The following is a 135,135-nucleotide window of genomic DNA, read 5'->3' on the forward strand; positions in this document are numbered from 1 at the left end:
AGCCGCGGTGAAGTCGGACAGTTTCCCGGCAGTTTCCAGCAGCCTTCAGTCCGTACAGGAAGTCACAAACACACTAACATCCTGTTTGGAATGATGTCAATTCATTAAAGAAGTGATCAGACCCATATATCAGTTTGTTCTCAGTCTCCGGTTGTTTTAATTATGATAGATTAATTTATTAAAATGCTTTACACGTGATCTGTTGTTTATGTTATTGTTTTATCCTCTATTTGACATGAATTCTCCTGTAAATCAGCATCATATCAGTTTGACCTGTCCCCTCAACTACACAGGCTGAATAAACAGTGCTTGACTATAAGGTTCATATTTTATACAAGACAACAGCTTTCATTAAGGCTCAGTCAGATCCAGTCAGGGCTTCACATCTGATGTTATTTTAAGAATCCTCACATCCCACTGACCACAAGTCTCTGTGTTGCTAAATACTTCAATAATTAAACCGTCCAATATTAATACACAGTAGACTCTGTATAGTTTATGATGAATGTATTCAGTCTCTGACAACCAAACTTCACCATCAGTCACACAACATGTTTTCTGTTCACAGAATAAACCTTCAAATCAGACAAATACAATCTTAATCTCTAAAATTCAACAAAAATGAAAAGTTTATCTAAAACGTCATCTCATTGAGTCGACATCTTAACCAATCAGCTGTTAGATCAGGTGAGAGCGAGGCGGTGCAGTTGGTGGAGAGCAACTGCAGCGCCTGGCTCTAAAAACTGTGGCCGCCTCACTCTCGTGGTTTTATCACCATCCACTTTTGTAATACGTCAGAGAAAGTCGGGAAGAAGTCGGACACAAAACTAACCAGCATGCATTGTGCGGCGATCGCTGGTGATCGAATCTGCACAGGCCTGGCTCATCTTGAACGAACCTAATGTTTGTCTAGCAGCAGGCTAACCTGCCAGGAAGGTGCCAGTGAGAGATCATGTGACCACCTAGGCATACTGCGGCGTGCTGCTGCACGCAAGTTACCTAACTCTTGTTTGGTGAATGTGTGGGGTTTCAACCTGGTTTCAATGCGTGTTTTCAGTTGTTTTTGTGAAGTACTTTGCATACTCGATAACGTAAATTTGCACATAGTTAAAACAACAATGACGATATTATCGTTAACGATATATATCACCCAACCCCACGTGAAACTTCACTCTGCTCCATGTCTTCGGCTTGTTACTGCAACCTTTTACAATACATGTGTAAACCATGATTTACAACAACACTCTGTAAACTTTTCTCAAACTTTCTGGTGCATCCAGCTGACGATACCGCAAATGCAAGGCTGCAAGCAATAACTACGGCACTGTCTCAGGTGCGCACTGTGTCACTCCACCCACTGGTTTACTCAAGAAAGTAGTTCCGAGTAGCCTATTTGCTTCATGTGTCGTAATGTTACTTAATTATACATTATTATTTTATAGCGTGGGGAATGCACAAGCCATTGATGATAACTGAAACGCTGGTTGTATCTTGGTTAAAATGTTATAATAAAGGAAAGATAGAAAATATTGCAATATCTTGTGTGCTGTAAAGTGGTTTGAAAAAAATGAAATTGGAATCGGCCAAAATCTGAATCATCCATCCAAACACTCTGCAAATCGGAAATTGGTATCGGCCCAAAAAATTGTAATCGGTGCAAGTCTAATTTTAACTGATGAAACATTAATTAATTTGATGCATAGTATAACTCCCCTCCAATTGAAATCACAAGCGAAGTAATGAGTCAAAAGTAATACAAAGCATTCTCATAGAGAAAAATGATTAAAACAAATAGATATAGAAGATATAGCTTGCATATATATTCAATGAAAACATGAGCTATCACATAGCTATCGCGTGAACTTCTTTAGCATATCTAATTAACATAATTAAAACATAAAATAACTCTGCATACCTCATTGGCCACGTTAACTCATGGGGAGTAAGAAAGGAAACTTCCGGCTTAACAAGTCTTCATGTGGTCCAAATCTTCATAAAACTCACACAGCAAAGTCCCTAAATAAGCATTACAGGTGCTCTCTGTCGAGCCTGACAGGTGCTCTGCTCCTCCTGGCACCGCATGCATACAGAGTGTAGCAATAAAACTGCCCCTACCCAACAGCAAAATATATTTTGCCAATATATCCCTCTAAATCCTACACACTGGACCTTTAAATTAATTTTCTAATATATTTTGATAATATATATTAAATATATATTTTAATTTGCTTGTTTTTCTGATACTATTCAAATCTCAAGTGCAATCCTACTTTATATTTACTGACAATATATTTTATGTATAATCTTCTTTGGCTCAATAAAAATATTTGACAAGATACTTAACATTATAACCCTAACTTCTTGAAATCAACTGTGTAAAATCTGCCACTTGGATGAATTGGCAAGGAGACAAGTGGTTGCGTAAATGACAGCAGACTCACTTTAATAGTATTTAAAAAGATAGATAAAAATTGCATTTTTCCTGTTTTTTTTCTGTGACAGTCACTTTTCTGTCACAATTAATGATTCAATACTTCATATATTTGTTCTCAGGAGCCCTTCTATGTCTAAATGTCACCCCCAATTGGGGGACTTTGAGAGCAACTTTGCAAACACAGTGTGAAAAAAATGCACTGATCACGAAGAATATAGTGATGTTGCATATCAAATTAAACAGTAGAACCTGGGCTACAAAGCAGTAAAACCCATTTTACATGCCCTAAACAACAACTAAACAAACAACAACAAATTAAACTCCATACAACACCGATATGCCGACCCACTCGGTATATTTCAGGCTCTAACTCGACGCTCAAACAGTTTGAGCGTGAGGAGAAAAGCCGAAGCTCGAGCAGGAAATCTGTGCAAGCAACATGGTATCTGAATGCGAACAACATGGTATGTGAGTGCGAACAACATGGTACCTGAGTGCGAACAACATGGTATCTGAGTGCGAACAACATGGTACGTGAGTGCGAACAACATGTTACCTGAGTGCGAGCACACAGTTTGAGCAGAAACAGAGTAACGTTAGATCCAAGCTCAAACAGAGGCTATTTGAGTGCGAGGGCAAGGTTTTTGAATGTGAAATCAATAAATAATGCTCTCAAACTGATAGACCACTCTCTTGAATAAAGATAGGAATCAAGTTCCATAACGTTACCTGTAGTGAAACTGGGGCTAAGGTCAGCGTACCTTCAGGCAGTTTGTTTTTTCGTTTTAAACCAAAAACGAAAAAACGGAAATACCATGGTTTTCCCGTTTTTTCCTTTTTGGTTTAAAACGAAAAAACGAGAAAACGGAGCCGTTTTTCCGTTTTTGTTGTCAGAATCAAAAAACGAAAAATGACAAAACCAAATTCAAATAACAGCCCGATTTTGTTTTTTTGCAGATTCATTTTTTCATTTATTGTTTTGGACAAAAAGTAGAACTGCGGTGACATCAGAGGCGGAAGTAACTTCAAAATAAAAGGAAGATAAGCTTGCCTAAAACTTATAAATATCCTATAAAACTTTCCCATGTATCTTTTATTTCCACTTACACCTGATGTTTTGCGCATTTTGAAAAGCTGCCTGCCATTGCTGTGAGGAACTTTTTATTCATAAAAATAGAAATAAAATGTTATGATTGCAACTTTTATGGCTACAGTAAAACTTGTTGTTCAACCATAACGTTGCTGTTCAGAGACTAATAAGGGAAATCGTCATGCATATTGTTCCCATGAAAGACGTATAGGGATTCCCTCAAAGGTTGTGTTTTAATATTCATTCACCGAATTGTTTGCAATAAAGTAATCGAGGATATAATAAATTATTGTGTGTGCTGCGTTGTTACTGTTAACACGGGTTTTCTCCATAACGCATCGTTGTGTCAGTGAAGTGTCAAGCTGATGTTTGTCCTTTTTACCAGCAGATGGCAGTAGGCCTATGGATTTATTTGCTGTCATTGAATGCCTGGTTTGCTCTTAGTTTCCTTTGGATTATACAGACCTGCAATTCTTCAGGTTATTGATACGGGCAATTTAAATTATATGCAGCATATATTTACTTGTATTCTTTTATGTTGTTGTATCACATAGGCCTATGCATTGTTGGCAGAGATGAGCAGCATTTTAATTACATGTATTTAAAATGTTTTATCACCTAGTATGACAATAGAAATGTCATACAAAAATACATCCTGTGCCTTTTTTTCAAAATCTGACTAATCGAATAAAATAATCAATGATTAATCCATTATTTTTAAAAAATATATAAGTTAGTGGCAGCCCTAACTGTATGCAACACATCTGATTCATATTATTTTAACCTGTTAGTGTTTCTTGCAATGTCCCTCACAAATAAACGAATAAATACATGAATACAAACACCTTAGCTACTGGTGAACATTAGAATGTGATGAGGAACCTTTAATGTTCATATGAAGGCGAGTGAAGGAGCTGCTATGTCACGTTCTAATAACCTTTCCTATTTTAATTTAAACGTTTTTATGTCAACCTCCCAATGAGGTGCAGTTTCCTCATCGCTGCCCTTTGCATTGAGGCCCTCCAGACTGGACTGCTATGGACCGTTTCGTCTTTGGTTTGCAGTCCGTCAACTGCCAGTAAAACAAGGAAGAAGCCGCCAAAAAACAACTCACCTGATTTAGACAGGGCAGCGTTTGAATTTTAACGATTCCTGTTCTGAGTCTTTTAAGAGGTGGGTTCAAAATGTTTGCATTGTCTAAATGAGGTGAGTTGTTTTTCGGCGGCTTCTTCATTGTTTTCGGTGGCTGCTTCTTCCTTGTTTTACTGGAGGTCGACGGACTGCAAACCAAAGATGAAGCATGGATGAAAATTGATTACAAACTGTTTAGGGGAATCGAAATTAAAACTTCTTAATTATTCTGATGAAATTGAAATGTTAGAACAGGTTCAATTTGATTCTCGATGCCCAACCCTAAGCAGCACTTTTAATTTATTTTTTGATAACTTGAATCTATTAAGTTTAAGTTTATTTACTTTATTAATCCCCCTGAGGGGAAATTCAATGTTTTCACTCTTGCTTGTCAGTTACACACAGGTCTGAAAGACACACACATGCACAAACAGGACCTATACATGCACAAAGTGGAGAGATGTCAGAGTGAGGGGGCTGCCCTTTGGTCAGGCGCCCCGAGCAGTTGGGGGGTTCGGTGCCTTGCTCAAGGGCACCTCGGCAGTGCCCAGGAGGTGAACTGGCACCTCTCCAGCCACCAGTCCACGCTTCATATTTTGGTCTGGACGGGGACTTGAACAGGCAACCCTCCGGTTCCCAACTCAAGTCCCTATGGACTGAGCTACTGCCGCCCCCATTATTCTTGAAGCCACTGAGAATTCAGTTTTCGTTTGTACAAGTTAAGCATGAATAAATGTTAGCTTTTGTCTTAAGTTTGCCTTTGTATGTTTGATTATTGCAATCAGTTGATCTGACTTTTTCAAATACAAAAATGACATAATTTTGTACATACTTTACTCTGCTTTCATGCCATAATTTTCCACACTGTCTCTCTTCGTGCACAGCAGACTGGAGTAGATATTAAACACCCCTATGTACTGAATCAAGAATCAATTTTTGAACCGGGAATCGTTTTGAATCAAGAATCGATTTTGAATCGAATCGTGACCCCAAGAATCAAAATGGAATCGTGAGGTACCCAAAGATTCACATCCCTAGTCATCAGACAGGATGAAGATGGGGCCTCCCCGCAGTATGTGCTGCTCCTGACAATCACCGGTCCAAACCTTCCAGCGGACACGTCCCCGGCAACGCTGAGCACAGTGAGAGTCTACTGACCATTTCATTTTTAATTCCAGCCAGGACAAAACAGGAGTTTTTTTCTTGTGTTCATTGAAAAGTAAAGATTTGTTAAAGATTTGTTATCAAACTGCTTGTGGTCCCCACTTTACGCATGTTGTGGTCAACACAAGCCTGGCCTTAATACTAGTAGCCTAACTTTAACTGGTACACACTACATTTTGAATCTGTCATTACTGTGCCACTTCAATATTATTCAGTCTGGATCATTAGATTAGTTATATTCAAAGTATAAACAAACTGAGGAGCGTAAGGGTGACAATGCTGCTAGCATCATTCTATAGAACTATTTAAACAAATACAGCACAGACATCAATACACTTGCTTGGTTTTATGGACTTCACATCCAGGTCATAAATGATAACATAGTTGTACTTTTTAATCCCGGTTTTCATGAAGTGGATATTTGTTGAGGCTCACTGTTGCAAGACTATGTTATCCCAGTACAGGTCAGGTCCAGCAGTAAGGAGGACCACCCTACACTCCGTCCATAGCAGTCCAGTCTGGAGGGCCTCAATGAACAGGGCAGCGATGAGGAAACTGCACCTCATTGGGAGGTTGACATAAAAACGTTTAAATTAAAATAGGAAAGGTTATTAGAACGTGACATAGCAACTCCTTCACTTGCCTTCATATGAACATTAAAGGTTCCTCATCACATTCTAATGTTCACCAGTAGCTAAGGTGTTTGTATTCATGTATTTATTCGTTTATTTGTGAGGGACATTGCAAGAAACACTAACAGGTTAAAATAATATGAATCAGATGTGTTGCATACAGTTAGGGCTGCCACTAACTTATATATTTAAAAAAATAATGGATTAATCATTGATTATTTTATTCGATTAGTCAGATTTTGAAAAAAAGGCACAGGATGTATTTTTGTATGACATTTCTATTGTCATAGTAGGTGATAAAACATTTTAAATACATGTAATTAAAATGCTGCCCATCTCTGCCAACAATGCATAGGCCTATGTGATACAACAATATAAAAGAATACAAGTAAATATATGCTGCATATAATTTGAATTGCCCGTATCAATAACCTGAAGAATTGCAGGTCTGTATAATCCAACAGAAACTAAGAGCAAACCAGGCATTCAATGACAGCAAATAAATCCATAGGCCTACTGCCATCTGCTGGTAAAAAGGACAAACATCAGCTTGACACTTCACTGACACAACGATGCGTTATGGAGAAAACCTTTATTGCAAACAATTCGGCGAATGAATATTAAAACACAACCTTTGAGGGAATCCTTATACGTCCTTCATGGGAACAATATGCATGACGATTTCCCTTATTAGTCCCTGAACAGCAACGTTATGGTTGAACAAGTTTTACTGTAGCCATAAAATTTGCAATCATAACATTTTATTTCTATTTTTATGAATAAAAAGTTCCTCACAGCAATGGCAGGCAGCTTTTCAAAATGCGCAAAACATCAGGTGTAAGTGGAAATAAAAGATACATGGGAAAGTTTTATAGGATATTTATAAGTTTTAGGCAAGCTTATCTTCCTGTCTTTTATTTTGAAGTTACTTCCGCCTCTGATGTCACCGCAGTTCTACTTTTTGTCCAAAACAATAAATGAAAAAATGAATCTGCAAAAAAACAAAATCGGGCTGTTATTTGAATTTGGTTTTGTCGTTTTTCGTTTTTTGATTCTGACAACAAAAACGGAAAAACGGCTCCATTTTCTCGTTTTTTCGTTTTAAACCAAAAAGGAAAAAACGGGAAAACCATGGTATTTCCGTTTTTTCGTTTTTGGTTTAAAACGAAAAAAGGAACTGCCTGAAGGTACCCTGACCCGTTAGTCGCAGCATGACCGGAGGGAAGCACAGCCATTTAGCCTCCACTAGCTTCCCAGCTAGCCCCAGCGCTCCGTTTGGATCCAACCGGAGCTAGTGATGTTATGTCTTATACTGCGGTCCCGAGGCCTGGGGCCCGTTGCACAAAAGTAGGATTCAGACATCCAGGATAAATGACTGAGATGGGTTCAATGAATCCAAAACAAGAGCGTCCAGGCTTAATTGGTTGCACAAAGACCAAGCCAGGATGAGCAGACACGGATTCATCAAGCTAGGTGAAACCAATCCTGTGTGTGTGTGTGCGCGTGTGTATGCTGATTGATCATAAGAATATATATATAATGTTAATGTTCAGGTGAACATGACTTTTTGATATTGTCGATTAATGAACACTGTGCATTGCTTGTGATGCGCACTGATTGGTTTAATAGTCTTCATCTTATAATTTCAGATGGTCTGCGATGCTGACTTATCTGATCAGCAATGTTGTGGCAAAGTGGCCCGGCTCGGTCCATGACTCCCGAGTCTTTCGGACCTCTGGAATCTATCAGTGCCTATGACAAGGTGAGCCACACAACCTCTATTAATAACCGCTTTTTACATCATAGCTGTGTCAAGAATGTCACTCTATTTATGAGGTTGTGATGATGAGATTTTGTATTGACAGGTGAATTCTCTGGTGTGTTGCTGGGGGACAGGGGGTATGCCTGCCAGCCTTTTCTCCTCACACCATACACAGACCCTCAGGAAGCACAGCAGGCCTATAATCATGCCCATGCCAGGACAAGGGCCAGGATCGAAATGACCTTTGGCCTCCTGAAGGCACGCTTTCACTATCTTAACCACTTAAGGGTCAGCCCTTTGAGGGCATGTGACATCACTGTGGCCTGTGCTGTCCTCCACAATGTGGCCTGCCTGAGGAAGGAGAGGGCCCCCAGAGTGCCATCACACATGGACTGGGACAATCCTGCCATCTTCCCTGATGACGACAGTGGTCGGCTGGTCAGGGACCAATATGTGTTAAATTATTTTAGTTAACATGCATGCTTTAAATTGAAGTTAAATATGTCCTGCATTGGCAGAGGAATTTGTGTTTTTTTTATTCAGTTTAAATTGATTTGGCTTCTTATGTTGTTTGTGCTGTATACTGTGTGTATACAAGCTTGCAGGGAGGCTACTGCATCCATTCATTTGTCTTTTCATTTGTTGTGTATGGATTTGTCCTGCATTTATTTCAGTGTGCAGGCATGCGGGGTGTATCATATACAGACCTTTGAATGTGTATTTATTCTTGTGTTGTATAATATGCTTTGATTCCGTGCTTTCTATCTTGTAGAGTCACTGTGTGACTTCAGTTTTGAAAGGAGCTGATGGTTTACTTGCTTTGATTTATCCTTATTCAAAAAATTGTAAACAAGCAACTTAAAGAGGCAACAGATAGGATTCGGGTTTTTTTTAGCTTGGCGCCACCTAGCGTCAGCAGTGTTGCTCGCAATGTCGCAAAGACCAAATTGACTGTGGGGATCAGAGATAATCAATAAAATGTAGGCTGTAAAGCCACCGGTATACCTCTATGTATATGTAGAATGAAAAGGTGTGTGGACACTCTACTAAATAAATGAGTAAAGAGACCGAGCAACAGTTATCAGATTTATCTGAAGAAAAAACAAATAGTAATGCAAATAATTATAGCAGAATGCACAGTATACAGTACCAGTACAAACAACAGCATCAGTATAAACAACAGTAGACACGTAAGGGGTCACGATTAGGCCCGTTTCCACCGCAGGAACTTCGGGGTAATTTTACGGGGCCGGGGTCGTTGGTGCGTGTCTCCACCGCAGGAACCACCCCCAAAGGACAGAGTTCCGGAACTTTTACGGGGGCTAAACAAGTCCCTGCCTCAGAGTAGGTACTCAGAGCGGCCCCGAAAGACTCCTGGCTGGGGCTTGGGGATTACTTGGTGCTGATTGGATATACTCAAGGCGGGATGTGATGTCAACAGAAAGCAACAAAATAGCCGGCATTTTTAAAACTCAGCAGATGAGGATTAGCTCGTTCATATAGCTTTCGCCGCCATGTAAAAAAACCTCACTAAATGGCCCGTGAAAAAAATATTCTTTCCAGCGGATATCTTAGTTACAACATGATTGAGCTAGCAAAGCAGTTTTGTGTTGATATGTGTGGTATTTATTCAGTTTTGGGAAATCACGATGTCTAGAAAGCATCAGCTAACAGGGACAGCTAACAGCAGCAGCAAAACTAACATCAGGATGTCATCTGTTAAAAGCCTCCCGTTGTCGGATACGACATGAAACTACTCCAGTTAGCTCAATCATGTTGTAACTAAGACATCCGCTGGAAAAAATATTTTTTTCACGGGCCATTTAGTGAGTTATTACAGACACCACTATTGGCTAACGGCGTCCCTACGTCGCCCCGGTCAAAATGGTCGTGCAACGATTACGTCACATCCAGAGGCAGCCCGTAACTTTACAGGAACCTTCCTCGTACTCCACTCAGTGTGGAGACACGGCGGTTGAGAGGGCTGAACAAGAGGACGTTCCTGTAGTAGTTCCTGCCCCCCAAATAGTACCAGGAACTTCTTCAGTGGAAACGGGCCTAATGTATGGTGAGCCGGTGACTGTTGTTATTTTTCAACAGTCACCAGCTAACTATACATTATCCCGCTTAGAACATGGCTTACTACTAAAAGATTCAAATGTTACAACTGGCATCAATATTATTAAACTGCTAGCAGAGTGTACTGACAGAGGAGAGGCGTTCACCAGACAAACAGGAGCGGAGAAGAGGATCTTACTCCACTACTCCCAGTCGGAGAGGCTGGGTTCCCGGCAGCTGCGGCGGCGGCCCAGCGGGTGGGGGGGTATCACTGTCCGAGGGCTGCCGTAGAATGGCAACGAGGATGTTAGCCGACCAACACTCGCTACCTAGTCCCTGGTTGCAGCGATTTGCGATGCTGGCCAGCTAGGAATGAACTAGCAGCCAGTACAGTACAGTCCTCTCTGGTCTAGCTAACATTTAGCCGTGTTACTTACTGATCCATTAGAAAGAAAGCTAGCAGGACACCGGTGTTGAGCCTCTTTGGTCACGGAGCTCCCTCCATCTCTTGAACGCCTGACTGAGGTTTACTCTTGTTTTTCCTCTTCTTTTATCACTCTCCTTTTTGTGCATCCTCGCCTCCTCAGACAGATTAGCTCGTTTTCTTTTGGGAGGCCGTTTTTCACTTATCTCCAGACTTTGTCCGTCTGCCTTTGTGCTCCTGACTCAACTATCTCATGCCCCGGCCAGTTCCTCATAAGGACCAGCTCCAGTCCCTGATTGGCTGACCGACCAGTTTGGCAATACATTACGCGTTTCCTGCAGATTTTTTCCACGAAAATTCGCCGCCGGTGGCAGAAGCTTATTGCAAAGATTGCAAAGCCACTAAGTAACCTATGTAAAAGCTGATAGTCTGATTTTACTGTGTATACTACCCTGTGCAACCCACATTATTTCAATAATGATATATATAGGCAAAAATGCTGTCTGTTGCTTCTTTAAGGATTATTTGGGTGTTCATTTTTTTCTGATGTTCAGTCTGGTTTTCGATCTGGTTATGGCTGTATCACTGCAACACTCAAGGTCCTTAATGATGTTATATCCGCCTTAGACTCTAAACAATTTTGTGCAGCAATCTTTATTGATTTAGCTAAGGCCTTTGATACTGTTGATCATTCTATCCTCGTTCAAAGGTTGGCTAACATTGGGGTCTCTTCTCATTCACTGGCATGGTTTTCTGACTACCTCACGGATAGGGTACAATGCATAAAGTTAGAACATCTCCTTTCGCAGTCCCTTCCAGTTACAAAGGGTGTCCCCCAGGGCTCCATCCTAGGCCCTACACTATTTTCTATTTATATAAATGATATTGTTTGCCTTGCTGGAGACTCATCAATCCATCTTTATGCAGACCATACGGTTCTTTACACAGCTGGTCCCTCCCCCAGTGCAGTACTAGCATCACTTCAGAATAGCTTTTATAGGGTCAAACAGGCGTTCTCTTCTTTAAACCTCCTGCTGAACACTACTAAGACTAAGGTCATGTGGTTCGGTAGGAAGGGTTTGATGCCCCTTCCACCACTAAATATTACTACTCTTGACGGAACTGTTCTAGACCAAGTCACTGAATATAAATATCTGGGTATCTGGCTTGACAGCACTTTGTCTTTCTCACACCACATTAGTAAGTTACAGTCTAGGGTCAAATCTAAGTTAGGTTTTTTATACAGAATGCGTTCTACTTTCACTGCCGCTGCAAAGTTAACTCTTGTTCAAATGACCATCCTCCCCATGTTAGATTATGGTGACGTCATTTACAGGTCAGCTTGCAAGGGCTTGCTCCAGAAACTAGATGTTCTCTATCACTCTGCTATCCGGTTTGCTACAAATGCACCATTTAAAACGCATCACTGCACTCTTTACTCCACTGTAAACTGGCCATTCCTACACACCTGGCATAATATTCACTGGTTTATGCTTATATATAAAACTCTCCTTGGTCTGTCTCCTCCTTACTCGTGTCGGTCGTTGCAAACCACATCTGCTGCCTATAACACTTGTTCTGCTCACCATATTCTGTTGAAAATCCCCAAAACAAATAGTGTACTTGGACAGTTGTCTTTCCAGGCTGCTGCAGCCAAGGACTGGGACGACCTGCAAAGAATGCTAAAGCTGGAAAACGTCATTCCCAAGTCAATTTTCAAGGGCACGATTTTGGACATTCTCACTGAAACATGCAGCTGCTCTTGACCCAGTAGTATTTCTTTCTGGAACTTCTGTCTGTCGGCTGCCTTCTGTTTGCTCATTGTATGCTTCTTGTTCCTGCTGCTATTGTTATTGCTCTGCCAGTCTGTCTTGCTATTTGTTGTTTGTCTGTTTGTATGTTTGTTGTTGTTTGTTGCATTGCTTGTTTTGTTTTTGCTGATGTTGCATTGTCCGTCCTGCTGCATGTGTGCGCTATTTTTGTTGTTGCTGTGCTGCGTGATGCTGCTCTCTGTTAGCCACTTTATGCTGTTTGTCTTTTATGTGGCGCACGTTGTATGTGTTGCTGTTTCTTTTATCTTTTGATATCCCTCTAATCACTGTCACCTTCTCCTCAAGAGGCTCTTGCCTTTTGCCAGGCCGCCATTGTAAATAAGAATTTGTTCTTAATGACTTGCCTGGTTAAATAAAAAATAAAATAAAATAAAATAAAGGAACATCATGTTACTCTTTGATGTGTATTTTTATTTATATGGGATGTGTTCTTTATATATAGTCTATGGGAAACTGTAAATTATCTAATGATTGCAAAATCATCTTTTATCTAAAATGATTGCAATTAATGATCACGAATGTTTAAATAATGACAGTAGGTCTGGTTGAATGTGATAACAATGTGCAGTGGTTGGTTTCCGTTTGTGGTGACTGCTGACTGAGATAAGGGATGAGACTGAATAGATCCTGGAACTTAGCCTGGTCTGGAGCAGGCTAGCTCCACAGAATAAATCTCCATGGTAACTTATGTCATAACATATCCCGCTTTCTACTATCCCACTTTTGTGCAACGGGATCACGGATAAGTTGAGCCAGGATAACCAAGATATCCCAGCTTAATCCCTTATACTAGTTTTGTGCAATAGGCCCCTGTAGTCTGGGGCCGTTTAGTGGCCGTTTTGGTAAGCAATGAGAACCAGGGCGAGAGAGACAGGATCCGGAATTCGATGGATGTGCCTTTCCGTCAAAATAAAAGCACCAAGCTAATAAAAATGCGGTGAAACTTTTTAATTTAAAGAATATAATTTACAAGAAAAGCCCCAAGCCATTAAGTTAACCTTTTTCTTTTACTGTATTTAATTGTATTACAAGTTAGTGTCTATTTCAGTTGTCTGTTTTATTTAATAGGCACTTGATCCTAGTTTTGTACATTATACCTGTAGTTTGTAAATGCATTTTTTCGAATAAAGTTTGGGGAGGTGGGGGCGGAAGAGAGAGGAAAACTGCATGATGCTCGCCATGTAGCATGCTCTATCAACCACAACAACAACAACAACAACAACCACAACAAAAACAATATGGCATCGCCAACATCGCTGCCTGATAATGTTACACCTGTCAAAACAGAGGATATGATGAGATGCAAGAGGATGGGTGTTATATATCTTTATCACATTGTGACACTAATGTGACATGTACCCTAACATTACTTTATAAGAGGTAAAATATATAGTTATTTAACGTTCTAAAGTTATTTAATTTATTTCCTCTTTCATTCTAATTTAAAATTTCGCTACATTTTTACATTTTAATTAAAAAGCAACTAATTAATTATGACAGGCTTTATTTAATTGAGGTCAGTAGTATAGAAAACAAATTAATCTTAACCATTATATAGTAATGTTAGACCACTAACATGATACAGCCTATGACTCGTAAGCAATAGTATTCATAATGACTGCTGTTAATGTTGCTATTTTAATTATATTTTGATGGTAATATACTGTTATTCATTATTTTTGAATCCATGACTGTTATTTAGAACAAAGTATATGTTCACCTTAGTATATGGCATTACTTAGGTGAAAGATGGGAATACTTTTTCCACTATTCTAAGTTTTTTATGGCTCTTATCCAAGGTGCCCACCTATTCCTGAAAGAAACACAAGACGACGGAGAGCTTTACAATTCATAGGTGACAGCGGGGCAGATCCACCTGTGGAAGTACAGCCAATGGTTATTTAATTTGATGTGAAAACCTTGAATGTTAAATTTAACATTAACGAGATATTAGATGAAACAATGTTACATGTGTATATATGGTCTATTTACACAGTATAAAATGCTGCACCCTGCTTTCATCCCCCCAGCCCGCAACATGAATGTTTACTGTTGCCATGGGAACAGATGCCGTTTCAGTAGCTAACGTTAGCTTAGCGCAATCTACATATCAACAATGACCAATAAAACTACAATACGACATTTATAAACAAAAAGAGCTACCAACACCAACAGCTGTTCTATCAAAGACCTTAACCAGGGTGTTGCCACTTGTCATATCTTACAACAGTTAACGTAACCTCACTGAAACGATGTAACCTAACTAAACCCAGTGCAGTCAGCACAGACATTACAACTACATTAGTAAGCGTACACTAATTATAAGATGTGAAGTGCTTTATGACTTTAATCCTACTTGAAAGAATACATGAAAAGTATAAAGGATGAGATGGCTGATAACTGCCAACTGAAGAAGCAGCCAAGCCACTTATACTCACCGTTGAGAGTAACATAAAACAATGAATGCACGTTACTTATTGCTGATTATTTAAAAAAAAAAAAAAACATCACATAGAAAGACTGCATGCTCTTACTTTGACATGCGGACATGACGTCATCAGCTGGGTGATCATGTGCTATCCGAAGATGGCTGAATGATACGAGTGCATTTTCGTTCGGACCAGTGGAAAGTTGTGTGTGTGTAAAAAGCAAATCCACACGCGTAGAACTGAGATCTGCAAATGTTTTTTCGATTCACAAATAAAAACTGAGTTCACAAATACCTGTTCAAAAGTTGTAACTGTTAGGAAGATATTCACAAATGCTTTTCATTTATTTGCAAATTAATTTAATAATTCACAGTATTCACAGATATTTTTTTATTTGTGGAATGTGTTTGTGTATTTGCAGATCCGTTTTATACTGAGTGAGTTTACAAATCTTTTTTTGTATTTGTGGAAGGGGATTTATATTTACAGATTACACCTTTACACACAGATTGTTGATCTGTTCACACATATAGTTATGGAACAAATCTATGTCCATACAATCGGCCTGAAAGATTTGACACATTCACGGGGCTTCATCACACCACCACTAACCGGAGCACCGAGCCCTGATTTGTTATTCAGGTTAAAGTGGGAAGAAGCAGCGGGTTTGTCGGGCAACTGAGTGAAGTGGAGCCTGTGGGGGAAATACCGGGGCCGTCTGGGTGTAATAGTCCATGGAAGTGCTGCGGTGCTCTGCAGCACAGATGGGAAACCCCTCGGCTGACAGGATGTTCTGCGCTCTTCTTTTTCTTCTTCTTTAGAGTTTTGTGGCGGTTGGCAAACAACGTTATGGTGCATTACCGCCACCAACTGGTATGGAATGTGGATTGGGATATCTAGTAACTACTCTTTGTCTGAACGTTAAATAAAAATAAATCAATAAATAAAATACAAAAAAATGAATTAAAAAAAAAAAGAATACGAATAAATTAAATTTTCTCCATCAATTTCGCTCTTCTAAGGTACTGAAACAAAAATAAATAGCATTTCTCTCCAGAACTTCTTTGTAAAATATCATGCAAATCCAACCTTAATTTTAATTCTTCCAATTTCAGTCTCAGTTCCCGTCTCTCTCTTTCATATTTTGGACAGTACTTCATGACATGTTCTATTGTTTCTTCTTGTCCACAAAATTCACAACTTCCTGTATTATGTTTTCCTATTTTAAATAAAGTGCTGTTTAATCCTGTGTGACCAAAACGTAGTCTGGATATAACAGTTTCTTCTCTTCGGTTTCTAACCGTATTTCTCATCACACCTACTTTCCTTTGAATTCCATAAAACCAGATTCTTGTTCTTTCTTCTTCCCACTGTTTTTGCCACATTCCTTTCAACTTCTGCTTAATTGTAGTCTTCATCTCTGTTTTAATTAAAGGTACTGTGATGTCAGTCTGATTTGTTCTTGTAGCTTCCTTTGCATATTTGTCAGCTATTTCATTTCCGTTGATTCCTACTGTATGTGTACTGGTTTCCAAACAAGTGTCACAGTCAGTCCCATCCTTTGAATCCTGTGTAGTGATTGTTGTATCTCTATTAAAACATCTGGTCTGCTGTCTGAATGGCTGTTCTTCAAGCTGGTTAATGATGAACTAGAGTCAGAACATATTACAGCTCTCAGTGGTCTTGTGTCTTCCACCCACTGCATAGCTAACAAAATTGCCAGCATCTCCCCAGTGTATACTGAGAGTCCATCGCTGACTCTTTTCCAAACTTTAACTCTGAACTCTGGAACTATGACTGAAATGCCAACTCTGTTATCTGTATTCTTTGAGGCATCTGTGTAAATAAGAACAAAACTGTAATATTTATTTCCTATGTAGTTCTGTATTACTTGTGAATGTAACATAACATTTTTATCATTGTTCTTTTTGTTAAGCAATGTAAGGTCTACTTCAGCATCAGGAAGTATCCATGAATGGATTACTGAGAGTGGAACTGTAGGACTAATGTTTAATTCTGTTATTTCTAGTTCTTTTGCTTTCTGCTCAACTGTCCATCCCTATTCCCTTTTAGATTAGCCCAGTAACTTAGAGACATCTGTCCTCATCTTAACTCGAGTGGCATTTCTCCCATTTCCACTTGTAATGCTGATGTTGGGGTTGTTCTGAAGGCACCTGAACATAGTCTTAAAGCTTGATATTGAATACTGTGTAACTTTTTGAGGGATGTATTTGCTGAAGAACCAAATGCTACACACCCATAATCTAAAACAGATCTTATTAGTCCGATGTAAATCGTTTTCAGTGCTGTCCTCTCTGCTCCCCATTCACAACCAAACATCTCATTATATTTAATACTTTCTTACATTTGTCGATTATTTTCTGAATGTGTGCTGCCCATGTCATTCTTTTGTCTAACCACAATCCTAAAAACTTAAATTGTTTCACTCTTTCTAATTCTTTATTATATAATTTCAATTTTACATTGCTATCAATTATTTTTCTCGTAAAGAACACTGTCATTGTTTTATCAACAGAAAACTTAAACCCCCAGTTAAATGACCATTTTTCTATTTTAACAATAACCTCTTGTAGTTTCTTTACAATAAATTCCAAATTTTTACCTCTCTTCCAAATCGCCCCATCATCCACAATAAGAGAGAATCCCATTCCTTTCTCTAAACTTAAAAAAACATCATTTATCATAATAGAAAATAACAAAGGACTCACTATACTACCTTGAGGGGTTCCATTTTCAACAACAAAATTTCCAGAGTAGTGCCTTCCTACTCTTACTTGAATCAGTCTTCCACACAGGAAATCCTTGATCCATCGGTACATTGGTCCTTTAATCCCCAATTTATTTAGTTTAATTAATAATCCTTCCCTCCACATCATATCATACGCCTTTTCTACATTGAAGAAAATGGCTACCACACTTTCCCTATTAATCTGTGCTTTTCTTATTTCATGTTCTAAACATAAAACTGGGTCCATAGTATTTCTGCCTTTTCTGAATCCACTTTGATACTTTGATAAACAACCTTTGCCTTCTACATAATATGTTAATCTTTCATTTACCATTCTCTCCATAATTTTTCATACATTGGATGGTAATAATAATAATAAACATAATAATAATAACAATAAATGTATTTGGGGCGGCACGGTGGTGTGGTGGTTAGCACTGTTGCCTCACAGCAAGAGGGTTCCCGGTTTGATCCCGGGTGTGGAAGCCCCTCTGTGCGGAGTTTGCATGTTCTCCCCGTGTCAGCGTGGGTTCTCACCAGGCACTCCGGCTTCCTTCCACAGTCCAAAGACATGCAGATTGGGGACTAGGTTAATTGATAACTCTAAATTGTCTGTAGATGGGATGGGATGTCAGATGGGATAGGCTCCAGCCCCCCCCCCCCCGACCCTCAAGAGGATGAAGCGGTTAGAAGATGGATGGATACATCAAAGTGCCCTACAGTTGAATTTAGTCAAAACATACAGTACAGGCCAAAAGTTTGGACACACCTTCTCATTCAATGCGTTTTCTTTATTTTCATGACTATTTACATTGTAGATTCTCACTGAAGGCATCAAAACTATGAATGAACACATGTGGAGTTATGTACTTAACAAAAAAAGGTGAAATAACTGAAAACATGTTTTATATTCTAGTTTCTTCAAAATAGCCACCCTTTGCTCTGATTACTGCTTTGCACACTCTTGGCATTCTCTCCATGAGCTTCAAGAGGTAGTCACCTGAAATGGTTTCCACTTCACAGGTGTGCCTTATCAGGGTTAATTAGTGGAATTTCTTGCTTTATCAATGGGGTTGGGACCATCAGTTGTGTTGTGCAGAAGTCAGGTTAATACACAGCCGACAGCCCTATTGGACAACTGTTAAAATTCATATTATGGCAAGAACCAATCAGCTAACTAAAGAAAAACGAGTGGCCATCATTACTTTAAGAAATGAAGGTCAGTCAGTCCGGAAAATTGCAAAAACTTTAAATGTGTCCCCAAGTGGAGTCACAAAAACCATCAAGCGCTACAACGAAACTGGCACACATGAGGACCGACCCAGGAAAGGAAGACCAAGAGTCACCTCTGCTTCTGAGGATAAGTTCATCTGAGTCACCAGCCTCAGAAATCGCAAGTTAACAGCAGCTCAGATCAGAGACCAGATGAATGCCACACAGAGTTCTAGCAGCAGACCCATCTCTAGAACAACTGTTAAGAGGAGACTGCGCCAATCAGGCCTTCATGGTCAAATAGCTGCTAGGAAACCACTGCTAAGGAGAGGCAACAAGCAGAAGAGATTTGTTTGGGCCAAGAAACACAAGGAATGGACATTAGACCAGTGGAAATCTGTGCTCTGGTCTGATGAGTCCAAATTTGAGATCTTTGGTTCCAACCGCCGTGTCTTTGTGAGACGCAGAAAAGGTGAACGGATGGATTCCACATGCCTGGTTCCCACTGTGAAGCATGGAGGAGGAGGTGTGATGGTGTGGGGGTGTTTTGCTGGTGACACTGTTGGGGATTTATTCAAAATTGAAGGCACACTGAACCAGCATGGCTACCACAGCATCCTGCAGCGACATGCCATCCCATCCGGTTTGCGTTTAGTTGGACGATCATTTATTTTTGACCAAGAAGGAGAGTGATGGAGTGCTGCGGCAGATGACCTGGCCTCCACAGTCACTGGACCTGAACCCAATCGAGATGGTTTGGGGTGAGCTGGACCACAGAGTGAAGGCAAAGGGGCCAACAAGTGCTAAACACCTCTGGGAACTCCTTCAAGACTGTTGGAACACCATTTCAGGTGACTACCTCTTGAAGCTCATGGAGAGAATGCCAAGAGTGTGCAAAGCAGTAATCAGAGCAAAGGGTGGCTATTTTGAAGAAACTAGAATATAAAACATGTTTTCAGTCATTTCACCTGTTTTTGTTAAGTACATAACTCCACATGTGTTCATTCATAGTTTTGATGCCTTCAGTGAGAATCTACAATGTAAATAGTCATGAAAATAAAGAAAACGCATTGAATGAGAAGGTGTGTCCAAACTTTTGGCCTGTACTGTACACAACACTAATAAAAACACAAACACAATTTAAAACAGGACACCATGGAAAAAAAAAAAAGTAAGCTACCTAAGACTCAATACGCAGCAATAAACAAGTGGGTCTTAAGCTTTGCTTTAAAGACCTCAATTGAGCAAGCCTGTTTAATTTCAAGAGCAAGATTGTTCCACAGTGTCGATGCCCGCTCACCGACAGTCTTCTTGACCTTTGGGACACACAGACGACCACTCATCCGAGAGCGAAGAGACCACGTGGGCAAATAAAAATCAACGAGTTCTGTCAGGTAAGAAGGTGCCAGACCATTAAAAATTTTATATGTCAATAACAGCGTCTTAAAATCAGCTTTAACCTGGACAGTTAGCCAATGAAAGAGGCCAACATGGGAGTTATATGCTCATATCTAGATGATCCAGTCAGAATACGAGCTGCCGCATTCTGCACCATCTGTACACCATGAAAACTCTTCTTAGGCAACCCTGATAAAAGAACATTACAACAATCCAGCCTAGATGTCACAAAAGCATGGATAAGGGTCTCAGCATCTTTCAATGAGAGGACAGATCTAACTTTCGCAATTTTTCTGAGGTGAAAAAAGGCTACCCGTGTCACCTCCTTTACATGCAGGTCAAATGAAAGGGTCTGATCAAAGACCACATCAGGATTCTTTACCCTGTCCTTGCAATGAATGACGCAATCATCAAGAGACAGAGTAAATTCATCAAATTGGTGGCTTAATTTTGCTGTTCCAATAGCTAATATCTCAGTCTTAGCTGGGTTAAGTAGCAGAAAGTTAGTTGATAGCCAGGTCCTCACAGCAGCGAAACAGGATGAAAGTTTGTCCGAATCAGACCCATTCCGTGCAACAACAGGCATATAAATTTGCAGGTCATCGGCATAGCAATGAAACCGTGGTGCCAAGTACAGTGAAAACAACAGTGGATCTAGGATGGAGCCCTGAGGGACAAGAATCAGAAGACATGTTATTGTAAAAAACACACTGAGATCTTTCTGACAGGTAAGATCTTAACCATTTGAGCACCTGACCTGAGATGCCAAAATAATTTTCATGTCTGTCCAAAAGTATACAATGATCCACTGTGTTGAATGCAGCGCAGAGTGCAGGTCCAACATCAAGAGAACAGATGTTGAGTCTGAGTCTATGACTAGTAATAGGTCATTTACAACTCTTCTAAGTGCTGTTTCTGTAGAATGATTTGGGTGGAAAGCAGACTGTAGTGGCTCAAATAAATCATTTAGTGACAGAAATTTTAAAAGTTGGATTGAGACCACTTTCTCAAAGTTTTTTGATAAAAACGCCAAATTCGAGACAGGCCTGTAGTTTACCAGAGAGTTTTGATCTAAATTTGTTTTGTTTTTTCAATAAGGGTTTAACCACAGCAGTCTTAAGACATGCTGGAAAGATCCCACTGAAGAGCAAAAAATGAAGGATAGCTAAAATATAGAATCCTAATGTTGACCATAGCTCCTTAACAGCCCATGCTGGCAAAGGGTCCAAAGAGCAGGTAGTACTTCGTGCAGCCATAACAACCTTAGTGAGATCAGCCAAAGAGACAGACTCAAACTCAAAAAAACCTTCTCCTACAAAACTAGGCATAGTAGCATCACAGTCTGATCCCCCTGCAAATGACAGGGGTATTCTAGATCTGATGTCCTCTACTTGATGATTAAAAAACTCCAGGAAATCCTATGCAGAGAGGTCAGTGCTAATGACTGGCTGCTGATCCTGTATTAACAGAGAAACAGTGTCAAATAAAAGCCTAGCATTATGCTTATTATTCATAATCAAGTTAGAATAATAGGCTGCCTTTGCAGCAGACATCCCAGATTGGTAGGTGGTCAGACTATCATGCCATACTTGATAATGAACTTCCAACTTAGCGCAACGCCACTGAGCACTGTTAAATCATTGCTATCTTCATCCTGCTGTAATATTTCCTCATTCTCAGCCACTGTAGCTTCCCTTCCCCTTCGTCCCTCTTCACTAACATTATTGGAGCTATGAACTTTTACAAAAGTCTGTACTAACATCTCCACTTTCTCCTCATCTGTTACAGCTGAAGAATTGTTGTCAATTAAGACTGGATATCCACACTCTCTTTAACCACATTCATTCTTTTTATCATTCTACATACTTTGGCAATTTCTGTTTCTCTTCCTACTGAATTACACAATTTCAACCAATAAACTTTCTTTGCACTTTTAATTGTTTTCCTTACATTAGCTTGCATCCTTTTATATTCAGTAAGATTCTGGAAATTATGAGATCTTTTACATTCTAAAAGCTTTATTTCGAGATTTAATTGCATTTCCACATTCCTTTGTCCATCATGGTACAATTTTCTTTTTTTGCTTAACTCTCTTCCTTTGAATTGTGTGTTTTGCAGCCCCTAGAATGGCTTCACAAATAGACAGATTTAACTCATTTAACTCATCCTTACTGACATCAACTTGCTGCATTTCTTTATCACTAATCAGTTTAGATTTTTCCCAATCAACACTGTTGAAAACCCATCTATCTACTCCTGCAGTGTCACATTCTTCTGGACTCAGGCCTGCCTCAATTATTATAGGATAATGGTCACTTCCTATTGTTGTTTCCTTTACAATTTCCCAAGTGCAAATGCCCACCACATCTTCTGATACTAGAGTAAGACTTATGGCAGATTCTGTACCACTTCTAACGTCAATTCTTGTACCATTTCCATCATTGAGGCACACTAGGTTTTTTATATCCATTAGGTCTTTAATTACCTCTCCATTCCCATCATTATAATCACCCCATAATGTACTATGAGCATTAAAATCTCCACAACAAATACTTTTTCCATTTAGATTCAGATAGTTCCTCCAGTGACTCCAATGAAAGCTTCTTGCAAGGATGTAAAAATTAAGTACTTTAATAATACCATCTTTTGTCCAAACTTAAATTACTATCATCTCCCAATCTTTACCCTTCTTCAGAACTCTATATTGCATTTCTTGTTGCACAAATATTATACACCCTCCTCCATTTCCCTCCACTCTATCTCTGCATATACTATTATATCCTTTAATTACAAAATCCAATTCTGGTTTAAGCCAAGTTTCTTGAATACATATAATCTCTGGTTTATTTCTGAAACTGTTAATAAAGCCTTTAAATTCCTGACCATTTGCTATTAGACTCCTTGCATTCCACTGAAGAATAAAAATTAGTTTTTTTCCCCACCGACTGTGGGCTTCCCTTCTGCCTCAAGCCTTCTGTTGATTTGCTCCCATGATAGATCTTTCATGTCCAAAAATTTTTCCGCTCCCTTCACAATTATTCTAATCTTCTCTGTTTTGTGTTTAACTTGATCTGAACAGTTGATGACATAAACAATGAACAAAATCAGCTTATCCATGTTAAGTTCTGCAGGCCTACTAGCTTCCTCCCTTGACCTCCTCTTGGTCTTAAACTTTTATCTGTAACCTCCATTCCCTTTTGTCCTTGGATTCTCTGCACTGCTTATGTTGTTAGTTGTTTTCACTTGCTGAATCTCCACTGCTCTTTTCCGAACTTCACAGCCCCCATATGTCACACTGTGCTGGCCACCACAATTACAACACTTAACTTGAACATGTTCTTCACACTCCTCAAATCTATGCTCACCCCCACATTTGGGACACCTTTGCTTTCCCTTGCAAGCCATCACTATGTGCCCTCTGGCATTTGTGACACTGCAGCGGAGGTGGAACATAAGGCCTGACTGGGACACTCATTCAGCCTGTCTTTATCTTATCTGGGAGAGTCAAATCTTCAAACTCCAGGAGCACTGATAAACTTTCCTCTTTCTCGCCATTCACCGTTCTAATCAGCCTCTTTAACCTCCTCACCTCACCTCCATGAATGCTTCGTTTGACTTTTTCCAGATTTTCATGAATGGGAATGCCAGTTATAACTCCACGAGTCACTTTGTTCTCACACAGTACTGTTCTTTCAGACACAGTTTTTTTGCATATACTTTCAATATGCAACGCTTTATTTTTCTGTCCTTCATTTCTACATTTTACCAACAGGTTCCCATCTCGAAGAATCTTGGCCATTTCCACTTCTTCTAGTTTCTTTTTCAACTCCCTAGACAACATTATAGGACATAGAGTCACCTGCTCATCTTCCTTCCTGAATTTAAGTATTATTTTAAATTCCTGCCTCTCCACCTTCCTGCGAACAACCCGTTCACCTTCTTCTGAACTATAATTCTCCTCTAAAGTTCTTTTACTGCCCTGACTAGCAGACACACTTAAATCCCTATCCTGCCTCATGTTTGATTTACATTGCTCTTTCCCATTAGGATGTACCACTCTCTCACTCCGCTACTGTTTATCTCATGCATTCCTCGGACTTCTAGTTTCCCTTTTTGCGTTATTTCCTCCCACGCAGGCGCTGAATGTACGTGCTACTTGGCCGTCGAATGTAGTCTTTGTAGTGCGTTCAAATGCAACTGACACAGGGCGACGTGGGACGACATAGACAATGCAACAGTTGGCTTTCGTCACTGTTAGTTCTTTGATGTCGGTTTAGTGTGTCAGCACATTGACAGTGCTGTCAATCTCGTTTTGGTGGGTATAGCATCATTCTATTGGCTCTTACGAATCAAACGAGGTGTCAGTCACTCAAATCGACCAATCAGTTGCGGAGATAAGAGCCTCCAAAGCACAGAAGAGAAAATCTGTTTCACATGTAGCAGGTGTGTATTGGTCAGTTTGGAGTGGGAAATACATGAAAAACCCCCCGAAACAGACAGTTGTATGTGTATATCCTAAACATCATTAGGGATTTACAGAAACAAACAATGAAAGATATAGGATTGTACATGACAAAAATCACATGCAAACATGGTGCAATTTTGGAGAGCTTCTGTACTAAAACCTCTCTAATATTGTTCTGCTTCACGTTATCAGAATCAACCTTTGCAGAGTTAATGTTCACATATTGTACTATGATTTGATAGAGGTTTAGAGCTGCAGCTGCATCATTCTAAAGGGACACTCATCCTGAAAATGTTTTTTTTTTTTTAGGCGAACCTCAAAATTTTTCATTTGTGCTGTGTGCCATCTTCATTTACTCTTCACATATAACACATATACTGATATTTACACATCTTAACAAATCTCACAAGTGTTCCCTTTACTATGACACCAAAAGTATTCAAATAGACCTTGTGGTTGCAGAGATATATTCATTTCATTATGGGTATGCAATTTTCGAGCAGAGGCCTATAAAATAAGCTTAGGGTTTCCACCGTTGCACAAACTTGAACTCACTTCATGTCAGCCAAACACCTGGAAATATAAAGGTAAATAGAAATACAGATGATTATATATTCTAACTGTATTTGTGTGTGAATCTGTAATATAGGAACATTCATCCTAATTTATGGGTGTAACTTTATGCAGCATTGTTTAAATTCAACCAATCAACTGTCAACACGGTGGCACGGTGGTGTGGTGGTTAGCACTGTCGCCTCACAGCAAGAGGGTTGCCGGTTCTATCCCGGGTGTGGGAGCCCTGCTGTGCGGAGTTTGCATGTTCTCCCCGTGTCAGTGTGGGTTCTCACCGGGTACTCCGGCTTCCTTCCACAGTCCAAAGACATGCAGATTGGGGACTAGGTTAACTGATAACTCTAAATTGTCCGTAGGTGTGAATGTGAGCGTGAATGGTTGTCTGTCTCTATGTGTCAGCCCTGCGATAGTCTGGTGACCTGTCCAGGGTGTACCCTGCCTCTCGTCCGATGTCAGATGGGATAGGCTCCAGCCCCCCGTGACCCTCAAGAGGATAAGCGGTTAGAAGATGAATGAATGATGAACTGTTAACACCTAAATGCATAGCATTAGTTAATAAATTACCTCCAGATTAGAGTTAAAATCTGAAGTGGGATAATTCAGGTCCTCTGTGTGTATCCTGCCCTTTGTCTCAGGGCTGAAATAATCCCATCCACTAATTCAAGTGACGACTGTTACCTGTTAGCAGAGAATGCTAATTCCAGCTGTAAGTCAGAGACTCCCCGAAGGATTTATTCTTAGAAATAAGGAACTGTAATCATTTCCAGTTATTATGTGTTGTTTGGATGACAGGAAGGTTTAGAAATAGAGTTGCTAAGTGACTCTTCATCCTGACTAAATCTGTTTTAATATAAAATTCTGATTGCTTTCCGAAACAAATGAAGCTCTCAGACAGTTTGAAGTAAATTCTAAACAGACATAATTGACTAGTTTAATACATTATTCTTTAATTGAATACATTTTGAACGTGAAATTTCAAGGTAAGATATCCACTAGAGTTAGCAGATACAGAGACAGCAGCAGAGACCGATGATAAGTCGAGACAGCCCACTTTAGATTAATTTCCTGTATGTGTCACGTGGGTCTTGCCACTGCCTCACCCCTTTAGGAGACTAGCCATGGCTGAGTCCATTCATTATATTGAAAAAAGTGAACATGAGTACAGATTTGGACCCAAACCTTCCGACACTGAAATGGCATTTTCTCAGACACACAAATCAGGAGAACATTAAATTTGTTTGAGACATGTCTCTGTTTAAGCAACATACTCCCAAGTGATCTGGCAACAACTGATGTGCTCTTACAGTGGGTTGATATCAGATAAGAATAAGAAGAATAAGAATAACTTTATTCATCCCCAAGGGGAAATTCAATTATCTGTCAGCTCATCTATTATATGTCAAAGAATTATAAAGCCTGATGGCTGTTGATATATAGGATCTTCTGTATCTCTCTGTCCTGCATCGAAGAGAGAGGAGCCATCCACCACAGTTTTTTTGGTCCATCAAGGTGTTGTGGAGTGGATGATCTGGGTTGTTCATGATGGCCTTGAACATCTTCAGTGTGCATCTCTCCACCACCTCCTCCAGTGTGTCCAACCTGACTCCAATCACAGAGCCAGCTCTTTTGACTAGTTTGTCCAGCCGCCTTGCATCTTTGTGTCTGATGCTTCCTCCCCAGCAGACTGCAGCATAAAACAACACACTTGCCACCACAGACTGACAAAACATCTATAGCATCTTAATACAGATGTCGAGAGATCTGAGCTTCCTCAAGAATAAGAGGCGGCTCTGCCCCTTTTTGTAGAGAGCATCTGTGTTTAGGGACCAGTCCAACTTATTATCCAGGTGTACACCTAGATACTTATAGCTTGGCACCACCTCGATGTCCACCCCACAGGTATTCACTGGCTGAAGAGGGGGCTTAGACCTGCGGAAATCTATGATCATTTCCTTGGTCTTTGATCAGGAGGAGTTGTGTTCAGGAGGAGACAGTTCTTGTGACTCCAGTCACTGAAGGCTTTTATCAGGTCCCTATATTCAGACTCCTGCCCATTCCTGATACATGCCACAATAGCAGCGTCATCCGAGTATTTCTGGATGTGGCAGGACTCAGAGCTGTATTGGAAGTCCACCGTGTACAGTGTGAACAGGAATGGAGCCAGGACAGTCTCTTGTGGAGCCCCCATACTGCTCATTAACTGCTTATTAGCCTTTCTAAGGACACATGAAAGCTTCAAAATTCATTAATGAGGCATTTACTGAGATATTTGATGTAGAAGAAAATGTAAAAGTCTCTAAAGCTTGTGCTAACCACAGACCTTATTTCAGGCATCTAACCAAAACTGCATAAACCCAAGTTCAAGTGCCTGTATCGACCAAACATGGAATGTGGACTGGTAGCAGGACAGGTGTCAGTTCACCTCCTGGGCACAGCCGAGATGCCTGTGAGAAAGGCATCAAACCCCCAACTGCTTGGGGCTCCTGTGTATGGGCAGTCCCCTCGCTCTGACATCTCTTCATTAGTACATGTGTATAGGTGCTGTCTGTGCATGTGTCTGTATTCTGGGAGTGTGTGTAATAGGAGAAAAACAGAGAAATTTTTTTTAGGGAAATCAATGCTTTCTTTTTCTTCTGTCTTATAACAATACTCCTAATTGATTGACAGTCATTTCAATATATATATATATATATATATATGTATAAAATGCCTTTAATTTGCCTAAAACCACATTGTACGAGATGATTATTGATGATTGAAAAAGTAGTCTCAAATGATGATAAAGACTGAATCAACATAGCTGCAAGTGGCTTCATTTTAAATAACTGCATGCTGGAGAAGCTGTGTTTTTCTGACGTGGTTGCTGAAATTTAAGCAATTTATTATCTCACATTCTTAAAGCATATTCTGAAGCATTTGATCAGTAATCTGTAATAATCTGTAATGGATTACATGTTGAAAGTAACCAGGGGTCCCTGCCTGTAAATCTGTCTTGATGCTGGCGGTCTCTGGGCTGGTGGTGATAAGGGTTTAAGCTGTATTGAAGCTGGATGGATGCAGAGATCAAAGTTGGTGGTAAGAGCCTCAGAAAAATCTCACAAATCGTGCTCTCCAGATAAAAATACTTGATGCTCCTGTAAGGCCACAACCAGCCTGAGGGGCCGGGAGGCTTCAGGATCTCCCCAAAAAACAACCTGTTTTTGTGACAAGTTATTGATTCTTTAGGGACCTCATATTGGTGCTTTGATCAATAACAGTGTCCTTTTTGTACTTAATTTAATAGAGTATAGGGAGCCAACATGTACATTAATATAATAACCTGACATACACTACATGGCCAAAAGAATGTGAAGCCTTACTTCCTGCTGCTCTAACAGTTTCCACTCTTCTGCTCCCAGGTTTTCCACCTGATTTGTGAGACCTGCCTGTCAGGATTGGCTACAGTTCAGCTGTAGGATCATCAGTGAGGTCCAGCACTGATGTTGGGTGATAAGGTCTGGCTCACACTTCATCCCAAAGGCACTGGATGGGGTTGAGGTTGGAGCTCTATGCAGGTCAGTCAAGTTTTTTACACCAAACTGGGATAACTATTTCTTCTTGTGGCTTTGAGACAAGTCAAAGTTGCACTACCAAAGCGTACAAATCCTTTGTTTCAAGTAAAATCCAAATATTAAGTAAAATTTACAAAAACATTAGCATCCAAATACACTTAAAGTACCAGAAGTACTCATTTTGCAGAATGGCCCATTTCAGAATAGTGTGTATTATTTACACTATTTACACTTAATGATTGTTATCATTAATGTATTCATGTGTTCATCACTTTAATGTTGCAGCCAGTAAAGGTGCTATCTTAAACCACTTTATATACTGTTGGGTAGCTTAACCTATAATAATACATAATTAATTATTTAATTAATTAATCATATTTTACATTATTAATCTGAATCTGGAGAGTGACTAAAATTATTGAATAAATGTATTGGAGTATAAGTTTAAAGAAGCATAAAATATAAATACTCTAGTATAGTACAAGTAAACAAAAATGTAACATTAGAATGTTCGCTTTCTTGACCTGCACTCATCCAACATTTCCTCATTCATTGGTCTTATGACATGCTATAAGCGCCCCACGAATGACATTACATCCTCAATGTAAAGTTATGTAACTAACGTTAAGTTGTGGAGGTTATGTTTAGCCAAGTAAAGTTACTGTGGTTAGGATTAAGAAGAGAAACTTGCTGATGATGTGCCTTTAAAGGACTCATTGGTCACATGGTACTGAACCCTAGAAAATCCTGTGTTTTATGACCCATCCACCTCCCCAACCTTCCTCCTAAGTGAACCACTTAGGGGCACTTTCTTCTTTAGTCGTGTGAGCGCATTGGTCACGTGGTTGCAGCCTTTCAAATTGCTTGGGTTGAGCACAAATTACTGGCTCATCATTCCATGGAATATGTATGAATTTTGGTGCATTACTTTTCGTAGGAAAACTCTATCTATCATCTACCATGGTAAAACATCTGAATGTAACTTTTTGGTAAACATTTCAATTTTATGGCATCAAAAGTAAAAAAGTGGGCTGTAAAGAGAGATACTGGAAATGCGATACTTCTTGTTAATAAACATTAGCAGTGGGAATCACCAGAGGATCCACAATATGATATTATCACAATACTTAAGTCACGATACAACACTGTTGCGATTTTAAATATGATGTGATAAGCTGAGTATTGCAATAAAATATATTGCGATATATTACCTTTTTCAACAGTAAATTATGTTGCTAAAGGAAAACGTTGTCAACATCTGTTTAATCTAAGAAGAAAAAGTTTTCAGTCTGTTCATCTCACCCCAGCAAAATATATAGTGGACTGAAAAAGCAACTGATTATATTATTCTAGTAGGCTACCTAAAGTTTAATTTGTTTTTTTCATATTAGTAATTTATATAATATAAAAAATCGATACTTGGCACTGTGTGACAATACGATATTGCCACACAAAAATATCGCAATACTATGCTGTATCAATTTTTCCCCCACCCTTAATAAACATATGAATTAGCTACATTTTGATGTGGGAGTTGAAAGTCTGTGATAAGTGATGGCAGCTGGCTGACATGATTTTATTACAAAGTTGGGTCAAATGTGAGCAGGGTTGGTTGGCACATTTGCATATCAATTGTAGTAGTAACATTTGTATCTGTAGCTGTATTTTGAGAGATTAAAACTACCTTGAAAGACTAAAAACAATGTTTATATTGCTAGTTATTTATTCATTCATTTATTGGCGATCGCTGCTTATCCTGGTGGGGGTCACAGGGGGCTGGAGCCTATCCCAGCTGACATTGGGTGAAAGGTGAGGTTCACCCTTGACAGGTCACCAGACTATCACAGGGCTGACACATAGAGACAGACAACCATTTACGCACACATTCACACCTATGGCCAATTTAGAGTCACCAATTAACATAGCCTGCATGTCTTTGGACTGTGGGAGGAAGCTGGAGCACCCGCAGAAAACCCATGCTGGCACTAGGAGAACATTCAAACTCCATACAGAAGGGTTCCCCCACCCCTGGTCCAAACTAAGAACCCTCTTGCTGTGGGGTGACAATGCTAACCACTGCACCTCCATGCCACCTAGTTATGTATTATTACTTTCAACTGACAATGTCAAAAGTAATTAGGCATACCTACTAATGAATTAACCACATAATTGCTTAACATGTTTGTTTGTTTTAAAAATGGGCAGATATTGTATTAAATGTTCATGTTTTCTTGTTTTTGTTTGAATTAAATGTTCAAATTGTTTCTATTGATTGTTTCAGTTTTTTGTAACTATTGAATTTTAACATTGTGTTAGCTAACCCCAAAACAAAATGCACAACATGACTTAAATCACTTTAATCTTTAATTTTAGAAAATATTTCTGTACATTAAAACATTACTTATTTATAGCTGAGGGCTGAACCTTTCCTTTGCTGCTGGTTATAATATTCAACATAAATTATGCCAGAGAAATAAGTATGCCAACCAACCCCAGTCTTCCCTACTTAGTGACTTTTAATCAGTGGTTATTTATCTCTTCTCTATATCACATCGTAGTACTCTGTCGTGACTTTACTGCACTTGTAATAGCCATATAAAACTGTAGTTGTGCTGTGAAATATCTGATATTTTATTATACTCTCTCCACCTGTCAGTCACCATCATAATCAGAATAAATTGGACGTTTCTCCGATAGTGCCATCGATTCATTTCTATCTCAGCCCACCACGCTGCAGCATTGAACAGCCTCCACTATTGATCTGCAGGCCTGTTAAAACCTCCTTGGGAACATCATCCGATTTTTTTTTATATATATAGATATGTAAAACACCTTTTTTCAAACCATAAAATCTTTGTACCAGATAGAACATGTCACATTGTTGCAGACAAGGATGAGGCTGAGTACAAATCAGCTAGGATGACTGATAATGATTTAATTTTTCCCCAGGTGATCTGATTATAATTTAACACATATCTGACTCATGTGTTAAGGCACCTGTTTTTAGGATTTGGTTGTTTTCCCGAAGTGGGTTTTAATGTAAACCACAGGCTTTTTGCCACATAAAGACTTCTTTAATGCCAGACGTAACCAAGGGGCCGCAGAAATGTCAGACAGCCAGCAGCCATAAACCCCCCACCCCCCACCCCCGCACACACACACACACACAGACACACACAGACACACACACTTCCCATCCTCATGTCTTGCAATACATTGATGTATGAAATCTGTCAGCTGTTCCGCCCTGTTGTAAACCCAAGATATTGAGGGTTGACCTTTGACCTTGAGACATGCGAATATGGCCCATGTTACCCTCCAAAATAAGCCTTTCTCATATCTTTTGATGGTGAAGAAAATACAAAATACACCATAATAGCCAAATACCTCACAGTACATAATCCATATTGATGAAATATCTCCTGTTTGAATTTAGAAAACATTCATTGTGTATATTAGCCTGAGTATTTAACTATAAATCTTAACATAATGATAATAAGGGGATTTATTATAAGGAGGTGTATCTGTAAACTTCACCAGCACTGTTTCAGACCACCATTAGAGGATTTTTCAAACACATGGCTGCAGCAGATGCATCAAAGGTCATGCTTACAAACCACAACCTGCATGCAAAGCCACCAATATTTCATTTCGCTGTATATAATGAAATAGGCGTTTTGTGACAGGAAATAAATGTTACAGAAGTATAAAGAAATTAAGTTAAAAAAAATAATGATTGTATTGATATTTATGAGCAATAACGTAATTTTTGAGTCATTGTAATAGTCCCGGAATTTACTTTCTCAAAAAAAAGAAAGAAAAAAAAAGAAATAAATTAGGTTAAAAAAAAACAGTCCAGCAGCAGTAATGGTCATTTATTTATTAAAACATGAACAATGACAGTTTACTCTGATAACACAACAGTCTACTGAATATTATTATTATTATTATTATTATTATTATTATATTAATCACTATATGACTAATATATGTTATGAAAAACCTAAATGTGATGGGAAACACTCGTCCTGTATCAAAACTGCCTCTTTATAAGAGCGTAAAATGGTATATTTCACTTACAGCCAATCATTTTGGCCTGACAGGCTGTTAAAATTGCATTGCAAAACTTAAACAAAAATTAAAAGGTAAATTGGGCTATGAATTAATTTCTCCTGTTTTTGCAGATAGTAATTACATTGGTCCAAATTTTGCAAAGCAGATCACTAAATCTTATAAAAACAAAATTATTTTGTGTTGGAAATTGTTCTCATTTTCACTTGTTTTTGAGGAAAATGCAGTTTATCAACAAATATTAGATTTTAAAGTTCACAGATGTCAAACTATCAGAAACGACTGTTGGGATTAAATCAGAAGGAGTGTAGAGGAAAAACGTCCCCATGTGTATTCTCTAATGTCTCTAAAATGGCAACGTGTCGAGGAATAACTTATCTATTATTGCAGGCGGCGGCACCAAATCCTCCAGCTTCAAATAGAAAATCCTCTGCAGGCCTTGGATGCACAGAGTGCGAAGTTCACGCAGTTTTTCCAAAAGTCTGGACAAATGGCTGGACCAACAGTCTGAGCCTCCGTCGACGTCCTTCAAGCACTTGACAATGTTGTTCTGCAGCTCCTCCACTTTCTTCGGCTCCTTAAGTCCGTGCCGCTCTGCTGGTCCATATATCACATTACAAACATATTAGATAACAAATAATGACACATAATGAGCACTGTAAAATCTGAAAAGTTGATCTTACTTTAAAAAAAAAAGTAGTAAACCCGACTGTCTTGAGGAAGTGAGTAAATATAACTGTTAATATTAAGTTATGTTTGCTTTATATCTTATTAAGTTTACGTTAAATTTAGTTGTACTAACTTAATTTAATAAAGTTGTTGCAATTTAAAAAAAGACAGGTGAAATCAGCTTGTTCTTTGTAAGTGTTAGTAACTTAAATAAACCAAGTTGATCATAACAGAGGATTTTGCATACGATGGAGTTAGGATATCTATATGTTCTGTGTTGTTAACATGTTTTCAGAATATAAAAATATGAATGACTAGTTTGCCAAAAATCTAGGAAACTGATTGCCTTTAGAAAGGTAAATAAATATGTAACTATTAATCCTAAATTATGCTTACTTCAAATTGTTAAGTTTACTTGAAATTTAGTTGTACTTATTAGTGAAGGTTTTGCAACTTAACAAAGACCAATGGAATTAACCTGTTCTTTGTAGTCTTAGCAACTTAACTTGACATGACAAAGGGGTTTTTTATATACTGTAGTTGGTTGTACATGTTTGGTTTTGTTAACGTGTAAGAATTTAGATTTGATTGACTAGTTTGTAAAAAATCTAGAAACAGATTGCCTTGAGGGATGTTTTTGGTACTGACTTACCCAGGAACCCCATGATAGCACTACTCAGAGTAATACCGGACTTTATTGCAGGACGGGCACATACTTACCTTCTTTAGATTCTATTTACTGCAGCTATCAAATGTATCACTATTCACTGGCTGGATCCAGACCCCCCCTATTCATGCAGTTCGGTTACAAAAACTACAGGAATTGTACTGTATGGAAAAGATCATCCATTACTTACACTTGCAGGAAGTCAAGAGTGTTAAGAGTGTAATTATGCCAGATCCTACATAATTATTGAACTGTATTCCTTGTTTGTTTTTTCTGTAATTTCATTTATTATTATTATTATTATTATTATTATTATTATTATTATTCTTCTCCTCTATTATTTATGTTATTTTATTTTTTCAACCATGACGTGCAAGTAGATTATGTGAGCAGAATGTGGATGTGGGGAGTGGGAGGATGTAAAAAGTGGAGTGGTGGTATGTTGAAGATGACATTGTATATTTCTATGTTTTAATGTGTGGTCCTGAATTTTAAAATAAAAAATTTGTTCAAAATGAGTATAACCATTGCTCTTGACTTACTTTTATTTCTAATTATGTTTACTTAAAATTTGTATTTAATACATTTTGTGAGGTTCTTGCAACTTAACAAGGATCAATACAATTAACGTGTTCTTTGTATGTGTTAGCAACTTAAGTAAACCAAGTTAGTCACACTTAACTTGATCATAACAAGGAGGATTTTGCATATGATGTAATAAGGATACCTGCAAGATCTGTTTTCTTGTGTAAGAATATACAGATATGATTGAATAGTTTGCACCCAGAATACAGATACATAGTTCAGTAAACCTGATTTACTGAACTTGCTAACACTTTAGAAAGATTATGATTTCACTTGTCATTTCTAAGTTGCAACAACTTAGCAAAATTAATTAAATTTAGCTAAATTCTAAGAAAACTTAACAATTAGATATAAAAAAAGACAAAACTAAAGATTAATAGCTATACTATTAATAGCCTTGAAAAGGTAAGTAACCTTTTCAAGGCAATCTGTTTACTAGATTTTTCTAAAGAAAATTCCACTTGTCAGATTTTACATTGAACCAAAAAGCATTTAAATAATTGTATTTAATTTGGAAAGAAATTAGCCATAAATAAGCATTTATCCATACTAATTGGTTGATTTTACATTGAGCAGTTAGCCTTAGCAGCCCTCAAATGTTACATGCAGTTTACAGCCAAGAAAAGGTACTTCTAATAATTTAAAGCTTTGTCTGTTTGGATAATCTGATTTTACAGTTATGTGTTTGGGTTTATTTTGTTACCACGTCCATTTAATCAATTATTTTATATTTCAAAAGACTTTAAATATGCATAAGCGGACAAACAAACGTGCTCACCCGTGACCAGGGCAAGAGTGCATATGCAGGAGAAGGTGGACACATCCAGATTCATCCTCTGCAGATTAGCGGAGAACTCGACAATGCTGTCAATCCACTCCCCAAAGCCCCGCAAGCACTGGAGCCGGTGCCACACTGAGCCGTCGCAGAAGATCAGCTTCCCTTCCTCTGGGTTGGATCTGAAACAGTACAACAGCTTGTGCTCAAATTTTAGAACCCTATCATGACAATGACAAATCCTCCTCCCATAAATTCCCACATCCTTTTGGGGCATCTCCAGCTGTTAACCCATCTCTTATTAGTGCCAAAAGCACTGGAAAACAAATCCATTCCCCAGTCTGGTTGTGTTTATTGGCAGAGCCATCAACAAACATATTTACATGCCATGGACTGATTGCTAACTCAGGGTCCAAACCTGCTGAGGAAAAGGAAAAGTCATGTCAGAAGTCACTTACCTGTATGACAAACGTAAAACAAAGAGCTCCAGGAAAGCTGAGTAGAAGAGGAGTTCTTGGTCGTGTTTGGGCAGGGAAGTGAAGCCTGGGATCCTCTGCGCCCAACCTCGAATCACCTCCATCGATCTGGTCAGGAGGTCATAAAACTGCCGCACGTGCTGAGCGTCATCTCCTGGTGGGCTTTCTGAATTCTCCTTGAACTAGTGAAAGATCACCAGTGAAGGAATGAAGGAGAAAAGATCACTGACAACTCTAACATGCCCTTTTGTTGTGTTACACCTAATTTATTGGTAAAGCAATGAAACGCCCACACTGCTTACTTTAAAGTAGTCAAGGCGAGAAGGGGGAGAGTTCGATTCCACATGCGCCCTGATGAGGGCGCTCAGTAGGGTGCTAACAGGTGAAGACAAGTCTGGAAGGGTTTTAGGTTTGGATGGCAGGCGACCTCTTCGACCTTTCAGACCATCTGTCCTCACCACTGCAGAGCACGAGGAGAAACAGAACACTTAGATTGGAATGACCATGACATGATGAAACATGTTTCTTTTTTGGTTTACCTTCTTTGACCATTCCCACTGCAAGGCACTTCTGGAAGCGACAGTATTGGCATCGGTTCCTCCTGCGTTTGTCCACAGGGCAGCTTTTGGCAGCCAAACACACATACTTGGCATTTTTTTGTACTGTGCGCTGCATTGAGAAAGAAAAAGATTAATTTAAAAAAAAAAAAAAAATACGTGCGCTCTGGACACTAAATACAAAATTGAGCTTCAGGATGAGGTGATGCACAAAGATTACTTTGAGTGACATTGGTTTAAATTTAGCTCTAAACCCAAGGGTGTAGGTTTTCTTTCAGCATTGTGTGTGTATGTGTGGGTGGGGGGGGGGCATGAGATCATCGGATAGAAAAAATTGAGCATCCAATCCTTAATTTCCTGCATTCTCGTGAATTTATATTCACCAATTTGTGCCTTTTCTACATCAGTTTATGGTGTGTGTGTGTGTGTGTGTGTGTATATATATATATATATATATATATATATATATATATATATATATATATATATATATATTTTTTTTTTTTTTCCAAAATGACAGTCCTCTGCTACTTTCATGTTTTTAGTGGGGGTGGGACAAATGCGCACATTCAAAATAATGAGGGGGACATTTTCCCTGTGTTTCCCCTGAAATCTACACCTCTGTCTGAACCTCTTTCCCAGCCGCTCCTGTTGTCTGTTTAATAAAATAAAAAACCTGTTTGGTTGCACTGTCTTCACATTTCTTTGATTCTGAAAGTGTTGTAAATGCTCTGAAATGTTTCCAAATCAGTTCCCCTTTGAGACAAATAAATGACACCAATAAAATCATAAAACTACACACAGAAACATCTGCATGTACCTTTTTGGACATGAGCATTTAAACACCATTCTGGTATTTGCAGAATCAATATGAAGGAGTTGCTTTCGAAGGTTCTCTATATGGAAGCTAAGTGGGCTTTCCACATGCACATGAGAGATGAGCTCATCTGGTAGCAGCGACACCTTTTTGGAAAGGTCTCTAGGAAATGGTTTCACATAAGGAACCATTTTTGATAGCTTAGGCTAAGACTGAAGTAAAGTACAAAGCCTGAAATGGTCCTTTGAAAATTAACAGCAGCACTCGTGCTCCTGTGGGCCATCTGAGGCGGTATAAGGCATTCAGCAGGCGGACAGGGCAGTCTGGGTAAATACAGGGTCGTGGCCATTCATAATTTGGAGAATCGCCCCCGGGAATCTCCTTCAGAGAGGGGAAGGGGGAGGATTTTATTCATGGCACGTTGGTGGCCATTTTCATACAGGACATTTGCCCCGGAAACGCGCGTGTCAAGAGATCAAAACGTGCATCTGAAGCACAATGTGCAATTTAGGAGCCCGGTCAGGGGTCCCGGTGGGATGTTTATTATACTCGGAGTAGGGGTCTCATTAGGCGACAGTGTGGCCGTGTAGTGAATATATCCATTTTAAGTTTTGTATTTTTAAATTTCATGAAAGCAGAATCAGATGTAGTCTGTTGTTTAAAAAAATAGGAACGGGGATCGCATCCTTTCACCTGTGACATGCACTTCCTGCGCAGCCTGAAAACGATTAATTTAGATTTGTCATGATTATAAAGATGCATGCGTCTTGTAAAACCATAGGCTGCCTGCAAATAGCCTATCCAAGTTGAAGTCATAGTTTTGCGGCTTTAAAATAAGTTGCATTGAGAACAAACCTTGAAGAACCCTTTGCAGCCCTCGCAGGTGCGCACTCCGTAGTGCTGGCAGGCTGCGTTGTCGCCGCACACCGCGCACAGCCCCTCCGTGCTCAGCGGTCCTCGGCTGGGGGCGCAAGAAGTCTGGTAGTCCATAAAGTGGTGGCCGTGGGCGAACTGGAGCGGGTGAGGAAATCCCACCCCGGGCTGCTTTCCGAGCGCAGTGGAGCCCGAAACCCCGGGGCTGTCCAACTGCTGGTGTGCCCCGGTTGCGTCCAGGTTCATGGACACTTGGAGAGATCCGTCAAATTTCATCTGGCAGGTGGACAAACTCTGCCCGCCGTGTTGCGCATGTTTGAGGGAAAACAGTGAGAATCTGGAAAATGTGTTTTTCCTGTGTGTCGCCGCAAAATAGTCTTGTCGAAAACTGTACAGAGAGCCGGAGTCCTCCCATATGTGTCCCGGTGGAGTTTGGAAGTTGGATGTGAGCGCCGTGTGCGGAGAGGGAGAGCGGTAATAATAAACGGAGCCCGGGGAGGAGAGCAGCTCCTCGGACTGGTTTGGGTGATGCTGATTAGGCTGATAACGCGGACACCCGTGCGCATTCTCCACCTTGACGCAAGGAAGCTCCCCCTGCGCCGGCATTTGGAAGAGACACGGGGGCTTAGCGTCGTATCCGGCGCCATAAGTGTCACCCAAGGGGCCAAAACTGTGGCTCGACGTTGCAGCTGAGATTTCACTGTTAGTAAGGTCCATGCTGAACTTGACAAACTCTGGGGTGAGGAAGTCGCAGCTGCGCTCTCCGCTGGCGCTCTGAGAGGCCGGGCTGGCTCCCTGTGGAGAGGAGCCGCACTGGGTCTGGACACACGGCATGTTCCCTGAAAACATGGGCGTAATGCTGTCAGTCCAAAGTGAACAAAGTAGGCAATTACTGAGCTTGTATATGGTATTACACATTGCTTTCAAACGTTGTTTTTGCAATTTTCCTCATGGTCTTTTTTTTAACATTCAATGGAAACAAATTGCGCGCACGCTAAGCAGAATTTTCCACTGGCTGAAAGGCAGCTATCAGACTATTTAAAACCATATTTTGCATTATACAGATGGAATGCATAAAGAACAGACTTCATTACCTTAAGGCTTTAGTTGTATTTTCCAGAGGATGTTATGACCCGCTATACATTGCCTGGTATGAAACAGAAAACAGAGCATCACTTGCAAGCTTCACCCTCATGCATCATTGATACCTTCATAAATTAGTGAAGAAAAAGTATATGCAACATACCTCAGACCTCTATCTAGCGCAGGAGGACAGTCAATCATCAGTCAGACAACTAATCCCATCTCTGCTGTAGTGTTGCTTGTGAATCTATTAGAGCTTTAGCTGCGACCAGAGACGCTGTCTGAAGTGCAAAAGGAAATGACTGCTCACTTCTCCCACTCTCGGCTTGCAGACTGGCTGCCAGTGTCACGACAATGTGCTTTTGTTTACGTGTGCCAAACCCTTATTACGCACGAGCCACAGAGGGGTGGGGTGGTGTGTGAGGCTCATTGATTGGTGTGGGCACAGAGAGTGGTTTCGTGTAATTCGAAAATAATGCTTGTGGCCCACTTTCTTGCAGTTTGCATCATTTTATTGCGATGTTTTTAAAGAAACTATCAAACCTGGGGCTGCTACACAAAGTAGACATGCTGTGGCATTCATGTGCCGTAAGAGTCAAAGTCTGTAGGGACTGTTCCTTATTTATGAGGAGGGTGGGGTGGTGCAAAACGGGGGAGGCATGTCAAATAATTTTTTTAAGCACTGTGGAGGGACTTGTGTTTTTTAATTTGGCTAAGAGGAGGGACATACAACTTTAAATGGTTGTTTTTAGTATTAATTTTAAATACCCTCTGCCAACACATTCTTCCTCTGACCTTGTCACATATTGACATTTGGTCATGGACTTTCCATGTCCAGAGATGACGTGCAAGGTACCCTGGGTGCATTGGTTGCTGACATTCAGGAACGCTGTATCAAACTCAGCCTCTTAGATGCATTGCCTTCTTTCAAAATACATTTCTGTTTTCATAGGAAATTTGCCATTTAGCCTACATACAGTCTGTATTTTTTCCTCCAACAACAAAAGCATGTGGTTGGGTTTCGTAAGAAAAAACAGGGTTTGGCTTTATAATCTTACCTGATGCAAGCACTGCTGTCCCGGGTGCAGGTCGGTGTTTGCTGGACCTGCTCGCAGGGGCCTGTTAAACTACACTGCTCAAAAAAATTAAGGGAACACTTAAATCACACATCCCAGATCTCAATGAATGAAATATTCCAGATGAAAATCTTTATTTATTACATAGTATAATTTGTTGAGAACAAAATAATGTAAGAACAATCCATGGGAACCAAAATCATTAACTCATTTAAGATTGGATTCAGAATCATACCCAAAATCAAAGTGGAAAAATGACATCACAGGCTGATCAAACTTCAGTGACTTTCCTCAGGACAACTTGTAATGTGGCTCAGTAGTGTGCATGGCCTCCACGTGCCAGTATACATTCCCTACAATGTCTGGGCATGCTCCTGATGAGACGACGGATGGTGTCCTGGGGGATCTCCTCCCGGACCTGGATCAGGGCATCAGGCAGCTCTTGGACAGTCTGTGGTGTGATGTGGCAGCGGTGGATGCTATGATACATGATGTCCCAAAGGTGCTCGATTGGATTCAGGTCTGGGGAATGGGCGGGCCAGTCAATAGCATCAAGGCAAGGCAAGTTTATTTGTAGAGCACAATTCGTACACAAAGTAATTCAAAGTGCTTTACAGAACAAGAAAATGCATTAAAATCACAATACAAAATAAAAACATAAATAATCATTTTATAATCATTATTTACCTGAACAGAAGAGTGTCTCACTGAATAAGCATTCAACACTTGCAATTTTTAAAAACAGTGCATTTGTAATGCGTGCAAACTGGAAAGTTACAACTTCGTTGTACGGAACCAAAGGTAACAACAGGTATCTTAAATCACAAGATAAAATGCGTAGTTAGAGTAACAAATGATTCGGTGGCGACAGACGTCCACGCATCACATGTAACTGCGTTCCTACCTACCTGCCTTCAACAGTGAGGCCATGACTTCTGTTTTGGTTTGATGGTAGAGTGTCGGTGAAATAGCGTTGGGATGGGATGGTGTATCTGGGCTCCAGTGTATGCAGCAGTGCTCGAAATCCCTGATTTTCCACGACGGAATAAGGACGCAAATCTTTGGCAATAAATGCCGCGATGGCCTTCGTAATTCGCTTGGCCTTTTCAGATGAGGGTGGCAGCTTTCTAATTGCTTCCTCAATTGTTCTCTGGTCGGTAGCGCCGCTAGTTGCCGCAGCAACAAAAGCCTGCCGTCTCCCTGACTCCTCCGTCAGGTGGAATCGAGTTACATGGCTTCTCATGTTTGTTGTGTTGCCAAAGTATTTTATTTTAGCACGACACAGCTTACATATAACGTGGCTCTTGTCCAGTTCGCTTCCGCCGTCAACGTTGTAGAAGCCGAAGTATTTCCACACATCTGCTTTTAAATTAGAAGAAGCCGTTCAGCTCTCACGGCGAGGTGGGTAGCGGTCAGCCATGTTTGTTTTTCTCTGTGCGCGTGTCTGCTCCAGGCGCGCATCCCAGAGTGTCCCGGAGATGACACGTACTGCGTTTCTTAGTTCCGCATTATTTAGAGCCTTCTGTATTACTCTAATTAACAGATTTAAATAATCGAAATTTGGACGTTTGTGAATCGATTCAGATTCGTCCACGTCCGAATCGCGATGCATCTAAGAATTGGAAATTTCCCCCAGCCCTAGTTGTGAGCGTTTATACTTGTGCGGTGGTGGGTCTGTGTCACTCTGCAGTTACACCTATAAAACACTAATCCACGTCGGGGTCTCTGTGCTGGTAAGTTTAGTTGATTAAAAACACACATTAAACACACATTAAACTTGGCTTAATACACAAAGTACACAAATCAGCTTCACTATAACTGGCAGCATTCACGGACAACGCACTTGTCTTTATCTGGACACATTTCCCCACAAATACAACATGCTAATGTTTTTAGCACAAGCCTATGGCATTTTATATTGTATAAATTAGGCTAGTGGCTAGTGAACCTTTCCTCTACTCATATGAAGCCAGGGACAACAGCAACATTCATCAAAGGTAACGTTACATAATTCGGCTCCATTACAAGTCACAAGATTCACGGACAAAACAACTGTCTTATACTAAACACATTTTCCAAACAAATACAGTATAACATGCTAACGTTATTGGCACAAGCCTATGGCATTTTATATCGTATGAATTAGCCTAGTGAATAGCTGAGATCTCCTCCACTCATATGAAGCCAGGAAAAAGACTTAAAATTCTGTTATGTGGGGGCTTTATTGTCTCCGCAATTCTTTGTCTCATTTGTGAAATTAAAATAAATAAACACTTCGTTTCCACTGAGGGAAATGGTTTTCAGCTAACAAAAACAGACAGGAGGTCTGCATCACTGTTGTGCATAGTTACATTTCTGGGTAGGCGCATCTCAGGCTGGCATAGGGTATGTAGGTGTAGGGTATGGTTATTCTGCTGTCAATTTTTGGACCGTATAACCCCTAACCAGGCTGTTCCAACATCTAGTGGACAGCAGCTGGTTAGGCTTTCTTTTTTTCCCTCTACTTTTTTCCAACATTGTAGGTGGTGGCCTCACAGCCCACAAGGTGCATGGCCCATCTGACATTTGCCAGAATTGCCCGATGGCCATTCTGAGCCTGGCCGGGTGTGAATGCTGATTATAACCTTTCCCATTACAAACAAAAGCCAGATGATAATAGCTATTAGTGTTTTTTTGTGCATTGGGAAAGGGGCACCTCATCCACCCTGCTCTTCTGATGAGTAAAGTACAGTCCCTCAAACATAGGGATCATTTTCAACAGCTGTACTGTGGTTGATTGAGGAGCATTATTTTGCAGCTTAAAACCGACGCTTAGCATCAGTGTTTTTAAATATTATCAGCTTTATTTTTTCTCCATGCCTTCCGTGCTGAAAGACAGATCAAACGACAGCTGGGCGCACTTCCCTCTGTCTTTATCATTATCCTGAAGAAGGATACGGGGGACACCAGCGTTGTGCAATCCTACCCTCACTTACGTCACGACCGCGGCACCGCCCCCCCGCTCGAACGCCATTGGACTAGCGCAGCGGAGCGCCGCGCTCCGATTGGCTCTCCGTGACGCCGCTCGCGGCTAGCGCTGCTTCCTGGTTGCAGCCGTCAAACACAAGCTGCAGTTTGGATAACAACCGATGTCCTCATTGTCGCCGCCCTGAATCGCCCTGAGCGAGTTTTAATCAGCCTCAAAACAAGAAGTCCTGTAAGTGGGAATGTCTGTTGTATCACTGACTGTTTTTCGGGCATTTTGAAATATGTCTAACGGATATTTAACCCTTTGTTTTTTTGGCGTAGAGCCAAAAAGCACAGCAGTATCAACGAGTTCCTTTGCTAGTCGAGTGTGACCATACACCTCTACTCCTCGGTTCTTCTAGCGAAGGGCATGCCAGATTAATGTGTGTAATTTGGTTATTTTAAATCGTAAAAAACGGCTACATTTCCCTCTCTTCCTGTAGAGGTGTACAACAGGCATTTTTATAACGTAAAATTATCATTGGTGCCTGCTGAGACGAAGCCTGTTGTTGGTTTTCCTTTAAAGACCAAACTGAGCTGACATTATAATCCACTGTAAGATCTCAAATGACACCGACTTCCTCTTGTGTGATAGATAACAGAACAATACCTGGCATCGCAAATGAATTTACCACCACCTGCTGTTGAACCTTCAGGGTGGAATTTGTCAGATTTCCCAGGTATCCACAGGAAACACACAGTAAAATTGTAAATGGACCTCGCCATGTATGTCTTCACAAACCAGCCCCACATTACAGCCAGGAAGCCCTCCTTCTGCTGTGTCATTATGAATCTGCAGGCTGATGAAAGTGAATGAGGTAGTGAACATCACGAGGAGGGATAGTTAATTTTTCTGGTTATGTCACTCACTTATTAGGGCTTCAGTTTCAACAGTTTGGTGGTTCAGCTGCTTAAACTATACTCATCAGCATGTTCCTGTCAAAATAGCTCTTTGGGGCTAATTGTTTTCATATTTGGCCTTTAGCCTATAGTGTTCAGTAATGAGCAGCATGTGGGAGGGTGTAAAAGCCTGTGGCATGCCACACTGTAGGGTTTGATTATATAGGGTTTTAAGGCCAGTAGACTGAATGGAAATTGATAATACCTGGTTTTAAAAAAGATAAAGCTATATGATCTGTGCCTAAATAAATGGAGTTAGGGATGCACAATAATATCGGCCCATCATCAGTATTGGCCGACATTTAAAATGAACTATCAGAAACGCCCAACATACATTTTCTTAATTTGCACAATGAGTGAATATTACATACACTGAAAAGCATTGTATTTCATGTCTCCATGTGCTGGTGGGCCATCATCATAAGAGCATGCATGTATAATAGGCTATGATAATTCCACTCCAGAAGAGACTTGATGATCACTAAAATTAGGTGGGGAAAAAGTGGATATATCGATCTTGTTATCGGTTATCAGCCAAATGAAGACAGAAGTGGAGACATTTGGTCAGATACTGAATTGGTGACACTAGTCTTGGGTGTCCACTTTGAAACTGAGCCAGGGTATGAAATTAACAAAATATTTTGGGGGCAATTTTGGCCCCCACGGTCTAAAAAATGGGGGCATTTTCAAAATGTTTGGGGGCCATCAAAAAATTGTAATTATGTTCTAACAATAAGCACATGAAAAGCAAAACCAACTAAGATAGTGTCTTCACTCTTCAGTATAAACCACTATAAATGAAATAAATAATGGGTTGCATAAAGTTATGGTTGCAAAATATCACTCAGATTTCCTATAATTCAGCCAGTTTAAATGTGATGATTTAACCATTAATCTACTGATAGCAGTACTAATGTTTCACCACATTACAGTTACTTTTACTCTTAAAAAGGCCAAATTACTATAAATTCCTTAGATGCAATCCTGGAAGTAAGTTAATTTAAAATTTAACATTCATTCTACCTTAATTTTTCATTAATTTGTCATTGTGTAGACACAGATCACCCAAGAAATGGTTAATTTATACTTATGGTACAGCAAAGCCCCCTCCCCTTCTCTGTCAGATTACTCTCACATAATCAGTGCAATCTTGTTGATTATGTCTGGAAAATGAGTTGTAGACGTGACGGTAAATTAATTTAATGAAAATAAAATTATACTTTAATGTCAGATTGTAATACTGTTAAAAATAGAAATACATATAGTTGTTTCGAAAACTTGGGGCAATTTTGGCCCCTGGAACACGGCTTTTGGGGGCACTCTTGGATAAATTGCGGGCCAAATGGCCCGTGGCCCTTGCTAATTTCTGACACTGAACTGAGCTGATTGTATAAGCCTAGATCTTCTGTGTGCTGTGTGTGAAGCATCCATGTTTTCACAGACATGGATGTAAACTGTAAGTAACTTGACTGGTTAGGGGAGGTATACAACTGCAAGGCAGTAATTCTAGTTTTTGACAGTGTAGAAAAGCCATTTAAACAATGTCACAACCGTCACAGGACATTAAAATTCCCTCTGTCACAATTACACCAAGTCAGAGCTATAAGTAGCCTCTATATTTAAGTCATATACTGTAGCTCACAGCTTTAGCATATAACGTATGAAGTTGTGCTTTGATAGATTGCAGTGTGCAGCTTCAGTTCTGTGGAGAAGCTTTCATATGCTGTCTTCATAACAGGTTTTAAAAGGAGCACTTTTGTAATCAGGGATGCACAGACATCCCATGATCCAGATGTACGTCTCTTGAGGTCTTACTTTGCTTATTTTGTAGTAATTCTTCCAGTAAATCGTGTTGTTGTTTAACAGTTCTTGCAGTTAAAAAGTTGTATCAAATGACGAAGGCAGTGGCTGTAAAATTGTGGTGCTAATATTGACTGACACAATAGTAATAGGTCACTTGTTGCACCAAACTCATTACTGACATTTGAGCCATCTGTAGCTGTGTTTTATTAAAATGCATTAGAATCTGCTTCAGCATTTGCCACTCCCTGGAAACCTTTATTCAAAGTACGTTACAGTGGGAATGCAAATACTTTTTTGGGCTGCCCCTGGTGGGATTTGGGGCCCTCGTCCTGCTGGAGCTGGTATCATGTTCTCCTCGTTAAAATGTAGAAACAGCGTCCAAACAGTTGCTTAATACTAAATGAGTGTTACTCAATTTAATTTCTATTTTGAACAAAATAATCCTGCAGAGTTTTTCTTGCTGTATGGTGGTCATTTTCAGTTTTTTTCCCCTGATGTATATTAACCTGTCTTCAGTCATTTTATCATCATGAGTGATTTGCCTCATTTTTGCCCTTTAAACATTCTTTAATAAGTAAATATTTGCTTCAGATAGACTTTTACCAATTAGTAAACAAATTATACGCAAAACACTTAATATGTTAAGTCATGAATTTAAGCAAATATGCCAAATATTCTCTAGTTCTACCTTCTTAAATGTGTAGATTTGCTGCTATTCATTGTCATATATGAGAGTAAATGGAATATTTTTAGTTTTTAGAGGGTTGATTGGATAAAGGAAACATTTTCAAGATGTCACCTTGAATATTTTTAGCTATTTTCTAGCATTTTAGATGAAGAGATTGATCAAGAGAATAATTGGCAGATTAATCAGTAATTAAACAGCTTTGTTAGTTAGTTGGTCAGTTGCAGTCCTAGTTTCAAACAAGTTGAATTAGACTACATGGTCAAAAGTATTCGGATGCTTAAATTAATTTTGTGGAGAACTGGACGATGCACTCATATGTCATAATTCAAACAGGAAATCTGTGGAGCTGCAACTATAATTCGATTAAATGATTGAAAAAAATCGCCAACTATTTTGATAATCGATTCAGTGTTTCAGTAATTTTTTAATTAATTTGCTAGTTCCAGCTTTTAAAATGTGAGAGAATTTGCTGTTTTTCTTTGTCATTTATGGAGAGTCTTTGAGTTTTGGACTTTAGGTTGGACAAAGAAGCAAAACGAAGAAGTCAATTTGGGTTCTGGGTAACAGAGACAAGCATTTTTCACTGTTTTTCCCAACATTTGAATTGACTAAATGATGAATCAATTAATCGTGAAAATAATTGGTGGATTAGTTGACAATAAAAATACAATTACAATTATAGTTGCTGTGCAGCAATGGTCGGGGCCGGGCAATTTTAGGCAAAATTAGCCAATTCTGAGCAACACACACACTAAAACAAAGCATATCACAACATAGAAGTTACATCATATAATTATGGCATGCCCTTCAAATTATGGATGAGTGGCTGAAGTGATCAGACTCATAATATACTAAGGAAAGAAAAAACTCAAGAACAAGAAAGTAAGAATAACATTAACTGCTAGCAATTATGAACAAACTGGCCTGATCTAGCTTAAAGCTAAACAGTATCCATGGTGACTAAGATGAAAACATTTTTTAAAATGTAAAAGTAGCTATTGGATAGACTCTGCATATTGACTGATAGCTAAGCCAAATAAACAGGGAAAAGAGACAAGGGACAACAGGGAAAAGTGTTGATAAGGAGCATTTGTCTCTCCGCTTAACTGCCTGGATCATAAATTATTTTAACCTTAGTAGTCTCTAATCCACATAGCATGATGCCTGAACATAGGACTTTCACATTAGAATGTCTGTTCTGCCTTAGCTGAGGCTTGAACTCACAACATCTGAGACTGAGGTCCGTCATCTATCTCACTGAGCTAACTGGCAAGTGACAGTTCATGTGTGGCTTCACAAATTGACTAAGCCAAGCATCAGGGTGCCAGACAGTAGCCATCCATGCCATGGAAAAGCAAAAAAAAGTGAAAGTTCCAAAGCTGTAGCACATATGATTGATTTGTTATGAATTTTCAAAGTTTTGACATTTAGAGGCTTGCTGTAGCGCCACCATCAGGACTATTGTCTTGTGTTTCCAGTTGAGGACATCTGGCATGGGACTGGACCTTTATAAAAAGTTTGGGTAGATTTCTCATATGGAAATGTTGCACAAGCTGAGGCTTGAATTCACAATCTTCAACACCAAGAATCATCCTCTATCTCACTGAGCTAACTGGCAAACAGAAATGTCACATGTAGCTTCACAAGTTGACTAAGCCAGTCACCTGTGTGCAAGACAGCAGCTGTTAGTGTGTAAAGGCAGATTTCAAACGGCTGTCAAAAATTCAGTTATTAAGACAAAAATCCAAAAATACACAAATTGCATCTAGACACCATGGAGATGTTGGTCATTTGTTTTTAACAATGATTTATTTGCTCCATAAGTGAAACACTGATGTTTAAAAATGACATTTTTGCATTGACTCCAATTGTTCGCATGAGAGCGAAATTCAAAATGCTGTAAAAAATCCAGTTTTTGAGATAAAATTCTGATATTTTCCAAACATCATCTACCATGACTCCAAAATGTTGTCATTTTTTTAAAGAACATTGAAAATGTATTTAGCAAGAATTTGCAAGTATATGTTTACAGTACTGTTTACAGTCAAACATTTTGATGCACTGTAGGCTCAATTTTCGATAAATCAAAAATCTGTGTGGATCGTTTGTGTAGGACAGTCTGAAGATGCTCTGTAGCAAGTTTGGTGTCAATTGAGCAAAAATTGTGGGAGGAGATAGGTTTAAGAAGTTTTACAGTTTTTTGTAAAAAAAACAGAGTGATGGACTGTATCACAATAGGTGCAATAGGTTTAAATGTACAAAAGTTTCTTCAGTATTGGGGCAAATCTGTAGCACATATGGTTGATTTGTTGTGAAGTTTTGAACTTTAGAGGCTTGCTGTAGCGCCACCATCATGACTATTGGCCTGTTTTTGCAGTCTCTGGCATGAGACTGGACCTTTGTGCAAAGTTTGGTGATTTTTTGGGCATGGGAAGTATGATTTCCTCAGAAGAAGAAGAAAGAAGAAGAAGAACATGCAGGATAAAAATAGGGTCCTGGCAACTTAGGCTGCCCGGCCCCTAATGACTTCTTTTGACCAACTCATTCTCATCCCCAGGCCGTCAGATACTGACGCTCTGTCATGCCCCTTGGTTTCTCGTAGTGATATACAGGGCACCCTTGAGGGTCTTTTTGTGACGCACAGCTGAAACACATTCTAACACGATTTATATTGTCAAATGGTTGCCGTTTGTATTAGGCAACAAAACCACTTGGTTAGGTTCGGAAAAAGGATCATGTTTTGGGTTAAAATAAGTATGTTTGGTACGTAATACCACATACATAATGCCTGCAGACTTTCTGGATTTTTAGACAACATCAGTTGTTTTCAGCATCAACTCTTGCCACAGTTGGGTTTACATTGGAGCCTGGTGCATCTCATAAAGATGCTAATGGGTGCCTTTGTTGTCAATATCACATGAAGAGGGCTGTGACAAACCTATGACAAAGTGTCAGTATTTGGGAGCGAGAACGGGCTATTTTAACAGTCAAAAGCTCAAGGTGTGACTCTTATTCAGGTTTATACAACAGTTAGTTCCGGCCCTGCAATCTGATTGGTCAAGAGACAGTAAAACCGTGACGATATTGGAGTACAACATCACGGTTATTTCACTGTGTATGTATCACTCCACCTCACAGCTGATTGCAATCAACAATCAAATCAAAACTGACGGTTAGTGTCAGTTAGGTTAGCAGTTGCGTTGCATCCCTGGAAAAGTATTTAAACAAACTTCCACCAGATGCAAATGCCCTTTATCTGAAGCCCAGGATGACAGCAGCTCACACAGACAATATCTGGTACACTAAAGCTCCGCTGGGAATAAACTCACTCGCACAGATGCTGCCGAAGATGTGTAAAGAGGTGGGGACAACAGCTATCTACACCAATCACAGCCTCAGGGCGACTGCCATACAGAAGCTGTCAGATGCGGGTCTTGAAGCGAGGGAGATCATGACAGTGAGTGGGCACAGGTATGATAACGCAGCCTATGTGTAAAGTTAGTCTTCTAATTAGGAGTTGGGCCCTAAAATATACCTTTTGTCTTGCTGGTCTGAGAGCTTGTTAAAAAGCTACTGGAAGCCATCCATGGAGAGAAGAAAACGATGGAGCAACATACTGTCAGATCAGAAGGCAGAGTCGGCTGTGCCTGTGAAGCGACAGTCTGCAGTCACCAGAGACTTATTTCACTGGCTGCACAATTAATGTTAACGTGCAGATAAATGTGTATAAAGAGTAAGTGCCTGGCGCACCATGTCTGCGTTACATAGCAACGGTGACAGCGGAGTCCTGAGGGAACTATTTTTGTTGGCGGAAGACAAATAAAATGCTTAAATTATCTATTTTGTCCTCATTTTTCAACATTTCTTAATCAGCCTTGCTTATTTAACTGTTGAACTGTTGTATAAAAGCAATATCACACTCGAGCTCGTGATGTTATACTCGTATATCGTCACGGCTGTAATTTGGTCATAGGCACGAGGCCGCAGGCAGTGCAGTGCTCTCCACCTTGGAAATGCAAGGCCAATGTTAATCCAAGTTCTGTCCCTTTCTTTATCCGACAACTTCTTCGCCAACAACCGTTGTTTCTTTAGAGGTAATGTCACATCCTGGTTGTCTTCAGGTGGACGTTCCGCTCTCTGCCATTTCATTTCGAAAATACGTGCTGCCATTGCTCACCGGCAGTAGCATTTTATAGGGAGGGAGGGCCGGGGGGGGGGGGGGGGGGGGGGGGGGATTCACATGAACGTACATGAATGCGCAGCCGGACCGGCTTGTAAACAAGGGGCTGGAGATCAACACAGAGAGAGGGTGTGTGAGGTCATGCTATACTCCAGATGAAATTACACCTCTAGTTCTTCACATAGTAATGTTTTAATTCCTTCAATCTAGAAATGATGAATTTCGCTTATTGTTCCTTTAATCGGTGCAACAGTGACATAAACACAGCATTCCTGTTCTACACACCTCTCTTTTATGACCATTCGACCTGACTTGCAGCTTTTTGGATCCTCCCACCCTCCATACTTTCTTGCATACCTCCTTCACATGATCACCTGTCATGTCAGAGCCCTATAACCTGTGTGTCTCTGCTCTATCTCCTCACTGCACTTTACTTTTACTCCTACAGGGACCATGGCGTTCAGGAGGGCTCTGAAACAGACGGCAATCATAGGCGGAGGGGCGGTAGCCACGGTGTTTGGCCTGTCACAGCTGATTGAATACAAGAAGACGCAGGTAAGCTGATGAAAGATGTCTCAGTTTGTACTCTATTTGTTTTCTTGTCTTTCCTGTTGCTTGATTACTTTTTGTTGCATGAATTCCAGTTTTGCAGGATTTGTCAGAAGGCAAATGTTGTTTATGTTGAGATGCGTGCTTTTTTCATCCTGACAGGTGTAAAAATTTAAACTCAGACTTTGAATACTTAAACATTTTGTGCACAACAACAGCAGAGTTTTAAGAATAGCATTTGTTTTGGTCTGAAACAAGTCAACCAAGCAGGGAGGGACTGCCTTCAAGGGCATGTCTGAGCTCAATGTTGGAATGTGCTGTCGTCTGCAGGGCGTGTTTTCTCTTTCTGTTCCTTTTTTTTTGTTGGGCACCTTTTAGCTGCTGTGCAGGAGACTTCAGTTTCCTTGCAGCATGCTGGCACTGGACCCTGAACTGCTTAGAAATGATGATAAATAATCATAGGTTCTTCACCAGCAAGTTTTTACTTTGTTGAATAACTCTTATGGAGCTTTCCCAACTCAAATTTCCTTTCTACTTCCTGGTCCAATAAAATATACCTTGTTCAAAGTTTGTAATTGAGGGTTTTACGGTCAACTTGTTCTCTGAGTTTTAGGGTTTAGGGGTGTGGCTGTTTTACTACCTGGCTTTTCAAAATAAAGTAATAAAATCAAATGTAAGTAAAGTAAAATTTTGTTTAAACAGAGCCAGGCTAGCTGTTTCCTTCTGTTGTCAGTCTTTGCGCTAAGCTAAGTTAGCCAGCTGTAGCTTCATACTTTATTTACAGATATGAGTGTGATATCAAACCACTCATCTAACTCTCAGCAAGAAGACGAATAAGTGTTCCAGAAGAAGAAACACCTAAAATAATAATCTGAGCCTGTCAGTGGTGAAAACAAGCACTTTAAGTGGACCTAAGTTGACAGTGCGCACATGCCTAGAGTGGTTACATTTCGGCCTGTTTTGTTGCTGCCAGCTGCAGCACTTTTGCTTATTACTGGACCAATTAAAAAAAGACATAGCTGTCTCCATTACTCACTTAGACACAAAAAAGATGGGAAAACAGGGTCCGGGTTGAAAAATGCCAAACTCACCCTTGAATCCATTTGATACATTATATATTTTGACCCTGTTTCTTGACTAGCCAGTTTGCTGCTTGACACTGTTGAAGGACAGCAGCATAACTTCAAGGAATGAAGAAAATGCAGCTTCTCAGAGAACAGGCAAACATTCACCCTCATGACTGGTGACCCTGGGAGCAATGCTGTCCTTGGAAGACACTACTTCATGTCCTAGTGTTAAGCCTAGAAACTCAGCCACTGATTGTCTTCATGAACACATAACTGTATATAACCACAGGGCTTCATTTGAGATTGACAAGCAGCTGTGCTTCCCCTGACCCCTGACCTGGCATAGACCTATTTTTGGCACACCACACAACTAAATACCAGACTTTATATGACTGTGCAACCTAATGTGAACTTTTGTTTTGTGTCCTGGCGTGATAATGTCTTCTCTTGCCCATCATCGTCCTCTCAACCAAGCATGGATTGGTAAGCAAGAAGTCGACCCTGATGAAATATAATTATTTTCACAATAGTTTGTAATCATGCATGCCTCTAATCCCAGTAATTGCAATGCTGATGAGATGAATGTCCATCTTGTCTCCTTTAGCAAGGGCATATGGCTTGGTGAAGTTTTCAAGACAGCGGCCGATTGGCTATTAGCATGGGCCTTGCTCTGCCATTCACTGACTTAACTTGATTACGGGGGGCACGCTGGCACTTAATTCTGTGGAGGTGTTTGTCTGTATGCATCATCAAAAATAGACAATGATTATATCATCGTCTCGTTTGCGGTTGCAGACCTAAATTACAAACGCCTGCTACTATTTGCAAGTCAAATGCCACGTTTGCTTCAAAGCAGCTTGATGCAATCATTTAGCGTCAACTGCTAAATAGAAAAATGAATGAATATTTCATTAGAAGTGAAAACCCACATCCTCGTGTCAGAGGGGAGCTGTGTTTTTTTTCTTTATCGTTGTTGTGAATATTTCTTTCAATTAATTATTTTTGCTAATCAAACAATGGATATAAATGATGTTGAAAAGACTGTGGTTTTATTTTATGGGTTTTGAAAGTTGAGCAGCATGTTGCAGCAGATAGTAACCCTCAGCAAACTTTCCTTCGCTACTAATCATATAAAGAATGTATATATAATGTTTTTTAGCAACACTTCACTTGGAAACTAAAGGTGAAAGTGACATCATAAGCACATTATAATATAACCTTCACAACCAAGAATAGCTCAATTAAAAGGATATTCTTGGATTTGTTAAAAAGGCATTCCAACTACACTTTTGCTACATTTGGTAGAAGTATTCAGACTGTCACTTAAGTAAAAGTAGCAATACTATGAAGTAAAAATGCTCTGTTACAAATAAAAGTCCTGCATCCAAACTCTAAAAGTATTTCAGTGCTTGAAAGATGGTGTTTTCATAAAGCTGGTGTTTCTATGCAGTACAAAGATGCAAATATGACCAGATAAAAAAGAAAAAGAAGTCTGTTGCATTCGCTTTTGCTCAAGAGTTAGAAAACCTACAACTACCAAAATTCACTGCGCCAAAATGGACCAATAAATGATCCTGCTGGTTGTGACATTATTGTTTTGACACAGGAAACAATAAGGCTCACTGTTAACATATGATCTCAAACAGTACAGTTAGCTTAAATATGTTTCCAGAAATATTTTAGGTGAGAAATAGACAATACAGTAACAGAATCTTGGTTTTTATTTGATCAGCACTGCCTAGAAAATGTAGAAGTACAATCTGTAGTTCCAGCAACAGCCCGAGAGCCAGCGAGTTTTGCGTCACCCAGCAGATTTTATGCTGGCAAATCTGGGTGCTTGCAAAATGTACTGTAGTATAACCCGGTTATTTTACACATTATGATACAAAGCCGGTCAACAATAGGCGAGTATACCTATATGTAAAACTATGTAACCACTACTTGAAATATATACTTAAAGGAGCAGTGTGTAGGACTTAGTTCACATTACACGATTTTCACCATGATTTTGACGTCGCAGAGGATCTTGAGAGCCACCTTGGGTCGGAGGTGAGTCGGCAGATAGTCTGCCACAACGAGCCCTCATGTGTGAACAAGCCTACGAGCAAGTCGCCCCCATGTCTGTGACCGGGACTGGATATCTGGCATGCCAAAAAACTGGAGAGGTCTGACACGACTGACAACAAACATCAGCCAATGAGAGGTGGGATATGTCCCACGTCAGCACGCAGGAGGACGGAAGAAATGTGAGGAGGACAAGCCGCAGGGTTGCCACTTGCCAGGTCCGCTTATTAGCCACGACTTTGGGGTTTTTTCTAAAGTAGAGTTGCTTATTTGGGCTTGCTTTCTAAATGTCACCTTTCTCTATATATATCCATCTAATAAGTTATTTAAACACATGATAGTCGCTTCTTTTCGGCTTGTTTCCATAGCCCTGGTTGCTTGTTTCTCTCCCAAGATCTAGCAACACTGACAAGCCAGCAAGCAACAACAACAATGGCGGCGTCCACAGGATCACGGGGAGCGCGTTGTGTTTGGACCCAGGCCCTGGAGGCACATCTGATTCAACACTGGAAAGAATATCCATGCCTTTACGATGTGTCGTTTGGTGACATCACCGTGTTAGCTGGGGCTCTGTTGGCGAGGGCTTGGTGGAGAAATCTTGTGGTGCGCACACACAGGTTGTAACGCGGTTGGCGAGACTCCCGAAGACAGAAATACACTTTGCCAGGTATGAACACTCAAAAGATTACGATAGTCTCCGCGACGCAAAATCAGGATGAAAATCGTGTAATGTGAACTAGGCTTTAGTGGCGTTGAACAGTGAGGTTTGCAACCAGCTGAAACGTCTCCCTTGCACTGAGCTTGAACTCCTGGTTATAATTCCTTCAGTGTTCATTGGTCAGTAGGTTCTTATTGGAAGCAGAATTATCCGCAAAGGTCTCTTCATCTTCAAAACAAACAAACCGGGTGATTTAAACCGATAAAACAATTAATAAAGCAGTTTCACTTTGAAAATGTGGTATTTTTCTGATGCTGTTTGGATCAACACAGAGAGGCTGCTAACTTCGGCGGCCGACACAAAAACATGGATGGCCCCATCACGAGCCAGTGTTCGGTTTGTCTGTTCTGGGCTACTGTAGAAACATGGCAATGCAACATGGCGATATCTGTAGATGAGGACCTGCTTGCTATTTATAGAAATCATTCTAAGGTAACAAAAACACAACAACTACTATTTTTAAGTTATTATATGCTAAAGAAAAGACATGCATTATATTTAATTTCCAATACTGCCAATATATCCTTCTAAATCTGACACACGGGACCTTAAAAGTATCATAAGTATTAATTTTGCAGAAGTGTATTATATGTTAACCACTTCATATGCTGTTGGGTAGTTTGATGTATACCAAGGCATCATATTTTCCAAACGAATCACATTTTTTTTGAAGAATCTGAATCTTTAAAGTAACTTAGCTGTCAGCTAAATATAGTGCAGTCAAAGCACAACATTTCTCAGCATAAAATGGAAATACTTAATTAAACTACCTCAATAGGAATAGTAACATTTTCATTAATGTTAATTACAAACTTTTTTTAAAATAAAAAAATCCTAAAACTGGAAAGTAGGGCTTGTCTTACATTTAGATGTAACATTTATGTAATTGAAAAATGGTTACGTTTTTCTACCACTGTATATATTGTAATTACTTATTTCTAGAGCTAGATTAATAAATTAGCTTGTAGCACATACAGTATTAAGGAATCACCAAGTATTGAGGTTGTTAAGTAACAGTACCTCAACAGGATCCAATAAAAGGTAATTAAAAAAAAATGCTCTACATTTGTGTTAAGATTTTCTTTGTAACACAAATATTTGTTTTTTGTCATCAATTAATGTAAAATAACCAATATCTTTTTTTTGTCTCTTGTGTTTTTAAATATGTATTGTTATCAACTTAAAAAACTCAGCAACAGTTGGGCTTTATTAAACTTTTTAATGATATCAGTGCTAGGGGATTAAAAAAAACAAAACAAGATGAATTAAAGAATTAAAATAACGAAAAAATTGTGCAACTAACTGAGAAAGTTTTTAGCACCAGTTCACCAAATGGAAAGTTAGTCTGGAGCCCTAAATAATAATCACAGTAATAAATGCACTTCTAGGCTTCTGTACATACATTATATTCCATCCCTTACAACAAAATAATGCATATTATCAGCAGCATTTGACTGTATGTCTTACAGTAATCTCATTACACAGTCAAATCCATAATGTATGAAAATGATTGCAGGTGATTATGCATTATATCACATGTAATTTTATGAGGTGATTATAATGCATGAATACATTGTACTGGGAATGCTTGCACTGTGCTTATAGTGTTTCAAAATGCACCTCAAGGAAAGTGTTGCTATACTTTTAAATATTTAACATAGACTCTAAATGGAAATTAACATAGAAACTTGTAGTTTTGCACAATTAAGGGAATCTTTAATTCTTGAAATGTACTGTACTTGTTGTGTTTGTGTTGTTGTATCTATCTGTGTCACACCCAGGCTCGGTTAGCCCACGTGGCAGCAGAAGCAGAGCTGAAGGTTCCCTATGCGGATGAGCTTCCCTCTCGGCAGGCCCAGCTCGCGAGGCTCCAAAACACAGAGGAGTTTGATGTTCTCATTGTAGGAGGAGGTGCCACTGGTGCAGGATGTGCCTTAGACGCTGTCACACGCAGTGAGTGATCTGTCTGCTTTACATCACTCTGCTGGGACCACCATGTGGTAAATGATTATAAACACTCACCCACAATTTCCACATACTCCGTCTGCGCAGCGCAGTGCACTGCGTAGCAGATGCGCTCCCATTCTAGTGGATAGCTGCATTTCAACAGCGCGCGCTGCGCAGCTTCTCTGGAACATCCCAGAAGTGCCACGGCACTCCACCTCGCTTCGTTGGAGATACGCACCAGGTCTTTTTTTCAACGACTGCGCATCCATAGCATGTCAAGCCACGTAGCTCAGATCTCACCAAACCAGGAATAGAACGCACACAGCATCCAATAAATTTCAAAATACAACACAATGCATTTACAGATTGTAAACTGTCAGTTTTTTTAAAAAATCATGTCACATCCTGTCGCACAAGTTGTCATTCAGTGCGAGGGTCCGTGGAAAGATGGATGAGGAGAAACTCATAGTTGAAGTGGAAAACCATTGTATTTTGTATTTTGACTATTGTTTTGGTCGGGCTGACAATTTATCAATTGCTTTTTATCGCATGATTTCGCAGTTCCCATGTGAGCTTGCGGCTCTGCTACGCAGCGTGGCGCTCCAGAAACGCATCCAGTAGGCGAGGGTACGCGCTGTTGGTCGCTCCAGATCCACAGCACAGACAGAGTATGTGGAAATTGCGGGTCATTTAGACCTATTAGTTATGCTCATGGGCAAATATAGAATTTGTGCTACCTTCACTAATTCAATTCAATTTCAATTCAATTTTATTTATAAAGCCCAATATCACAAATCACAATTTGCATCAGAGGGCTTTACAGTATATGACATCCCTCTGTCCTATCAACCCTCACAGCGGATAAGGAAAAACTCCCCAAAAAAACCCTTTAAAGGGGGAAAAAATTGTTGAAACCTCAGGAAGAGCAACTGAGGAGGGATCCCTCTTCCACGATGGATAGACGTGCAATAGATGTCGTACAGAACAGATCAGCTTAATAAATTTACAGTATTCCATATGACACAATGAGACAGAAAAAGAGACAGAGAGAGATGCAGGACAGACAGTAATGACAGTGGCTTACAACAACACTCATTTAAGTAATAATATTGTAATGATAATTACGGCTATTGTGGTACAATATGTTGTAAGTATATGTTAATATATGATAGTATATGTATGTGACAATAATCACATGTGTATAATAACAGTAGAAGTATGACTAATAATAGCAGCAGTAGGAGGCAACAGGCAGGACCACGGCATCAGCACAACCACGTCACACGATCCAGGCACAGCTGCGAGCACAAAGGCTTTGGAGAAGAAGCCGAGTTAGTGACATGCAGTACAGCGGAGTTAGCGAGATGCAGTAACAGGACATGAGTGTTAGCAAAGGAGAGAGAGAGAGAGAAAGAGAGAGAAGGAGAGAAGGTGCCCGGTATATTATAGGGGGTCCTCCGGCAGACTAGGCCTAAGTCAGCCTAACAAAACAACAAAAGCATGGACTAATTTTTCTGCATCTTTTTTAGGACAGGATAGGCCTAATTTTTGCAGATGACAAAACGCGTTAAAAGTTAAAAGACAAATGTTGATCAAATATTACTCAGAGGTTTCTTACAATAGAGCTAGAGGCCAGAGCAATGCTTCCAGAGAAACTACATCAGATAAAGAGTTTCTGAGTTGTTTGGGGCCAAGAACAATAACTTTTATGTCTTTAAGGGATTTTTGAAGTTTAGTTAAATGATCCGTGTCTTCTGCCTTTATCGATGAAGACAATTGTGTATCATCCGCATAACAATGGAGATTTAGAGTGATTTCTAATGATGTTGCCTAAGGGAAGCATATTTAAAGTGAACGGATTTGCACAGAACCTTGTGGAACTCCAAAACAAACCTTAGTATGTAAAGATGATTCATCGTGAACGTGAATGAACTGAAAACGATCAGGTAAATAAGATTTAAACCAGCTTAGTGCAGAACCTTTTAGGCAGTGTTCCAGTCTCTGCAGTAGAATTTGATGGTCAATTGTGTCAAACGCCACACTAAGATCTAATAAAACAAGTACAGAGACAAGTCCTTTGTCCGAAGTAATCAGAAGGTCATTTGTAATTTTAACTAGTGCTGTCTCAGTGCTATGATGCACTCTAAATCCTGACTGAAATTCCTCAAATAAATTATTAATATGGAGAAAATCACACAGCTGGTCTGCAACTACTTTCTCAAGGATCTTTGACATAAAGGGAAGATTAGATATTGGTCTATAGTTGGCTAACACCTCTGGATCCAGGGTGGGCTTTTTTAGGAGAGATTTAATTACAGCTACCTTAAAGGACTGTGGTACATAGCCTGTTAATAGAGATATTTTGATCATGTCTAATAGTGCTGCACGATTTGATAAAAATGTGCGATTGCGATTTGAGTGGACAATATCGCCATTTGCGATTGCAGTTACATTATAATACATAAATGGTATCATTAGTCTTCTTGCTTGATTCAGTGTTTCCCCTACATTACATTAGGGGGGCACTGACCTGACCTAACATAGTTATTGTTACGGACAGTGTCTAAAAGACCATCAACAGACTGAGCACAGTCAAACACGTTGATCACACAACAGCGCAGCACTGCACTGTACCTACAGCGGAGCAAGCCTGTGTTGCGTTCAGGTGTTGTCACGTAATTGACAAATTCCAGCAAGTGAATAGCCCATAACACAACACAGCAGCATGTTAAGTGGGCTGAACCCGAGCAAAATTGCTCAATTTTTAATTTGTTATTATAGTTTGTTATGGAGTCCGTGATTTCCCCTTGACACTTAAACATGTTTGCGTAATTGTGCTTGGATGTTGTTTTATGAGGCTCTGGCAGCTTTCAGTTTTCCCTTTGTCTTTAACGTTACACGGCTTGGCTTACGCTCGTATGCATTCTTGCTACTATTCTCTGTGCTGTCAGTGTTGATATAGACTGGTTGTGTTCCCGCGGGACGTGGCGACTTTAACTTTTAAACTTTTACACAGCACGTCTTTCTGTTCAACGTCGCCGTACCTGAATCCAAAGTATTGCCATTTAATAGACGTTTTTTTTGCCACCAACTCAGCCTGTTCATGGTCGTGCTCATGCTCTTCAGCGTCTATGTTGGTCACTGCTGCAGGCCGGGTGGTCACCTGACCATACGTGCTGCACACACCAGGTTAGCTTGTGGGCGTAATGTCAACAAACTCCACACACTACAGCAGAGCAGAGGTAGTCACGTTCAAAGGCACACACGTTAACATTTATTTACATTAAATCGCAAATCACAGCCTTTTATGTGGTTGTGTAATCGCACAGCCTGACATCGCGATTACGATTAGATTAATTGTGCAGCACTAATAATTTGTAAGTGTTAACTAAAGGTAAGACTTCCTTAGCCTAGTTGGGATGGGGTCTAAAAGACACATTGATGACTTGGATGAAGAAATCATTAAGGGTCAGTTGTTAAAGAGTAATGTGGGAGAACCAATCTAAATATATATCAGGTCTTACAGCTGTGTTTGAGGGCAGATATGTACTGTCTGAGGACAGGAGGTCATGAATTTTGCCTCTAATAGTTAGAATTTTGTCATTAAAAAAGCTCATAAAATCATTACTGCTAAGGGCTAAAGGAATACAAGGCTCAATAGAGCTGTGACTCTCAGTCAGCCTGGCTACAGTGCTGAAAAGAAACCTGGGGTTATTCTTGTTTTCTTCTATTAATGCTGAGTAATAGTTTGCTCTGGCATTGCAGAGGCCCCTCTTATACGTTTTGAGACTGTCCTCCCAGACCAAACAAGATTCTTCCAGTTTGGTTAATCGCCAATTCCTTTCAAATTTTCGCGATATTTGTTTTAATTTTTGGGTTTGGGAGCGAACTTTCTTTGCTTCGTTAACTTATTTTTAAGATGTGCAACCGAGTCGAGTGTTGTTTGCAGCGAGCCTGCAGTGCTATCAACAAGAGTATTAAAGTGTTAAATTTAAAGCTGATGGAATCATTTCCTTAAATTTTGCTACAGCACTATCTGATAAACACATAATATAGTAACTGTTGCTGAGTGGCGTGTAATCAAATAGAAAGAAAGCAATAGTTATAAAGTAGTGATCTGACAGAGAGGGAAAGACTAGTAAGTTTTCAATTTCAATTCCATACGTCAGAACTAGATCGAGAGTGTGGTTAAAACAGTGAGTGGGTTTATGTACACCCTGACTGAAGCCAATGGAGTCTAATAATGAGATAAACGCAGAAGGGAGGGAGTCATTATCAACGTCAACATGAATATTGAAATCACAGACAATAATAACTTTATCTGATTTAAGAACTAAACTGGATAAAACTGAGAATTCAGATATAACTTTGTTTCAACAACACTGTAGTTAAAGTGTGTTTATGTTTAGACACAAAAAACACCTCAAAACAACCGCTTTCCGGCCAATATTACAGCAGGGAACACAGCGATATCTCTGTAAAAAACAACTGGTTTTCGTGCAGCTATCTCAGCAAGAAACGCAGTGATGTCTCAGGAAAAACAGTTGTTTATCATCCTGGCCAGAAAGAGCAGCGATGACTCAGTAGAAACAACCAGTTTCCTTGCTACTATCCCTGCAAGAAATGCAACCATGGCTTTTGTTGCACTATTCCTGCTGGAAAAACAACGACAAGTTCCTACAAAACACCTAGATTTGGAGCCTAAAAAGCAGCTGGAAACACAGCAGTGACTTGCTAAATCCAAACTGTTGTGTTGCCAGTTTCTCTTGAAACATAGTCTGCAGTTTGGCAGGCGTCTTGCTGTCCACTATCCCCTTCACCTCCAGATGATTAAGTCAGCTCATATATTAGACTACTTTAGAAACATCGATATGAAACATTCAAATGTAACATATTCATGGTTTGCTGAAACATGCACTGCTAAGATTTCCTCTGGCAACTGGGCTGACTTGTAGTTTAAAAGCATGCCATTTTTTCTATATTTCTATTTATGGTGTTTTGGGGTAAAAGAAATAAAATTATCCTTTGTCTTTTCTTCCCAGACCTCAAGACTGCTGTCGTAGAGAGAAGCGATTTCTCTTCAGGTACAAGCAGTCGGAGTACCAAGCTAATCCATGGTGGGGTGCGATACCTCCAAAAGGCCGTCATGCAGTTAGACTACGAACAGGTTCTCCTTCATCCTCTTATATTTTATTTTCATGTTGATTCGCTGCCCTTTTTTTGTCATTAACTTTCTCTTTCTTTTACCTTAACAGTACATGATGGTGAAAGAGGCCCTGCACGAGCGAGCCAACCTCCTGGAGATTGCACCTCATCTATCTGCGCCGCTACCCATCATGCTTCCTGTTTACAAGTGAGTGTCAGGATTCTTACATGGCAAAAAATGCATAAGACATGTAGTAATTAACATCAGCATCTGAATGTTTGCTGTGGCATATGATGATGTAAAATGAACGGAAAAAATGAGGTTCCCATCTAACTTTAATCACTATGTTAATGTCCAAGATGGTGGCAGTTGCCTTACTACTGGGCAGGGATCAAGATGTACGACCTGGTGGCTGGGATCGAGAATCTGAAGAGCAGCTATGTCCTCAGTAAGACCAAGGCTTTGGAGCTTTTCCCCATGCTGAAAAAGGACAAGCTGGTAGGGGCCATCGTCTACTATGACGGTGAGTCAGAACTCCACAGTACTTCGTCTCAGGCCAGCAGAGACTTTATGTATTATATTTTCACATCGACACTGGTGGTTGTGGACAGTAACCTAAAAACATGCTCCGTTTGTTGATTCATTTCTCAGGTTTTTATTTTCTGTAAACATGAACAAAGCAGCTGAGTCAGTCTTGTTGCTTTTGCCCTTTTACACAGTTTTTCTTGTTCTTTTCCAGTGGTGATAAATTGGATCAGTTAGCTGATGAAAAATAGTATGAAATAACACCATAATTTAGGTACAGCTGGTTCTTAAACACCTGACAGTATGCAGGCTTCTGTGTCAGGCTCGGGGTCACTCAAATGGGTCACAAGACTATCGTAGGAATGGTATTTCCCATATCCTTTGAAATACATGATCAATCACCATTTTAGGTGGTTGATCATGTATTTCTTTATTATTTATTGATTTAAAATGTGATTATAGGACACAATTTGAGAAGGAAAATTCAGTTTGGTTGAGCTAGTCATGTCTTTATGGCACTGACATAGACGTTGCTTTGTTTTAACCCTTAGGGCCTGTTTGACTTTTCCTCTCAGAGTCGTAAATCAGTCAATCTGAACACACAGAAATGATACACACATTTTAATTCACTGTTACTTTCCAAGAATATCAATCTGTCTGATGGATTAACTCCATAAATCCACTCCTAAATGTCAGATTTTCCCCAAGAGTCATCATGTTCCTAGGTTTTCTTTAGTGTCAAAGTAATTCAGTGATAATTGTCTGTACATCAGCAGTAAAATTTCAAACAGAAACTACTAATAGCTAATCCAGCACACTTTAAAAAGGTGCCAGAATATAAATGGCTAAAAAACAATGTGTCCATGTTGTATCTGTGAATCTGTGGAAACATTATACTCACTGCTGGCTTTCCTGAAATCATTTTGGGTGCTGTAGTTCCAAATCATGATTACCCTCCAAATATAAATCATAAAAAAGGTAATGATATAAGTGACAAAAACATTTATGTTGGCTTACATTTTTATGTCTCAGCATCCGGTCTGTCTGAATGAGGAACGAGATATCTCAACAAGATCTTGAGGAAATTTCTATAAATTTTGCACAAGCGTCCACTTGGACTTGGACAATGACCTGATTAGAATTTGTGGTCATAGGTCAAAGCAAAACATGTTTTTGGCCATAACTTCATACACTAATTATGACAGAATTTCATACAAATGTCTCAAAGTGAGTGATGACTTTTTATATCCAAAAGGTCAAAGTTTAACTTTACTGTGACATCATAATTTTCAGCAAAAATGCTTTTCTGGCCATGATTCAACATCGTATCTACAAAAAGGGAGATATGTGGTCAGATATTTCATTGGGGACTCTAGTCTTGGGTGTCCACCTTGAAACTGTGCTGGGTTGAAGATGTGTGTGAAGCATCAACGTTTTAGAATTTGTAGCTTCTTTGCAGCAGCATCCATATTTAAAGCATTGTTTACTGTCTTTGCTACATATAAGTCTGGACAGACATGGAAATATACTGTGACTTCACTGGTTGGCAGGGGCATACAGCTGCGGGTTTAACAATTGTAAGCTCTAACCCTAACCCTTATGACAATTTTGTCATAAAAAACAAAACAAAAAAACAACAGCATTCTGAGTTGTCAAATAAGATACTGCATAGGTGGTTAAGGTTTACAGCAACTCTGCCAAAGAAATGAAAACTGCAAAAAAACAAAACAAGGATTCAAAGATTATATTATTGATTTATGACATATTCATAAAAATCATTACCTGTTTTATGAAACCAGTACCCAGTTTATTAAAGCTTTTAGTACAGTCTCCTCTGACGTTCAGTCTCACTTACAACTGCAGCATCAACACCAATGAGCACTTAGACATGAAAACAATGCAATATTTAAAAAAAAGGAAAGAATTTTAACTTGTTTAAGGAAATTCTGCCTCTGAATGGATTGTAATATTAAGGAAATAGTGTAGAATTTATATGATTAAGCCAAACAGGAGATGAAAAAGGGCCTCAGATGTAAATCTTTCCCTGTGGCCTTCATCTCTACTGGTGCCGAACAAAAAGTGTTGACACGCTGGTCAGATGCCCTCACTTCCCTGTGGCAGTGAAGGCATTTTGAAGAACATTTTGAGTATTGGCTTGTCATTTCTGATGACAACAGGCTGCCAATCTTTATTTTTTAAATTTCTCATGCGGTATCAACTTGGCGTAAATATGAAAAGCTACATAACTGGGACATTAAGTGGCACGCCCAAACTCCTTTATTTCATAATCCCGCATTACGTAAGGGAGCTTCCTGTTTTGTATCTTACCAGTGATCCAACTCAGGTTTACATACTTTAGGGGATGTCATGGATACTAATGGTCTCAGACCCTTTTTTCCAGATCTGAAAGATTATTATAATTTGCCTCGCTCCTCTTTCTTTTTACACTTACTTTGCTCAGCCATGCGGGCCTATGGCATTCCCTGGTCTCAACCACCCTACCATCCTTTATTTATTTTTGTTAAAAAAATACCACCTGCCATCCAAGCTTGGAATTTCGATCTTGACGCACAACATCATATAAACTGGGACAAAGTCTGGGGAAATATTTATATGGCATCCCGAAACCTAAATCATCAGCTGATTAATTTTAATTTCGCCCATAGAACTTATTTAACTCCCCAAAAATCCCATAGAATGAAATTATCACATACACCAAATTGTTTACTTTGCCCTTTAAATGTAACCGGTACTTTCTTACATATGATGTGGGAGTGTCCCATGGTTAAATCTTTTTGGGAGCAAGTTTCTAACTATCTTTCTACAGTATTACAAATAAATATACCTCGCGCCCTGAAAATGATGCTCTTTAATGATAACGATGTATTAATGCTAAATTCATATCAAAGACGTTTTTGGCTAGCAGGAAGCACAGCAGCAAAAAAAATGTTAGCACTCAGATGGCAACCTCCTCATACTCTGTCCCTTAACCAATGGAAACAATCACTTGCAGACATTGTTTTATTAGAATTATCCACAGCAAGATTAAATGGTGCTAGTCAGCAAACAATAGAGAGTTGGAATTCCATTTTAGATCACGTTAAGACCTCTATCTCATAAAGTTAGGTTCTTTGCTATGTAAACAAGACGCCCAATTTACTGTACTTTACTTCTCGTTATAGGTCCATATATTTAAGTTTTTATTTTATTTTATTTTATTTTATTTATTATTATTTTATTTATTTGTTTTCATTATTATTATTAGTGTTATTATTATTATTATTTTTTCCCCTAAATTATTTATTTATTTTCCTGTGTTTTTTTTATTTTTTATTTTTTATTTATACATTGGTGGTTGGCTGTGGGAGGGAAAGGATGGGAGGTTGGGGATTTCAATGTGGTGAGGTTTTTTTCGGGGGTGGGGTGGGGGTGTGTGTGTGTGTGTGTGGGGGGGGTGATCTTGATCTTTACCTTGACATAATCATCTTGTTGAGCTGGTTGTATATGCAATATGTATGTTGGTACTGTTTACATATTAAGAGAGGCAGGATTGTTTTGTCTGCTCTGTCTTTGTTTCCTAATTGGATGTTATCAATTTTCTTTTCTTTTTTTTCTTTAGTTCAAGAATACCAGTGAACATTTCTTCCAGTGTGACAAATGTATAGCATGTGAATGCTCTGAGCGTAAAATATGGTAATGTTTTGTTCTTTTCTTTCATTATTGTTTATCTACCTCCCTGGGGAAAAAACAACTAAAAAATAATAAAAAGTTGGTCACCAAAAAAAAAAAAAAAAATTCCGATGCCGCTTAAAGAGGCTTTTAACGTCTCTTATTTATGGTATTCAACAGTTAGACACAAAGATACCCTTCAAAATCTGTGTCATTAATAGCAAAAAAATACTTATGCTGCTTTTTAAAGATTGTAACAAAATGAACCATGGAAATGTGGCTTTTGTTGATTTTATGAAAGAAAATAAATCCACCAAATTCCATGTTCAAATTCCATGGAAGCAATTAGCAAACTTTAGAATTAATTAACATGTTATTATACTTGCACACTAAATATTGAGTTTGATTTTTAAAATCAAAACAAACAGCCTTTGTACTCTCTAAATATAAAATATAAGAGGCCAGATATGACTGGATTGACTGCAGACTGGAAAAAGGGAAGAGCATTTTCTTGGTGCAAAGCAGCATATGTTTGATTTCCACCCCCAACCCCCGCCTGCCGCCATCATCTGCTCTGAGGGGGGACAGGGCCGAGATGGTGATGGTGGAGGGGTGGGGTGTCTTTTCTCCAATTATGCCGTCTGGAACAATCACGCCGGTGACATTTCGAAATCTGACCTTCTCTCCCGGCGGTGTAGAGCGCAGAGGAGCGTCGTAGACGGTCAGACCGGCTGAGCAACAGCTATTTCCTCCGCTGTCTTGGTTACTGCAGCTCCTGCTGCCACCAACTACAGCAGAAGCTTTTTTATTCTGCAGCAAATGTGTAGGCCTAATGCTCCTGTTTTCATTTGGCTGGGTGGTATATTTGTTTAAATGGCCTGAATGCTCTGGGAAATTAAACTACAGTGTGTTAATGCTGCTGTAGGTACAACAGACATGTCTCGTCTTACAGGGAACGGTACTGTGAGTGTTCACTGGTGAAAATATTGATATTGCAACCCATTTTTGTTAAAAACCAGACATAAAAGATCACATCCTCTTGAAATTTGAAACATTTTCATGCAACTGAATCTCTGTTTCTACAATAAAATGAGCTGTAGAGACAAAGAATAAAAAAGAAATTATATTTTTGTATGTATAATAACAGGATAAAATGGCTAATGAGCCTCTGTAGCAAATGTTTTGACAGTAGCAGATGTTGGTATGGTGACTTGCATTAGCTGTGGTAACCTGTGCACTGGGGAATACACTGGAAACAGTCAGTGATGATACAAAGAGAAACAGGAGAGCCATCAAATGCAGAAACATGAGTAAAAGTATGCTAACATAATACTAAACAATAACGATCTGCTTATGCTATTCATAAAGAGTACTGAACGTGTGATCTTCTCACGTAATGATATATATAAAAGACCAACAATATTTGCAAGGGTGGACATGTTGAGACATGATAATCTGGAGGTAGACCACTAAATGGGGTTGCAACAATATATTTTCACAGTACAATAACGGTTTCACGGTATAACAGTGTTACACAATTATTATTATCAGTTTCAATGACTGGTAAATTTCCAGTAGGATTCCTGGAAAATGTCCTTGAAAATTTCTTATACAGAAAAATAGATATTTATTTTATTTTATTTTATTTTATTATTTTATCTTATATTTCCAGGAAATTTACATAAATTTCCTGGAAATTGACATGAATTTCTGGAAAATCTCTAGAAAGTTTCAAAGGGCAGTTCAGAATTATGGGATTTTATTTTATTTTTATTTTTTTGTTTGCAAAATTTCAATTTAGAAAGTATAACTTTTAATAGTGAACTTATTTTCAAACTTATTCCTGAAAAATTTCCAGTAAATTTCCCAGAATTATTCTGTAAACTTGGTTGAAAATATTCCATAAGTTTTCAGCATTTTTTCCCCCCATTTTTCAAGAAATTCACAGTACATATCCTTGAAATTTCCTGAAAGATAAACTAGAAAAAATTTACCTGGAATTTCCAGAAAATTCTCAAGGAAGGTTCAACTCAGGAATTTTATTCATTTTTTTCTCTGCAAAATTTCAATTAAAAAAGCATACCTTTTAATAGTGAACTTATTTTTAAGATTATTATTGGAAAATTTCCAGTTAATTTCCCAGAATTTTTCTGTAACCCTTGTTAACAATGTCCTGTAAATGTTTCAGCAAATTTTCTGTGACGTTTTTCTGGAAATTCCCAGTACATTTCCTGGAATTTTCTTAGGAAGATATCCTAAGAGAAGTTTAGCTTGGAAATTTAGGAATTTTTGAGCAGTTTCAATTAAAAAAGTGTGTCTTTTAATAGTGAACTTATTTTGGGGGAACATGCACATAAAAAACAGATGTTCTTATGCTTTGGTTGTGGTATGCCCATTTAATTGAATTGCACTAAATAATCAAATGATTAAGCATCAATATCAAATGAAAATGTACAACATACAAAAATAAATGTCTTACAAGTGAGGTTTGCATTAAACAAACCTTTGTACTTTGCAGTCATCCAGAAGTGCGCAATGGTTTTATTGAAGTAATTTAGTAAAATCCGGGCTGGATTATGAGTTTGATATAATTTCATCATTACTGGGACATCTTGATGTACATTTGTCTTTCTTTGTTGCAGGTACATTGCCAGCTAGTCAGCGTCCTGTAGCTTGCATTTTGTCACTGCCAGTTTTCACACCAAAAGCCTTAAATGTCAAGTAAATACAGTACACATAAAATAGTGTGTAATTACTTCCTGTGTGAATCAGTCTGGGTAAATCTTCCTGGACCCCTCCATCTTTCTCCCTCTCTGTCTCCTTCAGGGCAGCACAATGATGCACGCATGAACCTGGCCATCACCCTCACTTCTGCCCGCTACGGCGCCACCGTCGCCAACTACACCGAGGTGGTCCGCCTGCTGAAGACAAAGGACCCACAGACCGACAAGGAGAAGGTTTGTGGCGCCCGCTGCAGGGACGTCCTCACAGGTGAGGCATGCAGGGATTGCGTGGTTTTAAAGGGCTGCCGAACCAGTTAGATAATGTCGTGTGTTATGCTGAAAGCATGAACAGAATTCATTTTGAGTCTCACTGGAGCTACCTGCAAGTGTTGAGGGGCTATTCTTCTGTCTATAATGTTTAACAAATTATACTGCAAATAAAATATCAGTTGATTTTAAAATGATGGACTTATTATCCACTTAAAGTGATAAAAAGTAGAACTGATTGTGCCCCTGATTCGATCAGTACTGCAACCCTGGGACCACCAGTGATCTCACGCAAAATGACTGCCCTTCAGAGGCTGTAGCAGGCATAGTTTTGAAGCAAGTGAAGATACTGATGTCATATGAAACTATATCACCTAAGGCATCCATTGGTACCAACCATGTCATGCTAGCTTGTAGGGAAATGGGCTAAATAACGCTCCAAATGTAGGCTAAATTTAATTTTTTTTATGGGTACCCACTAGGGTTGGGATCCGGATCCGGTTCTTTTTTGGAACCGGGTCCAAAGTTCTGGTTCTGGAACCGGTTCCATCACATTTGGCATAACGGTTCCTGCAAACGATTCCTAGATTGTAAAAAACAAAACAAAAAAAAAAACCGTCACGTGCATTTCCATTAGAGTGCGACACGGGCCGCATATTTCTGTCCGAACCTGACCGAGCCCGACATTATCTAATCACTAAAGCACTGAGTTTGTGTCACACAGTTGTCATGGTTACAGGCTATTTAACAGGCCGGGCGTGCGTCAGGTGCTCAGCGGATAGGGAGACCTCCGTGTTTGAGACAGGAGCGGGTGACGGGAGTGGGCGACGGGAGGTCCGACGCTTCCAGCGAGGGGAGCGGTAGAAATATAACAAAATTAAATAAAATAGGACACACCTGTCTCCTATTTTATTATACTGTGCAACAGTTAGAATAACGTTTTTGTATTTGTATGATTGCATTTGTGTTTATTATATACTTGTTTAAGTATAGCAAGTATAATGAATATAATGTAGGAATCGGTAAGAGGAATCGGTAAGGAATCGGACTGTTAAGAAGGAATCGGTAAGGAATCGGAATCGTTAAAATCCTAACGAGTCCCAACCCTAGTACCCACAAGTCTCCCCTTTACAGACATGCTCCCTAAGTACAAATGTGTTGTTTCTGCCTATTGTATTTGAATATTTCTGCATACTGGGGTCTCTAAACAGTCTTTGAAGTGCTTAAATTGGGTATGACTGCAAAGCTGAGACCCTTGCGGATACAGTGAGCCCAATTGTATTTATATGTGATGAGGTTAGTCCCCATAGTAGCCATTTTGTTGTGGTAAGACCATGTTTTTTTTTTTCCAACAGATCTCACTGTATTACGTGACTTATTGTGGTGTCAAGAATAATCACAGCTTCATGAAACTTTAGAACCACAATCTAGAGAGCTCGGGCATACAGAGGACGCATGGCTTTCTTATGTAGATTGAATATGAGGGGTTTTCTTAGTAGTTTTCAGAAAACCAGTGCTCTCCATCCAAGTGCTGAAAAATGCGATTCTTACAGAAATCTCCAAGTGTCAGAAGTTTTTCATACTAAATAACAACATGGATTTTTCTGTGGTGTTCCAAGCCGATGGTTGGCCATCAGTCAGTGTTCAGCCACTAGTGAGTGGATGTCTCCCTGGTCTTTGCACTGTTTCCTATACCGTCGACCCCCATGAGCTTTTTTGTCCCCCAATTCAGTATTTTGAATCGGCGTCAGAGAAGGCGGAGTCCACTAGTGAATGAAATCACTCTGATTCAGTTCATGCAGTTCAGCTCAGTCTGTAAGAAGAGAAACAAAAACAAACAGCTTAAGTTAAGAGGGAGTGAGACCAAAACAATCTTGTTATATAAAGTGAGATTGTTTTTCTTTATCCATTGAGCTTTTAAGCAGAAACGTTTTGTGATGGTTTATGTTATTGTTCATTGGTGCACGGTAAATTTGCTTTGTTCATTCAATGTTGGATTGAATTGTCAACTACCGTCGAGACAATTTTCCAGTTCCCCTTTTTAAATGACGAACACAGACTATCACCGCCTGCTGGTATGGAGAGTTATTCCCTCTTACACAGGAGCAGAATGTATGGTACTCATGTGCAACTTTTTGGCCGAGACACAGTCAACATGAGGCAACACAACAGTCAGCTTTCAATGCGGCTAGTTCTCTGAGGGTTTGGTTTTTTTGTGTTTGGGCCTTTGATGTGGTATTTTATTCCTGACCGGTCATAAATTTTAAATTTAGCACAAAATCTGCGTAACAAATGGTATCAATCCTGATGAGACACAGTTAAGCATGGGAATGGCCATCATATATGTTCATCATAATGTTCTAAGCACTTATACACTCTAAACTTTCCAGGTTTGAAGAGGCACCTAACCAAACACAGTGTTTATTACATATTTATGGCTAGAAGAATATGACACAATGCTGAGCTACATCTTAAATTATTCATCGGGTTCTCAGCTTTCAGATGATGTATACCACTTCTGTGTGACATATACAGTTGATGTGTTATGTCCCCTATAAGATCCCCTGTCCCCAACTAAAAAACACAAAATGGCTCTAAATTATGTGATCAGTGAAAGGTGTGCACATTCTACTTTTTACAATAATACATACTTTTGTGTGAGATGCATTCAAGTTTAAGTCATGCCTGTTACTTTTACACTCTTTTCTTACATGAATAAAAAACAGAAGCTACTGACTTTTCTTTGTCTTTTGAATGCCATGGGTATTTTCTCCTCACAGGACAGGAATTTGATGTGAAGGCCAAGTGCGTGATCAACGCCACCGGACCGTTCACAGACTCACTAAGGAAGATGGACAACCAGGAAATCCAAAACATCTGCCAACCCAGCGCTGGTGTTCACATCGTCATCCCTGGTTACTACAGGTGTGACATATCACACTCTCAGTATATCCTTTAAGATGATTTTTATTTCAGTTGTGGAGATGTTTGATGTTTTTTTTGGTATTTCAGATGCTTAAACTCGTACATATTTAATTCTCAGTGTTTTCTCATTCTTATGTGTAAATACTAAACTATTATCTGACCTATACATACATGCGTAGGACAATCTTCTTTGGTTAAGATACAGCGGAGCAATAGAGTGGTTTTGTTGAAGTCGGGGGTTTTAAAGTTCAGCAAAGCTTATTGAGCGAAACCCGAGGGAGCGCGAGCCCTTTGAACAGCACCAGAAATGCCAACCACCTAATTCTCCTCCTCCTGCCGCTATCTGCGCCCTCCCCTCCTCCTCTTTCTCCCCGATATCTGTGTTTTTCCATTTGTGTGCTCCTCAATTTGTCCCTCTCTTCTTCTTACTCCCACATATTTGTACCTTTTCTTTTCTCTCTCTTTTCCTCTAAACACTTAAACTTTTCCACAAACTTGAGACAGTAAAGGTAACAAATTCGATGTAATACAATGCTCTTACTTCAGCTACCTCGCGTGATAATAATAATCCTTTTCCTATATTTTCTATCCCACAGTCCTGACAACATGGGTCTGCTCGACCCGGCGACAAGTGACGGACGTGTCATCTTCTTCCTGCCCTGGGAAAAGATGACCATCGCTGGGACGACCGACTCACCCACCAGCGTGACGGCCCACCCAATCCCAGGGGAGGACGACATCAACTTCATCCTGAGGGAGGTCCGCAACTACCTCAGTCCTGACGTAGAAGGTATGGGTAGTCTGCAGGGAGTCTTTTCTTGTCAATTCTGAGGAGCATACAGTCATGTTTTGGGTTTTTATGCCTTCATGCCGGCGACAGCTGTGACCAGATTATGTTTTTGGGTTGTCTGTCCATCCATCTGTTTGATGTTTGGTGGTCAAAGGTGACCTCACAAGAAAGTTTTTGGCCATGACTCAAGAATTCATACGCTAATTTTCACACGAATGTATAATAGGAGGTGGCACAGTGGTGCAGTGGTTAGCATTGTCACTTCACAGCAAGAAGGTTCCTGCGTGGGTTTTCTCCAGGTACTCCGGCTTCCTCCACAGTCCAGAGACATGCAGGTTGGGCTAAATGGTGACTCTAAATTGTCCATAGGTGTGAATGTGTGTTTGAATGGTTGACTGTCTCTATGTGTCAGCCCTGTGTAGGGAACATAAATTAGGCATCACACTGAGGCACCAATTATGTAGGGATAAACAATGGTGAAATTTGGCACCCCTTCCTCGATCCACATTCTAATATGATTGTATCTGAGAGGTTTCCGTTTATTTTTTATCCAGGCTGATAGCTTACTGTATAATGTACGTATTTTCTTAACAAAATTTGCGTGCCTGCCAAATCTCTGGAGGACCACATATAAAAAAGGCCAGCTCACTGAATCAAAGGGCTTCTCGGCATCTAGACTGACCAAGGAGGCTTCAAGATTGCTCTGCTGAATATGGTTTAATATGTGTAATGTTCGCCTGATATTATCATGAGTTTGTCTTTGTGGGGACAAAGCCAGTCTGGTCGTTCTGTATAAGCTGGGGAAGGATATTTTTCAATCTTTTAGCAAGGATGGCAGTGTATAATTTATAATCAACATTGAACACAGAAATTGGCCTATATGATCCATATTCTAATTTGTCTTTTCTTTCTTAAGGGATAACCGAGATCACTGCCTCACTCCATGATTGGGGCATTTTAGAATCCGTTAAGGCTGTATTGCGCACTTTAAGAGGGCTTGGCATAAACTCAAAAGTATTATATAGGCCGGGTGATTTGTTCGCTTTAAGCCTAGAGATGGCACTGTTAAGCCCTTTCTCAGTTACCATAGCTGTTAATTTTTCAATTTTTTTCTTCTGTTATGACAGGTAAGTTGAGAGAATTGAGAAATTTGTTCCTCACCCTCTAAGTGTGGTTGTGTATTCAAAAGCTTGTAATAATTTGTAAATGTTCTTAGTATTTCATCTTGTTTATACTGTGTAGTTAGTGTTATCTGCTCTTTGTTTTTGTTGCTTTTGGGCTAGAGGTTTTATTGATTTTGAGCCTGACTTGTAGTATTTCTGCTTTGTAAACCGTTTTTTTTTTTTTTTTTTTTTACAGTTTCCTGTAAATATAACATATTTATTTATTTTCTGATTTTTATTTTTGTCAACAAGTCGGGTTTCTGTTCCCTTTTATGCTGCGACTCAAGATCTTTCAATTCTCTATTGAGGTCCGTTAGTCTTAATTGTTTTTCTTTCTTCTGATGGGCACAGAAAGATATAATTCTGCCCCTGATGACTGCTTTTAAGGTATCCCATACTATAGCTGAATCAACCTCCTTCTCACAATTTTCTTCGAGAAATGTTTTTATTTCTTTTCTTATCTTAGTCTTAAATTGTGGGTTGTTTAAGATATTTGTATATAGCCTCCACAATGTTCTTCCCCAGTTGCCGTTAATATGTACAGTGCAAGAGACAGGTGCATGGTCAGATAAATCAATAGATCCAATATGACAGACCTAAATCTATGGCGCTCTCTCTTTAACACAAAGAAATAATCTGTTCTTAAATATGTATCATTGGGAGGATGAATAAAAAATATAATCATGGCCAGAAGTGTAAAAGTCTGTTCAGAGCTCTGTCATTAAAACATTAATTTTCCTATGCAGTGGTGTAACAGTTTAATTTTTTTGATGAGTCTAATTTTGGATCAAGACGGATATTCCAATCTCCCCCACATATGACAGTTCCTGTGTTCCCTATCATAAAATCAAACATTTTTCTATAAAAGGCTAATCACTTCCAGGAGGAGCATGAATGTTACATATTGTTACTACAATGCCATCTATTTTCCTGAAAATATTATATATCTTCCTTCCTTGTCTGTTGTCTCTGAAAGTTGTTCAAATGATACTTTCTGTGACAAAATTGCTATGCCTCTTCTCCGGCCTGATTTATACGATGAATAATATATCCTTGAAAACCCCATTCTCTGAAGTTTTTCGTGTTCTGATGGAGTAAGGTGTGTCTCTTACAAGAACACAATCTGTGCATTTTCCCTTTTCATTTTTGACAGTATTTGGCTTCTCTTTGCTGGGTTTGAGGTCCCTTTCACATTGAAAGAAGTAACTTTAAGTGCTTGCTTATTCATAAGCAGATCATGGCCAGACTGGTTTAGAACACTTTCCAAGGCAGAGGCTCGTTTCAAAAGAGGCTTTTGAGTCTTCATAAGGTCATGGTCCTCGGAAGGGAAAAACCCACATTGCATCAGTGGTGGGGCCCTAAAATGTGGTTGCGTATGGCCGTAAGTCCAAATAAAATTAAGATAAAACAAAACTGTGGATAACTTGCCAATTAACAAGTCCCGACTCATTTAACTGGATAGACATTATAACTGCAGGAAACCTACGTACCAGTGTGTGAGAGCTCCGTGTTGGTCTTTAAGACAAGAAAAATAAAGAAGAGGTGAGTCACTCAGGAATCATAACTTATCTGCATTTATAATACCACTGTACACCATCAGTCTTTTATTGTGGGGATCGCCTTTTAAATTCCTTTAGTTTTTCCTTGTATTGAGAGCAATGTTTTTTCTTGGGTTGTGTGTAGTCACCCATTACGCTTGGTTCCTGATCTTCACTCCGGTTGCGCCATCTCCCGTCACCTGCCAGGTGGACAGGAGTCGGATCTCCTCTTCATCTGGAGAAATGGAGGACCTCACCACCGTGACTGGGAATCCTTGGGAAGCCATATCCCTCATCGCTTCTGCAGCGTCTTGGAACTGTCAGGTGCCATCATTATAGGCCAAGATGACCCGCAGCCTTGCAGGATGCGGCGTTTGAAACTTTGTTTTTCTTTCAGCAATTTCTTGGCTTCGGCGTATCCACCGCGTTTCTTAAGCACCTTGGAAGGGTAATCATGGTCAACATAAAAGCGCACTTTATCACAGAACACCTCTTTTTTCTGCCGTGCTCTCCCGAGGACCTCTTCCTTCGTCCGGTAACTCCTGAACTTGACCATTATAGACCGGGGCTTTGCTTGCAGGCTGCTCGGCTTTGGTGCAAGTGCTCGGTGTGCTCGCTCAATTCCGAGCTCCTTTTCATGAGGGAGGTCGAGCACGGTTTGGAACAAGTTACCCAGAAATCCAACCATGTTGGTGCCCTCTTTTTCCTCAGGTATTACGTAAATCCTTAACTTTTCTCTCCGCACTCGACCCTCCTGATCTTAGCCTGGCATCCAGATTAGTGTGGCGCTGCGTTAGCCGCTTGATTAATGTTGATGCTGCTTGAAGCACGGTCTCCGTCTCATCAATTCTCCCCTCTGCCTCGTCCAGTCTTTCGTTTGCTCTCCTCAGCTCTCGTTTGATATCTGAGAGTTGTACTCTGTTATCTCCTCTAAACTCCTAAAGTTCATTGAGAATGTTCTGCAGACTCGTTTCGGGGCCTTCCTCATCTTGTAGGTAGTGGTCTGGAGAGCTGCTTCAGCTAATATCTCCTTGCCTCTGTTCAGGATTGTTTTGCATCATGTTTATGGTTGTCCTACTCCTGGTAGTAACCCCTCTGTCCATTATTAAGCAGAATATACACTTTATAAGCAAACTTTAGTTTATAAGGTACACCTTGCTTGTAGCTGGTTGGACCCCCATTTGCCTTCAGAACTGCCTTAATTCATCATGGCTTTTTGTCATCTTGAACCAGTCTGGCCATTGTCCTCTGACCGCTGGCATCAACAAGGTATTTTCACCCAGAGAACTGCCGCTCACTGGATATTTCCTCCTTTTCGGACCAGCTTCTGTAAACCCTAGAGATGGTTGTGTGTGTGAAAATCCCAGTAGATCAGCAGTTTCTGAAATACTCAGACCAGCCCATCTGGCACCAACAACCATACCACATTCAAAGTCACTTAAATCACCTTTCTTCCCCATTCTTATGCTCAGTTTGAACTTCAGGGGGTCGTCTTCACCATGTCTACATGCCTAAATGCACTGAGTTGCTGCCACATGATTGGCTGATTAGTTATTCGCTTTGATGAGCAGTTGAACAGGTGTACCTAATAAAGTGGCCGGTGAGTGTATATATCTTACTATATAATGACGAAAACTCTGTGTGTGTGTGTGTGTGTGTGTGTGTGTGTGTGTCTGTTTCACGTTCTTCTCCTCACTGACTTGGTCAATCCATGTGAAATTTGGCACAGTGGTAGAGGGTCATGGGAGGATGGGAATGAAGCAATATTACATCAATTGGCCAAAGGGGGGCGCTATAGCATCTGATTGAAATTGCAAACTTTGAATGTGCATATCTCATGCACCGTATGTCGCAGAGACATGAAACTTTGCACAGAGATGCCTCTCCTCATGAAGAACAAATTTGCCTCAAGAACCCATAACTTCCACTTATATAGATTTTCCACCATTTTGAATTTTTTGAAAAACGCTTAAAATCGATCTCTTCCTAGGAAGTTTGACCGATCTGCATGAAACTGGGTGAACATAATCTAGGGACCAATATCTAAAGTTCCCTCTTGGCAAAAGTTGGAAAACTGAGCTTCTATAAGGCAATAAATATTGCGGAGGGCGTGGCTCATCACATAAAGGTGTATAACATCTCAAGGGTTTCACCCATCACCACGCAACTTTGTAGGCATATGACCACACATAATCTGAGGGGACCCCTCCATTATTGACCCCATCAAACAAAATGGGGGCACTAGAGAGCTCATTTCTTATCTAGGCCTAACCGCCATATGGATTTTTACTAAACTTGGTAGATATGTAGAACAGGATGCCTCAAGGTTACTGGAGAAATTTCAATCAATCAATCAATCAGTTTTATTTATAAAGCCCAATATCACAAATCACAATTTGCCTAACAGAGCTTTACAGCATATGACATCCCTCTGTCTGTCCCTCGCAGCGGATAAGGAAAAACTCCCCAACAGAAAAATGCTTAAAAATGGCTAAAATATGACCAATCCCTCTGGCTCCTCCTGTGGCCGAATGTTTTTTTTTTTTTTTTTAATTTTTGGTATGACTAAGTCATGGTATGGTATGCTGTACATAATCACGGAAACTGTCAATGTGTCATACTGTCAGTCAGTCATTCTACCAGTGCACCCCACTTTTAAGTCAATACACTTTAACTATCTGCCTTTCAACGTGCTACCTCAGCTACTAATGTACAGTTTTAGCCCACTAACTATCCCACTATTGGCAATGGTACTACTGTACTTTCAATCAAGCAATCATACTATCAAATTCACAAAAACTCTGTCTGAATACAGCGCTTCTTAATGGGTTCAGTTGACTATTTAATCTGCAATTTCCTATGACCTGTATCCCAAACACACACCATGTGAAACTGTACGTGGGCAACTGTGCACTCAATGGGTATGGACTAGTATTGTTTTATTATGACTAATAAAACCAAAACCCTCACTACACACCAATAGGAGTGTAGGAATTTGGGGGGGGGGGAGCAATTACAGTAAATGAATTAAAAGTTTTAACAATTAAAAACATATTATAAATCAGTGAGTTTAGCCAGAAATATGGAGTTTCAGTAGGCTCACTGCTTATGATGTGTTCACATCGAATGTGATGGGAGTGTTTTGCATGTCAAGATTACACATAAAGTCAAGATGTCAGATTATGCCTTGCAGTTGGTGTGAACACATCATTATGTATTCAAATTCAAGATACCAAAAAACACCATTGTTGTGGTTAAGCATAAATATATAGGTGTATGTTTGTATAAATTCTCACTTTAAAAGGGTCTACAGAGGTCCGTGGATATGCGTAGACAGTTCAGTCCTGATCTTATTTTCTTATCTTATTAATGCCGCTCTCAGTCTCACATTTATCTGGTGTTCAGAGTTAAGTATCTTGGTTAAAACGTGACTGTGTTCTGCAGTGCGCCGAGGAGATGTGTTGGCGGCATGGAGTGGAATCCGTCCCCTGGTGACCGACCCCAGTTCTAAAGACACTCAGTCCATCTGCAGAAACCACATCGTCAGCATCAGTGACAGTGGACTGGTCACCATCGCTGGTCAGTTTTTGGATTATCTTGTGAAAATGCTCCACCAAAGCTTCCGCATATTAAGGTGAATATTTTGTGCGTCAGGTGGGAAGTGGACGACCTACAGGGCCATGGCTGAAGAGACTCTGGACGCAGCAGTCAAATCCCACGGCCTCTTAGCTGAGCCCTGTAAGACTGTGGGTCTGATGCTGGAGGGAGGCAAGGGCTGGACGCCTACCCTCTACATCCGCCTGGTGCAGGACTATGGACTGGAGAATGAGGTAAAACACATTTGTACATTACAAACCACTTAAGGTTGCTTTAGCACACTCGCTGGGGTTTCATAAAGTTATTTTAATTTGTACAGATATTTCTCACAGTTCCCTGCTTACAATAACATCAAAGTTGTTGCAGCTCCAACCTTCTATTTAGTGGGCAACAAATAAGTTCTAAGTTTACAGTATGTTTCTATTTTTAGCATCAAGTTCCTTTTTTGTTTTCAAGTTGGCCCTTTGCTAAGCCCTGCCCCTTTGTGATGGTCCGTCAAGCTGTCAGAGTAAGCATGGAGCCCACACCATAACTAACTGCACTCCCTGAAGAAATATTATCATAGTTTTGGAAATAATGAAACAGTGATTCCAGGGAGAAGCAGACAGAGGGGTCTGCAGTCTGTGTTTGAAGGATATATCCAGGATGCCATCTGACTCAGCAGCAAAGACAAAGATAGTTAGAAGCTAAAGCCGAACTATAGGCTACAGATCACAGTGTAAAAGTGAACCACTACATCACTGATGATTGCGACAGAAGACAATGAATATAAAAGGAAACATTGCCGATATTGAACCAGCTGTGTGGCATTGCAGTGTGTGCAGATGAACAGTGTTTGGCTCCATCCCCATGCTGCTGTCAGCACTGCTGGACGGGCACGGATCTCTGGGGGAAGTCAAACAATGTTTATCTACGCACAGTGTGATGACACACAGCTGGTTTAATATCAGCAAAGTTTCCCTGCTTCCCTTCACTGGTTCCTGTACAGCAGGGTTGGCCTTTTTTTCACTGTTATATATCTTCAGTAGCTAGCTAGCTAACCCTACACTTTTCAGGGTTTGATTTTGGTTTTGGAACAGGGAAGAAACGTATATCTTTTTCCAACCTCAGGTAACGAGTATCATTACTACAACAACAACAACATGCCCCAGGAACAACATTTAGCTTGAAATGGGGCAGATCAATATTGTTAAAGTGAAAAACATCAGTTTATGATTTTAGTACGATTTCTGAGCAACTGCTGCAGAGCTGGAGAGTAACTAAGTACATTTACTGAAGTACTGTACTTTAGTATTTCCATTTGATGCTACTTTGTACTTCTGCTTTACATGTCAGAGAGGAAGTTTCATTTAAACATTTATTTCAGCGTAATAGTCACTTTTCAAATCAAGATTTTAAAAACAAAACATGATAAGTTTCTGAAATATGCCTTTCTGCAAATAAGGTGAAATTCACCAATGGCAGTGACAAATGTTTTTCTGGTGTGTCATGTCTATTTCAGCGCAGGCTAAAAAGCAGGTTCTGAGACTAGTGTCTTCCTGTCATCCCAGGGACAATAGAAAACATGTTCGGGATAAACAGCGATCTTCCCTGAGACACCTTCAGGACACAAGGACGCAGTAAAGTCAATATTGATGCATCAGAGGACACACCTTATTGTTTCCCTGATAATAATTCCCTGATGAGTTCAGGCCCATTTTCCACACAGGCCACTGTTGTAAAAGAGATGTCTGTAAAACTGTTGACAGGATACCTCAAACTGCAAACAAGGTCAGTTATGACTATCTATGATGAATTTTTGATCCATGGAGGTATTATATCTCTAAAACGTTCCTTAAGCCGAGAAAAATTATTTTAAACTCTGTGACGTCATCTCAATAAAAAGATGTGATTCAAGTGGGAACTAGCAGTCAGGGCCAGTGGGAGAAACATTACTGTGCATATTCAGTGGGCTGCATACTGTGGAAGTAATCCTGGAAGCTAGAAACTTTTTGGCATATGCACCAGGCGATTTCAGGGTATTTTTGCAACAACAAAAATTTATTATTAATTTAAGAACGTAGAATTGCAACAAAATAAGTGATTTAGTTTTACATGTCAACCTAACAGTTTGCCTTGATATATTTAGTAAAACTAAACAAAAATGATCTCTCATTTCTTTGGTTTGTGAACGACAGTAACTGATAGTGACATTTAGATTCTGTGTACAATATTGATTTTCTTTTCACAACTCATATTAGAGAGGGAATTACGAAGTATACAATAGAAAGGCTTTTAAAGCAGTTTTTTTTAAGTAGATATTTTCTATGTGAAAGGACTGAATAAACATAAGACATTTCAGTCATTTTTGTTTCCCTATTTGTAATGGATTATTTTTGTACTGTTTTTAGTGAGGTAAATTATTTAATTTCTTCCTCCACCATTGCAAGTATACCAAACCCAGTGTGGCATTCAAGCTCACAGATTGTAATTGTTATTTATTCATATACAGTATATTTTCTGTTAAATATATGATGTGTGAACTTTTGAGGTGCTTTTTTTTTTTTTTTTTTAGCTATGGGCAGAAGTGAAATGTATCTCCCAAAATGCTCTGTAACAGCAGCTCTGCCTTTAGAAACAATTTGACTTACTAAAACATTTTCAGCATGGCGAGGTGTAGAAGAAGAAAGTAGACCTTTAACTACCTGCAGATACAAACAAAGCTGTAAAAGCTCACACAGACACATTCACTGTCCTCTCCAGCAGAAGCAGTGGAGCTGACATTAAAGCCGCTGCTGTAACAATGCTGACATTTCTGCTACACAAAAGACTGGACACGCGTTGAAATGCACTGTATGCTGTACGATTTATCAATGGCATTAAGTAAGGGCACATTGATTTACATCAGCTACATGCCATCTTTCCAATAATTAGGCTGTGCATTTTCATTAAACACAATAGAACGGTGTTTCATGAAGAAAAAGTACTCCTGAACTCTGTGCCTACAGTACACTTCCTCCTCATTAGAGGCATTCTGCAGTGGCCCTGGTCTTCTCTGGAATATTCCTTAAAGGTCACTGTTGATATTTGGACAGCGTTTGCCCTTTCACATGATCGGCAAGCCAACGATCTGAATAGCAAATAGCCCTCTTGTGTTCTGTAAACATATGACACCTCATTGACAAAGTGGCGCTAACACTTATCGCTTAACTCCGAAGAGGTGAAATCAATCATGTGGATACTAGGAGCTGCCACGACCATCTGTATTGTTTAACCTGCAATTTTTATATTGTAAAAGCAGGAAAGTGAAACAATAACCCACATGGCGTGCTTAAGACCAAACACTAAAGCTCTTTCTTTCTTTCTTTTTAATACATGATTAATAAAAAAATTACACTGCTACTAATGTTACATTTGTTTATAATTTATCATTCACGGAAAGCAAGTACAGCAATCCAGTTTGAGAGTCAGTAAAAGTCCCACTAAGTTGATTAACTGATTAGTCAATTGATAGAAAATTATTTGTAAAGTAAAAATTGTAAACATTTTTTAGTTCCAGCTTCTCAAAATGTGTGGATTTGCTGCTTCTCTTTGTTCTACCTGTTATTGAAATTAAACAGGGTTGGGTTTTTGACTTTTGGCCAGACAAAAGATGCAATTTGAGGATGTCACAAAACTGTGAGAGACATTTTTCACTCTTTACTGACATTTTATATACCAAATGACTGATTATCGCTAGTTGCAGCTGTAGCTTACTCATGTTTGCACTGTAAATGTACGTCTACGTACTTGTTTTTGCCACAGTCTCAGATTATTATTCTAAGTGTCTGACAGTTTAATGGAAAATCACCTACAGAGTTATACTTTTTTGTTAAAGAGTAAAATCCTTTTTGTTTAACTGGGAACAGCCCCAAAATTGGCATCACCCAACCCACCAGACTCCATTTAAATAAACAGTAATTTTAGCGTGTATAGCGCCAGCATATTTTCACATCTAACTGGGTGAATTAAGGGTTAATTTCAACCAAACCAAAGTTGATGACTGTTGGAGCAGTGGAGAGATGAACCAAGACAGTTTTCGTGAGTTTTATTTTGTTTCTGTCAACCCTGAATGAAGTGTGTTTCACAATAATAAAATTACTGCTTATTTTAATGGAGTCCGTTGGGTTTGGCAATGGCAATTTCGGGGCTGTTCTGGCTAAACAACAATGATCACAGTTTTTCATAAAAGGTCTCGCTCTGTAGGGATCCTTAACATCATGTTGTCAGACACTTAGAATAACGATCTGAGCCTGTCAGTGGCAAAAACAAATAGTTTTAGTGGACGTAGTATTGTTATATATTATTAGTATTGACAGTGAAGCCCCTGATGTTGCAGCCTGTTTTGTGCTCTCGCTCAATTTGAACCAATTTCAAAACTTGTTCTTCCCATTGGTCACACATGAAAAAATAGTGTCCAGATCAAAAAATACCAAACTTACTCTTTAAGCACCGTCTAATCTCTAAACTATAAGATACCTATTGAATCCTCAATCCACACACTGTGTGTGTCCAAAACAAAAAACCTCCATTTCATCTTCAGTGATATGATTGGGGCTATTTTAACTCTAGCTGTCCTGCAATTGCTGTCATGTGTGTAGGTGTGTAGGTGTGTAGCTGAATATAAAAATTATTTACAGCTATGTGTATCGGTTAAAATAGCGAGAAGTGTGTTGCCCAGTGTGAGAGTAGTAAACATATTTTATCGCAGATGTTCTTGAGTAAGAGTAAAAAGTATTCTGCAGAATGACTACTCTTAGAAGTAAAATTTATTTTAACATACTCAAGTATATGTACAGTAATTAAGTAAATGTAATGGGTTACTACCCACGGCTGATTGAAGACAATATGCATGGATCTTCATGCATCTTGTCTTATAATTATAGATGACACTGTAAACAGTAGTCATACTCAGTAAAAATATGGGCTGTGTTATGTTAAATAGTGCCTCTGCTATTTCTAAAGGTAAAAGATTTGTTTCATAAAAGTGTGTTTAATGTTATTGATATTAGCATAAAGAAAGTAGACTAGAAACCCTGTAAATACTGTGTTAAAATTTGTTGTTGTGTATTGAATAATGAAGATTCAACCTGTTTTTTACACATTGGTAGATGAGGAAAAGAGATTATATTTTAGAAAAAACTTGACAGTATAATTTAAGTTTTTCTTGTAAACCTTATTTTTCCACTATGAATTAATATTTTATAAGATCAGAACTATTTTAGAAAAGATTATTTAGATCTTGTTTTGTGTCACTTGTATTGATGATTAATTTATATTTCTCTTGTAAGGTCATGTAACCATTTGAGCAAAGAACCTGAAACAACCTCAGATCACTTTTCAAAGCAAAAGTTACACAATTTTCAAGTATTTTCCAACAGTAAATTTTGTTGTAGTACTGTCAAGTACTTTACTGTACCTGACAATAAAAAAACATCCAAACAGCTGCTTGAAACTTCGCATACAGGGTTTTCTTGTCTTTCTCTTTCTTATTTTGTATGTGGAATCTTTTTCTCTGCGCAAAGGTCGCTCAGCACCTGGCCTCGACGTATGGAGGAAAGGCTTACGATGTGGCCAAGATGGCCCAGGTCACTGGGCAAAGATGGCCAATAGTGGGGAAAAGATTGGTGTCTGAGTTTCCTTACATCGAGAGTGAGGTAAAGCGTGATTTCATGCTTAGTTTTGCCAGAACAGGCTCAAATACTCCAGCCTCATGCATGTCTTCTTTTTCAGGTGCTGTATGCGATCAAGGAATACGCCTGCACGGCCACTGACGTTATCGCCCGACGAACACGCCTGGGCTTCTTGAACGTGCAGGCGGCTGATGAAGCCCTCCCACGCATCGTAGAAATCATGGGGAAAGAGCTAGGCTGGAGTGAGGAGCACAAGACGGTATAATTTTACAACAAATTTTATAAAATGAGTTGAATATATGCCCTACCAAAGCAAGTATTTTGTAAAGTTTCACCTGATTGTTTCATTGGTTTGTGTAACAATGTTCCCTACCCCAGAAAGCCTGCTCTGTTTTACATAACGCTTTAAGCCCTGTTGGGCTATTTGAAGTCCTGGTTTCTTCTTCGATCTGTACACAATAGAAAAGGTCCACACCCTTCATCCCTTCAGAGGAAACGCTCTGTGTGTGTATGAAAGAGATGAAAACTGAACTCTCAACTATTTTAGGCCCTTATTGTTACAGCACAGGGAAGCCACATGTAACGTAAACAAGACATCTGCCACCATGATGAATAGTTTATACAAGTTATTCAAGTTTTCAAACAGTAGCAGTGACAAACACTGTATGCAGGGGGACAGGTTAAGTAGCGGCGTTTTGTGACGCTCTAACTCATGTGTTATATTACCTGTTTATTTTCCATTTAAGAAGTATGTTTACAACCATATATGTTTAAAGGAATACTTCACCCCCCAAATGACCATTTGTATATCATTTACTAAACCTGTGTTACATTGAATTTGTAAAGAAAACTTTGTATTTCTTTCATGCCTCCATGGTGAATGAAGAATCCAAACGCTGAGAAAATTTTTGATGAGTTGAAGTCATAGGGGTCATCATTTAACAACAGCAAAAATATATCAAAACATCTGTTTACAGACTCTCACATTACATAATCCAAGTCTTATTTATCCAGTTGTATGCTCAGTACTTCCCAAACAAACAGGCTCTTTCTGAGAACAGAATGAAAAGTAAAACTTGATAAAGTTCTCCTCAGAGCCAGACTACATTGACAAAAACAGAAATTTTACATAGCTAAACAGGAAGCTGCTGGTCTGCCACTGCCTCAATTAGTTAGTTTGTCAGTGTTATTGTTTGACTTTGGTGTTTTACAGGGTTATTTCAGATTCACCGAAGTCACACAATAACACTAACAATCAAACCAGTCGAGGCAGCGGGAGACCAGCAGCTACTACGTTCAAGCAAGTGAACTGTTTTTGTCAATCAAGTCTGGCTTTGAGGGGAGCATAGACAAGTTTCACTTTTAGTTCAGTTCCCCATTACAAAGCCTGTTTTTTGGGAAGTCCTAAGCATACGACTGGATAAATGAGACTTGGATTATATAGCACGAGTCATGTGAGAGTTTAGAAATGGATGTTTTGATATAGTTTTGCTATTGTTCAACATGATTTCAATTCATCAAGAATTTTCTCTGTTTATGGGTTTCGTTCACCGTGGAGGCATGCAACTAAAACAAAGTTTTCTTTACAAATTCAACATTACATGGGTTGAGTAATTGATATACAAATCAGGGCGTGAAGTATTCCTTTAAGTATTTAAGTGCTCATTTAAGTATTCCTTTAGTGTTCTAGCAAATGAAGTGTAGCAGTATCACTACAAGCTGATTTCTGACTCCTTTTTTCTCTCTACTAATGTGAAATCCAGGCAGAGCTTGAAGCAGCCAGGAAGTTTCTGTACCATGAGATGGGCTACAGGTCACGCTCTGAACAGCTGACCAAGACATCTGAGATCAACCTGGACAACCAGGAGATAGCCAGGTCACTATTTTTTTTATTTTTTTAACTAAAACCTTTACCTAAAAGTTCTTTGAGGAGTGTCCTCTGTCTGTCCAGCCACCTTACAACAGATAAGATAAAAATATCACCTGAGTCACCTTCAAGTGTTCCTGTGCACTCAGAGCAAAAGGCTTAATGCGCAGGAAGTGATGCTAAGGGTGCTGTGTGGGCATTTTTTATGATTTTTTTTTTGTATTAAAAATGTTTTTTAATTCATTGTGTCCCTTCCTTTTGAAACCACACCTACACCCTTGGGTTCAGTAATTACTGTTGTACATGAGTTAGCAACAATAAGGTACAAAATCACATTCTTTTTTTAAAGACACAACAAAAACAAATTTAAAACCCTGTAACATGAGCCAAGCATGATGGACTTTTCTTTGTCATGATTCACCATCTCTAGTGAGATTAAAGTAATACGATATACTGTCATTCAGTCTTGTTAATTCTACAGAATCAAATGTAAAGAAGCGTGGAAATAAAGCTCTGAAATCTGTGTGACAGGTACAAGAAACGTTTTCACAACTTTGACAAAGAAAGCAAAGGATTCATCACCACTGTCGATGTCCAGCAAGTTTTAGAAGTGAGTCTCCTTTTATCCCTCCTTTCCCTTCCTTTTTCTTCTTGTCTGTCCCTCATCGTTACACACTTGTTTTCATTACCTGTTATCAATCCCTCGTCTTGTTTTTTTCTCTCTGCAGAGCATCAATGTCCAAATTGATGAAAATGCGCTCCATGAAATCCTTAATGAGGTGGATCTCAACAAGAATGGACAAGTGGAAATTGATGAATTCATGCAGGTACGTAACACGTAGACAGTGAGGAGAGAGGGGGCATCTGACAGCCCATCATTTCCTGTATTTGTTTCAGCAGATATTTCACTATCTACTGCAATGCTGCTGTTACCATTCTTTGCTTTAACTATTAAACTGTGATGCTTGGTGCAGAAGTGAAGGAAGCAGTCAGTATTTTTGAAATATCTGCAATATCTTATTTTACATTTTCTGTTAAAGCCACCTGTGAAATAAGTGTCACATTGTTACCTCTGGTTTTTGTCAATGCCACAATGGTGAAATAGGCTTCCTGTAATCAAGGCTCATTAACGCATAAATGCATAGTAAAATAGAATTTCACATGTAAATATAAAAGAAGCAGTTTTAACATTTAATGCCCTCTAATGAAGAACCACATACAACAAAATAAAATGAGCTCAAAAGTGGAGTGATATTACACAATAAATAATACTGCCTCATTCCCAGTGTGTCTGCAGGTCTTTAAAAAGTCTTAAAATGTCCGAAATGTAATAAATATTGCGTCTTAAAAGTCATTAAATTTGAATATGTGATGTCTTTATTGCCTCAATCATCTTATCTAATTTAATTTATCAATTTTTCAGTTTCTTTTTGTCAAAATGGGTTAAAGGGTAAGTTTGGTATTTTTCAGCCTGGAATCTATTTTCCCATTCTTTTGCGTCTAAGTGACTAATGGGAACAACAATTTTTGAAATTGGTCTAGTAATGAGCAAGAAGACGGCAGCCAACAGCAGTGAAACAGGCTGCAACGTAACCACTCAGGGCAATTGTGCAATGTTAAGTTACATCCTCTAGTGTTTGTTTTAGACACTAACTTATGGAAAGGATCCCGACAGAGATAGAACTTTTTGTGAAAGAGTTAGAACCTTTTTTGTGTAACCAGAAACAGCCCCAAAATCGCCTTCACCAAACCCACCAGACTCCATTTAGATAAACGGTAATTTTAACATGTATAGAGCCAACATATTGTCACATCTAAGTGGGTGAATTCAAATCAATTCAATAAAACTTTATTTATCCCAAAGGAAATTCTTGTGCAAGAGAATGCCTCAAATTACAGTAACACTAAGTACAGTAACCACAATGTAATAATTCACAACCAGTACCAACCAGACAACCAGTTGGTTCCCACGGTCAGGGTCACTCACTGGGCCCAGTTTTATAATAACAGAGTATTAAATATCTGGCAAAATATACAAATATACAATGTAGAAGTGTTTTCAAAGAGCAGAAGCAAAAATTAGTGCCTAATAGAGAAACAACAGGAGTACGATAAGTACAAGAGCTACTGAGAATGAACAAAAATGGTGAGGAAAAAAAACAGACTCCTGATAGTCAATGTTAAATTGAATTCTATATAACAATGAGAAGTAGTATTGCCCATGACTGAGAAAAGGATATTGCACTACACTGACAAGTGATCATGATATTGAATAGAAATATTGCACATGATGTTGTGAAAAAATATTGCACAAGATATAATTAGTAATGTGGATCATATGAAGTAATAGTGCACCTGATGTAGGTGAATATTGCTATGGTCTTTGTGAGTTTTATTTTGTTTCTGTCAGCTTTAAATGAAGTGTGTTTTGGGATGATAAAATTACTGTTTATTTAAATGGAGTCTGGTGGGTTTGACGATAGCAATTTTGAGACTGTTTCAAGCTAAACAAAAAGGATCTTACTCTTTCACAAAAGGTCTGTCTCTGTAGGGATTCTTTCCATAATGTTTTCAGACAGAATAACATTCTGAACCTGTCAGTTTAAAAAACAAACACTTTTGGTGGACAGAAAGTGACAGTGCACAACTGCCCCTTAACTTTACATTGCTGCCTGTTTTGCTGCTGCCGGCTGCAGCTTTCTTGCTCAATACTGGACCAGTTTCAGAAATTGCTGTTCCCATTAGTCACTTATGAACAAAAACACAAGGTTTGAAAAATACCAGACTTAATAGTCATGATTTAAACGTATTGGCTATATTTAGCTCTGATTTAGCCTAGCTACATGTAACCCAAATCTAGCCGATTTAATTTTGAAATTGATTAAATGTAATTTTCGCCATTGCAGATGGCGTGCGGTATGATATTCAATCACGTATGGAGAGGCAACAGTAATTAAAATATGTTTATCTCCATTTTTTGGACATGTTCTCTACATAGCCGTATAATTGATGACGTCTACACTTTGGCTATGGTTAGACGTCTACCAAATTTTCACTAACAGCCCAAATTCAGACGTGATTTAGCCTAGACGTCAGGTCTTCATGTAGATGGCTATTAGATGTTTTTTAAACCAAAAAATGCTTGCTGGGAACCTTTAAGCTCTTTAGCAAAACATTAACCCTTCCACTGATCCCAATATTTAACTTCATACATGCACTTACCTGTTGACAAAATATGGATTTACCTTATTTACGCCAATAACTATATTCCTACATAAAACCTACCTCTGCTCATGACTTCATATACTCTACTTACCTTTACATGTAGCTGCAAGAAAAAGAAGATTTATCCAAAAATCTTTCCTAAATTTGGTTAAAAAATGATCTTGAAAAGTTCTTAAAAAACATTAAATTCAAGAGTCTGATACCTGTAGACACCATGTCTCCATCCTATACCACTGCATAAAATATATGTGTATAAGTGAACGTCAGCTAGTTTGGAATTTAATCTCTGTTATCCTCTCTGAAAAATCTCCTCAACAAATAATTTTTTGTCTTTAATTAAGCCCTAAAACCTTATTTTCCTCAAACAATTGGAAAATCTGCCTGTTTCAGCCTGTTTGAAATATGAATAACTAAAGCAGTTTGCTGCATAGAATCAAAACAAAATTTTTATCAAAGCTTGAAATTAATGAATGTTAATTTGCACTGGACACAAACAAATATTGTCACTGCACTGGCAAATTCTTTAACATTTATAAGATAATTGGACTTTGGGGGTATTTATGTATCAAATGGAGATTTCTGCAGAAAAGACTGAATCTAAAACCACCTGGAAATAAAGTTAAAAGTCATCTGAGTGCCTGTAAGCACTGTGGTGTGATAAGCCATTAAAGCCTAACACCTCTGTCAATAACAGCAGAACAAACAGGACTGAGGAGATGGAGGCTGGATAATATAAGCCCAGGGGAACGCAATCCGTTACACACTTTTGTTTCCTTTATTTTACTACTTTTTTACCTCTGAGATTATTATGTGTGCTGCCATATTGCTGCCTCATCATGCTTCAGAAATAGTGACAATCTTGACACATTTTGTCCTGAATTCATAACAGTGTATCACATTTTAAACAGTGGTTTATAGGTCTGTGTTTTCTTATTGTAGATACTCATTTACAATCTCAGGAAATCGTAGCAGTGAAAGCAGTTTCCTCCTGTCTGTAGTTTTCAGTGTTATCACCCAGATAAATACAGCGTATTCCTCCTCATATATGCTATAATGTCACTAGTGCTGCAACACATTACCCCATCGTTAACAAAAGGCCATTGTCCACCTGAGATGTGCGAGTGACGTGCGAGCGACGAACATCCGCTCCTGCAAACAAGGTGTGAAGTCCGACTACCTGGAGCTAATTAGAAAGGAGAATCTCTGTCAGCGGCTTGTGTAATGAGGCCTGAAGTGTGTCCGGGCCTTCCGTGTCCGTCCGTGGCTAAATAAATTACTTTCTCACTTGACAACGAAGTCCAGAAAAGAGTCATTATGGGGGAGCTTGATGACAGTTGAGGATTTAGTCTTCATTAGTGTGCCGGTTTCTCCGCTGGCCGAGGAAACGAGCTGATAAATCAGTAAGAGAAGCCTTTTTTTTTTTTTGGTCCCTTCTGTGACAAGTAAAACATAATGGAGTTAAGTATTTAATCATACATGTTATGTATATTTTGATTCTGAATGTCTGTTTCTGCTTGTGTGTATGCTCGACCTGCACATGGATGACTTTAGGGGCAACATACAGGTAGTGTATATGCGCAGCACTGATGGGAAAACTGTAACCCCTGTGTCCTTCAAGGCTGACTTCAGTTCTCACATTAACAATTAAGTCACATAAAACTTTATGAAGTCTTCTGGTGGCTAAAGGGACAAAAAAACACACTTAAAACATTCAAGATGTGTTAAAGCTACACTAGGAAACTTAATTTTCTCATTGTCAACAAATCCCATGAAAAGACCAAAACCAACAATGAATTCATCCTGCTAATCCTACTAGTGTTGGTCTGGTCTTAATGATATTTGTTGACAATAAAGAAAATATAGAACAATACCTTCCTTGTCCTTATAAATGTTGCAATATAAATATGCAGAAATTCTTCAATATGTTGTCTTAGGCTGCGTTCAGACTGCAGGCAAAACAAAAGATTTGTTTCTCAAATTAAAGACAGACTGTTTGCACTTTCATTTGTCAGCCCAGTCTCCAGAAGAAATGTTAGAATTGTACATTTCTGCAAACCATGAATACGTCATGTTTCATACACATCATATCAGAGTTTCTATAGTGGCATAGTGTATGAGCTAACTTTGTTTATGGGAGGTTGAGGGGATGGTGGCTAGGGCTGGGAGATATAATGACTATGTACGATATATTGACATATTTTCAAGTAAGATATAAGTAAGACAACACTGTCTAAATCAGTCTGCGAGATGAATGAAATGACCACAGCACATGTGCAGTCCAGCACTGCGCCGCTAGTTTGTGTGTGAGGTGGATCATAGCACATCGCCGTGCTTCTTGGTAGTTGTAGTCTGTTGTGTGACACTAAGACAGCTCCTGGACGCAGGCGACAGAGCTGTGTAAAAAATGCAGCAACGACACAGATGTTTCGTATAAAACACGTACATGACACGGACAGTGTCTGTTGCTCCTTCTCTCCCTTTGCCTCTCTGTTGATGCTATGTGCATTAATACAATTAACAACCTAAATAAATAAAACATATTTAAATAATTTTGCAGCACTAGATTAATTTCAAAAGCCATGGAAACAATTTTTTAACTCCTCCCACAAAGATTTTTAATTGTTTCAAACCTACTTGACTCCATGTCTCTGCATTTTGTTTTGACCACAGTCTGTTTTTATAGAAGTGATTGTGTCATCTCTAATGTGGCTTTGACTTGCAGCTGTAAACATGTAACCCATGTCATAGAAAACACCGAGATATATTATGTATCGCCATTCAGCCTGAAAATACTGAGATATGAAGTTTTGTCCATATTGTCCAGCCCTAATGATGGATGGCATAACACCTAGGCGAGACACCTGCTGCACTACTGTTTAAGACCAATAGACAACAAAACCAGCTGTGTTTTAGCAAGTCAGTGCTGTGTCCAGCAACTCTTTAGGCTCCAAACATGGGTGTTTTTCATCAACACAACGTTGTTTTCCAACTGAGGATAGTGCCACAAAAAGCATTTGTTTTTTATTAAGCTATTTAAAGCCAAAACATGATCCTATCCTAACCATAACCAAGTAGTTTTTGTACATTAACCAAACCACATGTTAACCACAACACTGCTGACACATAAAGTTTCAAAGTATCCATTGCATAACTTAGAGATGTTATGTATCCATGGTTTGCTGAAATTTACAATGCTAATATTGTTTCTGGCGATTAGGTTGTATTTTTAACTAATCTGATAAGATTTCTGTGTCCAGACAGAACCAACCTATCTGGGTTGGTAGCATTGTTACTGACACATATGTCAGTAAAAACAGTACCAACCCATACACTTGAGACAAAAGCCCCTCTCTTCTATGCCGCGAGATATCTCTTGATAAATGGTCTTGTCCAGGTAGGTTCCTGTCAGCTTTGCCTGTACAGATGCTTCCACCCAAAGTGCCAGCAGACAATTTATTTTAACAGACTGTTGTTCTTCATGTTGTTCTCCATAGTGCTCTTCTAGAGGCAGCATTGGTTCTGCTCAGCACTTCCGTCAGTCTGGTTTTAACATCATCATTGTGAGTCACATTCAAAAACACTTGGAAATTTGTGTCCAGACTGAGACACATCTGTAGAAATCCAATTGGCATTTCAAATCACCTCAGATTTGCAAAAATTGAATTTCCCATTAATGTAATTTGCAAAATCAGATTGAATGTGTGTCTAACTATCAGCAACCTATCTGCATTGGTTGCTGGTGTCACAACTTAGGCATCAGTAACAACATAGATACCCTGGTGACTTCACTTTCAGTGGAAGCATGAGAAATGGACATCTACATTTTGCCCTCCAAACAGTTACCCTGTAGAGTCATGGTTATAAATTTGAATGTGTTTTGGCATATGTCTGTGGACTGCTGTTGTCCTCTTTAGCGCTAAGCTAGCAGCAGCATGGATTCTGCTCAGCACTTCTTTCACTATGGATTTGACAGTGTCATCATGTGTTGCATTCAAAGATACGTTGAACTGATTTGAGCATACAGAGCATCAGAACTGAGAAACATCTGTAAAAATTCAATTGGAATCGGATTTCAAATCACTTCCAATTTCCAAAATCACATTTTATGTGATGTTTTTTTGATGTCCAGACTTTTCAAAGTCAATTCAATTCAATTCAATTCAATTTTATTTATAAAGCCCAATATCACAAATCACAATTTGCCTCACAGGGCTTTACAGCATACGACATCCCTCTGTCCTTAAGACCCTCACAGCGGATAAGGAAAAACTCCCCAAAAAAAAAACCCCTTTAACGGGGAAAAAAAACGGTAGAAACCTCAGGAAGAGCAACTGAGGAGGGATCCCTCTTCCAGGACGGACAGACGTGCAATAGATGTCGTACAGAACAGATCAGCATAATAAATTAACAGTAATCCATATGACACAATGAGACAGAGAGAGAGAGAGAGAGAGAGAGAGAGCGAGAGATGCAGGTAATGACAGTAGCTTACAACAACATTAATGAAAGTAATAATATTATAGTTATAGTTCTGGCTACTGTGGTACAATATGTTGAAAGTATGTATTAATATCTGACAGTATACTTGTGTGACAATAGTCATATGTGTATAATAACAGTAGAAGTATGACTAATGACTAATGATGGCAGCAGCAGCAGGAGGCATCTGGCAGGACCACGGCAGCAGCACAACCACACACGTCACACTGTCCAGGCACCGCTGCGGTATGAGTTATTCTGAGAGACAGTGGAGCACAAAGGCTCCGGAGAAGAAGCCGAGTTAGTGACATCCAGAATGGCCAAGTTAGCAAGATGCAGTAATAGGATGAGAGTGAGAGAGAGAGAGAGAGAGAGAGAGAGAGAGAGAGGGAGAGAGAGGGAGCCCGGTGTATTATAGGGGGGTCCTCCGGCAGACTAGGCCTAAGTCAGCCTAACTAGGGGCTGGTACAGGGCAAGCCTGAGCCAGCCCTAACTATAAGCTTTATCAAAGAGGAAAGTCTTAAGTCTAGTCTTAAATGTGGAGACGGTGTCTGCCTCCCGGACCGTAACAGGAAGATGATTCCACAGGAGAGGAGCCTGATAGCTGAAGGCTCTGGCTCCTGATCTGCTTTTGGAGACTTTAGGGACCACGAGTAACCCTGCCTTCTCAGAGCGCAGTGTTCTGGTGGGATAATATGGCACTATGAGCTCTCTAAGATATGACGGAGCTTGACCATTTAGAGCTTTATAAGTTAACAGTAGGATTTTAAATTCAATTCTGGATTTTACAGGGAGGCAGTGCAGAGAAGCTAAAACAGGAGAAATATGATCTCGTTTCTTAGTTCCTGTTAGTACACGAGCTGCTGCATTCTGAATTAGCTGGAGAGTTTTTAAGGACTTACTAGAGCTACCTGATAATAGAGAGTTACAGTAATCCAGCCTTGAGGTAACAAAAGCGTGGACCAATTTTTCTGCATCTTTTCGGGTCAGGATAGGCATAATTTTCGCAATATTACGCAGATGAAAAAATGCAGTCCGTGAGGTTTGCTTTAAATGAGAATTAAAAGACAAATCTTGATCAAATATTACTCCGAGGTTTCTTACGGTAGTGCTAGAGGCCAGAGCAATGCCATCTGGAGAAACTATGTCATCAGATAAAGAGTCTCTGAGTTGTTTGGGGCCAAGAACAATAACTTCAGTTTTGTCTGAATTTAACATCAGGAAATTGGTGCTCATCCAATTTTTTGTCTTTAAGGCAGTTATGGAGTTTAGTTAATTGATTACTTTCTTCTGGCTTCATCGATAAATACAACTGTGTATCATCCGCATAACAATGGAAATTTATAGAGTGATTTCTAATGATGTTACCTAAAGGAAGCATATATAGAGTAAATAGGATTGGTCTGAGCACAGAACCTTGCGGAACTCCAAAACAAACTTTGGTACGTAAGGATGATTCATTACGAACATCAACAAATTGAAAACGATCAGATAAATAAGATTTAAACCAGCTTAGTGCTGAACCTTTTAGGCCAATTAAGTGATCCAGTCTCTGCAGTAGAATTTGATGGTCAATTGTGTCAAACGCCGCACTAAGATCTAATAAAACAAGAACAGAGACGAGTCCTTTGTCTGAAGCAATCAGAAGGTCATTTGTAATTTTAACTAGAGCTGTCTCAGTGCTATGATGCACTCTAAATCCTGACTGAAATTCCTCAAATAAATTATTATCCTGGAGAAAATCACACAGCTGGTCTGCGACTACTTTCTCAAGGATCTTTGACATAAAGGGAAGATTAGATATTGGTCTATAGTTGGCTAACACCTCTGGATCCAGGGTGGGCTTTTTTAGGAGAGGCTTAATTACAGCTACCTTAAAAGACTGTGGTACATAGCCTGTTAATAGGGATATATTGATCATATCTAATATATGAGTGTTAACTAAAGGAAAGACCTCCTTAAGTAGCCTAGTTGGGATGGGGTCTAAGAGACACGATGATTTAGATGAAGAAATCACTGCGGTCAATTCTTGAAGAGAAATTGGGGAGAAGCAATCTAAATATATATTAGATTCTACAGCTGTGTTTGAGGTTAGATAGGTAGGCCTACCATCTGAGGGCAGGAGGTCATGAATTTTGCCTCTAATAGTTAGAATTTTGTCATTAAAAAAGCTCATAAAATCATTACTGCTAAGGGCTAAAGGAATACAAGGCTCAATAGAGCTTTGACTCTCAGTCAGCCTGGCTACAGTGCTGAAAAGAAACCTGGGGTTGTTCTTGTTTTCTTCTATTAATGCTGAGTAATAGTTTGCTCTGGCATTGCGGAGGCCCCTCTTATAAGTTTTGAGACTGTCTGTCCAGATTAAACGAGATTCTTCCAGTTTGGTTAATCGCCAATTCCTTTCAAATTTTCGCGATATTTGTTTTAACCTACGGGTTTGAGAGTTATACCAAGGAGCAAACTTTCTTTGCTTTGTTAACTTCTTTTTAAGAGGAGCTACAGAGTCGAGCGTTGTTCGCAGCGAGCCTACGGCGCTATCAACAAAATGATCAATTTGGGAGAGGTTAAAGTCGGCACGGGAAACCTCTGTTACTGAAGGTATTGGTATTGAATTTAACGACGAAGTAATCTTTTCCTTAAATTTTGTGACAGCACTATCTGATAAACATCTAGTACAGTAACTGTTGCTGAGTGGCGTGTAATCGAGTAAAAAGAAATCAAAAGTAATCAGATAATGATCTGATAGCAAGGGATTCTGTGGAAAGACTTTTAGGTTATCAATTTCAATTCCATACGTCAGAACTAGATCGAGGGTATGGTTAAAACAGTGAGTGGGTTCATGTACACCCTGACTGAAGCCAATGGAGTCTATTAATGAGATAAACGCGGTAGCCAGGGAGTCATTATCAACGTCGACATGAATGTTAAAATCGCCTACAATAATAACTTTATCTGATTTAAGAACTAAACTGGATAAAAACTCTGAGAATTCAGATACAAATTCAGAATACGGGCCAGGAGCACGGTACACTATAACAAATAAAAGTGGCTGCGAGGTTTTCCAGGTCGGATGTAAAACACTAAGAACGAGGCTTTCAAATGAATTATAATCTAGTTTAGGTTTAGGGCTGATTAACAGACTAGAGTTAAAAATGGCTGCAACTCCCCCTCCTCGGCCGCTGCCTCGAGGAATGTGGGTATTATTATGACTGGGAGGAGTGGACTCATTTAGACTAACATATTCATCTTGACACAGCCAGGTTTCAGTGAGACTGAGTAAATCAATATGATTATCTGATATTAATTCGTTTACTAACACTGCTTTAGACGATAGAGACCTGATATTTAACAGTCCGCATTTAATTCTCCTGTTTTGTCTTTCTGTCACAGAAGAGGTTTTAATTTTTTATGAGGTTGTTATGCACAACTCCTCTTTGTTTAATTTTAGATTTAAATAATTTAGGTGGTCGGGGGACAGACACCGTCTGTATAAAACTATGAAAACTATGGCTGGGTAACTGAACTAGAAGCTCAGAGAGGCGTTTAGGACTGCAACTCTCTGTCCTGGTCTCAACTCTGGGTTGTCAGGGATTTAAATTACTAATAAAATTTGCCAGGTTCCTAGAAATGAGAGCAGCTCCATCCAAAGTGGGGTGAATGCCGTCTCTCCTAATAAGACCAGGTTTTCCCCAGAAAGTTTGCCAATTATTAACAAAACCCACATCGTTTGCTGGACACCACCTGGACAGCCAGCGGTTAAATGATGACATGCGGCTAAACATGTCATCACTGGTCAGATTTGGGAGGGGTCCAGAGAAAACTACGGAGTCCGACATCGTTTTTGCATATTCACACACCGAGGCAATATTAATTTTAGTGACCTCCGATTGGCGTAACCGGGTGTCATTGCCGCCGACGTGAATAACAATCTTACTGAATCTGGATATGTCAAAAAAAAAAAGGGATTTGGGTTGGCAGTGTGAACAAGGCCTTAGATGCTTCGTAATAAACTGGAGACAAGTCTCTCATGGTTTCAGGCTTCATTGAATCAGGCATATAAAGAATCTGTCTTTAAAAGGAAGGAAGGGATGCAGCTCTTTTAAAACTCCAGTCACCCTTAAAACAGCTTCATTTCCCACCTAGTGCAGCTTTAATACAAAAAGAAGACAATTGGTGTTTGGTGTCCGGGATGTGTGTAGGTGATCGGGCACACAACAGAATATTGTCGTTGTCATAGCGATAATTGTTAAAGCAGCTCTGCTTGACAAATTAACCTTTCCCGCTGTTCTCTGCAGCTGATGAGCGCGGTAAAGAAGGGACAAGTGTCGGACAGCCGCCTGGCCATACTGATGAAAACGGCAGAGGAGACTCTGAATAAAAGAGGGCCGGTGACGGTGGACCGGAGCGGGGGTGGAGTCTGAGCCCGAGGGTGCCAAGAAAAAATTCAGCTACTGGTCCTTTTTAAAGGTGGTGATGACAAAAGGGTTCTCATGCAAATGGTGTTATTTGAATGACAATAATGCAATCAAGCACACGGCAGGGTGAATTTGGCCAAATCAAGCCTCACTCCTGAGTGTGTTTTGAGGGAAATGGTATCTAATGAATGAGGCTGAGGTTTGTTTTCTGAACATCTGGTGCCTCTGATATTACACAGCACATCTGTTTTGTACTGTCTTTTAAACTTTGATATTTTAATCATGAACATTATCTTTGTACTTCTCCAACACTCCTTTTTAAACTCAATTTTTTTAATAGTATGGACACGATTGTTGGTTAAACACTGTCTTCAATGCAATGCAGCTTTTTCATGTGGCAACTGAGCATTTGTTTATGCTTTATTTTATGGGTCTGCTATCATTTATCGAAATAATGCCCTGGAAATAATTTGTAACCTGGTGCCAATTACAGGGAAAATAGAGATGGTGTTCATAAATGTTTACAGGCATGCAACTTAATATAAATGAAGAATAAAGCTTCCATAAATTAATGATAAATAAATATTACCATGACTGAAATTGACCCTATTTTACCTGTAATAAGTAACGAGTAACTAGTTATTTCCAGGAAACTTCCAAAAAAGTAACAGTGGACCCCTAATACAAAGTCGCACCGAGCATGTAAATGTGATCAAAGCACATTACAAGCACTGGTCAGTTAATATTCAATGGGTTTTAAAGCACTCTGAGATGTTTCCGAAGTACTTCTACTCCTGTTGACCTGATGTAAGTGTGGGAGGAATCTTACATGTTCATGCCTACTGTGTTTTTCCATTTAGTGCACTACCAGCAAACAGCTACACTATGGAAGCCCATTTCTGCCAGTGTGATGACAAAAAAAGAGTTATTATAACAAAAAATCTGAAAGTTTCTCAAAGTAATGAGTTAGTATAAATTAATTAATATTTCAAGCAGGTGGAGTTAGTATCTCATGTAATTGAGAAAGTTTCTACAAATCATGACTCAGAATCTTAAAATAATGAAAAACTTTTGCAAGATAGTGAGAGACTTTCTCAAACTAATGAAATAATACCTTAAAATAATGAGAAACGTTATGAAAATAATGATTAGATATTTTTTAAAAAACACAGAAATTTCTCAAAATAAAGAGTTAGTATCTCAAAAATAAGAAACCTTCTCTGAATAATCAGTTAGTATCTCAGAATAATCAGAAAGTTTCTGAAAGTAGTGTATTAGTAGCTCAGAGTAATGGGTTACTGTCTGAAATAATCACAAACTTTCTAAAAATAATGACCTAGTATCTCCAAATGAGAAACTTTTTTTCAAGTTAGAATCAGAAACTTTCTGAAAATAATGACGTAGTACCTCAAAATGAGAAATGTTCTCAAGTTATCATCACAAATTAATGAGAAACTGTCTCAAAATAATGAGAAACTTTCTGTAAATAATGACCTAGTATCTTGAAATGAAAGTTAGTCAAGTTATTATGTCATGTAAATGAGATAATGAGACAAATAATGACTTAGTATGTCAAAATAATGAGAATCTTTCTTAAGAAGAATGAGTATCTCAAAATGGAAATGGATTTTCCAAAATCATGACTTTATATCTCAAAATGAGCTTGTACCGCAAAATGATAAGAAACTGTCTCAAAATCATGACTTTATATTTCATAATAAGAAATTGAAATTACTTCAAAATAATGATTTATTATATTTTGAGATATTAAATGATTATTTTGAGAAAACTGAAATACTAAGCCATTACTTGAGAAATCTGTCATTATTTTTAAGAAACATAAGATCTCAAAAATAATATGAAACAACACTTATTTTAAGGAAGTTTCTCATAATTACTTACAGATTTTTTTTATTTATTTATTTAATTTTATTTTTTGTCACACGCGGAAATGAGCTTCCATAACTACCAGAACTGAAGTTTACATTGCAAGGTTTTGAGCTTTAGTGTTTTTCTGAGACAGATGCTTTTTAATCTTTTCTTTCTATTCATATTTTTTATTATTTATTTCTCATGTCACTTCAGCAGTTTATAGACACCGCATACATTTACAGAGATTTAAATGCATTGCATGAGAAATCAGGATTTCAAATACATTTATTTTTTTGCATGCTACATGTTAACCATTTCTCTCTAATAATGTAAAGCCTAATCTTTATTTTTACAATGTATTTGAAGTTCTTTTATTTTTTTGTGCTTGCGGTCGAGAGCAGAGAGGAAGTATATATATAATACTGCATGCGTGTTAGCTGATGTTGTTATTGTTTATGTGACAAAAATAGGACATTTTTAATCCAACAAGGACGTCATGTCGGAGCATATTGTACGTTTTTGTGATTTTGGGGAAAGGAAAAGGCAGCACACTGTGTGAATGTATATGTGCCTTGATGTGCCTAAGATATGACCCTCTTTTTCACAATGCCACACTCAATGTTTAAGAAACACAGGAAATTATGGTAAAGAATGTAAAGATATTTAATAAGTTGTTACATAAAGAATAGTATTTAAATTGTATTTTATGTTTTATTTTAGAACAGAGGTTTTGTTGGGAGGGGTGCCATGTTGGAGGGGTTAACAACCAGAATATAACCCCGGTGATAATTTAGTAATTTGACCTGTGTAAATCAAAAGCTACTTGTATTTTATTGGGCTGGATGTTGTTTATTTATTTTATGATGAGATAGTTCCTGTTTAAAATCCAAATGTTTTGAGTTTAATAGAATTTTATTCAGATCATATGCAGCTGCTTTTGTTTTGATATTTACCATTCAAAGGCCCTGAAAACGTATATAGAACTAAATGTTTTTGTTTTCACAGATTTAAAGTTACAGTATCTCACATAAGTGAGTACAAATATTTCATTATATCTTTTCATGGGACAACACTATAGAAATGACACTTTGATATAACTTAAAGTAGTCAGTGTACAGCTTGTATAGTAGTATAGATTTACCTTCCTCTGAAAATGACTCAAAACACAGCCATCAACATCTAAACAGCTGGCAACATAAGTGAGTACACCCCACAGTGAACATGTCCAAATTGTGCCTAAAGTGTCAATATTTTGTGTGCCAACCATTATTATCTAGCACTGCCTTAACCCTTTTGGGCATGGAATTCACCAGAGCTCACAGGTTGCTTCAGGAATCCTCTCCCACTCCTCCATGATGACATCATGGAGCAGATGGATGTGAAGACACCTTGCGCTCCTTCACCTTCAGCTTGAGGATGGCCCACAGGTGCACAGGTGAGTTTAGGGCTGGATACATACTTGGCCAGTCCATCACCTTCACCTTCACCTTCAGCTTCCTCAGCAAGGCAGTTGTCATCTTCTAGGTGTGTTTTGGGTCATTATCATGTTGGAAAACTGCATTGCGGCTCAGTTTGAACCGAGCTCCCCAGAGCCGGCAGCACTCATGCAGCCCCAAACCATGATGCTGCCACCACTATACTTGACTGTAGGCAAGGGACAGTTGTCTTGGTGCTCTTTCAGCATTGGTTCATTTAGGGAAACATGAATTCCAAGCAGAGCATGATCGCCCTTTTTCGGAAACTGAGCCGCAATGCAGTTTTCCAACATGCTAATGACCCAAAACACACCTAGTAGATGACAACTGCCTTGCTGAGGAAGCTGAAGGTGAAGGTGATGGACTGGCCAAGTATGTATCCAGCCCTAAACTCACCTGTGCACCTGTGGGCCATCCTCAAGCTGAAGGTGGAGGAGCGTAAGGTGTCTTCACATCCATCTGCTCCATGATGTCATCATGGAGGAGTGGGAGAGGATTCCTGAAGCAACCTGTGAGCTCTGGTGAATTCCATGCCCAAAATGGCTAAGGCAGTGCTAGATAATAATGGTTGGCACACAAAATATTGACACTTTAGGCACAATTTGGACATGTTCACTGTGGGGTGTACTCACTTATGTTGCCAGCTGTTTAGATGTTGATGGCTGTGTTTTGAGTAATGTTCAGAGGAAGGTAAATCTATACTACTATACAAGCTGTACACTGACTACTTTAAGTTATATCAAAGTGCCATTTCTATAGTGTTGTCCCATGAAAAGATATAATGAAATATTTGCAAAAATGGGAGGGGTGTACTCACTTATGTGAGATACTGTAGGTGGGACTCATTTGGAAAAAAAGGTGATGTCATGTACTTCTCATCATTAATCAGGATTGAGGGCTTTAAAGGGTAACTTTTTCAACCTGGCTCCTTTTGTCCAACATTTTTGTGTCTTAAGTGACTGGCTGGCAGCTGTGAAACAGGCTTCAATGCACACACTCAGGGCATTTGTGCACCCTCAAAGTGCGTCCACAAAAAGTGCTTGTTTTTGCCACTGACGGGTTCAGATTGTTACTTAAAGTGTCTGACAACATTACAGAAAGGATCCCTACAGAGATAGACCTTTTTTTTTTTTTTTTTTAAAGATTAAGATCTTTTTTGTTTAAATAAACATTGATTTTAGCGTGGACAGAGGCGGCATATTTTCACATCCAAGTGGGTGAATTAAGGTTTCATTTAAACTAAACCAGAGTTGGGAAATGTTGGAACAGTGGACAAAGTGGACCAAGACAACTTTTGTCAGTTTTACTTTGTGTCTGTTGACTTTGAATGACGTGTGTTATACGAGTATAAAATCACTGTTTATTTAAATGGAATCTGATGAGTTTGGCGATGGCAATTTGGGGCTGTTTTTGGTTAAACAAAAAGGATCTTTCTCTTTAACCAAAAGGTCTATCTCTGTAGGGATCCTTTAGATAATTTTGTCAGACACTAATAAAAACAATCTGAGCCTGTCAGTGGCAAAAACAAACATTTTTAGTGGATGTAAATTGACAGTGCACAACTGCCCTGAATTGTTACATCACAGGCTGTTTCATAGCTGCCAGCTGCAACACTCTCGCTTAATAGTGGACCAATTTCAAAAGTCCTTGCATCCCTTATTCACTTAAACATAAAGTCAAGGACAAATTTCTCAAAGACTGTGTTCAAATGGATTCAAATTAAGGATGCAAAACAATATCGGCATGCCATCAGAATCGGCCAACATGCTTTTTCTTATTTTGCACAATAAATGAATATTACATACATTGAAAACCATTATATGTCACATCTCCATCTGCTGGTGGGCCATCACAAGAAAAGTATGCATGCATAATGTGATGTTAATTCCAATACAGAAGAGACTTGATCATCACTAAAATTAGGTAGGGAAAAAAGCTGATACATCGTTATCAGTATCGGTTATTGGTTATTGGTTAAATGAGTTGTTATACATCGGCATATCGGATATTGGCAAAAAATTCAGTATCATGCATCCGTAATTTTAACCCTTTGGCAAAAACATTAAACCGTAACCTGTGCAACAATTTGACCCCTCTGTGAGTATTTCTGTTCTTTGGAGAAAGATAAAATAGTTCCTGTCTTAAAGTATTGAGCAGTGTTTGAGCATTTGAGAAGCTTTTAGACTGTTAGATCTGTTGCTCAAACTGGACTTCCTGGATTGCAGTTTATTTTGCTTAGTTCAAAGGCCATCAAAAAAGTGAAAATGATAAAATTGTTGTAGTAGCCATACCAGAGTTTTTGGTAATTAAAATCAGACATCACAATCAATATCAATAAATGAGGAAAACAGGTAACCTAGCCGCATTCAGACCATCATTTGACTCTAAAACTAGTCCCAGAGTTGCAGTTAATAAAATTATTTTACTGTTAGGATCTCCTGTGTCTTTTCAAAATGGTAAATAAAAGTGAGAAGGTTTCATTCCTCCAACATGGCAGTAAGTCCATCCTCACACCTCCTTTTTATAAACCTCCTGTTGAAGGTTTTTTTTATTGTAAAAGAAGTGTCTGTGTGCTTCTTTATTGCCTTCATATTATGATTTATATAGATCACTAACTGAGATTTATCTATATGGCCTTATTTTAATGCAGTAAACAGAATCATTCCATAATGTTTCCTCCCATGTACCATCACTGTAACTGTTACTGAAGTGTATGTATGTATCAGTGTTTGGTCACATGGGAGGTTCAGCTACAATACCTCCACACTGAGGACCCTTCAAGCTGCCAACAACCGCCCGTCAAGAATAGCTCATGGGCAGCACGACTTAAATCCACATCCCGATGTTTGATTGTCTTCTGTGGATGAAATTACAGCTTTATCCAGGCTCAAAGAGAATCATATTCCATATACTGCAAGAATACTGTGAGCCAGTCTTCAGGTAAAAAAGCAATTATCTAATTAAATGTATCTGGTTGCTTGCAAAGCTTTGTTGGGCTTTCTGTGTTTCTTGTGTGAGCATCGTTTATAGCTGGCGTCATAACAGTGGAGAGAAGAGATGTGACAGCCTGTGAATGGGACAGAAAAGATGTGGACATGTTTTCTATAGGAAAATTTTAAGTTGTTTGAATTTGAGTTAAATGTTTTTTCTTGTCAAATTACTGAAAAATTAAGCTTTGAAATCAAGGGGAAAAAGGTGATGAGACTTAAGTACAGTTTTTCTCTTAACTTTACTTAAACATAAAATATGTAATCTCCTGCTGCAGAGTGTCTCTCAATCAGAACAAAAACAAAAGACGGAGCAAGTCCATCATTGCAGTCTTCCAGTTACTATTCCTTCAGTTTTCATTGTTAAGGAGGTTTTTACCGGGAGCCGTATTATCCACAGAGGGGTCTTCCTCTCTTAAACAAACGGACCAGGCAATTAAAACCGGTAAAAACACTCAATAAAACAGTTTAACATTAAAAATAAGCGTTTCACTAATGCTGTGTAACACAGCAAGGGCTGAAGCTGGAACATTTGTTCATGTAGTCTTGAGATAAGTCTTAAGATCCAGATGTCCAATGACTAAATTTCTTCATCTGGTTAAAATATGTAGTTAAAAACAACCAAGACCGAAAAACTGCATGGTACAAAATGTGGTTTAAAGATATATTGGCAGAAACTGAATATGTAATATAAGTATGTTTTCTTTAATGTATAATCACCAGAAGATAAGATTCATTGTGTTTTCGTTACCTTAGAATCAACTGTTCATATTTACATAGGGAGCCTGTCTTCGTCTATGGAGATCTACAGTAGCCCAGAATGGACAAACCAAACACTGGTTCCAGATAGGGACATTTATGTTTTCATGTTGGCCACTGTAGTTAGCAGCCCCTGCATGATGGAGTGTTGGAAAACACAGATTTTTAACATGAAACTGTTTGTACAATGTTCTTAGTGGTTTAAATAACTAAAGGTGTGTTTGTTTTGGAGAGGAGGAGACCTCTACGGATAATTCAGCTCCCAGTAAAAACCTCCTGAATGTCTGAATCTTAAGTTATCAGAGAAACAAGGTGAGTGCACGTTAGCAGGTGCTGGGTTAGCAGCCCATCTCTGACAAGCGGAACAGAACACTGAGTTTTAATGTGAAACTGCTTTAATTAGTGTTTGTACTGATTTAAATCACTTGATCCATTTGTTATATTGTTATATTTCAACCAGACGAAGAATTTTAGCCATTGGATGTCTGGATGTTAAGTTATCAGAGAAACAAGCTGAGCAAATGTTTCAGCTTCAGGCATCAGTAAAACGCTGTTTGTTTCAGAGAGGAAGAGACCTCTGCATATAATTCAGCTCCCAGTAAGCAATTGGTGGGCAAGCAGCCCCTTCACGATGGGCTCGGCCAAATGCTGGTTTTTAACATTGAACTGCTTTATTCTGTGTTTTTACCGGAGTAAATCACCTGGTCTGTTTGTTTTGGAAACAGATAATTCGGCTCCCACTAAAAACCTCCTGAACAATAAATACTGGAGGAAAGTTTCAGCTGGTTGTAATCTGCAATCATAGCCACTAGATGCCACTAAATCCCCCTAAATCTTAAACACTGCTCCAAGATCACCCTTTCAGGGGGCTTTTACCAGAAGCCGAATTATCAGCAGAGGTATCCTCCTCTCCAAAACAAACAGACCAGGTGAGTTAAACTGGTAAAAACACTGAATAAAGCAGTTTCATGTTACAAATCAGTGTTTCTCCTGTGCTGTTTGGCACAGCAGGGTCTGGAGCCAAACTGCCGACATTGTTTGCTCAGCTTATTTCTCTGATAACTTAAGATCCAGACGTCCAATGACTAAAATCGTATCTGGTTTAAACTTTATAGTTAAAAATGACCAAAATCTAAAAGGTGTATTTTAAACTGTGTAAAAAGTCCATTTATGACAGCTTTGGCAGACAATGCGAAGGGGATATGACTCCACTGACAGGCGACGTCAACCAAATGACACGGACCACGACCTTGATTCAAATGACATATTCTCTGGGTTTGTTGGAAACTTTTGGGATAATGTATGTACACAACGACTAAATAGAATACATTGGTCTTGACTTTTTTTGGCATTCAGTGAGGAAAACTTAGAAATTATATCTTGGCGTTAAAACCTAGTGTTCTGCCCCTCTCCTGACCTCTTTTGTTTAGAGTGAAAAACAACTACTTACTTTACTTACTGTAAATTAAATTAGTGATGTAACAGTTTATTATCTGTAAAAAATGATGCAGGTGGAGTTCAAAAGCATTTAGTGTCCTCTTAGGTGTTACCTATTGGCTCAAGTTGCACCTGGTAAAAATATCCTCACTTACATTGGTTCTCACAAGGATAGAAGTACACACACACTCACACACTTTAGCTTTCTGCAAACTGGGTGAAAAACAGCCTTTTCTCCCGAAAGGTCACAATGAGATTTGAATGACAGCTTTAAGTCCTCCGCTCATATTACAATCTGCAGTGGAGGAGAAGTCCGCAGTGCGCTGCCTTCCTGGGAAAGGCCGGGAGTACAGGGAAGCAATTAATTGTAATGAATAATGGGACAAATCTGGCTGGCATATGACCGCTAATGCTCCTTTTTTTTTTTTTCTCTGGAGGATTGAGGACGGTGATGGCAGCCATGCTGAGGTGTCTGCCTGCACACTAATTGAAAACTGTGAGGATGATGGTACTGTCTTTCTCCAATGCTTCTTTTTTTCTTAATTCAAAGGGAGTTTCTGATTTTAGAATTGTGAGGCTCCAAATACCCCCAAAACATCTGTACGCCTAGAAGAAGACTTGACATTTGGTATTTATTAATTTCTACATATCATTATGATGCATTTCCTGTTATTACTTCTCCCTACATGATGCTGTCATGGTGACAAGTAAAAAAAAATACTTTTTTTTAGCTTATATTTAGAATATAAAGAATTTAGACTGAAAAAAATATGCGAATCAGCCTTAAAAGGTTAGTTCAGACTTTTTGAAGTGAGGCTGTATGAGGTACTTGTCTGTAGCCAGTGTGTTAATACAGTAGATGATCAGTTTTGCGGCACAGAGGCTAAGCATTGTACTGCTGTGGGCGGGGTCAGCAGCAAAATGTCTTTAAGCCACCTAAAAAAAACAATATCAGTTTTAGTGTTTGCTACTTTGCCATCAGAGAGAGATTTCTGATGAGGCCGTTACATCGCTGTTGTCAAAGCCACCAGACTCCATTGACAGAAACTGTAATTTTACCTTGCTGAACACAGGAGCTGCTGTTCCCCAGCCAACATTTGTATATGGGACCCATGTGGGTAGTAAACAGGCTGGAAAATGGGCCATATTTGGGACTGTTCATGCACAACATATTGGCCCCATACCATTAGCCCACATGGGTGGGTTTACCCAAGTGGGCCACAGATAAGACACTAATTTTTGGCTCATACCCATGTGGTACCTAGTAGCCCTAGCATTACTGTGTGGGGCCCACTTGGGTAAAGTCATTGATGAAGGCAATCGGCATGGGGCCAATATGGAGCCCATGGACAATCCCATATAGGGTCAATTTTTCAACCCATTTACTACCTACAATAACACAATAACAATTGCTGGCTGGTCTACTGCTGCCTCCATCAGTTAGTTAGTTTGTGTTATTGTGTAACTTTGGCATTGCACAGGGTTAGTCCGGATGTTACACAATAATATGAGCTGCTATCATTTCATTTGAATACACTGACATCACTCTTTATCTGTCATACTGCACCTTTAAGCCTCCTACAGACTGTGAGATTTTAGCAATCTTATAAGTTTAGTGCAGCTACACTGTGCGACATGGATCTAATAAACTTAGGTACGCCATCGAGTTTGATTTATGCAGACTGTATGATGACAGCACCTATCAAATTGCAGGCCAAGATTTAGGATAGCTTCCCATACTGAGTGCTCAAGGATGCTGCACTGGTTATTACTTCTCCAACTGTGAAGCACAACATGTTGTGGCTGGTGGTTAGCAGCTTGTCTCTGACCCATTATCTGCACACAGTGCATGTGGAAACCCTGCTGTCCTGTCCATGAGTGATCCTGTCAGTGCCCTATATCCAACGTGGTTAACCTGCTGCCGTTTTGCCTTTCATTGTTTTGCCAACCAACTGGGTTGTCTGTTTGTAATTCTTTTTGAACAAGTTCTTTTCTTTCAGTGAAGCAGAGCGCCATCTTGTTGGGAGTCTACGCACCTAGGGTGAGGTCTCTGCACTGAATGCATGCGAGTGAAAGCACCAGACAAGAGTGTAGATTGCACCATTTTGAGTATTGCTGCTGCACTTGAGGGGAATAGGTGGTGGAATGCCTGGGCACCCAGCCTCTGCTCACTTCCCCTAGTTTTGTTTAGTTTAGTTTTGTGTTGGACTGGATATTTGAACTAAAGTATTTTAATTCCCTTATACAGGTATTTGTGTTGGTTTGACTGTTAATGTTTTTTGTTTTCTCCCAGCAGTTCCAGTCCCTGCTTATTTGCTCATTTTTTCTAAAGTCAATAAAATGTGGTTCATTTTTGGCTACATGTCTCTGTCCTTGTTTCAGTAACGAGCCTGTGTGCCCTATCCCTCATTTTTTAACTCAATTTAAGGTTCTTGGAAAAAGTATTTCCTGGGGTGTAATTACACCAGGTGCTGTTGTCTGCCCTCTTCCTACTCTTTCTACTTATTTAAATTTAAACCATATATAAGTTGTGCAGGATTTGGTGGGGACCCAGGGTTCATTTTTGCCCTGTGAGCTTGAGTGCCATTGTCAGTAATTAGAAACTTTGTAAGTGGAAATGATCAGCCAGTTCTCCTGGTTTCCACAAACAAGTTGCTGCAGAAATAATGATGTTTTGATGAGATTTAATTAGAAGTGTGAGTAAGAGCAAAGGGACCAGACACTCCCACAACAGCTCGACAAACCCTCACTTATTCAGCTAATAATTATGGTAAATAAGATGATAATTAACTGAGAAATTAATCACATCGACCTGTTGCAAGCAGAGGTTCAAATATTGATATGGGAGAGGGCAGGTAATTTAATAGATCATTATTCTGTGTCATTTGTGCCTTCAAGACTAATTGCAAGTGGAAGTCATTAAATAAGGAGGTTGTTTTTGAGATGTGAAGCACTAACATGACTTCTTAAAGTGTAAAATGTATTCTCTGGGGCACTGTGTCAGTCTTTGAGAGGGAAACAAGTAACAAAATGCTCAGTGAACCCTGAAAACTCTTCACTCTATGGGGTGAAATAATGGTTCACACCTCTCTGGACTTCCTCTGGTGGAACAAAAAGCCATTTTGCTAGGTGTCCTGACATTTACCTGGGTCACTCACAGCTTTTGTGTCTGTCCGAGTGGACAGGAAGCTCTTTCAGCTGCATTTCAATGGACTCCCACCAATCAATGCAAATAAGGAGAGAATCTAAAGAAAAAAGAGGAATATTAACTTTAATAATGCACAGATTCATCTTTTCCTGTAAAACAAGAAGCTGTTTGTCTTAAAATGTGTCAAGCTGGTGCCACATCACCGATTTTGTTTTGTTTTGTTCGTTTTTTTGTCAATGTTTCCATTGTGTATTTGACTCTTGACTTTGCAACAGTTGTTTCTTGTTTCTTTTCTTCTTCCATTATTAAGATTTCACTTTGCTGTGCATAATATAATTTAAAAATTAATTTCAAAACATAGCAAACAAATGTAAGTCTACAGGAATAAGTAACGCATCATAGACAAAAGTAACGAGGAAATCAGTTGGAACCTAAGCAAAACATACAAACAACTAAACTAAACATACAAACGACTTAAACCAACGGCACTCTGAACACCAAAGTAGCCACATAGCACTGAGCTGGTCACTCAATCACTAACCAGATTATTTAAAAACATTTAACCAAACAAAATAGCCTGGAAATCCAGACTCAAATCTAGAAAGATTTTGAGTCTGGCCCTCACCGATACACCCTTCCTACTCAAGGGGCGGCACTAACTGAGGCATTTCAAATGCCGCTGCATGCAATTGGATAGCACGATGGCCGATCAGAGCAAAAAACAAGGTGTTGTATTCATTGCGCTAAGCCCCATTTGTTTGCCAACCAGTGGGGCTAACTGATATATTATGCTTTTGCTGTATCCCGTCGGCAAAACGGCAAAAACGACCTTCTTGGAAACGAAGGCTTCTAGGGCAGTCTTCTGTTCCTCTCTCAGGGGAAAGATAAGTGTAGTTGGCTTAGTGTTTCTTCCAAAGCTAAATTGAATGGACGCGGTCCTTCGGCAGCTGCCATCTTGGCTGTTTACTTTTAGACTCTTACAGCGCAGCGTTGTCGTCATCATGTTACGGCCCAGAGCCCGCCTCTGTCAGATAGACTGATCTGATTGGTCCGATGGCGATTCAGCGGGCTCTGCTCGTCGGGGCCAGATTCCCGTGCAGAACAAATTCGAATTTGCTAGGGGCGGGGCATCTGGATTTCCACGTTACAAGCAAAACAGAAACAACAAAGTAGTCAAATAAAGTACATAGACACAATTACAAAGAACATCAGAGGCAACCTGAACAGGGTCAGGATAATAAATCAATTACATAACAAAACAATTTCTCGGGTTTGGTTTGGGTTCGGCCCACTTGACATGCTGCTGTGTTGTGCTATGGCCTATTAAAGTGCTGGAATTTGTTATTTATGTGACAACGCCTGAACGCAACACAGGCTCCACTCCATTGAGTGTGTGTACAGTGCCGTGCTGCAGGTTCGGACCAAGCTTGGTCATAATTGTCTTGGACTCGGGTCAGGTTTGGTCAGGAAAATGCTGTCCGAGCCACGCTCTAGTGTGCTCACCTGTGTCTGTATGTGTTTGCGCACACCAGTCTGTGTGTGTGTGCGCGCATCATGGCAGAACTCTGCCGTGAGTGATGCAGAGAGGAGAGGAGAATTGTAAACACACGACCATGTAGAGACCATGTACTCACACAGATCTCCGTTTCCCTGTGCCCTACTAACTATTTGCTGACAGCCTCTCAACCCCAACCAGAGCTACAGCAAGTACCCTCTCGCCTGAACATTTTAGGAACTAGATACTAATTACTGTGAAAATAAATAAATAAACAGTAGATTGATTTCACAGGAAGGTTAGGGTCCGTAGATGTTGCCGTGGTTGCCTGTGGTAAAACGCTTTCTGTGTGACTAGGGCCTAAAGCACTCCCAGTTAATGTCACCACTTCTGCATGGTGATACATTTGGTGGATGTGTTTTGGTGGAAAGAAAAGAGTTCCTAAATGGAACTGCTTACAGCAAGGTCTGTGAATCTTAAGTAACCAGGGTCATGATTTCTGCTAAGGCTATGCAATTAATGGTCTGGTGATCGCGATTACAATTTTGAGGTCAAAGGATTTCAAAATTAATGAAATCAAGGGTAAACGATTTTTGGTCACGGACGCCTGGAGATGTTATTTTGTCTTCTGCGGGTTAGGGTTGAAGTCCTATCCATATCGAAATAAGCAGACACACGCACAGCAACGTGTTGTGTGCATGCGTGATTAACATTGTAAATTTTGGTACGTGTGCGTGCGCACATGCGTTGTTACGTGCAGATTGTATTTCACGCGTAACAAGAAGATGCGTACTGTACTTACAGTGTGTGCACGTCCGTCTGTCACTGTTGGGGAAATGTTAAGTGTCCACACACACACGCGTGTTCACATTTTTTTGATACTACGCAACCGAGAGTTTATGTGTATCACGCGCACCAGTCCGCGTGCATGAACGCCTCACGTGGTTTCCTTTTCCATTTCATTCTATTTCTGTCTTCCATTTTCATCCAGTAGATGGTGCCATCGAGCCAATAATACACTCTATATAGACATATATAATTATATTTTTTTTTTATTAATAGATGTAATTGGAAAAACACAGACACAAAGTTAGTAGCCTAGATAGTTTTTTTTATTATTGTGGAAGAAAGCATTTGGATGAAATTTATTGTACCATTACCTCAGAGAGCAGAGTTAGCTCACTGGGTAGGGTGCTAGGATTACAGTCTAAACATTATGCAGTCTGATAGCTGGTCTCCCCACAATGCGATGATCCCCCGGTCAACTATAATTCAATGACTAAATAATAAAATGAAAAAGAAAACTACATGAGGCGTTCATGCACACGGACTGGTGTGCACGATGCAGATAAACTTCCGGTTGTGTAGAATCAACAAGTGCGAACGTGCGCGTGTGTGGACACTTAACATTTCTTCAACAGTGACAGACGGACGTGCACACGCTGTAAGTACAGTACGCATCTTCTTGTTAGGTGTGATGTAGTTTGCGCACGTCATAGTACACGTGCGTGTGCACGCGTAACAAAACTGTTCTATTATCTTCATGTGTGCGTTTATGCATGCGTTCGCAAAAAACGCATAAATGTTACGTGTAGTCACTCCGCGTCATGTGATTGCGCGGCGTGCAGCAGTCACGCGTGACCGTTATAAGTCAATGGGGAAACTACATGACACGTCAGGCGTTGCTTTGCTGCACAGGCGTCAAAGCACGCACGTGTGACACGTTCAGTCGATAGCTGTGCACGTACAGTACAGGCCAAAAGTTTGGACACACCTTCTCATTCAATGCGTTTTCTTTATTTTCATGACTATTTACATTGTAGATTCTCATTGAAGGCATCAAAACTATGAATGAACACATGTGGAGTTATGTACTTAACAAAAAAAGGTGAAATAACTGAAAACATGTTTTATATTCTAGTTTCTTCAAAATAGCCACCCTTTGCTCTGATTACTGCTTTGCACACTCTTAGCATTCTCTCGATGAGCTTCAAGAGGTAGTCACCTGAAATGGTTTCCACTTCACAGGTGTGCCTTATCAGGGTTAATTAGTGGAATTTCTTGCTTTATCAATGGGGTTGGGACCATCAGTTGTGTTGTGCAGAAGTCAGGTTAATACACAACCGACAGCCCTATTGGACAACTGTTAAAATTCATATTATGGCAAGAACCAATCAGCTAACTAAAGAAAAACAAGTGGCCATCATTACTTTAAGAAATGAAGGTCAGTCAGTCCGGAAAATTGCAAAAACTTTAAATGTGTCCCCAAGTGGAGTCGCAAAAACCATCAAGCGCTACAACGAAACTGGCACACATGAGGACTGACCCAGGAAAGGAAGACCAAGAGTCACCTCTGCTTCTGAGGATAAGTTCATCCGAGTCACCAGCCTCAGAAATCGCAAGTTAACGCAGCTCAGATCAGAGACCAGATGAATGCCACACAGAGTTCTAGCAGCAGACCCATCTCTAGAACAACTGTTAAGAGGAGACTGCGCCAATCAGGCCTTCATGGTCAAATAGCTGCTAGGAAACCACTGCTAAGGAGAGGCAACAAGCAGAAGAGATTTGTTTGGGCCAAGAAACACAAGGAATGGACATTAGACCAGTGGAAATCTGTGCTTTGGTCTGATGAGTCCAAATTTGAGATCTTTGGTTCCAACCGCCGTGTCTTTGTGAGATGCAGAAAAGGTGAATGGATGGATTCCACATGCCTGGTTCCCACTGTGAAGCATGGAGGAGGAGGTGTGATGGTGTGGGGGTGTTTTGCTGGTGACACTGTTGGGGATTTATTCAAAATTGAAGGCACACTGAACCAGCATGGCTACCACAGCATCCTGCAGCGACATGCCATCCCATCCAGTTTGCGTTTAGTTGGACGATCATTTATTTTTCAACAGGACAATGACCCCAAACACACCTCCAGGCTGTGTAAGGGCTATTTGAGAAGGAGAGTGATGGAGTGCTGCGGCAGATGACCTGGCCTCCACAGTCACCGGACCTGAACCCAATCGAGATGGTTTGGGGTGAGCTGGACCGCAGAGTGAAGGCAAAGGGGCCAACAAGTGCTAAACACCTCTGGGAACTCCTTCAAGACTGTTGGAAAACCATTTCAGGTGACTACCTCTTGAAGCTCATGGAGAGAATGCCAAGAGTGTGCAAAGCAGTAATCAGAGCAAAGGGTGGCTATTTTGAAGAAACTAGAATATAAAACATGTTTTCAGTTATTTCACCTTTTTTTGTTAAGTACATAACTCCACATGTGTTCATTCACAGTTTTGATGCCTTCAGTGAGAATCTACAATGTAAATAGTCATGAAAATAAAGAAAACGCATTGAATGAGAAGGTGTGTCCAAACTTTTGGCCTGTACTGTATATTGAAATGTATGGTACTCCATAGTATGTGTGAGTGTGTGTGTGTGTGCGTGCGTGCGTATCGGGGCCGAACACCACTGTGCGCGATACAGAGAGCAGAGGAGAATTGTAAACGTGCGACCATGTAGAGACAGAAATGACATGCTGTCGTGTAAACAATATTTCAATCAGGAGAGACACGTTTTTATGGTAAAAGAATATTTGTTAACATGTGAACGAATGAATAAGAATGTGGAAAGTCTTTGGCGATTAGACCCCGTAGAGATGGTTTGATTTAAGGAGGGTGATGAATTCATAGTCGAATAGGGAACCCTCCCGGGGTCTCGACACTGGTGGTGGTAGAGGTGGTGAAGATGAGATGAGAGGAAGATGGATAAGTGCAGATGTTCTGGATAAGTGGAGGAATGGGTCTTTGAGAGCTTGTCCTGGACTCTGCCTAAAATGATGGCTGACAGCAGCAGAAGAGAGAGCAGATTTAAAATGTTGCAGTGGCATCCTGATTGGCTGAGAGATCGTGGCAAAGTGTGATTGGATCACTAGAGGAGTGAACACCCATAGTCAGCTGATTAGGGGGAGTAGTGAGAGTGGGATGGAGAGAAATGTGAAAGGGTGAGCACGAGAAAGGTCCTCCTGATTAAACTTACGCTGAGCTTCATAAGTCATCACATGCGCTGCAGAATCGTTTGCATAATCGTGATTTCAATTTTGACCAAAATAATCGTGATTATGATTTTTTTCCATAATCGAGCAGCCCTAATTTCTGCAGAGACATTTTGGCATTTTGAGCACCACAAGCTGAATACTATCTAGCTATACTATATTTGAGAGAAGACAGACATCTCTATGGCCGATATCTCCAACACTCTGCAGCTCATGCTGAAACAATTTAGACTGATAAATAGCACTACAGCTAAGGGGAAAAATATGTATTTTTGATTATGGGTTTAACTGTCCCTTTAAGTTTTTGTTTTTTGTGGATTTAAACCACAGCTTCATCCCCTTTTTATAGCCTCAGAGTGTTGGCCTTTGAGACAAATGGTAAATGGACCTGCATTTGTATAGTGCCTTTCTAGTCATCCGACCACTCAAACTCTTTACACTACAAATCACATTCACCCATTCACGCACACATTCATACACCAGTGGCCGAGGCTACCATATAAGGTGCCACCTGCTACCTGCATCGGAAGCAATTTGGGGTTCAGTATCTTGCTCAAGGATACTTCAACACGCAGACAGGAGGAGCTGGGGATCGAACCGCTGATCTTCCGATTGGTGGATGACCCGATCCGAACACTTCAGGTGTGACACAGGGCACCATAGTTCCTTTAACCTTGTCTAAAATGTCACACTACTGTGCAGTGCTTTGAGTAAAAGTGGGCACCAATCTACAGTATTGCTGTACATAACATTCAGACAAAAAGGACAGACACAATTTGCCACCCTGCTCTTTTTTAAACCCTCGTTTTCACCCATCACCACTTAATGACTTCTTTAAATGTCACCATGGAAGGTGCTGCTGTTATATACGTCGGATTAAAATCTCATTAACTCTCAATGAGATACTCCACCATTTCCCTACAGTCCCTTCAAAGGAAATCAGATGGTAAAGGCAGCATTAAAGAAGAGGATTTACCCACAGTCAATCGATCTTGTACCCCCGACTTGTCACAAACTCCCTTGCAGCATCAGAGACGATGACGAGCCCTGGGCATGCTGTGATATTTCAGTCTGTCGGTGTGGGTGACCTGCCCTTTCCATCACCTCCCTGTTAAGGATTCCTCCACTTCTCCATCCTGCCTTTTGTTTTTCCTGCTGAAAGAGGGAGCAGAGGAAAGGGACTGAGGCAGAAGACAAAATACAGCAGGAACATATTTTAAACTCTGAAGGTCAAGGAGCGCCTGCAGTGTTTGATCTGAGAGTCCTTCCTGTGACCTCTGACCCCTCAGGGCCCTAAAGCTGCATCTCATGTTCACTGTGGGGTGAACAGTGACATTTGCTTCTATTCAAATGAACCTGAAATTTATGCATTCATTTAAAAAAAATATGAATAGCTCATCCACTGTTAATGGAATTGTTGCTCATCTGTTTTCAGGGGGAAGCTTGAGCTCTTTCATTGTGAACTATATAAAACAGTAAATCACTTAAAGATGATGGATATTATCCACAAAAGACTTATTTGGCTTAATGTTTTATCTTTATTTATCCTCTTCAACAGTGTCCCTCAATTCCATTGTACTTTTTTGTATTTAAAAAAATGGAATAGAAAAAATGTTTGATCAGAATTACCCTACAAAACCCTCAGTGTTTAATTTGTGCAATTACTCTTCTGTTTCTGGGCTGTAATTAGGCAATGAGCAATAAAAGAAGAAATGACCCAAAAAATTAGTTAGTAAGAAAAAAAAAGAAGAAAGAAAATGTAAAACAAGAAAAAAAGATGGTTAAAAAGAGGCAAAGAAATGCCCTGGAAAAAGTGCCTAAAAGTTAAAATTATTTTGTATCATAATTTTAAAAATGCTTTTTTTCTTATTTCCCCATGGTTTTTTTTTAGAATTTTACAAACCAAATTTGTTGGATTTCTTTCAAAAACATGAGAAAAAAGGCAGAATTTAAAGACTTAAATACTTGTGAAAGGCATATGAAAGCAGCACAAGAAAAGCAAAAGATATTACAGAAAAATACAAATATACATACATATATACATATATATATATATATATATATATATATATATATATATATGTGAAATAAATACGTCAACTTTATCAACAGGTAGGGCTAAAAGAATAAAAGCTCCTTAACGCTGCACTGGCCCAGGAGATTATGCAATAAAAACTGTAGTATGAATAGTGCAAATAAAATACAGCAGTGCAAATTAAACTGTCGCAAATAAAAACTGAAGTGCGAGTTAAAGTAGTCAATAGTAGTCAATAGTCACACACACACACACACACACACACATATACATATATATATATATATATATATATATATATGTATATTTGGTCAATAGTCACAATAGCAGCCCTACTTGACTACTATTGACTACTTTAACTGACACTTTAGATTTATTTGCGACAGTTTAATTTGCACTACTGTATTTTATTTGCACTATTCATACTACAGTTCTTACTGCACATTTCATGATAATCTCCTGGGCCAGTGCAATGTTAAGGGGCTTTTATTCTTTTAGCCCTACCTGTTGATAAAGTTGACGTATTTATTTAATTCCGTAATCCTGATTGTACAATTATGTTATTCAAATCTGTGTCTTGCTGTACTACTTGGTTGTCTGCTGTGTGTCTTGTTTGTATATGATGGTTTATGCTATGCTGCTATGTTGCACTATGTGCCCAAAACAAATTTCCCGTTTGGGACAATAAAGTTAATTTTATCTTATCTTATCGAGATGAAAACCAAGAAAAGGAATATTCCTGACGCAGAGATCAAGGTGCTTGTAGATAAGATGGAGGTTAGGAAGCACACAACAGATTGTTCAGTGGGCAGTGGGTTCACAAACTAAAGAAAAGGCAGAAAGTGGGAACATGTTGCTGCTTTTAATGCAGTGAGTTCATCAAACAAGACACTACCTGATTTTTCTCTCTTTTAAAGAAAAGGTCAGATCTAAAGGTGAATGTAAAACAAAAATGTTGCTCATGTACACAATCCATATGTGCAGGTGGTGAAGATGTGCCAGTGAGATGCAGAATACAGAGTTTCCAGTTTAGCACAATTCCTCACTTAGTTTTTCTTAATAAACCTGATTTATGGTTTGACAGTGGTGTACGCACATTTCAAGCAGTTTATCTGATGCTAGCCTGCTACTCTTATTACTTATTTCTCTAATTTTACTGGGAGCCGAATTAGGGCTGGGCATTATGGACAAAAATTCATATCTCAGTATTTACAGGCTGACTGGGGATACACAATATATATCTCGTTTTTTTCTATGAAATGGACTACATGTTTTCAGCTGCAAGTCAAACCACATTTGAGATGCCACAAGCACTTTTATATAAACAGACTGTGATAAAAAGAAATGCAAAGACAGGGAGTTTTTCCTGTTTGAAAATATACAGCTGCACAACATGTACATGAAAAATGATAAAAAATAAATACAGGGCTGTACGTGATTGTTTTTGCACACAGCACTGGGGCTACAGAGGTTTAAAGGTTTTCAGCACAGGACACAAAACTATAACATGACTATAAAAGTATCAAGTAGGTCTAAATGCATTGGAGTTTAGAACAATTAAAAATCTTTGCAGGGGGAATTAAAACGTTGTTTTCCATGGCCTTTTAAATGAATGTACTGCTGGAAAATGATTGAAATATTTTTATTTCTTTATTTCATTAGGCTATATGAACATTATTTATGCAGAGAGCATCAACACAGAGGCTGAGGGAGAGAAGGAGCCAGAGACACTTTGTCTGCATTATACATCTTGTATATGCAAGGTCTGTGTTGACGCTACATTTTTTAAAACACATCTGTCGCCTGCATCGAGGAGCTGTCTCAATGTCACACAATAGACTACAACTACCAAGAAGAACAGCGACGCGCTGTGATCCACCTCTCACACAGACACAGACCGATGTAGCACTGTAGAATGACAGATATATTAAACAGAGGAGCAGCTCTGTCTCTCTTAGTGTTGCTAGAGATCTTGTGAGTGAGTGAGTGGGTGGGACGGAGGTGTGCGTGTGAGAGAGGAGAGGTATACACTGGTATGCGTTATATAACGCAACTTGATCCTATACCAATATAGATGGTGTTGTCTAAATGTATATCTTGCTTGAAAATATATAGATATATTGATTGTTATATCGCACAGCCCTAAGCTGAGTTATTCTCGAAGATCTCTCCCTCTCCGCACCTAATGGACCAAGTGATTTAAACTGACAAAAACACTGAATTAAGCAGTTTCACATCCAAAAATCTATGTTTTTTCACTGTCTTTAGAAATGTGTCATAAAAAATGTAATTAAACATTTTATGAAATGCCATGTTTAAGGTTTCTCATTTAAAAATGTTATGAATTTAAAAAAAAAAAAAAAGTCTAAGTGTGTGCATTTTTCCTGTTTCCAAAAAATACCCTCTGAGAGTTGGGTCACATGGTGTAGACTGGAGACAGCCACCCCCAAGGTCAAATAGGTGATTACGGCCCTGCTCCTCTGGGTGTGTTTCTACTGACATTTTGCTTCTTTTTCTACAAAACAATAAATACAATTTGACATGACACACATATGTTCAAATTAATCGTGACTTACTTTTGTTGAGATGTCATTATCTTCGATGTCCATCGCGAGCAAACGTTGAAAAAAGAACGAGAAAGGTCCTCCTGAAAAAAGACGCTCCATAGTCCATCCCAGAATTCCATTGGTGATTATCACATTTAAATTTAATTTTAACAGTGATACAGCGATAGTTGTTCTTTTACAATCATGAAACATTGCAGTCAAGAACTACTGATAAATAATTTGGCTTACTTTAATGGTGCCAATTTTCCAAAATGTATCCAAATATAGGCTAAAATAAACTTTGTTCAAGTTGTAACTCACGGCTGACTCGTTGCCATGCAACATTACTTCCTGTTTAGAACCAAGGCTATTCAAGAGAAGGCTGGGACACGGGGTCAAACATGGGGGGATTGCACATGCGCAGTGTAACTTGAGCTGCGATGCTGGAGGGTGACAGCAGGGGTGCTAGATAAAAAGCGCAGGATCCGCTCAGGCGATCAAGGAGTGTGCTTGGTGCGGTCTGCTTGGACGTTTGGACAGCGGCTGCCTGAAGTTGTCAGAATTGCATCTCTGTCACTCTCACCCACAACGCAGGCCACCAGTGACAGTCCAATAATAAGCTGTGAAAATGACATGCATGCACATCCCCCTTATTCCGCAGTCTCACGCCATCTACTGAGCTTTTAAGGAAGTGCAGACCCGCCCTGAAATATGGGAGTTGTAGTTTCGAATCCTGGAAGCGCTATAATCAAGCCAGAAGGAAGTGTATTTTCCAAAATGCCAAAATATTCTCTCAAGATATGTGATATCCCTCCTAGAAGTTAACCACTTAAATCCTATTGATATTTTCATGTTGTCTACAAAAGAAGAGCTGTAGCTTGACTGTACTTATAGGTGCACTTTTGTATTATTTTATTTTTAGTTTTCAAACCTATTATTTCCTTTTTCCCCTTTATTCTCCATCAATCCAGTGTCTGACAGAGTGCAGGCGCCATCTATTGTCCAAACCACGTACTATCAAATGTCACATTAAGTTAAAAAATATCTGCATCTGTCCTCATAAATGTGTGGAAAATGATGGGGCATTCTACCAATTGTGTGCAAAGTGCTGTCCCTTAACAAAAAAAAAAAACAACAAAAATGATATAATTGAGTATTCAGACATAGATATTTACAAAGATTATGTTATGACCTATTTAAACCTAAGCTAAATATATACAAAATCACCATTTATAGGGTACTTTCTATTGGGAAGTAGCTGTCCCCAACCCTGACCTCTAAAATTCACTTCATGTAAATAACACTTAAAACATTTTTCATATTTTTTTTAAAAGTCTAATTTAAAACATCTTTGTAATTAAGTTTAAACAGAAGTTGAAAGATTTAGATGTATTGTGGGATTAATTTTTAAATTAAGAAACTATGCTAAAAAAATAGTGTCCCTTGTTTTCATGTCACTACCGAAACACAAGAGTTTTAATGCTCTGGTTAAGCCTGGATTTTAGCCACACCCCTGAATTTCTGAGACGGGAGGTAGTACTGCACCCCCGTCCCACATGGCTGCATGGTAAGTCGCTGACTCCCATCATTTTTTAAATAAATGTCTTTCAAAGTCTGAAAATCAGTGTGTAACTTTTAAAACTGTCACTGCCGAACACATGTTCTCTTCAATTATGTAAAAATTTGGGGGATTTATGCAAAATATTATGTTTTTCTGTGTGAACAACTCTTCAAATGTGTTTGTTAGCCATGTGACTGCTAGCATTCTTTAGTTATCCTGAAAAATAGCTAGGAATGTCACTACCAAAACAGTCACTACCGAAACCTATGGTAAAGTTTCGGTAGTGACATGATCATTTCGGTGGTGACAAAATGGAATGGTCAGTAGTTAAACCCCATAATTTTGTGGTCCAAAGTCCTGCTCTTCTCTGCTCTACTCGACTCTACCCTGGTCTACTCTACTCTGCTTTACTCTATATTCTGCTCTTCTCTACTCTACTATACTCTACTTTGCTCTACTCTATTCTGCTCTACTCTGCTCTGTTCTACTCTGCTGTACTTTGCTCTACTCTGCTCTACTCTGCTCTGTTCTACTCTACTATACTCTGCTCTGCTATACTCTATACTCTGCTTTAATCTGCTCTACTCTACTCTACTCTACTCTGGTCTACTCTTCTCTACTCTACTCTGGTCTACTCTATAATCTACTCTTCTGTACTCTACTCTTCTCTACTCTATTCTACTCTACTATGCTCTGTTCTTCTCTACTCTGCTCTACTTTGTTCTACTCTGCTCTGCTCTACTATACTCTACTTTGCTCTGCTCTATTTTGCTCTACTCTACTATACTCTGCTCTACTCTACTATGCTCTGCTCTGCTCTACTCTACTCCCCAGATAGCACACATACATCTGGCCGACGTCGGCCCGAGGACGACACATCGGCCCTGAATTTATAACGTCTGACAAGCGTCAGCCACATGGGCGGATATCTTTAAAGTTAATACTCTTTTGTCCCAGCTCATCAAACGTCTCTGTTACGTCGGCTTTGGGTCGGCACAGTGCCGTAGAATGTCTGCCCACATACGGAAGTCGCCACAGAGGCGGAATTTCATCTCTGTGGTCTTTGTTTGGAACTGAGCTTGCAGGACACAGCATCTCATCGCAGTTGGTTTCAGGTAAGCAAACTGGAATAAATTGGCAGAAAATAGCTATGTTGTTTCTTCTGTGACCGTTAAAAAGGTTCCTGGTGAGTGGCGAGGCACGACTGGGTGTATATAGCCACCAGCTAACGTTATCTTTCGTTAGCTGATAGCTAGTTAGCAGTTTAGGTCATGTTATGCTAACAGGCTACAACTGTGTTTTCATTTTATTTTCCCTGGTTGACGTCATCTGCTCATCTGGTTATTGTGAGCACTTGTTTTGGGTTAAAGTGGAAGTGCCCAGAGCTGCCACCCGTGGTCCCGTGGCCCCCCGGGCCCTGGACGTGTGCTCAAGTGTCTGGGAGAGGAGCGGAGAGGAGCGCGGAGGTAAAGCGGGGTGGGCCGACACTGTGTATCCCTGAACGGGTGCTCAAGTGTGGGTGACAGGAGCAGAGAGGAGCGGAGAAGAGCATGGAGGTAAGGCGGGGCGGGCCGACACTGTGTATCCCAGAACAGGTGCTCAAGTTTGTGTGACAGGCGCAGAGAGGAGCGTGGAGGTCAAATAGTGAAGTCTAAGGATGCCTTTGGTATGTTGTTAATGTGATTTTATGGGCAATTTATCAGTCGAGGTCTCCTCCTGTGCAAAGCAAACTGACCCGGTGGCTACAGGTAATAGCGCAGGTTTGAAACCACTGTTTTTCCGAGATGAAGGACTGATTGTTGAGCTGCTGTTAACAGTTAACGGAGTTAATGCCAGATTCCGTTATTTAACAGTTTCAACACTAAATTAAGCAGAGTTATGCACCCAAAGCCTTCAATCTGGCTAAAAGACAGCTGAAATGCTAAAACAAATACAGTGGTTAAGTTGGGATTTGTTTGTTGAAGTTATGTGCTCATCATCTTTTCTGTCTCTTGCAGGCTGCCAGGAGAAGTGGATTGGCCATCAGATATTGTTTGTGGAAATTTGAAAATAAAGTTTCTCAAACTGACTTTTGTCTCTTCATTGTGCACACTTACACACGAAATAGGGTAACAGTCAGCTATTTTTGAATGTTAGCATTAATTTCTCACATTGAATGGTGAAATATTTGTAGTTTGAAAGGTCCGACCTAAATGAATAAAGATCGTAGTTAACAAAGCATATAAATATTAATATAGAAGGAGCGCCTACTGAGCGCAGCTTTTTATTGATCGTTTGAATGTCGCGTGGTGGTCATTTTCGATTAAAGGCTGACGCCTTGGCGACGTCTTGGCAATGAGCAAACGCTCTCCCTGCTACGTCTTAACGATCTAAACTTGATACATCGGGCCGACGTCGGCCAGATGTATGTGTGCTATCTGGGTCTACTCTGCTCTGCTTTACTCTAAAATCTGCTCTACTCTATTCTGCTCTGCTCTACTCTACTATACTCCGCTCTACTCAACTATGCTCTGATCTACTCGATAATCTGGTCTACTCTACTCTGCTCTTCTCTGCTCTGTTCTACTCTGCTCTACTTTGCTCTTCTCTGCTCTACTCTGCTCCACTATACTCTTCTCCACTCTACTCTCCTCTACTCTACTATGCTCTGCTCTATTCTGCTCCGCTCTACTCTACTGTACTCTGCTCTACTGTACTCTACTCTGCTCCACTCTACTCTACTATACTATGCTCTGCTCTATTCTGCTCCGCTCTACTATGCTCTGCTCTACTCTACTCCACTCTACTCTACTCTACTATGCTCTGCTCTATTCTGCTCTGCTCTACTCTACTATACTCTGCTCTGCTCTATTCTGCTCCGCTCTACTATACTCTGCTCTGCTCTATTCTGCTCCACTCTACTATACTCTGCTCTTCTCCGCTCTACTCTACTCTCTCAAAAATTAAATTTTTTTTATTGACCACAAAACATTTGTCTTTGTAATATTCCAACCATAAGGCATACATTTGAGGGAATGTGATGCAACCTTAAAAACAGAATAATGGTCACTACCGAAACAGGACTGTCACTACCGAAACAGTGCAGTCACTACCAAAACACTGGGTGTTTTGTAAAAAATAAAGTATATTGAGTTATCAATTAAAGTATTATAATGCTAATCGGTTACATTTATGTTCTGTTTCATCAATTATTAACTCTGAAATCAATCTGATCAGCGTTATGCATTTTACAAAGAAAGATTGCATTTAGATTTTGAAGAATTCTTTCATTTGAACTTTGAAATTTGTTAAAATATTAATTTTTATAGATTTAATTGTGAAAACCTTCAGTCAAAATTTGTAAAAATTTAAATCTTTAGACAAGGGAAGGAACAAGCATAACAGGCTGATAATTTTTTATTTTTTATTTTGTATAATATAACACTATATGTTTCAGTAGTGACAAATTTTGGGAGAGGAAAAACATTCCAAAACAGTCTGAAAATACAATATAAAAGTTTACAGTCATTTTACTAGATATGTGACCTTGACATATGGTACAATATATATAGGGACAAAGTTTTGGAAATAAAACATACAAAATTTCAAAATATTTCCAGCCTAACTTTGCACACATTCGGCACTGATTTTAAATTGGGAACATTCTTCTTTCATTTTTCCTCTGAATATATTCAAGATGGCAATGTGGAACACTTGCAAGGGCCTGCTCTCTCTATGGACCCCTTCTCCCCACGGGCCCCACTGCCTGCACTGTCTGTATTTACGCCCCCAATCACCTGTCTATACTTTTGCACTTTTTAATTTGTAAATCCCTGCTGTATTTTTACCCTGTAAAGCAAATTAAACGTGCCATACAGCTAAAGTCGCCTTGCCTTTGTCCTCACTGAAATGTTAAAAAAGACTTCTCCTGTTGTATGTGTACGCAAATATTGACTCAAAACCAGTCAAGATTCATGCTATACACACAGATTGACTATCTGTTTATCATCCTGCTGCACTGTTGCATGTGTGTGTGTGTGTGTGTGTGTGTGTAGTACTACCACAGCATTTCTGTCATTTATTTTATATTTTTATTGAAACTGGAGAATACAGAGTCAGAAATTATGATCAGACATTTGATTTACAAACTAAATCCCTTTGCTTTGTTTTAGATTACAATCAAAACGGATTCAATATGACATTTAAGTATCTGACAAGTGAAAACAGAAACTGTATTTTTTTTCAATATGTTGTATAATATTTTACACCAGAGAAATGAGACATTTTCTTCAGCATGAAAATTAACATAAATACACATAAAATCATCTTTCAGCTGTTTCTAACCAAAGAACATCATTACAAATATCAGCTTTTTCCAATCACTTACAGTCATTAATTAGGTAGACTTTATAGCTCATGTCTGTGCTGGCTTTCATTCTTGTGTGGTTTCACTGTGGTACATTCAATACAGAGCTGTCAGTAATAAATCTTGTCATCTATGTGAGCAAACTGCTCCCTCTTAAGGCCAACATTTTCTCTACATCCCATCCATTTACAGAACAAAGGGGGTGAGATGCTTCCTGTAGCAGGAGGAAGCTGGATGACCTCTGCACGACTGGAGTGAGGGGGTGGACATGACGTGTCATTCAGGAAGTATTGATTGTTGCAGTTTTAGGATTTCTTTAAAAATGTATGGTGAAAGGAGTCAGGCAGCGGAGAAGGAGAGATGCTTGTGTAGATGTCTCTTTCCAGCCAGGATTTAAAGGAAAATTCCAGGACCCAGTCGTTCAGAGACTGGATCAGAATTATGTTTTGCTTTCCAGGATAAAATAAACCATTGTACTTTTGTGCCAGTTTTTCAAAGCCGCATTGAACTGGATCACCCTGATGCAGATACAAACTTTTCAAGATAACTAAATCTGGATAACCAGTGATTTAATTTAAATGTACGGACATATCACAAAAAGAGCAACAGGTAGAATAGCCAGTAGTGGGTCTCTTTAAGTGATTTGAAGAGACAGAAAACAGCATTAGGAATGCATATGTTAGAAACTACTTTAACTGTGTCATTGTAATTGATACAAAGTGAAAACTGAAAGTTAAAATTAAATATGTTTTGTTTGACATTGACAGCTATTTGGATGATTACTTTATGGGGACAAAATAGTTTTTTTTAACTTTACTGTACTGACAGTCTTTACATATAGCCTATCTACTTTATCTGCTTTATCACTGTAACATCTAAACACACCAAATGCAAAATTTAGAAAGTGTTTGTCCTATCATTACAAAACTTGCAGGATATGTTTCAAAGTTGAACATTTGTAGAATTATTTTGAAACTGCTCAATATGGGGCGCCACCACTTCCAATAAACTGCATTGGCCTTTTGCAAAATCTGGCCATAAATCAACGCAAGTTTGTACAAACATCACCAAACTTGGTAGATATTGTTAATGAAATTATTGAAGCATGATACCAAAATGTTCCTGTAATTGATCAGGAGGGGGCCATGGTGTTGCCAAAGAAGAGCGAGGCCTGGAACAAATTTGGACTTAAATGATTGAGTGTCTGTCTGTTCATCATAACACCTGTTAGTCATCTTCATTGCAGGTATTATAAACTGTCTGAGCTCTTCGTCCTTCACAGCTTTCCAACACATTCTCACTTCGATCTTGTCACATATCGACGTTTGATCAGGGACTTTCCACGTCCAGATGTGACATGCAAAGTACCCTGGGTGCGTTGGTTTTTGACGTTCTGGGATACCGTGTCAACCTCAGCCTGTTACTTGCATTATCTTCTTTTAAAATACACTTCCATTTTCACAAGAAATTTACTATTTACATACTTACTTCCTGTAAGATTATAAAGCCAAAACCCTGTTCTTTTTTCCCTAAACCCAACCACGTGCGTATGTTGTTGAAGGAAAAAAAAACGTAAATTCACAGTGTTGTACCGACATATTGCGTTTATTTTGAAAGAAACTGTATGCAAACGGTACATTTCCTGTGAAAACTGAAGTGTATTTTGAAAACAAACAGTGCATGTAACAGACAGAAGTTGGCACGGCGTCCAAGATCATTAACAACCAATGCACCCAGGGTACCTTGCACGTCATATCTTGACATGAAAAGTCCATGACTAAATGTCAATATGTGACGAGGTCAGAGTGAGACTGCTTTGCTTGTGTCTATATTTGCATTTTGTTGCTGCTTAAATCTTCTGCTGGGATCAGAATAATCCAGATGCTTTGGATCAAACTATCCCAATCCTACTAAAAAGTTTTGAACAACACATGCTAAAGGCTGGATCCAGATTAAAAGTCTTTAAAAAGCCAGCAGCACTCAAGTGTCCATCAAACGTTTTCGTTTATTTTACTCACAGGCAGTTTGCAGGTAGCACAGACGCGTTTCGACACTAGGGCTTCATCAGTGTGTGAGGATGGAACAGGAAGTGACATGTATAAATACTCGACACAGGTGTATAGTAATTATTAATTAGCCTGACTGCTCACTTAACTGACAGATGGTCAATATTGAATAAAACAAGCATTGTAAAAATACATAGAAAAAATCTTTCTCTGTTGCCACCGCATTTTAAAGGTTTGATCTCTTCTATCCCCTGAAATCTGAGGGTACAAACCTCGTGTCCAGCACTGTGAAAATGTCTTGCCACAATTTGAGAGACAAACTGGTGAAAACAGACTGTTTTGTTCGCCCACAACATTTTCTGTCTTCACTACCAAATGGGAATTTCCCCTGCCGAAATTGTGTTCATTGTAATGCCATGATTAAAGGTAATTCTTTTATACATCCACACTTGGGCCGTAAATATCCAGTGAAGAGCAGGATTTCCTGCAAGACTAAGTTTGTAGTCTACCTCCTTAAATGCCCGTGTGGCCTGTGTTATGTTGGTAAAACGAAGAGAGAACTCAAGACCCGCATCTCTGAACATAAAAGCAATATTAGGAACAAAGATGAGAAGTCTTCTGTGGCAAGACATTTTCACAGTGCTGGACACAAGGTTTGTACCCTCAGATTTCAGGGGATAGAAGAGATGTTAAGTGAGAGCCCAAATTTCTGGAAGAAAGCAGACCATTCCACTTATGTCCATCATGGCTCTGGCCTCATTTTTCACACCACAGAAATGAAATTTACACCTTTGTGATCCGCATCCTGTCCTCTCGCTCACGGTGTGCTCTTTGTAGCTGTAGCACTTATGGTTTTTCATTAAACAGTTGGAGTTTGAGAGGAACTTTTGGCTCAGTTTCTGCCTTTTCTTGGTGTATTTAAATTTGACTGTGCCATTGCCAACTGGTGATTGGCTGAATCAACTCCAGCCGTTCGGCCAATCGTCTGTGTGTCACAGCACAGTCAAATTTGAATATTTCAGCAACCTGACTTCTTTGCAGTTAAAGCCTCATCATACAGAGGTAATTACATATGTGTCAGTCTGCCTGTCTGGGTCTGTCTGTCTCTGTCTTTCCGTGTCCATCTTGGACATTTTAGACTGCAGTCTTTTTTAGCTGTTAAGTTAAGCTGTTTTTTCTATCTGTAAGTGGACATACACACAGACAGACAAACAGACTCACACATACACAAACGCGCAACAGCACGTGAACATACACACATTCAGGCATGCACACACACACAGACACACAGTGATACATTTACTGCTATTAATAATTAGCATATTGCTATGGGGATGCTAGTTGGCAGCGAGCATCAGGCACACTCAAAATTTCATGTGAAATTTTCTAGTTCATTCATTTACCTCTGTTCATTCATTCTTGAAAATGAAAATTTCATTCATGAAAATTTCAAATGCTCTGCAGAGATCAGATGAAGGCCACAGGATTTGTTTAAAGCCAATTTCCCAATTGCATATTTGAACCTAGCAACAGCTTTCTTTTTAATTTCACTCTCAGGTCCATGCCTTGATTTACCAGCGATAACCCAATTTTTAAAAGCTTCTCTGGCTTGCTGGTGGAGTTCATCCACATACTCATTCCAGCCTGGCCTGAAGCTGTACTTCTTTGCTTTTCTCTGAATGAGTGGTTTACTAGCCTCATTCAGACCCTGCACAATTCTGTCATATATTACACATACAGTGCCCTCCAAAAGTATTGGAACAGTGAGGCCAATTCCTTTATTTTTGTTGTAGACTGAAAATATTTGGGTTTGAAATCAAAAGATGAATATGGGACAAGAGATCAACGTTTCAGCTTTTATTTCCAGGTATTTACATCTGGATCTGATACACAACTTAGACGATAGCACCTTTTGTTTGAACCCACCCATTTTTCATGACAGCAAAAGTATTGGAACATGTGACTGACAGGTGTGTTTTGTTGCCCAGGTGTCTCCCAATTACATTGATTATTCAAACAATAAATAGCACTGGATGTCTGAGCTCAGTTTCAGATTGGGTACGATAGGTTTTGCCTGTGCAGACTGCATTTAGAGGTGGAACCAACATGAAAACCAGAGAGCTGTCTATGGGTGAAAAAGAAGCAATTGTGAATCTGAGAGAAGATGGACAATCAATCAGAGCCATTGCACAAACATTGGCCATAGCCAGTACAACCATTTGGAATGTCCTGAAGAAGAAAAAAAACCACTGGTGTACCAAGCAACAGACGTTGAACAGGTATACCAAGGAAAACATCAGCAGTTGATGACAGAAACATTGTGAGAGCTGTAAAGAAAGACCCTAAAACAACTGTTAGTGACATCAGCAACAACCTCCAGAGGGCAGGAGTGAAGGTATCACAATCTACTGTTCGCAGAAGACTTCATGAACAAAAGTACAGAGGCTACACCAGAAGATGCAAACCACTCATTAGCAAGAAGAATAAGAATAGGAGGCTGGAATTTGCCAAAAGGTACAGAGATGAGCCTCAAAAATTCTGGGAAAAAGTTTTATGGACTGATGAGACAAAGATTAACTTTTTCCAAAGTGATGGTAAGGCGAAAGTTTGGAGAAAGAAAGGATCTGCTCATGATCCCAAACATACAAGCTCATCTGTGAAACACGGTGGAGGTAATGTCATGGCTTGGGCTTGCATGGCTTCTTCTGGGACGGACTCTTTCATCTTCATTGATGATGTAACACATGATGGCAGCAGCAAAATGAACTCAGAAGTCTACAGAAACATTTTGTCTGCTAATTTAAAGAAAGATCCAACCAAACTGATTGGGAGATCCTTCATCATGCAGCAAGATAACGACCCAAAACACACTGCCAAAACAACAAAGGAGTTCATCAGGGGCAAGAAGTGGAAGGTTTTAGACTGGCCAAGTCAGTCTCCAGACTTAAACCCAATAGAGCATGCATTTTACCTGCTGAAGAGGAGACTGAAGGGAGTAACCCCCCAAAACAAACAACAACTGAAAGAGGCTGTGGTGAAAGCCTAGAAAAGCATCACAAAAGAAGAATGCAAAAGTTTGGTGATGTCAGTGGGTCACAGGCTTGATGCAGTTATTGAAAGCAAAGGATTTGCAAATAAATATTAAGTCTCATTCACTTTAATCTATTTTAAGTTTATATGTTCCAATACTTTTGCTCACCTAAAAATTTTGTGTTCCATTACAAATAATGCTATCTTCTAAGTTGTGTATCAGATCCAGATGTAAATACCTGGAAATAAAAGCTGAAATGTTGATCTCTTGTCTCATATTCATCTTTTGATGTCAAACCCAAATGTTTTCAGTCTACAACAAAAGTAAATGAATTGGACTGACTGTTCCAATACTTTTGGAGGGCACTGTAGCTCTTCTTTCTGATTTGGCATACCACAGTTGAAATTATCACACATTATAGCATCATATGGAATTTCAATGTTACCTATGGTCTTCTAAGTCAAGTCATGATAATGTAGCAGGTCGTTCTCTGAGAGTTTAGCCCACTCAATTTTCCCACCATGATTAACCTGATTATCATCCGTGGTCATTGTAGGCAGGTTTTCTACATTGAGCATAATGGAGACAGGCATGTGGTCCATTGTTGCAAACCCATACAAAATCTCAACTTTATCCACACATTCATGGGCATCAGCTGTGCTTACACAATGATCTAGCCAGGATGTTGTATTCCAAGCCTCACTGACATATGTATAGCTATCTGTTGGCAAATGGATCTTACTTGTTAACAAGAGCTTATTATCATGACAAAATTCAACTAGGTATCGGCCAAACACAGACTTCCTATCAGAGATATCTGCATTCAAATCACCCATTATATAAATACGGGTACATTCATTTTCCTCAATAAAAGAGCCAATAAAAGCAAGCTTTTGAAGATATTCGTCCTCGTTACTGGAACATTCATAAGGTGTGTAAACATTCAAAATGATAAGAACATTACCATTATAAGAAACTTTTACTGCAACACACCAGTCTACTCTCAATCTAATCACACTGATCAGAGGGTCATATTTTTTATGCCACATAATGGCCACACCTCCAGGTATTCTGCCTTGAACCAACCCCAAGCTCAAATCTGTGGTTGACTCCCCCACCCCATGGAAGTTTCTATGAACAGAGTTAAGCTTGTCCAGGTCCTGTTTAGCAAGAAAAGTTTCTTGTAGACAAAGAATGTCAGTTTCCTCAAGGAGTTTGTCAACAACAAGTCGCCGTGCCTTATCCGCTGCATTGTGTCCTAGACGCAGGCCGCGTGTGTTATATGACACAGTTCTCATGAGAAGTAGACAAATCTTATGCATGTCACCCAAGTAAGCAGCGATGGACGAAATGATTACTGCATGTCATTTACCCAAGCTTTCTCTTTACATCATGTTTCTCTCCACTCTCCTTTCTGCTTACATGTATAACTCCTTGTATGTTCACACAGTTGATCCTGGGTTCCAACTCCAATGTAGTTACTCAGTCTTGTTAATCATTAATGATATGGTGCAGATTTTAAGTTTAATACTATTATGGCCAGGACAGTCTGACAGACTGACAAACAGACATTGCAGGTCTCTCTCACTCTGTGAGTTTTGCTAATATTTGATGACTTCCCATCCTACAACATAAGTGAAACAAACATGATGTCAGGACATTTTTTACCCTTGAAGAGGGCGGCACATGTAGGCCTATTTTAGATTTAGTAAAATGCCACAGATTAGCCTATGTTTTTGGAACTTCACCTGGTTGAACAATATGGTAAATAGGCCTACTATCATTTTGATTTCATTTGATTTGGAAACATAAAACATTACATAACATTTTTATAGACTAGTGGTTGTTCAGGTGGGGTTAAGAAAGATAAACACAAAAAGCAATGTTGTAGAAATTGAGCAGAGAGAAAACAATGACATAGAGTACTGGGCCTATCCTATTTGTACCTAGCTAATGCATCTGGGTCTCGTTTCAATTTGGTTTTTCCGTAATTTGGTTTTGAAAGAGAAAACGGGAAAACGGAAGCACTTGCGTTATTTCGTTTTGTGTCTCAAAACGGAATAACGGGAAAACGGCCGTATTTCTGTAAATCCGTTTTATTTTGAAAACAAAATATCAAACTATCAAAAGGTACACGGACCCTCACTACCACATAATACCACTTCATGCAAATGAAGCTATTATGTCATGTTTGAATAAAAAAGCCTGCATGTGCACATGTTGCTATAGTTATGTGACTTTTGAGGTCACGTGAATATATTTAGAATGGTTTGATAATTTGCCACTTAGACCATGGGGAGGAGACCAGCTGAGTAAACTGATCTGTGGATGAGAAACTTGCAACTGAAGAAGTTACCCCCACCCCCCGGCCTAGACACTGGGGAAGGTAGGGAATCTTGAGGTCACCAGATGAGGGAACTTCTGGGTTGAAGATCCAGATTAAGACAGTCTGTATCTTGATGGAGGTGGTGCAGGGGTGGAGGTGGGCTGGGAGTTTTGCTGAAATGACAGCTGGATGACAGCAGAGAGAGAAATTTGACAGCTAATGACGGATTGGTAGAGAACAGGGAGAGGCTGGCAGACTGTGACTTGTTGAAATATGTGAAGAAGGGTGGAGCAAGAAGATAGTGGGAAAACAGAGAAGTGGCTTTGAGGTATACTTACGTAAAGAGATGATCTTCCTGTCTGAACTTTCACTTACCTTCATTTAGGTAAAATCATAATAGTACACTCACATCTGTGTCTTTAGCCTTACAGAATATTTTACAGCCTCTCCCATACACATCCATTATTATCTCCAGATTTCTCCCAAAATTATCATGATCATGGAACTGTGATTGCTTAAACATTAAAATACCTATTGAAACTTTGAAATACGCATCAATAGGTAAAATTTCAATTCATGTTTTGATGTTCAAATGGAGTCTCTATGTGAAAGTATACCACAAAT

The 135,135-nt window shown here is 39.3% G+C and overlaps 2 protein-coding genes and 2 long non-coding RNA genes across 6 annotated transcripts; 1 reads left to right on the forward strand and 3 right to left on the reverse strand.

Annotated features, from left to right (window-relative positions):
- Window positions 1-32,770: 32,770 nt before the first annotated feature.
- Window positions 32,771-40,014, reverse strand: LOC117249849 (nuclear receptor subfamily 4 group A member 2-like). Of its 2 annotated transcripts, none has more exons than XM_033615640.2 (8): window positions 39,641-40,014; window positions 39,489-39,541; window positions 38,377-39,233; window positions 36,687-36,816; window positions 36,450-36,607; window positions 36,130-36,329; window positions 35,675-35,853; window positions 32,771-33,569 (listed from the first exon to the last, which is right to left on the reverse strand). In XM_033615640.2, the coding sequence occupies exons 3-8, from the start codon at window positions 39,226-39,228 to the stop codon at window positions 33,322-33,324; spliced, it is 1,767 nt and encodes a 588-aa protein (XP_033471531.1). In that variant the 5' UTR covers window positions 39,229-39,233; window positions 39,489-39,541; window positions 39,641-40,014; the 3' UTR covers window positions 32,771-33,321. The 2 variants fall into 2 exon arrangements, with proteins under 2 accessions (XP_033471531.1, XP_033471530.1); XM_033615639.2 differs by having other exon boundaries at window positions 32,771-33,572.
- Window positions 40,015-40,670: 656 nt separating this feature from the next.
- Window positions 40,671-42,043, reverse strand: LOC144461923 (uncharacterized). Its single transcript, XR_013490502.1, has 2 exons — window positions 41,462-42,043; window positions 40,671-41,075 (listed from the first exon to the last, which is right to left on the reverse strand). It is a non-coding gene; the product is annotated as an uncharacterized LOC144461923 (long non-coding RNA).
- Window positions 42,044-43,611: 1,568 nt separating this feature from the next.
- gpd2 (glycerol-3-phosphate dehydrogenase 2 (mitochondrial)) lies at window positions 43,612-102,027 on the forward strand. Its single transcript, XM_033615977.2, has 17 exons — window positions 43,612-43,749; window positions 51,579-51,685; window positions 57,310-57,481; window positions 62,518-62,642; window positions 62,731-62,828; window positions 62,981-63,144; window positions 69,642-69,806; window positions 72,586-72,730; window positions 73,327-73,520; window positions 79,666-79,800; window positions 79,876-80,051; window positions 85,362-85,493; window positions 85,570-85,728; window positions 87,233-87,345; window positions 87,868-87,946; window positions 88,065-88,163; window positions 99,336-102,027. The coding sequence occupies exons 2-17, from the start codon at window positions 51,584-51,586 to the stop codon at window positions 99,459-99,461; spliced, it is 2,184 nt and encodes a 727-aa protein (XP_033471868.1). The 5' UTR covers window positions 43,612-43,749; window positions 51,579-51,583; the 3' UTR covers window positions 99,462-102,027.
- On the reverse strand, window positions 71,384-121,572 carry LOC144461924 (uncharacterized). Of its 2 annotated transcripts, none has more exons than XR_013490504.1 (3): window positions 121,273-121,572; window positions 117,642-117,816; window positions 71,384-71,618 (listed from the first exon to the last, which is right to left on the reverse strand). It is a non-coding gene; the product is annotated as an uncharacterized LOC144461924 (long non-coding RNA). The 2 variants fall into 2 exon arrangements; XR_013490503.1 differs by lacking the exon at window positions 71,384-71,618 and adding an exon at window positions 109,066-111,230.
- Window positions 121,573-135,135: the final 13,563 nt, after the last annotated feature.

The sequence above is a fragment of the Epinephelus lanceolatus genome, chromosome 24 (genome assembly GCF_041903045.1).
Source record: "Epinephelus lanceolatus isolate andai-2023 chromosome 24, ASM4190304v1, whole genome shotgun sequence".
Classification (NCBI taxonomy): domain Eukaryota; kingdom Metazoa; phylum Chordata; class Actinopteri; order Perciformes; family Serranidae; genus Epinephelus; species Epinephelus lanceolatus.

Coding starts and splice junctions, on each gene's coding strand:
- gpd2 (XM_033615977.2), top strand. CDS start 51,584: ATGGCGTTCAGGAGGGCTCTGAAACAGACGGCAATCATAGGCGGAGGG. Junction 87,346..87,867: donor GACAACCAGGAGATAGCCAG/GTCACTATTTTT, acceptor TCTGTGTGACAG/GTACAAGAAACGTTTTCACA. Junction 88,164..99,335: donor AAATTGATGAATTCATGCAG/GTACGTAACACG, acceptor TGTTCTCTGCAG/CTGATGAGCGCGGTAAAGAA.
- LOC117249849 (XM_033615639.2), bottom strand. CDS start 39,228: ATGCCGTGTGTCCAGACCCAGTGCGGCTCCTCTCCACAGGGAGCCAGC. Junction 36,817..38,376: donor GCTGCAAAGGGTTCTTCAAG/GTTTGTTCTCAA, acceptor TTCTCAATGCAG/CGCACAGTACAAAAAAATGC. Junction 35,854..36,129: donor GTTTTACGTTTGTCATACAG/GTAAGTGACTTC, acceptor GTACTGTTTCAG/ATCCAACCCAGAGGAAGGGA.